Raw genomic sequence first — 136,600 nt, 5'->3', positions numbered from 1 at the left:
CATGGAAATCTAGTTAAGGTGTTTTGAATATAAATTACATTCTATATACATGTGATACCTTAGTGAACTTTGGGGTGCAAAATTGTCTTACCGTAGGCAGATTTTTATGAATGAAATTGTTGTAACCTTTTGGTTTCAGTGGTCATGAAGCTATTAAATTGCTTCCACGTCCCTATTCTAAATTGGAATTATATACTTAATGTTGTAAACTCTAATGCCTGAGTTTAAGTGGCTAATTCTTTCTAGTTTGGTGAAATTGGTGAAGCAGTGGGATGATTCATGTTTAGCTGATTGGTCCGGATGCAGAATATATGCAAAAATAGACTTACAACCCTGAATCTTCCTAGGTGACTTTGCCAATGAGTTACCAGGGAGCTGAGTGATGGTTTGTGCTAATATTTAAGTTCTGTTTTCAGGATTATCGAATTTGGAGTTGATGGTGGGCCAGCAGCAAAAGTTGTTGCACCAAAATATGACACTTTTGTGAATCATGTTACCTTGCATCTGGGGGTAAAAGTCCCTGAAGTTGAAGTAAGGACACTCTTTTTCCTTGCTCTATTTCAGTTTATAACAGCTGGTCCAAATTTAATCAATATTCAAGAAAATTTTACTTTTTTGCTATTACTTTCAGATGAAACATGTGATTGCAGCTACCATAGTTCTTAAAGGGCTCGGAGGCCTTCTATTTATCTTCAGCAGTTCCTTTGGAGCATATCTTCTGGTCTGTAATTCCTAAGTACCATGATTTTACTGGACAAAGTTATACATAAACTTACTCAGTAGTAATTTGTTTACCGACTTAGCAACAATACTGCATAATTTAAACCAGTGACTTCTGTTAAGATGATGATGCTGAAAGCTACATCTTTCTTTTGTGAAGCTTCTTCATTTGGCAGTGGTGACACCCATCGTGTTCGACTTCTACAACTACGATATCCAAAAGCCCGAATTTGTGGAACTATTTTTCAAGTTCACACAGGTTGGTTTGGTTGTCACACATTTTCCATCAACTTTATCAGAGGGAGCAAACCACTCATGCATTGAAATTACATTTACGCCGCAGAATTTGGCTCTTTTCGGTGCACTGCTCTTCTTCCTAGGCATGAAGAACTCAATTCCAAAGAGGCAGTCCAAGAGGAAGGCGGCTCCCAAGACAAAGACAGTCTAGATGAAGCTGGTTGCAGCCACAACAGCAGTGGGTCTTATGATGAAGATCATACGTCCTTGCAACAGAATTACCTCATTGAAGCTGCTGCAAGAACGTAATTTTGTACCTTTATAATCAGATTTTTTCCTGAAATTTAGTTGTTAAACATGTTATTTTAGATGAGATTGGTAATTTAAGCTCGTGTTATTGGTTTATGCACTTCCTGTTCGATCACAAACAATATATTGCGACTCAGTGCTTTTTGTCATCTCATGTTCTCATGTTAAATTCAGTAAGTTTGTGGTTTTTGAGTAGACGCAGATGTTATAAACCTCCCATGTTAAAAGTAGTTTAAAGTATTGATCAGACAGCAGTTCTGTATCTCACTGTGTTTAGGGTTTGTGATACAGACCAGGAAGGAGCATCAAGCAAACATAACTCTGCAGCAGTTAACCTTCACCATGGGGCCATTGCACTTGTGACTTGTGCAAGAAAAGATGATACTGCATGGAAGAGGACATTTGAGTTAAAAGACTTTTTCTGCCTAAAGTTAATCATAGTTTTAAATCCTTATGACGTGTTTTCTGACGTCATATCTTTTGCGGACATTTTGTAGTTTTAAAGCCTCCTTAAAATTTCCACGACGTATCTCATCAGAGACTCCATTAAAATTCTACTGAGATAAAGCCACAAAATACTACCATGAAATATTATTAAGATGTGGAACCATCTTTTGGGTTTGTAGCGTAGTAAAGCAAATCCAAGTGCCGAAGAAGCCACCATCCAGCATTAACCCACAGATAACGCACCCAAGGTTTGTAACTGTGGCCAATCAAAACCTTGCTTGGACTTTGTTCCTACAAGCTAATGGTAAACTTCAACGAGTTCCAACATTTGAAATTGGTTGTGCCTAATCGAATAAAGGACTAACTATTCCGAAGAAGACAACTTTCAAGTAGCAAAGGCATTGGAGCACGAGATCCAATCAACGGATCTCAAAAGATAAAGCAGAACTATCCCAAATTCTGTGGCGATCAAGAAACTAAGCTGATGCCCAATCATGGTATTCTTTCAACTGTAGAAAAGATATTTTCATGAGTATATTATGGTTATTGTATAGTTCGGGGCTAGTTGATTGGACAGATGAGTTGTTACACATTCCTTAGCGGATTTCGACTTTCATGATCATCGTCCTACTATCTTAATTGATCAACACCTTTTGTGGTGTCTGGGTTAGCGCACAGTTGGGCACCGTAATCCGGCTTCCGGTTCATCCTGCATCATCAGTTCTGCTTATAAAAAATGACCCACTTGGATATATAAAATTAAGGAGAAATGAGCTTATGCTTTTTTTTTTTTTTTTAATTTTATCCGTTGTTACTTAATACTCACCACAAATACATCAAAAATTATAAATTCATTACTTAAGAATATTCGTGACTTATCTATTATCTTTATGATTAAAATAACTGAAAAGAAGGTCGTAAAAATTTAATAATTAAAAATCAAAATTGACAATTATCATTGAGGATCAACTTACCAAGGCTAAGGATTTCTCATACTTATTGAATTACAAGTGAAGACATCCTCTAAGATAGTTATAGTGGATTCGGAGAAAAGTAATTGTTCATGTTGGCATTTTGATATTTTGAAAATTCTATGTTCTCATACTGTATCTACTATTGGATACAAGAATGTTAATCCATATTCATTTCGTGAAGATTATTATAGACCTAAAATCTACAAGAAAATATGCAATGATAAAATATATCCTACAAGAAGCAAATAGCATTAAATACAACGAGAATTTGATTATATCTTATTACCTTCGAGAAGCATATTATATGCTGGCAGTAGAAAAAAAAAGTAAAAATTGAATTGACACATAATGATAAGAAAAAGAATAAATATTTAAGATGCCAATAATTTAGATATAATCATCGATTATATAAATTTTTACCTATATCATGAGCCTGAGGGCATTGATATTCTAGTGGCTTATACAATTGTAATGTAATATGTCTTAATATCTTCTAATTATTTGGTTGTCCAAAATTGAAGAAAATTCTATTGCAAGTATAAGTTTTAGTAGATTCTCTATTTTACAATACATGCTCTGTTTTACATGTTGAAAAAAAAAAATTGAGATTAAGTTTTGGGGACCAAATTTTTACCAAATGTTTTGGACTAATTTAAAATCTCATATTAAAAAAAAAATTGCATGCGTCCATGATATTTTGATGGAAATAAAAAAAATACTTGGAGAAATGTGTATATGCTGAATAATTTTAAAAAATATCAAAAAAAATTTTAAAATAAAAAAAAGATGCATATGTCCATCTAAGACAAATCCAAAGCTTTTATAAAAATTTTAGATGATTTGAACTAGTCTTGGGATATGATAAATTATTTTTGAATTGACCTAAAACAATGTATCATATATTAGAAAATATTTTTTTAATCCCAAATTTTTATCATAGCTTGTGAATGTATTTCGAAGTTTAAATGTCAAAATATTTTACATGTGTCCCTGATGTGTCAGTGGAAATGGAAAAATCTTTGAGAAAATTAGTAACTGACATAATGTGCAAATGGTGAGTAATTAAAAAAAAATCAATATATTATTTTTGAATTGACCTTAAAAATAGTGTATTGCATCAATTTTTGTCATGGTTATCTGATATATTTAATAGCTCAAATATAAAAAAAAATATTGCATGTACCATAGCTTTTCAGTAGAAATAAAAAAATTAAAGAATATTAGAATATGACACATTGTTCTGATGGTGAATAATTCAAAAAATTATTGAAAAATTTATCTAAAATAGAAAACATGTTATACAAGTCTATCTTAGTGCCATTCCAATTATTCATAAGATTTAAATTAGTCCTCATATGCAATACATTGTTTTTGAATTGATCCTAAACATAATGTATCGTATATTAAAGAAATGCTTTGTGTTTCAACAACATTTTGCCATACACAAATGCTACGTAATGTCTTAAAAAAATATTCTGTACAAAGTACGATACAAAATTTCAGAGAACCATATTCTTCAAAAAAATTGATTTATATGTATAATTTTGGATCAGTCATAACCATTAAAAGGTGATTTGTATAATTTTAGAGACCACAAAAGTCTTTCATACAAAGTAAGAAGCATATTATCTACAAAATTACTCATCATCTATAATTGCACTTGCAATTTGTAGACGATATGCCTTCATCTTTAACTTGAAGAATGTGTAAACATAATATCCAAAAAAATAAATGCTCAATATAGCACAATCTTTCTAGAATATACAAAGGTTATTAATTATATAATTAATCAATAATAAAATGTTTATGATATTTTAGAATCTTCAAAATTGACAACTTATGATACAATTTGCTTCGAACATGATATATTTTGGTAAATCCATCCCTATGATTTGATGATTGGGGCAATTCGAGGATGCAATAATTCTATAGTGGTATCACTCATATTCTTCAATAAACTATAACATTGGAAATATGATTTATTAAATTTATTTATCAAAATAAAATAATTAAAAAGAATCTGTTAAGCCATTACTATCTTCTAATTCTTTGTATTTTACTTTCTAAATTGGATATTGAATTGTAATACTCCTAAATTTTGTTACTTACATTAACAACCAAAAACTACCAATGTTCTAATTTCTTATTATGTAATGAAGTAAAAATATATTTAATTGGCCCTCCTTCATTAGTCTTGTTGTTTTGTCTGAATAATTTGTGATCATATACTTTAAAATATTTCTAAAATAATATCACTAATTTCAAATAGTATAGGATTTCTAAAAATCCTATACTAAATAAGAAAATTGTCAAAAATCTTGAATGCATATGTACCTTGATTTCTGAATATATTACTATCTACGACACGTAAGATTATAATGACACCCAAGACTTCCGAATTAAGAACATTAGCATATGTATATATTGTATCTCCATGTACCATATTGTTAAAATCTATTACAATATAATTAACATACAAATGAACACTTATTACATACAATCAAGATATAAGTAAAAATTATATGTAACTCAGGACAATGACTAACTTACATAAGATTAAGATTAATGTCGCTTCATCGACTTTATTTTTCTTAATAATCTACAAGATAAAAATAATTCAATTTAGGCATTCACTTTCGTATCTTATAAAAATTATTATACACTTACTTTGGACATTGTAGCTATTTGCTTGCTGTAGACAATCGTACAATTATAAATCTGATTTTGGGATAACATACTTTATCAGATGATATTTTTTTATATCATTTTATTATTTATTATTGAATTAGTGAGAATAGATTATTTTTATAATCTTGAAGATTCTACTTCAGTTAATGACTTAAAGCATGGGATGCGCTCACAAAATCACCTATATCAAAAATCAAATACAAACCATATTATACCAAATTACTAATATAGTAATTTATAAACTATATATGCCTATGTAACTTACTTGTAATACAAGTAGGCAACCTTTCAAACAGTTGACTAGATATTGGTTTCGTTTGAATATCTACATTCTTTTCTATTATTAGATTTCTTTTATAAATAAATGAATGAACTATAACCACTTAGTCAAAATTTTAAGATCGACAATGGTTGATATTAATAACCACTATAATCTATAGTTATTTTGATAAAATAATATACATGCAAATACATCCGATAAAAATCTATCACTAATTTCTCACATTCACATAGATGCAATGCTATCATCCATCTTTCTGACCTTTCATATAAAAAATACTTTGTTATGAGATATTTAAAAGATTCAAATGTCTTTAGATCAATGATTTCTATAGTATTTAATAGATTAAGAATAAGAGATATATCTGTCATCAAAAATGATAGTTCCACTCAATTCAACGGAAACTTATCATTTTCAAACTATTGTCCTATAATTACTTATATTAATCCATGAGATACGACTACATCAAGGATAACTAGGAAATGACTAAATAAAATATTTTTATAATATTCAAATGATATTATCTTCGTGATAATAAGACTAATTTTTCTTGATTATATTTGAAAGATGTGCTAAGAAAATGACAAAAATGATTCACAAAATTTTGCCCTGTAACCAACTATAGATTTTTGACATCTCTTCATCATCCAAATGACTTAATTGCTAAAAATTAATTAATAATTATAATTTAAATGAAACTAATTATAAATGACTGTAAACAAAAACATGCCTTGTGTTAATATTCTTGCAATTGGCTTTGGAATTTATATGTATATAATAAATGCTAGATGACATGATTAATTCATGGTTAAAGCCAAAAGGTATTAGAGTTGATAATTTAATGAAAATTTTTCTAAATTAATAAGCAGTTGGTGACATGATTATTGTTCAGATGATGAAAATTTTAAATAAAATATGGAAATAGAAAACATTGTATGGATACATATTAATTCAGTGGAAATAGAAAAGATAAGGAGAAAATAGAAACAATTGCACACTGTTCATATATTAAAAAAATCAAAAAAATTTGTTTAGATAAACAATGCCATATTTCCATATCTTAGAGCAATTTAAAGCTTTCATAAAATTTTCAAATGATGTGGACCAACTATGCGATACATTGTTTTTGGTCTAACCCCAAAAATAGTATAATATCATGTACCATATAGTTTCTTCATAATTTTTTTAATTATAGATTGTCCACCTATTTAAAAGGTCAAATATCAAAAAACATTATATGGATCCATCTTAATTAAGTGCAAATAAAAAACACAAGGAGAAAAAATATGAAAATGACAACACACTTTTCAAATGATGAAAAAATAAAAAAAAATTCGATTAATTAATGAAATAATGACATATGTCCATCTGGGTCTAATTCAAAAATTTCATGAAATGTGTATGCAATACATTATTTTTGATCTCACATAAAAATAATGTATCATACACTAGGACATATTTTCTGTACAAATTTTTTACCATAGGTTGTCCACCTATCTAGAAGGTCAAATATTAAAAAACTTTACATGGATCTATCTTAATTCACTAATAGAAAAAACATGAAAAATAAATTAAAACATGACATAATGTTTCATATGTTGAAAAAAAAAATCTCTTAATTAGAAAAACAATGACATATGTCGTATAGTTCAAAAAATCTTTTATGAAATTTTTAAATGATTTGGATCAATCCTAATATACGATAAATTAATTTTAGTCTGTACCCAAAAAATAATATATTGTATATCAAAACTTATATTTTAGAAGGTCAAATGCTAGAAAATATTACATGAATCTATCTTAATTCTATGAAACTAAAAAATAAGAAGAAAATAAAAAATGACATGCCCTTCAAATACTTAAAAATTTAGAAAGAAAAATATAAAAATTCTCTAAATTTTAAAAAAATAGATAGAAGTTAATAGTTATAATTGATCGAATTATTTTTATCAAGTAATTCATAGTCACTATTTTATAGCTGTTAACAACATACAGTATCCTTGAAAAATTATTTTACAAGAATCAATATATGTTCAAATGGTTCTTAACTATAGCCCTTAATATAATCAATTCATAGCCCATACTATGAATATTTCTTTTGTACAAAATAATGCTCAAAATATTTCACAAAGTTCAGTATACTAAACATCAATACAAAATAACTCCAGAAGCTTGTTTACAAAAAATGGAGACATACCAAAACAATGACTGGAAATTTATTTGCAGAAGAGGAGATACACCTAATAGAACCCTAGAAAATGTAAGAAATCTGATGGAAATGGAAGAAACCTTACACTGTCAATAGTGATAGAAATAGAAGAAATGTTGGTTCAATCAGATTCTTAAACTAATAATCATATCTTTTAGTTGGGTTAAGTTTATGATATAAGCTTTCGATCGATACTTAATCTAATCGTGCCAGTTTTCTTAATTATATCATAAAGATTATTATTCATCAATACAATTCAAAATTTTCTAATCACTTTTTCGTTTGGAATATCATCATTTTGTATTTTCAAAATACATATATACAATATAAATTCTATTGGTTTGATCATTCATCGGGAAATTATCGGCAACAACACCAAAAGATCAACAACATTTATTTTAAGTATAATTCAGTATATTATTTATATTTAAACAAAATAAGCCCAAGTAGTATCCTCCTCATTTAGATCCGTATCCAGAGGTGCCCGAATTCGGGCTTGGATCCACATTCGAATAAGATCCGAATATGACACAGTTGTCGGTCGATCGAGACAGACAAACGATCTCGCTTCACGATTCGTGCAGAGGCATGATTCATCATTGCGATCCGCGCAGGACCCTGTGGACGGTAGGATATCTATCCCTATGGGGCCGAATGAGCGCAATCATGCTTAGCTGGGAACCGTCGAAAAGACTCCTCTCCTTCGACCCGAAGCCACTCGTGAAGGAATCCTGCCGACGAATTTGGCTGCGACATCGGAGTGAGGTTGTTCTCTCGGTTACGGTTCTTGTTATCATGATGAATCGATTGATCTATCTGATTGAGGAATCGATCTACGGTTTCCTTGGGTTGCTGGAGATCCGAAAAATTTCTCGCTATGGTCGGATTGTTGGGTTGAAATTGATTGGATCTCCGTGATTCTGTTAATATTTTTCCGTTTTGTTCTGAGATTAGACTCCTTTTCCGATCTATTTTGTTTGGTTTGTTTGGATCTCTGTCTGGATTTGATATTACGTGCTCCACTAACAAAAACGTTGCATTGGGCAAGGAAAAGAATTGCGAGGAAAAGGCAGCGGAAGTAGAAATTTCCAGTTTTTTTTTTCTGAAGCAGCCATGAATTCGAGGAGGTCAGTTCCGATCTTCTTCTTTCTGTGGAAATTATTGACTGAAACATTTTCTTTTTGTTGTCGTTTTTATTATGCAAAAATGAACGATGTTTATTTTACTACTTATCTTTCCACTGTGCATACTTTTGTTCTACTAATGTCACAGCTATTGGGTTAGGATTCCTGAATGATAGTTAGCTCTATCCTCATATCGAACCTTTCTTTTTGCCCTTTTACTGTTTCCCGTGCAAGTGTTCTTCCGTTATTATAGGTAGATTTTTTGATGATTTTTCACTGCTAGAGATCTAGATCAAACAAAATATGAATTATATGAATATAAGATTTCCAATGATCATCTTATTAACTTTACTCTTTGTCCATTACATTATCAAATTAAGATTTGGAATTGAGAGGTCTGTTGGTGGGCTCTGTAATTTAGGCTGTCAATGGAGAGGTCTGTTGGATTCCTAGGGTTGGCAACTAAATAATGTGCTTTCCCTTTGTTGCTGTAGCTTTGCCTTGTGAATGTTACCCTTCACAAGTAGACAAAGTCTCTTAGTAGTTGTTTGCCATTGCAAAGCCATCTCTGTCGCCTTTATAATTAATTGAATATTTAAGTTTTATCTGACGGTGCTATGAGGTTGACTAGACATAGAAATATGGTAGTTGAAGGTGCCTTTGGCCCCGCATATCTAGTGCGTGCAAGAAAAAATGAGGTGATCATATTTGGTCTATTTTTATGGATGATCCCTTGTAAGGTTTCCGTAATGCATCATGGAGGATATGAGATCAGAAAATGTAGGTAGTCCTTTTGCATGGAGAGGTAAGACTATGAGCATTTGACCCATCCTTTGCCCCATTTCTCTCCTATATGATTTGTTTACTTGTGTTAAACTTTTAGTGGCAAATTTGTTGAATTGGTAATTAACATGTTAGAAATTGTGAACATGTAGCATGCTGGTGGATGTGATTATCTTTTCTATTTATTTCAAGAATGTGGCTGATCCGAGTTACCTTAGGTCCATTGTAAATGCCATTATGGGTATGCTTTAACATCTTATAACTAGTATTTGGGAGCCTTGTTTTAACAAAAATATAGTAAGATGAGTCCTTGTTGTTGGCTCTTTGGACTAGAAGGAAATATTGTAAACTAGGAAAGATATGAAATCTTGTAGAGGTACCTGCGAGATTTCTTCATTCCCATCTCATTATTTCAACATCTAGAGTTACTGTTTTACCTTAAATTACCTTTTCCTAGCTCCACATATCTCATAGACCATGTATTATCTGCATTTAATATGCAAGGAGCTGCTTCTGCTGGATGCCTTTTGTCTATATAATATTAAGTGAAAGAGGCAGGAGAGTATGGTTTCAAATAAAAAGCATAATCCTGAAAATGAGGATTTTTTGTTCTAAAAGTAGAAGCTATTTGATTTTAGCATTCCTTTCCCATGTTGTTATGCTTGTAATTCACTGAGTTGATAACATGTTAAAGAAATATGAAATGTTGAGGTTTCATGGTTGACACTGTTTGAGGGAGTATTCTTTCAGGGTCACTTTCATTTTTGCATTAATATCCTGATATATCTTGATCTCCATTCATGTCACATATTCTCTTATGAGTAATAGTCATTTATTATTCTGCTAATCATTGAAAAAGATCATCTGTAAGATGTTACTTCTTGTGTTGGGTGTTGTAAGGTAGTTGGAAACCAGTACATGCATGTTGATGGGTAATGCTGACAATCTGTATAGAGTAATTGATGAGTGAAGAACAAATGAATAAACTTCAGACATTCAACTTGAAAGGCACTAAGCTTTACTTAGATACTGAAGTAGCAATGTTTTCTGCACAATGATGTTATATCTACCTATTATGATATTTTACTTACTACAGGGACCATCGCAGTAATAGAGCTGCACTTTTTGATGGCATTGAAGAAGGTGGGATTCGAGCTTCAGCATACTCTTCTCATGAAATTCATGAGCATGACAATGATCTAGCCATTGAAGGGCTGCAAGACAGAGTCAACATTCTGAAGAGGGTAACTATAAAATGACAAATGACTGCAACATTTCAGTTCTCTCTGATTCTTTGACAAACCTGTGATGAGTAAATTGGGAATTCATTTTAATTTGCTAGTTCTCACACATGCTAGGAGCTTGAAAATGAGAGGGATATATGGGAGTGTAGAGTCCCAAGGATATTGGGAAACAACATGGACCATCCTAGCCTCTCTCCCATTATAAGGATGTATATGGATATACATATAAATCTATTAGCATGCTTTATCCCAGTAGAATTTAGCATATGCTAGGTATGATGCTACTCAATCTGTTATGCATCAATAGATGTCAGATGGGTTGTTGTTACATTGAGGTGAAGTGATGGCGGGGAACTCCTAAAGGTTTGGTTTCCTTCCCACCGATTAATGGAGGACAAGACTGATTGATAAATTTTGATGTGGTTCAGCTTGACTGTGGTTGTCGCATAACAGGAACTGGAAGAATAGCAAACAAGCACACAACCAAAAATAGGAATATTAGCTGTCACTAGTGGGTGATGGTTTTGAATTTATATATATATATATATATATATATTTGCTTTGATCTCTTAGGCTGGATGAACAATCTTTCGATAACAAAACAGTGCCAAATAGAACAGTGAATATCAATCATCCATTTAGTTGCATCATGCAAATTGGGCTTTTGATCATGAAATGAAGAACTTTATATGCTTTGTTTGTTGGATTATGGATTATTTGAAGCATTCTTTCAGAAATCTTTGATGAAGAAACTATTCTAGAATAGTAGAAATAGCTCATCTTTGGTGGCCAAATTTGTTAGGTAGTTTGTCAGTTTTCTGGATAATTTGTACAACCTGATGCTTTCTTCTTGTCAGGAAAATTCTTTTTCTCGGTTTCCAGTCTTCCCTGTATTTCATGTGAATTTGCTTTTTGACACGACTGAAAATTCATCTGTACCTGATCAGTCATATCAAAATTCTTCTCCTTGGTGTTTGAAATTCAATTTTCTTAGCTCGTGTGTCCTCAAAGTATGCTGGATAGTTTCTCTTGATGCCTGCTTAATTGTTGGTACAACTTAGAGTATCATTCGATGCTCTTTTACAGTTGACAGGTGACATACATGAAGAGGTTGAAAGCCACAATCGTATGTTGGACCGCATGGTATGTAGTTCTTTACATTAATGTTTTCCTTGCTCCTCTCCTCCCTGTCAACCTCCTCTTCTCTTATTATTAGATCTCTATATCATGGTCAATTTCCATCAATATTTATTATTTTTGGTTTCAGGGCAATGATATGGACTCGTCAAGGGGAATCCTTTCTGGAACAATGGATCGTTTCAAGATGGTAAATATATTTGAATTCATTATTTACAGTAACCCTTCTAACTACATGGCTGAGCTTATTGCGGCTTTTCACATTAGGTTTTCGAGACGAAATCAAATCGCAGAATGGCCACCCTTGTGGCATCCTTTGTGGCACTCTTCCTACTCATATATTACTTGACCAAGTAGCAGCCTGAGTTCTCCATTAGATCTTTAGCTTCTTAAGGTCATGCTTGTTGTTCCATGTTGGGGTGCTTGCAGCATTATAGTGCTTTGTGTAATGTCTAACCTGCAGAGATGTCACTGTATAGGATCTAAGGTGCTGTTGGCCAGTTTGCTCAGACATGCTTACTTTTTATGAATGGTGCTTATTGTTTGCTGTAATTACAATCAACTGTTTATGCTTCTTAATTGTCACATAATAAAGGAACTCGATGAAATTATGGGTACGAAGTTGCAACCGATTATTCACAGAATTTTTGTATTCTCAGTTAAAGTTTTGACTTGCAAAGTTGGTAAGTAGTTTTGCAGTTATTTGGCAGTGAAGAATTTGCAAAAAATCATTTAGATGCTTGTTACAACTATTTTTTGAGTCATTTACTCTGGACTGGATCTGTGGTATTATTACACTTGCAAAACACCAAGGAGGGGTGAGCTTGTTATCAAGCAGTTTGATAGCAGTTTTGACAAGTTAAGCTAGTCGATTTCTTTCCTCCATTCCAGATTTGTTGGATGTGATTTTAATCTCCTAATCTTTTATAAACTCAAATAGGATGAAATTGGGAGAACAATTGCAAAAGAATATAAATTAATTTTTTTCTTTCTTTCTGCAAAGGGTAATTGATGAAGACAGGTTTTGATCTTTTGATCATAAAATATCTTTGGATGCGACTCGAACCTTTTAACCTTTAGTAAGTGGGTTTGATATGCTACCATCAGATATTATTTTAGATATAAAAATATATAGATATTATTTTAGATATAAAAATATATAGATATTATTTTCGGTGGGATTATTTGAATATGAATGTTGGAGTTGTGACCATGGCATCCAACCCTATAGTGGATTGGCAAACTGTTGCTTGAACAAGACAGACCCTTTCACTTCTCCTTCACCTCCCTCCCTCCTCTCATTTGACTTATCTGCCATAGATCTGAATCTTTGATCCGGTCTTCGGGTCGAGGATTGGTGTTTCTCCATGTGGAAAAGATGCATCTAAAACAAGGATTTGAATCCCCCTCCCAATCACTTTTTCTTTAGATCATCTTTTGGCTCACATTCACCCCCTGCGTGTGCTGCTTACCTGACTTTTCTTTTGGTTTTGTTTGGTTTTGGAAGCTCACGCGCGACCAACCATCAATCAAGTTTGACAAAGCTTAGGTTATCCATTTCATGAAAGCCGTGCCACTCGTATACATACTAGAAAACTAGGGTTCTGACTATTTTATTTCTGGAACAGTGCGACTGTGAATCGAACAACATAGCACGAGAGAATCTCATTGGTTAGGGGAGGTGTCGAACTTGAATTCTGCACTAAGGACCACCATTTTAAGAATCTCAAATTTGATTTTTCATGAAAGCCTTTGCTTGGTTTCATGCCATAGATTATGTGGTTTGTTGAGGAAGCTTAATCTTCTCCAGAGTTGGTAAGTCATAAGATCCATTCATAAGTGAAATTTTGGTTTGCAGTTCAAAGCCACTCATCTTCTATGTTATTGGACACTAATGACTGGAATTGCTTGTAGGCTGCTGTAGCTGTAGGGCAGACTTTTGGTTTAATTAATACAGGTATAGTTGGCAAGTTGGTGGTAATGGTCATATTCTAATGGTTCATGTGTAGGGCTCAGTTGTCAGGTCAATAGTCTGAAGTATGAAACCATGATAACAGGGACTTCATCATGTAGGGTTGGTTATATGACATACTCCTTTTTCTCTCTTCTTTCTATGACATTACTGGGATTTCTTTGCATGATTCATAAAGGTCAGCACATGCTAGTTTTGGAGGAGTTTGATAGACATCATTCTAACTCAAACATTAGTAGATGTGAATAAATGGAATTCAATGATGACTGAAGCATAAAGTGGATATTTGAAGATCTTTGTGTAGTGATCTCAGTGCTTTTAAAAGGATGTCAAGGTTTGGAAGAAGATGAGTGTTGAGTGAGAAGGTTACTATATATAACAGAGAAAGGTGATGGATGATACAAGGAAGGATTTGTGTGGTCAAGGGATCTCTCCATCTATATTTTCAGAGAATGAGCTACTTTGACCATCATTAAATCAATGGGGTCAATTACAGATGTAGCATCAATGTCTGTCATAGTTTGTATTTATTTCCAGCTTCAGGAAGGCTATCTGATTTGTTGGAAGTGAAAGTTTCATTCGTTTCTGGTTAGATGTCAAAACCAAAGTGAAAAGGAGACTGATCTCAAGTTCACATTTGAATTGTCTAAACTACAAGTCCAGCAGTGCTGTGGATGTGTGTAATAGAAAAAAACCATGCAAAGGGAGTTAACCTAAGAAGAGAAATTATGAGACTGATATAGAATTATTTTGATGCAGTTTGATTAAGGTTGTTCCTGCTTAGGGGAGCCAAAAAGGTGTTCTGTGCTTGGTTAGAAGCAGCATAGGAATATATTAGGAAAGAACTCTCTCTCTCTCTCTCTCTCTCTCTCTCTGGTGTGTGCTCCCCACCTGCCCTCTGTGTGTCATACTGTCCTACAGCAAAGGCAACCCTAATTTCCAACTCTTTCTTTCTCTCTTTCTCACTCACTAAATAACAATTCCAAAGCATTACCAACCATTGAAGCACCAACCCCTCAACACCAACGGCAAACTAATCACTGCTTCCACCTTATAGTATTAAACACAGAAACAAAACCTCTCTCTCTCTCTCTCTCTCATCCCATGCAGTTCTCCCTCAATAGCTACTCCCAAGCATCACCTAACCATTCATCACCAACCCCACAACAGCAACATCAGACCAATCAGTGCCCTCACCATAAAATATTGAGCACAGAAACAAAACTTATCTTGTGCTCTCCCCACACCAAGTCTTTCTTCTGGTCTTAGGGCATGCCCACTTGCATTCCTTGGTTTGAACAAAGACTATGAACAATATTATATTAATAGCTTTCCTCCCAAGAAAAAAAAGAGCTAAGGACAAGATTATATTAATAGCTTCCCTCCCAAGAGAAAAAAGAGCTAAGTAAAAGCGCATTTCTCAGCTCTTATCTCTCCATGATGTGGTTGTATTCTATCCCCCTCTTTCCTTCCTGCTTCCCCACTTAAAGCATGTACTGTCTACCTTCTCTATTCTGTACCCGGAAGAGAACATGGATATTTGAGCGTGTTCAGATCTTAATCCTTCATGTCGCTCGTGTATCTTTTTCTGTCTCGGTCAACCACGCATGTTTAGATTGATGTAAGATCTATTGGGAGCCCGTAGCAGTTATTACAAGCGAAGGAAAAGGCTCGACAAAGCTCTGCAGGAGAAGAAGCGAGCAGACAAGGGAAGAGACTGACAAGCTGGCGGCTAACCGGTGGTGGGAAGGGCAGCTGGGCCTTCCAGGAGGGGAGGTCGGACCCTCCGATCACGAGAATCACAACCAGGAGATGGAATTGAAAGAACCCGATGCCGCCGGCACTGGCGGAGGAGGCAACGACGAGGACAACGATAACGACCGCGAGCCGAGGGAGGGAGCAATCGTCGTCAGCACCCGCCGCCCCCGCGGCCGCCCTCCGGGATCCAAGAACAAGCCCAAGCCGCCTGTGTTCGTCACCCGCGACAGCCCTAACGCCCTCCGCAGCCACGTCATGGAGGTCGCGGGCGGCTCCGACATCGCGGAATCCATCGCGCAGTTCGCGCGCCGCAGGCAGCGCGGCGTCTGCGTGCTCAGCTGCGCCGGCACGGTAGCCAACGTCGCCCTCCGCCAGCCTTCTGCGCCGGGCGCCGTCGTCGCCCTCCACGGCCGGTTCGAGATCCTGTCGCTCACCGGCACCTTCCTCCCGGGCCCTTCCCCGCCGGGGACCACCGGGCTGACGGTTTACCTGGCCGGAGGGCAGGGTCAGGTGGTGGGCGGCAGCGTCGTGGGGTCCCTGATCGCCTCGGGGCCGGTGATGGTCATAGCATCCACGTTTGCCAACGCTACCTACGAGAGGCTGCCACTCGAGGAAGGAGACGAAATCCCGGGCGGTGGTGGCGGCATCCCGGAGCACCTCCCTGGTGGACTGGCGCCGCTAATGCCCGGAGCCTCAGGACCAGGCGGACTGCCCGATCCCTCGGCGCTTCCCATCTACAACTTGCCGCCACATATGGCACACGACGAGGTCGTCGGGCAACTGGGACACGAGGCCTTCGGATGGGCTCATGCGCGGGCGCCATTCTAACAGCACAGAAGCTTCGCAGAAGGAGCACAACAGGTTGAGCCCTCTCAATTGTTTCGGCTTCATTTGATGCAGTAGCATTCAGTGTGTAGTTGTAGTCGTCCTATCATCTCATTGTCTTTGCACCGTGACGAACTAGTCAAACTCAGAAACACGTTGATGTTGTCGTGATTTCAAAGTGTTGCTTCCTCTGAGGGTTAATTTATGGAAGCCATTAATGTGAGCTTTGTCTTGACATGAATTGTGGACCCTATAAAACAGTGAAGAGCTTCATTAAAGTTCATGGAACTTGGAACCCATCCAAGGAGGCTTGATTCAGATGTGATAATCGATAGACCTTCTCCACTGTGTATCGTAACATGATGTTTGACCATATGCCTTTCCTTATCACATCTACTTGCTGTAGACATCACAAGGTTTAGTTTGACATTGTTTACGTTTTCTGTACTTCTAAAAGCAACAAACACAAACACTATTCAGGATTTGTTCATGTTAATTTACTCCTTTTAGAAAGTTCATTTAGTAGACACCTCCAATATTAGGGGTCAATACTTTCTTTCTTCTTCTATAAAATTCTGCTTTCACTCCTAATATTTTAAAGGTTTTTGTTGGTAAATTCCATAAAAAAAATAACAACATAAAATGGTTCATCAAATTTATTTTCTTCATGTCAAAGTCAAAGTCATAGGGTTTCTAAAACATTTCTTGAGCAAATGTTCAGAACTTCAATGCATTCTTGAGGCCTAATCACAAAATTTATCGCCTTATATCGTTGATGATTACTATAAGTTAGGCTTAATTTCTTGAATCACTTTTATTTAAATTAACAAGGCTAATTATTATAGCTTCGACTGCATTACATGTTGCAGTAATGATGATGATGCTCAGTTCCACATATCACATTGCCTCTCAATCTGATAGGACTATGTTGTTTGGATCCCTTCTTCCTATCCAGACACCAAGATGTGAGTACAATGTGGATCAACACAAGGCATACATAATGGAGACATCTGAACTGTGGGGAAAGGAAATAGAAATTAAGCTGATCAGTAAGGAAAGTCTCAAAGGACATTGTTGTTCTAGGATCTGATTATTGTGGCAGAATTAGGAAGAAATCATATATAATTAATTTCTCTAGATTCAAGTTGCATATTCCAACATTTATTTTCTCAAGCACACATTTCCTTCACATTATTATGCTTTAATTTTGTATCATTTCCAACAATTAAGATAATTATATCATCATTATCAAATTTATCACTACATCTGTATAGCATGACTGTAATCTGATATGATGGTTTTAGTTGTATTGTCTCCAACAACTAAGATAATGTAGTTCTATCTTTGCAATATTAATCACCACCAACTGCATAATATGTTTGATGAAGAAATCCTGCTTCGATTAGTATGAGCTACTTTCAAATACACTCGAGTGTTTGGTTGTAACCATTGAAGGAGTTGACACTTCCATTAAGAATTAAGTGCGCCTTAAAACCATTCATTGCCTTATCCTTTCATTTTTCTATTGGTTATCTGTTGTCATAATACTTTGTCCACCTTATTCTTTTGATGCATTGTTTTGCATAATACTTCGAAGAATCCATGCTCAAATCACAGCTATCGATCTGTTTTATGTTGATGTCAACCCAATCATGTCTCTCTGAGCCAGAGGTGAAACTGCGCAGTATATTACGATTATATGGTCCTAATCATACGAGTTAAAAGCAAAATCATTGATGGAAGATAATATAATTAGCAACGAAGTCTCAAATACTACAATCAACTATACATGTTTGGATAGATTCTTATTGACAAAACAAGGGTAGGTTTCGATATAGGCTGTTGAAATAATTGAACTCGATGAGTTTATTAGTACATTCTTCTTCTCACTTACTATTTGCATGCAAACATAGTAATAGTAAAAGCAAAGAAAAGAAGCGCAAAGGAGAACTTAGCAAGCAAAAGAAACGCTTGCCGGTGGATATCATGTCACACACTCTCTCTCTCTCTTTCAAGGACTGATCCTGGATAGACTAGAGAACAGTTCTCGGATGGGGAAGGTTCGATGCGCACTGCTTGACTTCTCGACACAAATGTCACATGGCGTTGCCTCGAGATCCTGTAGGACCAAGTCAGGCGGATGACCCACGTCGCCTGGTGCAAGGAGTTGATCCAGAAATGACCAGATTGAAGCGGACAAACCAGTCGTTGAGTCATCAATTGCTTTCGGTAAAGGAGTACTGTAAGATTACAAAGAAAGCAAGGCGGAAACAGTCTCATGCTCCCATCTGTCGCGGTCTTATGACGATGCCGCTGTGGAATCTCCATGCAGTAGTAATTAAGTAGCAGATGTAGTGACCATTGACTCCTCATTTGTTGTTTGTGTTCCCAAACCTACAAACAATTATACTGATGCAAGTTTCTAAGAGCTGCTACTCGACGATTTTAGTAGTTCTTTTTTTTGTTTTGGAAAAGCTTCCATTAGTTTAGTTTGCTCAAACATGTCAAATATAAAAATAAGGGCTCATTTTATATGAAAGAAAAATAAGATGTAATGAATACTTTCGGTATTTCTGAGCTTTTAGAAAGTTCTTAAAGAATATAAGAGAATAGATATATATATATATATTATTCATAGCTTATGTGATTGGAAATTCAAGAATATTTGTGTTTAAGTGAAAATAACTCAATGATCTTATAATTAATCTCGAATCGTGTTATCGATGGCTTGTTTACGGAAGAACTAACCCTATGTTAAACCCAAGGTAATAGGAAGAGCTCCAAAGTGCGGGTCATGCAGGAGTTGTTTGGATTCCTCTTTGGAGGAACTCCAAAGTGCATGTCATGCATCAACCTAACACATACAGCTAAAGACAAGGATGAAGTGATCTGTAGATGCATTTGAGTGTTGATTTAGAACCTGTCTGTGATATTAGATTAAGAGTAAGTATCGAAATAAAAGATCATATCTTTAGCTTCAAATTAAAATCAATTTATGTTTCAAGAAGATGCATCCAACGAAAGTAGATTCCTATATGGGACCGTTAATTAACTATATAAGACAAACGAGAACTTTGTGTTGGACTATGATTTTTAAATCTCCTGAATAAAAATAAAATCCTCAGTCATTTGTTTACTCTTTATGTAATTTTTTTAGTGCTCCCTCATCTCATTTTAATGCTTTTTATGCATAAGCATTATTCATTTTTTAAATGATATAGTGACTGATTATGTAAATGCTAAAATTAATACGAAGCCTCGATATGGTGAAATAAGTGTTGTCATATGCCCTTCTTCACTTTTATTTTTATCAAGAAAAGGAACATAATATTGATCATCATAATCAACTATGGGTTTGAACAACATACATGACTAATTATAGATTATCCTTTCTAATTAGTTACATTTAGCATCTCAGACTCTATACATTTAAAAGTTATATTAGGATCTCCATACTTATGAACGTAATTATTGAGATCCTTATACATGGTTAAAAAGATAATTTCAAAAGGTTAAAAATTAGGATTTTACTGAAACAATGAGATTAAATATTTTACTAGAGATCTCAATATAACTTTAAAAATATAAAGACTAAAATACTAAAAATAACTAATTATATGGATAATATGTAATTAGCCATAACGTAGTTGATAGAAAATTATAGCAATACAAAATGTTATATCGAAATGGTAAGTATGTTAAAATTTGACGCAAGAGATTTATGCTCGTTTCTTTGAACGGAGAGAGAGAGAAAAGAGATTATGGTATTAATGATTTTTATCTTACGATGCTTTCAATTATGTCGGCAAATAGAAATCATCGAAAAATCGATATTTTTTGTGATTTTGAATGCAGAAACAAACAAGAGATGAGTGTACGAGACTTCTTTCTTAATATGTGATTTTTTTTGCTATTTCCTGAAAAAATACAGAAAAAATGGATCATAGAGTATGTGTTTAATGGGATCTCCTCCGATATAAAAAGGATTTCGAGAACGAGACTATTGAATTGGCACCAATGTGACATATATATATATATATATATATATATATATATATATATATAGTTTATTCATTTTATTTTCACAGACAATTAATGTTAAAGCATTAATGTTGGGCTGTGGATTGATAAGGCTCAAAGGCCCATTGGGTGCTTGAACTATCGGAACAGTCTCAAGCCCATATGTATCCCTTCAAGTTTTTGAACTTTGCGAAAACTATAATTTTGCATGTATATATCCCTCTAAGTACTTAAATCTTTGTCATATATCATTTCCACTGACATCGGTCCAATTATCTCAAGTTAAATACTATTAATCACGATTATTAATCAATTTTAAATCTAAAAAACCTCTGATTACTTTGACCAATTATTTGACTCTCATATATATATATGTATATATATATATATATATATATATATATATATATATATATATATATATATTTATATATATTTACAACACTTTTGAAAGGGCTTTTATTGCCAATTTAAGTTGCTACATACATCACTGTGCTAAAAGTCCCCGAGAAAGAAACCACCAGAGAAACTAATAGAAATAAAGAGGGGTTTTCTTCTGAAACTACATTGTGATCAAAGCTTCATGTTCTTGATTCTATTCATCATAAATAAGTCTGAACTCGATATAACTTTACTGGTTGATGTTATTATGTCCATTTCTTTAGACCGTAAGTGTGAAATATTTTCGCCGCAAGTTCTACAGATAGATTCGGAGAATCTAATAGTTGACTGTGTAGCTATCTTCATCTTCTTCAACCCAATAGTTTGTGGGCATAGAAAGGATCGATGTTGCGGACTTAGAACATTCTCACAAAGATCTGACCAATGACGGAGGTTTCGACATGAAAATGTAAGATAATATGCTAAATGCCTCCGAAGGTGGTGTCCAAATATCTGATTCATAGTGAAGGCAAGTTGAATACAATCAAGCCATTGGCTGATACCAATACACATAATTCACCTAACTTCCTAACCATGTAGAACTAATCATCACTCTTAATATGCTACCCAATCTCCTCCATCCATAATCATTCCTTTCCTACAATGTAAGTAAGCTATGCGAGTGGGAGATGAGAAACGTAATTAAATGATCATCAACATAAGAGACTCTACATAACGTGATGAATCATGAACATGAACAAGAAAAAGATGATGAAATTCGAGTCTGCCTAAGAAAATAGTGGAATCATTTAAGTTGTTTTATGACAAGTAGAACATGAAAAATATAGTTCGTTCTTCTTCCACTCATAAAATGTATGGAATACACACACAGCCTTGGGAGACAAAATTGCATTCAAGTTGTTCTAGGAAATATATGATCCACCAAACCCTAAATACATGCTCGGAACTCAAGCATATGTTAGCCCTTCGGTTCTTATCATCACACATATTCTTCTCCAAGAAATAAACGTAGAATTAATCGAATAGCAACTATTACGCCGTGGAGAGTAGAATAGACTAACCGAGTGGTGAAGCAGCGAGTGTGAGTCATGGGTCATGGCCGAGTCGAAGTTCCAAATCCACTTCTTCCATCTCATCATCTTCCTCCTCGTTCTCCTCTCCTCTATTCTTTACCGTCCTTTCATGCATCTGTGGGAGCAATCCCCCCTCGCCACTAGAACGAGTTGGTTCGCTCGGCCTGGTCTGCAAACTCCTGTCGGCACCAAGTGGTGATGCTACTTCTCGACCCGAAGAACTCGATGACACGAAGCACACAGGACGAGGCACCGGAGGATAAGAGCGTTGGTGGTCCACGACGGGGTCATAAGAAGCGCCGCCACTACCTGATCCTTCACCGTCTTTCTTGCCGGAGACTCTCGTCCTGGCTCTATCCTTTCGGTGGATGTTCATATGGCCGCCCAACGCTTGCGCTGTGGTGAAACCTCTCCTGCAGAACGTGCAATCGTAGAACCGGCCGGCGCCAGGGTTCTCCTTCACTGGTTCCGACGAATCCATCGCGTCGTTCGATGGCTCCGTTTGCTTCTTCTCGCCACCTTCCATGACCGAACGACTTCTTCTGCCTTGACCTAGCAACGGTGAGTACAAAGGCAAACGAGAGCGAGGAGGGTTGATCTATGCGAGAAGAGGATGATGTTGTGTGTGTGTAAGAGAAGGGACAAGACAATATACAGCTACTCCGGAGCTTGGTCTTCAGTGAAGAGATATAGCAGTGAGGAGGAGGACACGGTCTTGACGCAATAATAGCGTTGTAGTATATAATTCTTCGGCCGGCCTTGCAGCCATTGTTTTACTTGGTAAGGAAGTCTAAAGTGGCTGTGTAGCTATTGTTTCTATCTGCCAGGTTTTTTATTTTTTGCTTTGAAGGTGTCCCATGACTGAGGCCAATGATCATTGGGTGGATATGACTAGTCTATGTTGACACATCTGGATTGTTAGTATAATATTATACAAATGATAGATCTTAGGTTATATATATAAATATATAAATATATATATATATATAACATACTCAGAGTGGACAAGTAGATAATAGTTTCTTAACAATCATATTGAGATAAATCTAAAACATGTAATCTCTTTGCTTGTTATAATATAGGATATTTTTGTAGTAATATATAAGGCTAAGAGCTCTGCTATCATACATGTGTATAATTACCTCGCTAGAACAACCAGCCTCATCTTAGTACTTGATAAGATATATTTTGGGTCTAGACCTTGTCGTGATCGATAATATGTCACACTACAGCCATGTTAGCAAGAGGAGCAATCCCATGTGCTGAGCCATAATCCGTACTAAGGCGTTGCTTGATACGTCGCATCCCGGAAAGTCCAAGACAGCGTCGCATGACGCCATTCCGTGCGCCCCGGGACGGTGGCCGCACGAAGGTACCATCTCACCTATGAGGATCGGTCACCATGCCAAACCCATGTATGATCGACCCTTGTACAATAGTATAAAAACCCCGAGTCGGCATCTGGCCCGGAAGGAGGTAAAAAAAGAACAAATCAACCCATGACTGACTTGCTCATTGGAGGGGCCATAGTCGGTAATCACCCGACGAAGGCCATTTTTTGTAGGAAAGTGACCACCCTCGAGCCACGAGCGTTCCGACCTTGGAGTCATCGATCAACGTCCATACGGCGAGCCACTAACCGGTGTCCGGACTAAGAGATGCTGATCAACACCCCGCGTCGACACCCCATCGCAAGGGCTCGACCGACCTCGGCGACCAGCTCATTTGATCGAAGACTCCAGACATCGACCCGTGGACCAGGCCGTGCTGACTCACTAACCACGGCACATCAGTTCACCAACATTTTTGGCACTAGAAGGAGGGCCATGTCGTAGGAGCATCCCGCAGGAGCTCTCCCCGAAGGAGAACCACCGGTCGTTCACCCCTCTGTTGGGCCAAGAGATCAGCCCCTCCCCGTCCTCAGAGACGGGGGGATCCCGGCCTTGACGCCAGATCGCTACTGGCACCTGTTTAATGACCTGGGGTTGTCACCCCCCAGACTTACAATGGGACCCTCGGTCGTGTCGCCCGAGGCGTTCCTCAGGCTGACCAAGCAAATACAGGCAATGGCGGGGATGATGCAGATGATCGTCCCCACTCATTCCCCAGATTGTGCAGCTAACGGCTCCCCCGACTGACCCGACACGGTAAAGGCCGAGCAGGGAGCCGGTCGGGACGGGAGAAGCCCGAGAGCAGACAATGGACCCAAGAGGTTTGCCCGAGCAGAGCATACCCGCACCTTGTCGAATCACTCCGCCCCACTCCGAGCCTGACACCATATCGTCCGACTCGGTGGATGACTCGTTCAGGATCCAGCTGTCCTAGGTCAACCAACACCTAGATGAGTTCCATCGTGAGTTCTAGGAGTCGTGGAGCGAGTCGGGCGAAGGCAGCTCGGGCGGATCCCCCTTTACTCGGGAAATATAGGACAAGCCTGTACCCCTCAACTTCAGGCTGCCGGCATTGGAGACATACGATGGAGGCTCTGATCCCACAGAGCACGTCGTCGCGTTCCGGGCTCAAATGACCCTCTATGGCACCTCCGATGCCCTGATGTGTTAGGCATTCCCGACCACTTTTAGGGGACCAACGCAAGCGTGGTTCAGCCGGCTACGCCCATCCTCGGTCTCATCTTTCGACCAGCTCGCAAGGGAGTTCGAGTAGAATTTCCTCGCCAGCGTGTGACCCAGGACCTCCATGGCCACCTTGCTCGCATTGTCCCAGTGCGAAGTCGAGTCGCTCTCTCAGTTTATGGCACGTTTTGCCACTGAAATCGGGGGATTCTTGGACGCTCATCCCTCTTTAATCATGCAGGCGTTTCTGATGGGTTTAAAGCCTTCAAGGTTCTTCTGGTCGTTGATCAAGAAGTCGCCATCAACCATCCCCGAGATGCTCCAGCACGCCAACCAGTACATCACCGCCGAAGCTCTAGTGGCGGGAAAGTGCATGGACGGAAAGAGGCCAATGGCGGAATAATCCCAAGGAACGACCTCAGCAGCCCCGGTGCAACCTCACTAGAGGCCCGACCGATAAGAGCTGCTGCTCCCAAGGCCCCTGCCTCTCCCTCTAAACACATCTCGTATCGAGATCTTCCTCCAAATCATGGAGAAGGGCCTCTTACGATAGCCCAACCCCATGAAAGCTACTCACAAAGACTGGTCCAAATATTATAGGTTCCACCGAGACTACAGCCATGACACAGAAGACTGATGTGACCTCCAGAATCAAATCGAGGACCTGATCTGAAGAGGTCACCTCAAGCGCTATCTTAAGGAACCCCGGGAAGCAACTCCGTGCCCTAGGAGACCCGTCGAAAGACAGATCGATGTCATCTCCAGAAGACCGGTAGCCGACAGCAATAGCTCCACGACGAGGAAAGCCTACGCCTGGAGCGCTGTCGAGAAATGTCCTCGATCCAAGCTCGAGCCTAAAATCACTTTCGGAGCCGAAAGGGTCGAGCGCTCCTATCACGATGATGCTTTGGTGATCTGCATTCGGATCACCAACGCTCGGGTCAAAAGAGTAATGGTCTACACCGGGAGCTCTATCGACGTGTTATACCTCGATGCCTTCAAGAAGCTCGGCTTGACCAAGGAGGACCTCACCCCCATGACGTCAGCTCTCACTGGGTTCACGGGGGATTCTATCTCCCCGCTCGGGACCACCATCCTCGCTATCACCATCGGAGAAGAGCCGCGGGCCAAGACGATAATGACTACCTTCATGGTAGTCAACCTACCTTCGGCCTACAATTCATCCTCGGCCGATCGATGCTCAATAAGTTGAAAGCGGTGGTATCCATCTACCACCAAGCCATCAAGTTTCCAACTTCGGCAGGGATCAGGGAATCCCGAAGCGATCCGGGAGAGTCAGGGCGATGCTATCTTATAGCGGTTACTCTCCTAGAGAAGTCACATAACCGTCAAGTCCTGGATCCTCGCGAAGGACCCGTGGCACCGATGCAGTTGGAACCCCTCGAGCAACTCACCGAGATACCCCTGAAAAGGATCCGGCCTGATTTAACCATGAAAATTGGGACGATGCTCCCCAAAGCAAATCAACTCCAGCTCATCGATTTCCTGAGGGAAAATGTCGATGTGTTTGCATGGTCCCCCAAGGAGATGCCCGGGGTCAACTTAGGGGTGACCCAGCACCAGCTCAACATCGACCCTGAGGCTAGGCCGGTGAAGTAGAGGCCAAGGAAGTTCACTCTTGACCGGTATGAGGCGATCGGCGATGAGGTCGATCGCCTTAAAGAGGCAGAATTTATTACTGAGGTGAGATACCCTCTATGGCTGTCGAATGTAGTCCTCGTTAAGAAACCCAATGGAAGCTAGAGGATGTGTGTTGACTACCAATCTTAAACGAGCATGCCCCAAAGACTGCTATCCACTTCCTAGGATAGACCAACTGGTCGATGCCACCGCAGGCTATGAACTCCTCATGTTTATGGATGCATTCTCGGGATACAACTAAATCCGGATGGCTCCTCAAGATCAAGAGAACACTACCTTCATCACTAGCAAAGGAGTGTATTGCTACGAAGTAATACCTTTCGGCTTAAAGAACGCTGGGGCGACTTACCAAAGAATGGTCGACAAGCTGTTCAAGCACTAGCTCGGGAGGAACATGGAAGTATATGTGGACGACATGATCGTGAAGAGCAAGACTGCAAGCACACACCTGGCTGACCTGGCGAAGACATTCCAAATGCTCAAGCAGTTTAACATGCGCCTGAATCCCACGAAGTGCGTCTTCGGGGTCAGTTCGGGGAAATTCCTCGATTTCGTCATCCACCAGAGAGGGATAGATGCCAACTCGGAAAAGGTTCAGGCCATAACCGAGATGCACCCACCACCACCCCCCCCGGCTCGATCAAGGAGGTGTAGTGCCTCGTTGGGAAGTTGGCGACACTCAGCAGGTTCGTGTCACAATCAAGCGACAAGTGCCTCTCCTTCTTCCGGGCTCTGCGGCAAGCCAACAACTTCCCATGGATCCCAGAATGCGAGAAAGCATTGAAAAAGTTAAAGGCGTGCCTTGCTCGCTTGCCCTGACTCGCCTCACCTGAACTAGGTGAAACCCTTGGTCTCTACCTTGCGGCCTCGGCACAAGCGGTCAGCTCGATTTTAGTTCAAGAAACGCCACCAATACAACAACCTGTCTATTATGTAAGCCACATCCTCGTCGGGCCCGAGGTGCGGTATTCCCCGATCGAGAAGCTGACCCTCACACTGATGAAGCAGGCCCAAAAGCTGTGACCATATTTCCAAGCTCACATAATCAAAGTGTGGTAATCCTTTCCAAATTCGATGCGTCGGGTCGAATGCTAGGGTGGTTGGTCGAGCTTGGCAAATTCGACATCCAATACTCCCCCAAAACCGCTATCAAAGCTCGGGTACTGCCTGACTTCATCTTCGAGTTAACTCCTGAAGATCATGCTATTGGGCAGGAGAACAACGAGAGCATGTGGACCCTGCATGTGGATGGCTCAGCCACTGCCGAAGCAGCTGGGGTCGGATTTATCCTCAAGGGCCCGTCCGGAGAAACCTACGAGAGACCGCTCTGATTACAATTCCGGGCCACCAACAATGAGGCCGAATATGAGGCACTACTTCATGGCCTGCGCCTCGTTCTGGAGATGTATGTGAGCAACCTCAAAGTCTTCAACGACTCCCAACTAGTGATGGGACACGTCAACGGAATCTACGAAGCTCGGGACCCAACAATGACGTTATACCTGACAGAAGCGAAATGGCTCGCCCATCGCTTCAACCGCCTCTCGGTCACTAGAGTACCTCGGGTGCAGAACACGCAGGCCGATGCGTTGGCCAGATTGGCCACTGCTCATAGCTTGGCGACAACCCCGGCAACTGAATCCGTAATGACGCCGACAATACCAACTCACAAAGTCGTCGAAATAGAGGACTCGCCAAACTGGATGGAAGAGATCCTCCGCTTCAAGAAGGACGGGACGAAGCCCAATGACCCGACGGTCACAAGATAACTGAGGCGAACCCAAGCCTAGTACTGCGTGGTCGGTGGAAAGCTGTATCGCTAGGCTTTCTCTCAACCTCTCTTGCACTGCCTCGCGCCATCAGAAGCTGAAGCAGTCCTCATCGAACTCCACGAGGGGATTTGTAGGGAGCATATCGGGGGACGAACCTTGACCTTCAAGACTCTTAGATAGGGGTACTATTGGTCGACCATGTGCCAAGATGCCATATCATATGTGCAACGGTGCCAACAGTGTCAAAGGCACGCCCGACTACAACATCAATCTGTAGTTCCTCTTACCCCAATGGAGGCAGCTTGGCCCTTCGCCCAATGGGGACTTGATCTTCTCGGACCTTTTCCTCTAGCTTCGGGACAACGACGCTTCCTTATAATGGGAGTCGACTACTTCACAAAGTGGATTAAAGCTGAACCCTTAGCCTCCATCACCGAGAAACAAGTTCAAAGCTTCACATGGAAGAACATTATTACCCGATTTAGGATCCCGAGGGCTATCGTCATCGACAACGGAGCTCAATTCAACAATGCTAAGTTCAAGGCCTATTGCCAATCGTATGGGATACAATTGAAGTTCAGCTCGGTTGCACACCCCCAAACTAACGGCCATACCGAAGTAATGAATCTGGCAATTCTGGAGGGCCTCAAGAAGAGGGTCTCAGGCATGCACAGAGCCTGGGTGGATGAGCTTCCTAGTGTTCTATGGGCAATGTGAATGACTCCCAAAACCACCTCGGGAGAGTCTCCGTTTAGCTTGGCGTTCGGGACCGAAGCAGTCCTCCCACCTGAGATGGTGTTCCCGACCTTGCGCACCACCAACTACAAACGAGAAGACTTCGACGAGGGCCTACGAGCAAACCTAGATCTCCTTAAAGAAAGAAGAGCGAAGGCACACCTACGTTCCTTGGCATACAAAAGGGCTACGGATCGGATATACAATCACAAAGTTCATCCATGACCAATCAGGGTCAGGGACCTCGTCCTTCGGAAGGCAGAGGTGAGTGACCTGACCTAAGTGAGGGGAAAACTCATGCCGAACTGGGAAGGCCCCTATCGGGTCTACAACGTGGTCCAAGAAGGGACCTACCGACTCGAGACTATGGAAGGAAACCCTCTGCTAAGGACGTGGAATGCGACGAATTTAAAGAAGTTCTATCCGTGAAGACCAAAGACCAAGGTGCCGTAAAGACATGTTTTATTGGTCAAAAGAAGCATGCACATCAACAATCGGGAAAGACAAAAAGTCAGGATTCCAAAGCAATAGCTTTTTATTGATGAAAAGAAATACACATTGTGGTCGGGCGATACAGTTTCAAAATACAACCCGACCAAAGCAAAAGAAAAAAAAATACAGCTTTTAGTTCGGAGGAGTCTCGGACCCGTCATCAAAGGGGATGCTCGCCGGTATGTCGACGTTCTGATCCTCTAGCTAGTCGGCAAACAGGTCTGACTCCAGTTCCAGGTCCAAGTACCTGGCTCGAAAACGAGCATAAGAAACCCGGTACCTGAACTCATATGTCACCCGCCTCGACCTCACCAGGCTACGCTTGAACCTAGCAAATGACTTGTACTCAGCAATCGCCCCCTTGATCTTCTCGGGCAGCACCAGCCACTCCCCCTTCAAGACCTCTTCGACGGCCCAAGCCCAAGACCTGGCGAACTCAACGTCGTGGGAGAGGGTCAGCAACTCATCATCCAGCGTCTGGATGCAGGACCGACTTTCCGCTAGCTCGGCGTTCAAGTGATTCACCTCTTCGTCCAGAGCCGAGGCGCGTTGTTCGGCTACAGCCACAGCCTCTGGGCCATATCCGCTCCTCAACTCCAGGTTCTCTAGACGAAGAGTGACATAGACATCCGACTAACGTTCGATCACCGGCCTGGGGTTAAGGACCCGGTCGATCAACGCCATGGTGTAGTGCTGACCCTGCATAAAGATCGACATTAAGACCCACGCAAAGAAGGAAGAATCGAACGAGAAAAGAGCACCACCACCTACCTAGACAAATGACTTGGCCGCCCGATCCGCCAGCGCCTCCGAGGAGGAGCATTAAAGCTCCTTGGCCATGGCCAGGTGAAGCGCCCCCTGGATGAACTCCTGGGCAACCAGATAATCAACCCAGATTCGACTGTCGACTGTAAGAGTCGCCCACCGAGTAGCGTAGGGAGTCCCTGGCTCCCCTGCAGGAAGATCGGCCATATTCAAGGCTTGGTACCGCTTGCCTTTGGCCTGAGAATGGACATTGTTAGGATCGAGAGCACTAAGAGGGGGGGGGGGGGGGGGGGTGAATTAGTGCAGCAGAAATCTTTCAGCGATTAAAAACGAAAGCTGCGTTCGTTCGATAAAAACTATTTTGATGCAAAAGCCAATTCTAAGATTACTTATGATTAAGTGCAGTTTATGTCTAAACACAGTTTGCGTCTAAGCGCAATTTATGCAGTTTGCAGTTTGCGTCTAAATGCAGATTGCGTCTAAGCGCAGTTTGCATCTAAGCGCAGTTTGCGTCTAAGCTCAGATTGCGTTTAAGCGCAGTTTGCGTCTAAGCGCAGTTTACATCTAAACTCATATTGCGTCTAAGCGCAGTTTGCGTCTAAGCGCAGATTGTGTTTAAGCGCAGTGCAGTTTGCGTCTAAACGCAGTTTTACGTCTAAACACAGTTTTATGTCTAAACGCAGTTTGCGTCTAAATGCAGTTTTACGTCTAAACGTAGTTTTACGTCTAAACGTAGTTTACGTCTAAACGTAGTTTTACGTTTAAAAGTAGTTTACGTCTAAAACACAGTTTTACATCTAAACAGAATCAAGACGTAAACGTAAACTGCAAAGAAACTTGTTCGCAGAAATCAGTTTGCAGTTATAAACAGAATCAAGACGTAAACGTAAACTGCAAAGAAACTCGTTCGCAGAAATCAGTTTGCAGTTATAAACAGAATCAAGACGTAAACGTAAACTGCAAAGAAACTCGTTCGTAAAAGCGCAGAAGACAGTTTACAGTTATAAATAGAATCAAAATGTAAGTGTAAACCGCAATGTAGAGATCGTACGAAAACACCGATTTACGTCTGAATGCAGATTTGTAAAGAACATAACTTAGAAACTTGTTCGTAAAAGCGCAGAGAGCAGTAGCTATGTAGGAGGTTTGCAGTAATGATAAAGTGCTCAAAATGAAAGCAAACCAGAGATTTAGAGTGGTTCGGTCAGTCTTGACCTACTCCACTTTTGGCTTCCTCCACCGACGAGGTCACCTACGTCAACTAGAAGCCTTCCTTCAATAGGCGAAGGCCAACTACCCTCTTACAGATTCACTCCTTTTGACGGGCTTAGGAGACAACCCTTACAGAAGTTTTCTCTCCTCTCTTTACAACTCAAACTTGAAGAATAGAAAGAGGAGAACTAGCAGTTTTGAGCTCTAAGAAACACAGAAAGATAGCAAGATTTCGAGTGTGTGTTCTGTGCTTTCAGTGCTGAATGGGTGGGGTATTTATAGGCCCCAACCCAGTTCAAATTTGGAGCTCAAAACGATCAAATCCCGGAATTTCGGGATCAGGCGGTTGTACCTCCTGACTGGAGAGGTTGCACCACCTAGCAGAGCTCGAAGACTGAGCCCAGGTGGTGCCACCTCTTGATTGAGGCGGTTGCACCTCTCTGCCAGAGCTCGAAGACCGAGCTCAGGCGGTGCCACCTCTCTGTCAGGGAGGTTGCACCGCCCAGTCTTGCTCGAAGACTGAGCTCAGGCGGTGCCACCTCCTGGCTGGGGAGGTTGCACCGCCCAGTCTCGTTGGGAGGCTTAGCCCAGGCGGTGCCACCTCCTGGCTGGGGCGGTGCCACCTCTTTCATTATTTCAGCTCACTTGGTTTGGCTCCAAACTTGGCCCAAACCAGTCCGAACTTGGGCCTAATTGGCCCCTACTTGGGTTATAGGATTAACACCTAATCCTAACCCTAATTAATGTGCTAACTATGATTTTAAAGACATTTTCTAAGCTATTACAAAGTCTGCAAGTCAAGACTTCTTCTGGCGAGCTTCCGGCAAACTTCCGACGGTCTTCCAATGAACTCTCGGAAACCATTCTGCGGACTCCCGGCAAGCTCCTAGATTTCACGATTTGTTCTTAGCAAGTTCCAACGAGCTTCTTCGGCAAGCTCCGATCTTTCTCGGCGAACTCCGCGAACTCCCAACGAACCTTCCGGCGAGCTTCCGAAAAACCCTTCGGCAAGCTCCCAACTCATTCTCGGCTAGTTCCGGTAGCATTCCCGATGAACCTTCGGACTTCCGTCGAACTCTCGAACTCGCAACAAATCCTTCGCGCTTGACTCCGACACTTTGTTTTGCTTTATGTCTTCATCGTTATCATAGTTAATCCTGCACAATTAAAACAAAACTTCGATCGAGATAATTAATCCTAAGCAATTAACCAAGTTGTCCGGCATGTCATTGGTCCCTCGACGCTTCGTCTGATTTTTCGGCGCATCGTCCTCTCCTACGGCCTATTGCCCAATCGGCTAGTTGACTCCGCAACTCCGATATCCTTGGCACAATAACCGCTCTTCTTGGCCCGATGCCCGAGTCCACTGCCCGAAGCCTTCTATCGATACGTCGACCGATCTACCGGCCCGACGTCAAATCTTCTGACATGTTCCTCCGGCACAACATGATTTTCCTGCTTTAATTGTCTCATTCTGATCAAAGCATCCTGCGTCACTCAAAACGTAGATTAAATCATAAACATATATCAAGTAGTTTCATCATCAAAATACGAGATTCAACAGACATGACACAGGTCCCGCATCGACTTCGGGCGCATCGGTGCCCTCTTTGAGGGGTCATTGTCGGACGATCCGGTCACCCCCTTTCCTCTCATGCTTCCCGAGCCCTTGCCTTGGGGAGCAGCCCCGGATGACTCTGGGGCTGCACTCTTGTGAGCAGCCGAGCCCACATACGTCTTCCGCACCGTAGTTTTTGCCTTCTTTTGAGGGCAACCTGCCTCCGGAGACCTCAGCATCCTTTTTGGTGTGCCCTTCTGCGAGGCATCCCCAGCTCTAGAACCCTCGTCACCCCGAGACGATGGCGCTGTAGCCTTGGCGTGAGGCGTCTTCTTCACCGATTGGAGGTCCACCATCTCTGTAAGCAAAAGCCTGGTCGGTTACCTAGCTCAAGATGAGCGGATGATCCATAACAAGCTAATAACCATACCCCCAGCAGTTGGGCTCAGTCCCGCCTCAATCAGCCACTCCTCGGCCATCTCCCTAACTGCTCGAGAAGAGGACAAGATGCCCCTCAGTCGATTCACGTCCGTTGTTTCTCCGACAGAAGTAGCCGGGGCGCAAGATGAAGGACTAAGCAAAAGTGATGGCAACTGTTCTGGAAGAAGCTTATAAAGAGCAGGCTAATCCATTGCGAGACGATGATTGGGCTTCCCGAGGAGAGAGATGGTCGTAGCATTTAAAACCTATCATAACTCCTCGGATTCTCCATATTCGCCGGTCTCGGAGCTCCCGCCAAAGGTGCCTCATCACCCGAAATCTCCCGCTAGGAGCCATTCGTAACAAGAAGTTTCCTAGCAGGCCCTACACCGCTCCACCAAGTATGCCACGTGGTGCGGTGGCACCTGGGTAAACCCCAGCGCGTCGCCCAATGACACCCCTAGTCTTCATCGTAGTCGCTCCAGATCAATTCCCGACTTGCAACTTGCTAGTCCTTATCCAAGTCGCACCAGATTAGTCCTCCGACCTGCGACTCGCCAATCCAGCCAAAGCCCAAGTGCAAGCCCTCGCCCCACAGGCCCAGTCTTCATCCTAGTCACGCTAGATCGGTTCTTGACTTAGACTAGCTAGTCTTTATCCGAGTCACGCCAGATCGGTCCTCCGACTTGCGACTCACCAATCCAGCCCGAGCCCGAGTGCAGACCCTCGGCCCACAAGCCTAGTTTTCATCGTAGTCGCGCTATATTGGTTTCTGACTTGCGACTAGCCAATCTTTATCCAAGTCACGCCAGATCGGTCCTCCAACTTGTAACTCGCTAGTCTAGCCTAAGCCCGAGTGCAGACCTTCGGCCCACAGGCCCAGTCTTCATCCTAATCGTGCCAGATCGGTTCCCGACTTGTGACCAGCCAGTCTTTATCTGAGTTGCGCCAGATCGGTCCTCTGACTTGCGACCCGCCAGTCTAGCCTGAGCCCGAGTGCAGACCCTCATCCAATAGGCCCAGTCTTTATCCTGGTCGCGCCAGATCAGTTCCCGACTTGTGACTAGCCAGTCTTTATCCGAGTCACGCTAGATCGGTCCTTTGACTTGCGACTCACCAGTCCAGCCTGAGCTCGAGTACAGACCCTCGGCCCACAGGCCCAGTCTTCATCCTAGTCGCGCCAGATCGATTCCCCACTTGCGACCAGCTAGTTTTTATCCGAGTCGTGCCAAATCTGTCCTCCGACTTACGACTCGCCAGTCCAGCTTGAGCCCAAGTGTAAACCCTCGGTCCACAAGCCCAGTCTTCATCCTGGTCACGCCAGATAGGTTCCCAACTTGCGACTAGCCAGCCTTTATTCGAGTCACGCCAGATCGATCCTCCTACTTGCGGCTTGCTAGTCTAGCCTGAGCCCGAGTGCAGACCCTCGACCCACAGGCCCAGTCTTCATCCTAGTCACGCTAGATCGGTTCCCGACTTGCGACCAGCCAGTCTTTATCTTAGTCGCGCCAGATCTATCCTCCGACTTGCGACTCGCTAGTCCAGCCTGAGCCCGAGTGCAGAATCTCGGCTCACAGGCCCAGTCTTCATCTTGGTCGCGCCAGATCGGTTCCCGACTAGCAACTAACCAGTCTTTAACCGAGTCACGCCAGATCGATTCTCCGACTTGCGACTCGCCAATCCAACTTGAGCCCAAGTGCAGACCCTTAGCCCACAGGCCCGGTCTTTATCCTAATCGCGCCATATCGGTTCCCGGCTTGCGACTAGCCAGTATTTATCTGAGTCGCGCCAGATTGGTCCTCCGACTTGCGACTCGCCAGTCCAGCCTGAGCCCGAGTGCAGACCCTTGGCCCATAGGCCCAGTCTTCATCCTAGTCGCTCCATATCGGTTCCCGACTTGCGACTAGACAATCTTTATCCGAGTCACGCCAGATCGGTCCTCTGACTTGCGACTCGCTAGTCCAACCTGAGCCCGAGTGCGGACCCTCGGCCCACGGGCCCGATCTTCATCCTATTTGTGCCAGATCAGTTCCTGACTTGCGACTAGCTAGTCTTTATCCGAGTCACACTAGATCGATCCTCCGACTTGCGACTCGCCAGTTCAACCTAAGCCCGAGTGCAGACCCTCGACCCACAAGCCCAGTCTTCATCCTAATCGTGCCAGATCGGTTCCCGACTTGCGACTAGCTAGTCTTTATCCGAATCGCGCTAGATCGATCCTCCGACTTACGACTCGCCAGTCCAGCCTGAGCCCGAGTGCAGACCCTTGGCTCACAGGCCCGGTCTTCATCTTAGTCGCGCTAGATCGGTTCTCGACTTGCGATTAGCCAATCTTTATCCGAGTCACGCCCGATCGGTCTTTCGACTTGTGACTCACCAGCCACAAGCCTAAGCTCGAGATCAGTTACTCGGCCAACAGGTCATCTCCTCCCGGCTCACATAGTTCGGTCTCCTGACCAACGACTCACCAACATCATCCTGCATAGGCCCAGCCACCCGATCGATGGTGCGACGATGCAAATCCTTCCCAAAGCATAGGGCACCGCACCCGAACTGCCTCACGACGAGCCAATCCGGCTTTCCCTCGCAAGCAATCAACGCAACCACGACATTCCAACCTAGACGTGCCCCTCGCCCTCTCAAAAACCCCAGGTCGACATCCAGTCTAGGGGGAGACAAAAAAAGAATAAATCAACCCACGACCGACTTACTCGTCGGAATGGCCACAGTCGGCAATTACTCGACGAAGGCCATTTTTGCAAGAAAGCGACCACCTTCGATCCACGAGCGTTCCGACCTTGGAATCGTCGACCAACGTCTAGACGACGAGCTGCTAACTGACATCCGGACCGAGAGACGCTGATCAACACCCCGATGTCGACACCCCATCGCAAGGGCTCGATCGACCTCGGCAACCAGCTCATCCGACCGAAGACTCCCGACATCGACCCATGGACCAGGCCTTGCTGACTTACTAGCCACAACACATCACCAACATTACTCATTCCTTCTCAAAATATTAATGAAATCATCTTTTCGACATGTTCTCTATAAGTCTTGTATGTACAACCAGTGATGCTAGAGAGCGCTGAGTTTGCAAGTTCAGCTACTTTTTACCGCATACGAATCTTAATATCACTTTTAAGTTTCATCTCCGCTAATGGAAAGGTTTCTTTGATGCGAAGTCTGAGAGAGGAGATCTGAAGACAACAACTCTCTGTAGTCCTTCCGAATGTTCCATAATATTTCAGCACAGCTCCGCATGCTGGGTCTATTTTGCCTTGAAGGAGCTAAACACTGGAAAGCCAGCTCAAGAATCTTCTCCAAAGCCAGATTATTTGCCGGAGTATGTGGAATATTATGGTCCAAAACTTGAATTGTTTTCCCTTGTTGGAAGTTCTTCAACGCCTGTCCAGATAGATTTATGAGATCATAAGAGATGATGTAAAATAAGGTTTAGATCACAAGGTGGTCTTATGATTCCAAAATAAACATCATGAAATGTATTAAAAAAAGCTTATGAAAGAGGATATACCCATTTTATTGTTATCCTTTCCTTGAGTTCTCGTTTACGCTCTATAGGGCGCCGTGAAGATATTAATTCTACTAGCAACACACCAAATGAGTACACATCACTTTTGTCTGTGAGTTGATAAGTTCTAAGATACTCTGGGTCCAAATAACCAGCAGTCCCTTTTACTTGGGTGGAAATATGGGTAACTCCAGCCTCGTTTATACCGAACCGGGCAAAGCCAAAATCAGCAACCTTAGCCCGCAAGTTTTCAGTAAGAAGAATATTAGATGATTTGATGTCTCTGTGGATAATTGGATGGTCTGCATCATAAACAAATCAACGAATCAGTGCAGATATTAAATGATAAATAATACAATTGTTGTCTTAGTCAAACAATCTTAAATAACTCGGGAGAAGCATGCATTGTTATAATAGGAGTTTGATGTATAGAAATGTAGAAACTTGCACAATGAAAATAGATTTAGTGAAACAACTGTTTCAGTTTTTCGACCAAACAGACACAGAATATGGCAGTATCAGGCCAAAATCGATGAAGCTGACCAGTTTATTAATCCGATGTGACCAAGAACCCACAGATCTAAGGTGTATAAAGTATAAAAACATCAATTCAGGGTAGACAGTGACAAAGAAAAGTCAACTTGTGGGTACAGCTTAAGACATTTGTTTTCTGGTTATTAAGGATGTAGCTGTGATAACACTACTTAACTGCCAAATACGAAGACATACATATTACTACTACTATCATGAACCCAGTTTCAGGGTTACTTGACCCCACATATTTTTGGCTGATCAGAGGTGGTGTATTAACTTGTCAATGTAAAGGTCAAACCATGATATTATTGGCTATAACAGTGTTCATTTTTCCAAAGTAAAATCTGGTTCAATTTTCTTCAGATGAGAAAGAGATCTTAAACTCTTTAAAGTCCATGCAGCAGAATCCTGAAGCATACACCATTGTTGATTATGTTCAATTTGCACAATATATTAAATAGTACCAGAAGACATCACAAAAGCCCATGTTCATCATTGAGCCCAACCTGCAAGACCAAAAATATGGAACAAACAGAACTACAAGACAGAAGATTAAGAATGAAGCAGAAAGGATTTCCATGCTGGTTGTGTATCAAAAGACCAAATCACAAAACCAGAAACATATAAGATATAAAGAGACATGCATCATTAAGTAGTGAATAGCACGAGTATCTAGTACATTGTCCACCAAAACATTTGCAACTGAAATACCACTGCATAAATCATATATGATTCCTTTTCCAACCATGATAAAACAACTTCTCCAGTTTCCAACAAGAGAAAAAGACTGACAAAAAGTCACCCATTATCATATTAGCAGGCAAAGGGCTTTCCGTATTTGAAACATGAACAGAGGAGGTACAATAATCATTCTGCCACTAAGTTCTTGGTTTATGTAATAGTAGTGGCATTAAATAGGAAATGGGAAAATAAGTTCCAGTCCAATTCATGACAAAAAAACGTTCAAAGTAATATAAATAAAAAAAACTAACCAACGTACTCAACACCCTAATTTTGAAATCTTTTAAGAACAAAGCCAACAGCTGATGCCAGGAGGGCCCTAGCACATACATAGTAATTACCTCCACTGTCAAGCCCCAATTCCCCATCGTAGAAAGGATGAATTATGAAATGATATTCCATTCCTAAGTACCCTCACTTTATGATCAAATGCAAGGGAAAGAAAATGAAGAGGTCTATTAAAATTAATTTATCAAGCATTAATGCACAAGAACAGATCCATACATTGTATTTCACACAAGACTAGCATTTAAAGGTTGCAAGTAAGTTTATTGAGAAACTACATCAGCACCGATTCCTTTTATTTCTTTAAATCCTTTAAATTATAATGTATTACTAGAAAAATGAAAAAGAAGGCATTGAGCTAAATATTTAGTATCAACAAATGATTTCCTTTCCTTTATTTTTCCATGAGATCAATTCAATTGAAGAAGCTGATTATACTTAGGTTAAACTTTGTAAATTCAGTGATGGCACACATAGAAGGAAGTTGCAGGTGCACAGGTAAAATTTATTCCCTACATAAATAGCATAAAAGATATTCTGAAATCCTTTTGCAATTTTCAGCTTGCACTGATAGGAAAAAAACAAGTAACAGAATCAATCGTTTCTCTCAATCTAACCTGCGTACATATGAAGGTATGTGACAGCATGAGCTACATCAACTGCAATATCAAGTCGTGCTGAAAGCTCAAGAAAGTTTCCACGAAATCCTGTATTTCCCAGAGTGCAAGTTAGCCACTATTCGTTCTCCTCAACAACAAACTACGAATTCAATGCCAACAGACAAAAATGGGACTCAATCACATGAAAGGTTGTCCATGATGGACTTGTGATGATGAAAGCAGAAGAATCCTTACCATCAAGATGCTCTCTTAGAGTTCCATTAGGCACATATTCAGTAACAACGACCCTCTCATCATTATCCTCCAAATAACCAAAGAATCTAACCAAATTCAAGTGCTCAATTTGTCCCAATATGTTGATCTCACTCTGGAACTCGACACTCAGATGATTCTCATACGTGCTCTGCATAGAACATCAAAAAATTTAAAAGTTCACATCAGCAAGAAGCTGCCACATTCAATGGCAAAACCAGCAAGGGACTCCTCTAACCTTCTTGGCGCGTTTAACTGCAATGGGTGTGCCATCGTCAAGTGTCGCTTTATAGACTGTACCAAACCCACCTTGCCCAATCTTTAACGATGGGGAGAAGTTCTTCGTTGCTTTCAAGATCTCCTCCATGGTGAACTGTGTAGTCCCAGTTTCTCTCTGCCACGGTGAATCTCTGCCATGGATTGTCCCTTTTCTTGATTCCCTCAAGCTAGAATGCGAAAGACGACTAGGAGTTGCTACAAAATGATCAGTAAATAGTTTAATTCCATTCCGGCGTTGCAGGAAATCTAAAAAATCAGAACTCAATCCCTTCGTGTGGAATCATTCTGTACAAATCCTAATTCAGAAACACACACTTAACAAAAGTAAGAAGGCATTCAAAAGATGAAGGATGGCAAGGGAATTTCCAGTTAATCACAACATAATGATAGAAACAGGGAATTCAAAAAAGGGATTGGACTTTCCGGTTAACGATCTCTCAAGATCAAAGTTCAAGAAAAACATAACCAAGTTATGGATACTATAAAACTTGTACCTTTGGAGATATCACTGAAAGCTAATTTCCTCGGTTTCCAGCAATCGAAATGCCAGTATGAGCGAGTCAAGTTGAGGACAAGAAGAGATTCAAAATCTCAAAATAGGATGTCTATATCGAGAACAACAATTATCCAACAGGATTACCAACTTGTACCATGTAGCCGGAAGGGAAAAAGGAACCGAAGGTCCAGACCAAGAGGCAGAGCATACCGTAAGGAGACTCGAGGGTTCGAGTCGTCCTCGGTCTCGGCGACGTGATCTCAGGCTTGAAGGAGGATGAGGAGAAGAACGAGACGAACGCCCTGAGGAAGGCCTTGAACGCGTTCCGCTTGCGAACCGGCGACTTTCTGCCGCCCATGGCGGCCGAGGACGCGAAGGAGGCGGCAGAGCTCCGCGAGTTCTCCCATCGGTCCGGGGTCGCGACGAAGGAGGACCTAGATTTCCGCCCTCCGGGCTGCGATTCGGATCTTAGATTCATCGGAGGCGGCGAACGCCGGCGTGGCAACCGCGAAACAAAATTCTCCAGGACGTCGCCTTACCGTGCGCCCGTCCGGCGTGCTTTAAGCGGGACTTCATCAACCGTGGGACCCAGTGGAGTAAGGAGTAAAAGTCTATGCCGAGTATCCCATCCAACGACTATTTTAAATAACACTCCTCATGCCCAGATCCCGCGTCACACCCCGTCAACCCGGTCATCCGATCACTCCAATCGTGTTATTTCGGGGCAATAATTGGATGGGATCCTACGACAAAGGTCTCTGGTCCCAGCTTGCGAGAGTGGGTACGGACTCGCAATTCCCTTCATCGGAAGTTTCTATTGAAAATAGAACAACGCCCTATGTCGAAAAGACTCGATGAGTCTTGTATTAATATTTGACTTCTCGAATTACCTTGGGACATTTTGACCTACTGCTTCTCAAAAAACCTCGTTATAATGATCGAATATATGACAAGTTTTGCAAGGATAGACATGGCAATACCACCGGCTTAATTTTGTATCGGTATGTGTTGTATGTTTGGGATCAGGGCAAAGCCTAATGGATCCACACCCAAATGATTGGGATGGGAGTTAATGCGGCACCGATGATTGGTTAGAGAACCATCGTTCTCGAACAAGGAAACTTCTTTACGCCCAAAACACCACAGGCCACAAGTAGAAAAATATAGTTTCCTATCTATTATTTGCATATATGCAAGTTCGATTTGATCCATTGCATCGTATTAAAGCATTAATTTCATTGAAAAGTGCATGACGAAGACTTTTGATCTCCCAGTTCGGGCCACCTCATGATATATTTAAATAGTTGATTATGACTAATGCATGCACCCAAGATGAGAAGACCATACCAGCGTTACAAAGTGTGACGGTCTTCTCCTTAGCTTCTCGCACGGTCCTTTATTCGCTACTTCAAGCGCATGCGATCGCAGCCACCCCTGTGAAACGTAAATCAAAAGCATTGCAGAAGGACGAGGAAGCCGCTGCTATGGTGACTTGTAAGGGATGGATGCTCCTATGAAAGTGTCAGCCCAAAAGAACGGAAAGGCCAGAGGAGAGTGTCGAAAACAGGGCGCGCGCAAGACAAATAACTTTTTGTTACTTACAAGACCCGTTCGATTGGGACGAGAGACTAAAGTCCAAGCGGAAAGTCGAAAAGCTAGAAATTAGGAGGTGTAGCTATAATGAATACACAGGAAACCGGAAAACGACTGTAGGTTTCGTGCAAGGCAAGTTGATTCAATACCTGGACCAAATTTTGCCTGACATCACTAGCAATCTGGATTGTAGGATTCACGACTGTTGTGGAATTTGAACTTTGACGACACTCAATTCACAGGACTTTCACGCTTCATACTCCAAACGGACGATCTCTAACTTGCCTGGAGAACAAAAACTGGGTGGTAAGAGTGTTACATTCACATCCCAATATCAAGGAAATAGAAAACCTATGCATTTTAGGCTCTTCCGAACACAAAGGAAAGCATTCGCCCAGATCAGTTATAATAAGAGTATCGGCTTGGCAAGCGTACAAACGCTCGACTCCAGTCGTGTGTGTGCGTCCGTGCTGAACCACTAGTTCCTGCAGACTCGGAGTGGCATCAGATACCACTGAAACCAGTCAAAACTATTCTGCCAGAGAAAGAACCAGTAACAGCAAAATCTCACCTTATGCTCATTGTCGTGACTGCAAGATCTTCAGATGTATTGAGTCAAGCATGCGAGAGGATCCTAACCCAGATACTCCCCTGTACAACACAAAAGGCACAAGAACAAGTTAGTTGATGACTCGATCCGATGCAGGAGACCGCTCACGTTTGGAGAAACAAGTTCATATGACCCAAAACCTATGAAGAATTAATATAAGAAATGAACTTTAAGTATGCATTTTTAGTTGAGTCAATATAGACTTGATCATGATAGCCAACATGATGAACATCTACAAAGAAAAGGTGATGATTAATAGCATCAAATATCACCTATTCATATCGAAAGACTATACAAACGGAGAAAGAAACTGAAGAGAAACTTGGAGAAGGAGACTAACAAAATGCAGAAACGATTGCCAGGCACACACCTGTACCTGCTTTGGTGACACTAGAACAAACAAAAAAGGATTTGCATGATAATAATTTCAACCAGGAATTACAATCATTTACCTTTTTGTTTCCTACTGTTCCACAACAGGAATTCAGAAGAAATTGACCCAGACATCTAAACTCTCAACCAAAACATCAAATTGCTTCTAGCCACATTTGTTTTTCTGGCACAGTCCTGCACAAAAGAGTAAGAAGTTTTCATTTGGATGAGTCTCCATTCGAAAGGGTTGCCCACTAAAAACTCTTTTCAGGAGACACCATGTTATACCTGGTGTTGATCATCATTATCTGCAAAATGAAAACTGCATGATTATACCATGAACATATAGAAGACCTGCAAGACAAGGAATAGATATTTTTAAAAAAAAATGGAATCTACAATCCTTGAAATTCTGTTGTTTCATTTTTTAGATGAAAACTGTGCACTAACATAAAAAAATTAGGCACCGAACTACAAAATGCTACAACAAATATCAAGGAATTTGACATGCATTTCTTCAGAATTTCTCAATGAGAAACTTCATCTTTAGATTCTTGTTATTCTGGAAAAGGCTAGAGAAACCAACTGCCAAGATGCTTAAAAGATGGGAAGAAAACTAAGAATCTTAAGGTGATTATTGGTATATTTACTCTATCTACATGAAGACATAAATGCTAAATGCCAATACTGCATAGAAATAAATGAAACTGTACCAGGTGATGAATGTAACAAAATAAAGTTGCCAAACAGACAATGATGAACTTCTCTGCGTGCATACCTGGTCACAGATGGCACAGGTGTCTCATCTCTCCATCCATTCAAGAATGCAACACAATGGAAATGGTGTTCACACTTTGTCATAACGTGTGGATTCTCTGCATCATAATCTGTCAAAAAGAAAGGAGATAAGGAATTTCATGAGATTTGTAATACTTGGAAATGTCCTTTTTAATCTTGGTCTATGTCAAAATATTTTCAGGATCGGACTAAACACTGAATACTTGGAAACATTAATGTTCCTCAAGGAAGATGTGTTCACATGCAGGTCTCAACCTGATTCCTTCATGCTAACAGAGAGTTGCACTTAGAATGCAAATCAACTTAATTTATAATGTCAAAGTGGATTTACTCTCAAAAGAAAGCATGACACAGAAAAAACTTCAATAGTACCACATTAGTATTACCTCGTTGAAGGTCAAAGCCCAATGCAGAAAGCACAATGGACACAAACATTGTAAACAAAAATAGTCTAGTAATATTGTCACAACAAACTGCTAATGACAAAGCAGCCCTAGCAAAAAAACGGACTACTTCATTTGGTTGAATAAATAGATAAATAGAAACGTCACCAACCAAAGAGGAAACATCCAAATTGTCCATATCCAAGAGAGGCCCATATATTCACCAGAAAATGGACATGTCGTCTACGGCACATGCCAAATAGAGTTTTTCCATATCATATAATAGATCATTAACTAAAAGGAGAAAAAAATGAATTTGCAAAAAATGAAGGTGTCTGCTAGCTTAGCTAGTAAAGACTTTAACAGTTTATCACAATATCGTGGGCTCAAATCCCGCCTTCGTCACTTACCCTTTGCATAAAAGAAAAAAATCTTAGAAATTAGTTTTGATTTATGTAATTTCAGGAGTAAAAAGGATTGCCAGAAAATAAGTATAATCAAGATACAGTTAAAGCACATGTATAATTGCTATAAACAGTTTCAAAATATATATAAATAATTGAGTTAAGTTCATGAGAAACTTGAAGTATTGTGCAGGAAGAAATGGTTCTCTGAACATAGAAAAAAAAATTGTGACATTTACCTTCAAGGCAAATGGGGCAAGCATCCTCCTCATCTTTCGTTGATAACTGCGGGAGGTGCTTAGTAAGTGTCAAGAGTTGAGGTGTCCAGATTAGTATAAAAAAGTAGTCCTGAAAAGACTGCAGATGATGTTCCATGGCTGGTTATGACAGCAGTTCATGCTCTTCCAAGTTTTGAGGACACCGCAAAACACACAAACAGGTTTTGATTGGAACTCTTCGAATACTGGAAATTTCATGTGTAAGAACTAAGAAACCTATTAATTTATCACTATAGATATTAATGAGCAACATGTAATCATGAGGGTGATATTATGCACAATGACAAATTGATAATAACTTGGTTTAAAGTACAGGTTTCGAATGAGTCCAGTTTGAATTGAGTATGGAATCTGTCATATCTGTAAGCTTACACCTTGACAACATGGTAAGTTTGCTTCTTTGGAACATGGGTGACCAAGACTCAAGTCACCGTACATTGACCTTTCCCAACCTGTATAGGCAGATGCCTAAATTCACCTAGGCCATATCCGGTCAACTTTCATTATGGATTCTCTTCTCCATTCTCAAAGAATTTTAAATGATATACATTTATACATATTATATAGTTTTGGATGGCAAATCCAGAATTGGATAAGTCCATTCATTATTAATTATTTTTCTTTCATTAATTTTAAGTGATAAGACAAAAACATCTGAGTAGTGCTAATCGAAATGATGTTATAGCTTGACTGAATAAAGATGCCATTAAAAAAAGTCAATCTACCTATGATATAAACTGAAAATGATGTTGTACAAGTTCAAAGCAGGAGTATTTATGCGTAGACAAAGTGAACTAGATAAATAACATTTACTATAAGGATCTTAACATGTTTATGCATCTTTTATGTACTTAATCTGAAGCATTCTTAAAGTCAATTTATTTGACATGTGAATATCATCAGTGAAGTCCTGAAAACTTTATCAGCAGATGGCAACCATCTACGGAAGGCTTGATATTTAATCAATGCCAACGGGGTTCGTATTGCCTACTGCAATCCATAGCCTTTATGCATCTTTTGGCTGGAACACCGAAAGCCTTCTACTTCATTCAATCCAACATTTGCATCTAGAGTGAATGGTCCATCCATCTACATATACAAACATCTAAATTCAATAACTAATACTATCCAATCATGAAACAACGAGAGCAAATCAAAAGCCACAGAACACATGCTCGGATCGCCTCGGCAATATCAATAGACAAGAAAGACAAGCACATAGATAAAAAAAAAAAAAAATCAGCAGAATTCCAAAACAAACCCAACTCCAACCGGTCAAATCCGACTAAAAAACCGCTCGAGATCATCATCCGAATCAATAACATCGACCAACCCGCAAAATCACTGATCGAGGGCGGGAAAAAAGGATGGGATCAGACAGAGTATCGATTTCGAGAGTTCGGGTATTCTACCAGGAGGGTGCGGCGGAACCCCAAGACCAGGACGTGTGGGATTCCAGCGAGGGTTCCCTGAGCCATGGCCGACGCGAAGCGAGAGGGTCGCCGTCAGCCTTTCTTATTCCTCCAAATTCTGAGAAGGCGACACAACAATACTACATGTTAGACTCGTGCGCATACCCGTTGGTGGATCCCACATATGAAGGCATGCAATTAGATAAAAGGCATCTACGTGTACGTACGGTAAGGTGAACAAGGAAAAGATTCCGCTTCTTTTCTGGTTAACGAAAATACATTCAACTGTGGGTCCATCGTCCTAGTCGCATCCACCTGTGGGGCCATCGGCCTTGCCAATCACCAGGCAGGTAGGTGACGTGCTGGTAAAAAATAAGTGTCGATACTCGAAAGAAAGACCGAAGGTAACGATTTCGCGGTGCTGGCGCCGCCGTCGCGACCACACCTTACTCTCCTTAGCCCCACGTCAGCCTATCGTGGCTTAAGTCGGGCTGCGAAGCTGCGTCGTGTCCTGTTTCCTATAAACGACCTATAAATACTCATTTGAGAGAGTCTATTAATGACCTTTAAATATTTGTCTTCTTGAACTTTGAAAGAAATGAGAAGGCAAATATAGTTTCTGTGCGTAGCAAACTACTTTAATATGTATCGAAAGAATATATTAGATACAGTGGATGTCCAAATTAGGAAGATAATAACATGAGAGCTAAGCAATGAATGGTTCACTATCAAAAGCTCAATATGAAAGAACAGTGTGATCCAACATGGTCAGTAAAGTGGAAGCATTGATTGTTTAGCAGAAACGCTCGTTCTCCAAACATAGCCGAAAGCCGAAGCTTATGATTCAAGGGAACGAGTAGTTAATTGAACTCTGTGTGGGATTGAGATTTAAGAAGCTATCTTGATGTCCACGGAACATCTGAAAACAAGCATCTTTTTCCTTGAAGCTTCCGCATTGTGCATGGGGGACTTCAGGGCTGAATTCTTCTGTTTTAAGCTCAGCAAGTGTATGGAGGACTAAAAGAACTTGAAGAAAAAGAAAACTTGTTCCAAATAGATCAATCAACTATCTTAAACATTGGAAACCACAGAATGAGCCATCAATTTCATAGTACAGAGACACTCACATCAAGTATCTTAACTTACTATATTGAATAATGATGTCATTTCTCTATTATGAGAAATCGATAATTGCCCTTTTAGTAGTATCTTGTCAGGAAACAGGTGATGTAAATCGACATGAAGCGCTTGGATTACATGTCTTCTGCCTTCTGATCATCCATTTCAGCTTGGTTTGTTCTGATATGAGCTCGGTGCCTTCGTTTCTCACATGGATTGTACCAGTTGTTGTGATTAGGAGGAAGCACCCAATCCTTCCCTTCGACGTAGGAGATGTCCATGAAGGAGGCTGCTTGGCATTGATCCAGTTGCTTAGCATATGATGTTCTTAGTGTGTAGTTGGCTCCTGGACCCATGCATTCATACTCGCCAAAGTATACTGACCTGCAAGAGCATAGATCCAAGTAAAATGTCTTTTGCAGATATCAACGATTTGAGTTGGCATTATAGATATGATCAGAGAAGGAGTATGAGGAAATCAGAAACTTGTATTAAAGATCAACCACAGACTGGTCTCTGCTCGGATCATTCCAGTCATTCCATCCTTCAGGAGCTATGATGCTCGCCATGTACGTTCTGGAGAAGACCACGGTTGCGTAAGGCCACCATGCTCTGCCAAGCCACACTTTCCCTGTTCCACCGATGCTGCAATTGACGAAGGAAAACCCCGTCTTCTCGGTCGCCGACGACCTTCCATGAGCCGTGATGCATCCGGTGACACCGCCCACGTCGCTGGTTGCTTGCTTTGCTATGGAATTGATCGTGCAGGCCTGCATGGCAATGTGTCGAACACCAAACTGCTTTAGTAAATGCACTTCGACACCTATCGAGCAGTGGACGCAAAACAATTCTTTTTACCTCGTACAGTGATCTGGCGTTGCCAAAGATGAAATCGATCGAGCCTTCGATGAAGCACTCACGAAAGTAATGCCTCCCGCGCTCGTCGAGCAGCGTGTCTTGCGCCCCGTAGAATCCGCAGCCATAGAGGGCTGCTTGGTCTCCGGCTATCCTAAGCGCCACCGCTTGCGCTCCAACGTCGCCAGGGGATGCAGGAGGTGCTGTGTTCTGCATTATACCATGTATAATCGGAAACAGAGTAGCTAACAAAAGAACCAAGTCATTTGACGGTGGACTGCTTGCCTGAAAACTTATGTTGTATGCTATGAAATTGAAGGAAAAGATGGAGACAGAAGCACTGTAGATAGTTCCTCCAGTGGAGTTGGCGGTGTCGTTCCATGCAATGGAGGTGTTCAAGAAACCTTGGCCTTGCATTGTGATGTTGGTCTTGTTAGCCCACACGAATAACTTCTCCCTGCCTCACAACAAAAACACCTCCGTCGGTTGTCTGAGTCACAGTCAACAAGCAAGAAAGTAGGACTTGTCGCATGGAGTAGAAACCTGTATACGCCGGAGTCGAGGATGATGAGAGTCCGACTCGGACTGTAGTCTGGCACGGCGTCGATTGCTCTCTGCACGCTGCTGAAGTTTGCGCACCCTTTCTGATCCACTGTCAGGATTAGTGTTGCATTCTGCTCCAACGCGAGCGGCGACACCCACTTCGAGTTGTCGCATGCTCTACGTCGTCTCCTCCGGTGATTTTGCCGGCGGTGGCGGTGGTGGTGGTGGTGGTGCCCTCGCCACAGCACTTGCTCGATCAAAGACACGACATTGTCGATGAAGGCTGAGCTCGGGCTTAGCACACTGCTCACGATGTTACCGAGTAGGTCGCCACTGCTAGTGGGAGTCTCAGAAAAGATTGTAGCAGGAGGAAAGGTGTTGAAGGATAGTAGAACGGAGACGAGTGCAAAGGAAATGGCTGAGAACCAGAGGAAGGGCTTCCCAAGCCTCCTCATGGTCATTTTGCTACGTTGGTCCATGATGGTTTTGATCATGTAGGGGGTGTGTCTACATTTATTTGGGGAGGTAGGGGAGTCGTAGAGGGCAAGGAATGGGTGCGTACATGATTGTAAAATACGCCTTTTGTGGTAGTGGAGGGGTGACGGTGACTGTGGAGGTTGGAGAAGGCCGAAGCTAATGCCTTTAGCAGCATGCAGAGTGGCACTGTGATGCAAGCCGACCAACATCTACTGGCCTTTGTTTGATGGAAAAGGCTGGCAAAGATTAAACTAAGGAGACCAAAGATCTCTCGTCTTGGATGCAATCGATGGAGGAGATACAAAACCGAGCTACTCTACCTTACAAGCCAACATTCTCCAGTTTCTTAAGTCAAAAGGGCGATACGACGAACACAAGATCAATGCTGAAGAAGTTGAATGTGAGTGCACTCGATGTATTCTTTTCGATGCAGTGTCAAGATGATGATGTTGCTTCTAAATGTGGAAACTGGGAATAGTGTGATGGCGGTTCATCGATTGCACAAGGAGCACCTAGCAATTTATGTAAGACTGCAAAAACAATTGTTCTTGATAGAAGCAGGAAAAGAAGAGATTCTGTCTTCAAGAACAATGATGAACAGGTATTTCCTCAATAGAGAAGAAAAGAACAAAGAAATGATGAATTCTACATAGCCTCGAATTTTAGATATATATGGTTATAATATATCATAAATATGTATATCATTTCAATTTTCACGTCATGTATCTCCGTTTCTTTTGTTTTTTATTTCTCAGAAAATGATTTTTTTTCCTTTCTATTTTTTATTATTCCGACCTAATACCGATACCCGTGGCAGTTTTAGCAATAAAAGCTTCCATACGGCACGAATGCCGCCACGTCACGTCGCATGTGATGACCAATCCTGGCCAACATAATAAATTATGCCACGTAGTCCTTTGTGGTGCTAATGGGCGAATTCCTAAAGTTCCTGTACCGAGGTGCAAAAAGGACAGAAAAATATCGTCTCTCGCGGAATCTGACCACTCATCAAACAATCACACGACTCTTGATGAGCCGTGCGCCGCGGTCGGCTACCGTCACTGCACAGGATTAGAAATCTCACATCCTAGATATTTGACACACGTTTTTCTCGATGACGTGGAGAAGTTTGGAACGTTGGATGAGGATCAACGGAAAACGATGAGGTCCCCGTAAGCACCTCGCGTAAGAAAAGGTCGTGGTCATAGGCGTCTACTCTATCTTCCCTATACCTAACAACCGTGGCAGCTTAATTAAAAGAACAATCCGGCCTCTCTTTCGATCGAAACCCTCCGCCTCCGTCTCATCGATTCCTCCTCTCATCCATGACCGTCGGCGCCGCCTCCTCCGATCGACCGCCGCCTCCCGCGGCCGCCGCCACCCGCCTCTCCCCGGGCTTCCGTTTCCACCCAACCGACGAGGAGCTCGTCAGCTATTACCTCAAGCGGAAGGTTTGCGGTCGGTCGCTCCGCGTCGACGCCGTCGCCGAGGTTGACCTCTACAAGCACGAGCCCTGGGATCTCCCCGTCCTCTCTCGGATCCAGAGCCGCGACCTGGAGTGGTACTTCTTCAGCCCCCTCGATCGCAAGTACTCCAACCGATCGCGGACCAACCGTGCCACCGCGGAGGGTTATTGGAAGACTACCGGCAAGGACCGGCCAGTACGCCGTGGCCCCCGCATCGTCGGCATGAAGAAAACGCTCGTGTTCCATGCCGGCCGGGCGCCGCGCGGCACCAGGACGAACTGGGTGATGCACGAGTACCGCCTCGAAGATGAGGAGTTGACCCAGGCCGGGATTTCGCAGGTACACCATGAGCTTTTCTTCATTTTCTTTGGATGAAATTAGGTAGTTTGGTCAAGGATTGAATTTGGGATCATGGGTGGGGAAGGATGCGTATGTAGTATGCAGGATCTTTCAGAAGAACGGTGCTGGGCCCCAAAACGGGGCACAGTACGGAGCACCATTTCTTGAAGAAGAATGGGAAGAAGAGGCAGATATGGGACCGGTTTTGATGCCAGATGGTAGGGAAGATGAATTTAACGAAGCCACAGAAAAGGAGTATTTGCAATTCAGTGACTTCCTGCAGGTGACTGAATCAATGTGCCATTCTTAATTCTGTTTTCATTTTCTCTCCATGATCAATCAACCATTTTTCTTGAGCTTAATTTAGTAGTTTAAATAAATCATTGGTGAACTACATGTGTTATGTTACATGCCTTTTATTTGGTTTTGATATTTACATATCTTTCACATGCAGATATGGCATATAGCTTTGCATGATATTTTAGCTATTACAATGTTCAATATGTGTCAACTTTTTTGTAGAGATGATATTGTATCTGGTAAAGTGCACCTATGGTCTCCTACTGGGTACACCCCTTTTCGGTCGGATGAATTTCCAATTCTTATCCACATAAATGATTTTGTTGCCTTTTACTTCGGCGATTATTGTTATGTTGTCTGATATAAATTTCACTGTAACCACTAATCTTGTTACTTTTGAGTTTACTGCTAGTTCAACGATTTTTTAGGAACACCTTATACCTCAGTATCCTGTTTATTTTTTGTCTGATGTTTGTTTAATTTGAGAAACTTTACCTAATACCTACCAAACATCAGTTCTCATATGTACTTTCTGTTACCATGCTTCATTTTGTCTGGGTATTGCTAGTAGGAGCATAGTGCTATATTATTTTTGTTAGTTCGTATATCTGAATATCTTTATAAATCAGTACACTTTTCCACTGAAAAATGTACTGTTTAGGCTCAATTTTAGCTTTTAGCTTGTTTTTAAATTGAAACTCATGCCTTGGAAACCTAGGCATATTCATTATACCATTTTGCACAGAATTATTCCAACTTACTCTGACCACCTTGTTGTTGTTTAATTTTATTTGTTTCTGAGAGGAAACTTCTTTTTCTTCTCATAGGTGCTATTAAGTTCATCATAAAGGTCGAGTGGAATTGCATAGTTTAGTATGATAAGTAGCATGGCCAGATCTAATAATCAACATTGGTGGTCTTTGAAATTTTTTGGAACATGAAGCACAATATTCCCGGAGCAGCACTTTCAACGAATTGCATCATGAGTTTAAAGATTATAAATTGCAGATTATTTTGGCTATGAATTGCCACCAGTTATCTTGTCTTTGCTTGTATATTGTTGCTATAAACGAAAAGCATTTCAGAAGCGTTAAAGTTCTATCTACGAAATGCTAGACAGTAGGATATAAGGTTTCAGCCAGGCTTTCAACTATGTTCAGCCAATGATAGTGATTCTGACATTGTAAATTCATGTTTTTGTTTTTGAACCATATTGAAGGATCAGAATCCTGAAGGCTTTTTCTTTGACATTCCAATTTCAATGACTTCTATAGGAGACTGTTGAAGGATGGAAATATTCTTTATGTTTGTTGTCCTCTTTGCAATGCTACCACATAACATTTGAGTTTGAAGTGGTTAGAAGGACAATGACTATAGCTATGCAAATGCTTGTTTGTTGTGTTTATTGTTGGTTATCACTGACTAAAATGTATTTATTGGAAAATTTCTCGTGAGTCGCTGACCTGAAGTCGCACATGTATCCTTGTAAAGTTTGGAATATGCAATGAAATATAATCTTGTGTACATTTTTCATCCATCCTATATGCCCTTGAGCTTAGTCTTCATCTGTTGGTCAACAGTTAGAAATTCTCATATGATGCTATACAGAGATGACATGGAAAGAAGTGCCAAATTGTTGGCTCACCATCAGTTAGATGGATGTCACATCATCATGACATGGATGCCAGGATGCCACATTATCCTCGGCACCAATGTGACATCCATATGGTGACATACAGAGCTGACATGGCAATGGGTGCCAATTTTTCATTCACCATGTGTTAGACGGATGCCAAATCATCATGACATCGATGCCACCCTACCACATTATCATCTTGTGTCTACATAATATGATGTAGCAACAGTCTTTATGTGAGGGCCTGAACATCAGCACCCAATTTCTTTTTGTGGTTAAGGTCAAGTCTTCTTTTTTGGCATAAGTTGGTCATTTGACAATACATTAGATGGGTATAACTTGGGTTAAAACTGACATGGGATAACATGCGGAAACAACAAGAATTACTTGTAGGGTATCTAAATTTTGTACGAATAATTTACCAATACTTTTAGGGTGTGGTGGACTCTTTATACATGTGGACATCTTGCAAACATCTTAGTCAAATCAAATTAGCAGATCTGATGAAAGATTAATATTCATGTTATATATACTTTTATTTGATATTGATCTGATATTTTATTTCATGTAATAATTTAGCGTGATATGTGGTCAAGTAACACTGTTGATGTATACATGAACAGTTCTGGAATATGTCTCCAAGTTAATTGGGGACTAATGTGTCTGTAAATTATTTGTGAAAATTTACAAAATTTCTGGAGATTTTGATACTTTATTTCAATTTTCAATGGAAATTGTTTATTGTTATCCTTTACTCGACTGGGATAGACAATATATTTCTGATTAGCAATTTTTACTAAAATTTTGAATTATTTTCAGAATGAAGACTTGGAGAATAAACATGTGAATGATTCCAATTTTGTGGCAGATCTGGATCGGAAGGACTGTGTTAGCCTTCCAGAAGATGCCACCATTTTGCTGGATGAGGTACCTTTCACCAACATGGTCGAGTTTGTTAATGAACCTGGACAACAGATTAATCCAACTCCCATTGATGACATGGAAAAGAAGCCTCTCATTGAAGATTTTGCACATTATCATACTCGTCCAAATGACAAGGATGAATACGTGGAGTTGGATGACCTTGCAGATTCTGCAAATGTGGTGTACCCCTTCAGTGAAGAATATGGTTTTCCTATAAAAGCTTGCCATGCTAAGAATACGCATGGGGCAGGTGGAAATAGCAACTTACAGAAGATACTTGATGTTGAGGAGTTCTTTGACACAATGAGCGAAAATTCCGATCATTTAGAATCACTCCAGATGTCCCCAGTGCAGGAGAATTTCTTTGTCCAACCAAATGATTCGAATCCTTTAGCCGAGGGCTGTCCATCCAGTCAACAGCTTCAAGAGAAAACGGTATTCTATGATGCACCTAGTGACAATCCATCATTCAGGCATGAAAATGCTCCAGTGAATGGACTTCTGTACTTACCCGCCTATAACCCATCTGGTTTTGAGATGGTTGATGACTTGCTAGCTTACTTTGATGCTACTGATGGTAGTTTACATCATGACACTATGGGTTTTACAGGAAGACCAGAGTGTATCAATTCATCTGATCAGTCCACCTTTACTGGAGAGGTAAGAGCCGGCAGACTGTCATATATATGGAAGCTTTTTTTAATGTCTATGAAATACCTTTTGTTTTCTTTCCATGTATAATAGGTTGATGGCGGCAATTGCCCAACAAGTAAGGCAACAGCACAGGTGCTAGATATAGATACTGTGGGTGGAGCATCGTCATCAGCTTCATCTGTAGCTTATAAGCAGTCTAAGGGCAATTATGAGGAGGTTGCTGTAAGACCAGGTATGGCTGTGTTCTTTCGTCAGTGGCGGTGGTAAAACTATAAAAAAAAAACATAATCATATTAACTACTCCTATTATGTTTCTATTACTCTGCAAATTCATGGATTTATTAAGTTCCAATTTCCTCCTAATCTCTCCGAAGTTCCCCTTATGTTTTATTATGTATCATATTTTTCCCATTAAACTGTCATATTCTCGGTAGATTCTGGATGTCTTTAATGCACTATTAGCTTATTTAGTGATGGTTGGTTGCATAATTGTCTGATAGTTGAACTGTCACAATTACACGATAAATTGGCTTCAGCTCTCTGTAGCTTAGTTAGACTTGTTCATACCCTAAAAGTTCTTCCAACTTCTTCGTGCAGATGTCCAAATGAGTGATGCCAACGACAAAACTGTTACGAAACATCTGTTGAACATGTTGGGCTCAATCCCTGCGCCTCCTGCATGTGCTGCTGAGTTTCCTTCTGGGTCAGGAAAGTCTGTGGCACAAATCCCTGGAAACCACTCAGCCAGTTCAATCCATGTCACAGCTGGGTTTTTTCACATTTGCGGTTCAACTATGTCAGAAAATGCTGGCTACTGGTCCTTGCAGAAGAATGGACATGTGGATCTCATCCTTTCCTACAACAGTATGGCAGATAATCTAGTCAGAAAAACTGTGGGCCCTGGATGTATCGCAAAGAATCAGGTTGATGTGGTGTCGGTGATGCTTCGAGTTGGCTTATATGTTTTCTTCCTTTCAGCATTGATTCTTACAATCAGCCATAAAGTGGGAATGAGTATTTGTGGAAGGTAAGTTGGCTTTTATCCCAGTGACAGTTTACCTGAAAACTATGTATGCTCGTGTTCGGGGATTATGCAATGTATGTGTCTTAACTTGGAAGTGTAGCTGGTTCAACAATGCCATTTTGATAGAAGCTGGTTCAAAAATATGTAGAGGATTACATTGTATTTGGTTGTAGGTAGCTCCACAATGTTTAACAGGACATCATTTTCTGGTTGAAGTATTGCCTAATTGGCAATTCCTTAAAGCCTTAATGTATGAGACTGGGTTTACTCCTCTTCACCGGCCGGTTTCATCTCTGTGCCTGGGTAATTAGGATGTTGGAGGGGGTGTTGTTTACCTTTACAGTTGAAATGGCAAAAGCAGAGTACCTCACAAGCTTATTAATGGGAACTTGGGAATGATCTTTCCTTACACCTTTGCTTCACAAGCTTATTACTGATCACGGAGTTCGGCTTTGCTAACTGTTTGTGTACCTGTATTCCTTGAATGGAGAATTCGAACGCAACAAATCATTGTGGCATGTGTGGCTTACATTGAAAGAAACTCTATTTCTCTGCGTTGTGTTCGTATGTGACGTGAATCGTCCCAAATTGACCTTAATTCATAATATTTGAGCCATGAGGATTATCCCTATGAAATGGGCTTTTAATTATGGAGATAAAAACTACCTAAGTTGACCTTACGATCTTACTTTAAATCATTTCCAATGAGTGTAAGCGCAACTAACCAAATCGAAGTCAATTTATTCACAACTATCTTAGTGCAGCAGCTCAGCTGTGTTTTAGTTCTCTACTCTGGAAACAGGAAGTTAGAGAGAGAGAGAGAGAGAGAGAGAGAGAGTGGCTTACACCAGGAGGTGAGAGAGAAATGCGGAAACTGGCTGACACCAGCAGCACTTGTAGTCTTGAGAGGACCGCCGCCTCCGTCGTCAAAGGCAAGGCGGCAGAGGCCAGTCACAGTGGCCGCCACCGTCCCGGCTTCTTCGGCCGAGCTTTCGAGCAGCCCCATCGAGGACGACGACGAGAACATGGCCAACTGCCTTATCCTCCTCTCTCGGGGTCACTTGTCAGACACTGAAACGACGGTGGAGGAAGCCATCACCGAAGCCGCCACGGCGACCCAGGCGAAGGCCGGGCTCTGCTTCTACCGGTGCAAGACGTGCGACAGATGTTTCCCTTACTTCCAGGCTCTCGGAACAAGAAGCCGAAGGTTGCACCCCTCCACGAAGACGGTCCTCGAGTAAGCATGGATTCCATATGCGGGTCGGAGTTCTTGACCGGGCAGGCTCTCGGCGGCCACATGCGGCGGCACCGGCCAAGAAGGACAAGAACGTCCTCTTACTGGACCTTAATCTCCCTGCGCCATCGGACGATAACTGCGACGGGTTGCCCAAGTCGCCGTCATCCGTGGCCTTCTCCTTCGAGAGTCAGCAGCCGCTTTTTCTCTCATCGTCGGCCTTAGTGGATCGCCATTACTACTAAACAACGAATCCGTTTTCCTTTTCCTTGCAAACATGATTCTTTGGGTTCTTTGACTTCATTTCTTTTCCCGTAGATATGTTGTGGATGTCATGAGAGAAGACAATTAATCGTTCTCATGACAAGAGAAAGAGTGCAAAGTACACTCCATCAAGCGACAAAGAGGAGAAGAGTGTGAGCGTTTTGCTTCTCCACCACCAAGGAAAAGTTATGGGTCTGATTTGCCTTCAAGCCAACCTCTCTTCACATTGAATGCCAAAGGAACAAAAGAAGAGTCGAAGAACACGCACACACTTGCACTCGATAGAACCGCAGAAGGTATCTGTACGCTTGTACGTATCTCCTCTGTTGGGAGGTCCAAACGTACTCTTAGCCCAACACATCCCCACAACATTACATGTTAACGATGAGAGTGGATCACAGAAGATTGAGCACGACTTGGCAAAGAGACACCTGAAGAGCAAGTCAGCGCGCAGATACCTTCATTAAATAGTCCAACGAATTTAATGCTCAGTGACTCAATCTAATCGTTGGTGTCAGTGAAGTGCACGTTTTGGCATGGAGGGGGAGAAGTCTGACATTGTGACATGGGGAGAGGATCACCTTCCCTTCACTATCCATCCACTACCTTCTCTAGCTTTGCGTTCAATGGAGTTGCAGACTCTCAAGGAGATCAACATGGCACCCTCTTCTGGAGAGGGTACTTTTGACCTCAGGATTTCAAAGACGACCAACTTAGACGAATGATATGTACCATCAAACAAATCACTGAAACATATTTCAATTTCGTACTAATTAAATTGTACACCCTGAAGCCAACCACGACACATTTCTTTCCTTTCCTATGAAAACAATATGGAGTGAAGAATACATCACAGAACAGATTGGACATGCTGCTATTGCGTATGCGTTACTTGCTTTATTCCTTTTTGTATTGAAGTCAGGGGACAATTTCATCTTCTAGGAGGAAGAAACAGCAGGAGACTGGGTAATGCCAGCGATCATCTTGAGTGAAAGGCAAGGCTGGTCCACTGGTACCTGTACAGAGGAGATCACAGTTTGTACTCAGAAAAAGCTTTCATGTGTTCTTGCATGTTGTTGCTTCCATTTTGAATCTTTCATATGCAAGAAGTTATTCGATCTCACACATGAACATGTACTGCTAAGAGAAAGCAGCATCCAACATGTAGCTGCAGACCACTGTTTACTTCACTAGATGTGACAAAGAACAGCAGGCCAAACCCATGCAGAAGAAAGGGGATACATGCAGAGTGCAGAGAGAAACACAAAAGACTTTCGAAAATTGAGATTGCTATGTCAATGTAAATGTTCCAGATGTTATGTAAACAAATAAATAAAGATTGTTATGTCAATTCCACTACCAAAATTTTGAGAGAGAAAATTTCAGATATGTTGGCTGTACTAAAGTTTTTATTTTTTATTTTTTATTTTTTTTACAGCCTAAATATCAGATAGAAGTAGTAAAAATAAAGAAGACTCACAAAATGTCCTGCTTTAAGGATCCAGTAGAAATGCAAGTTCTTGTAAGACTTGAGGAAGCCCTTGGTGACTCCAGGTTCCTCAGTAGTGCAGTATAAAGGTGTTCTATCAATGCTGTTAAAATCCTTTAGCCCTTCCCATCTGAAAAATAATAGGGGGAAAAAACCTTCATGAACTAAAGTAAAGACAATGTTTCCAGCCAAGGATTTGAAAGGAGAACATAGAAGTGGATAGATTAGAAGTGGTTTATGATGCTCACTTCAGCTTTTGAACCCATGCCTCAGTGCCCTTAGTTGCACAAATCAGATCAACCTACATGGAACAAAAATCAAGTGCATGCAGATGGGTTATACTGCTGTTTACAAGGGAATTACTTTCCATAATCATAGCAAAAAAATATAACACAAATCAAGAGGAAAACTGGATGTATCATATTTATTTGGCCTAATAGTTGGTACATCTTTTCCTCCAGAAGTAGATCTGTGCATGCAGATGGAGATTGAAACATTAGTAAACTATGCTCTGTATTCTAAAATCCTCCACCTGTTGAATAAATAAGCCCAATTGTGAGCCACTTGAATTATTGTCCAATTCTTCTTGGTCAAAATCGACAGTACTGCCAGTAAGGATCAGTACTGCAGGTGATGGGCTTTTCTCCCTTCAGACTTCTCAGTAACTCATCAATGAACTCAAATTTTAGTTCATGCATTTCTTCCCCCACCATTCTTGATGATAAGACCTAAGCCATCAACCAAAACACCTTTTCACTAAAGATGTTCTTATGGCTCCCAGAAACTTCTCATTCAAAGGCCTCCCTCTTTTAAGAAAGCAATTGGGACCAACAGAGGATGTTCATTTATCCTTTTATCTTTTGTTCTCATCACATGTTGGTTTCATTGGAATCATCAGATATGAAATGGTTAAACAGAAAAAATCCAATGAAAGGGTGACAAACAAGAGATTGATTTTATCTACTGCCATTTGATCCTCATTTAATAATTGGAAGATTGATTGGATATGGATATCTCAAAGGTCTTCCTCACTAAGTGGACAAATTTGACCAAGCTGTGAGGATCATAATAAGAAAATCATTTTGGGCTTGTCAAAGTTTTCTTTGTAGGTCTCTGAGAGCCAACATGTAGAGAAAATGGTGGGCAATCCTTACCTGTCCATTGTAGATGGTGACATTAATCCCAAGGGAAAGGAGCTCATCAACCTGCAAGGAAAGGTAAGACCAGATACATTTTGACATGTTGTTAACTACATTGGAATTAGTCTAGTTAGAATAAGCTAAGGTATTGAATTCAGTAGGTGAGAGGCACCTCTCTGATCCTTGGCCTCATGAAATCACTTGAAAGGGAATTAAAGACATCATCAGACTGATTTCCCCAGCTGCAAAAAGAAGGCAACAGCTCACAGTCAGCTATGAACCCATACTCATAGAATCTGTACTCAGAACTGATTGTAGAATAAACCATACCTTACAGTTTTTGGAATTATCTTAAGCTTTTCCCTGATCACACCATTCATGAGGCTTGAAATATCAACAGAGCTGGAAGCCTTGGAGCTCAGGTATGTTGGGTATGCCTTCATTGTTAGCTTCTCCGACTGCTGAACTGCTGTGAGAGAAATCGGATCGTCCGCCGAATCCAATAAGAAGTTATAAAAATCCTGTAAATGTTCAATATCATATTGAATTATCACAAAAATCCTTTTAACACTTCATTAGAAACTTATAGATTGGTAGAAGGCTACTGACAACTTTATTACTGCCGGAAATAATCAAGCCCTCCAGATCACTCCATGAGTTTGTGGCATCAAGAAATTGACCTTTCTCTATCTCTTGTCTAATCCTTTCAGCAATACTGAATTTTGCAACATTGCAAATTAGATCAAATTATGTTTGCTTGATAGGAAAAGAAGGAAAAAAAAGAGAGGAGTAGATTACATGTTTGACTTGTCTGCATCTTTGATGTCAAGCCTTGAGACATCTCGAAGTAGAGGCCCCCATGAGAACTGCATCACACAACAAAAGAGAGGAGGAAGGAAGATCACAGTTTGAACCAGGAACTGACTTGTTAGGAGAGCAAAAAGGCCATGAAGACTTGCCACAAAATCTTCAGGTGATATCCAGCTATCTCCCAAAGCAACACCTGCTCACATACAGCAAATCGTGTTCTTGATGTCAAGATGTAGTAAGATACAGATCAGGGAAAACACTACCTCCAAGCTTAAGCTTCAATTCCCCGGCCTTAATGGCTTCGACGATGGTCAAGGCGACGGTGACCGCGTACTTCCCTCCGTAAGACTCTGCTACGATGAAGAGTGGGCTGTTCCGCCATGACTCGTTCTCACCGTAGAGCTTCTTCAGAAGCGTAGTCAGGTCGACCGCTGCCTCCACATCTGTCCTCACGTAGAGGCTCTCGTCCTCGACGTAGCTGAATCCTGTTCCCACCGGGTTGTCCTACATTTCTCATTCGGTGGAAGGATCAAATGATTTGAAGGCACCGCAACGCAGCTTTCTTCATCGGACAGAGGACTCACCACAAAGAGGAGATCAGCTTTCTGCAGCCATGTCGATTTCCGAGGCTTCAAGTCGGCATCCAGAGGCCCGATCTCCTGGAAATTTCCGATCCCCACGCCCGAAGCACCCTTCCACCACGAAAACATGAATCAGAACTCAGATGCGGTTTCTGGTTTGTGGATTGTGTGTGTTAAAGGCGACTCACAGGCCCGCCCTGCAGCCACAGCACCGTCGGCCATGGAGTGGAGCCATTCTCGATCCTCTGCGGGCTCCGGTAGCGCCACCAGAACAGGTGAGCTTCTGCGTTTGCAAGACAATAACAAATCCATCACGTAAACGGATAGAGTTCGGTGCTCGGCGTTAACCATACACGAAATGGAAGATTACTCGGCCGGACTTCGACGTAGCCCCATTGCTCGGATCCGTCGGCAGTGCCGGTGGCAACGCAGATCTTAACAGAGAGAAGAAAACAGCAGAGGAGGAGAGGGAGGAGTAGACGAGCAGAAGAAGTCTTCACCATCGTAAAGGGGAAGTACGGAATGGAAGTCGACGAGAGTGCAACGCAGGGAAGGAGGAGCGTATGTGTGGAGGATATAAACAGATATGTTGGGATTGGAAGGCAATTAAATAGATAACGACAGGAAATATACATACAGATCCCATGCATTTAGAAGCCGATCGGGTAACAAACTATATCTATTATATATAGGAGGTTGGATTTCACGTACCGAACTGCCATAAAATTGGGATTCGGCCGGCATTTTTGGGAAGCCGACAAATTCCATCATTTAAATATAGAAAGAAAACAATAGCCATTGAGATCTCGATCTCGGAAAACACGAATGTTGAAGAGATTGGGCATCGGAGAAATGGTTCTTGTGTTTCCGGTTGAGGGATTGGCGGAAGAAATTGGAGGGCGAAGTCCGATTCGATCCGATAATACGAATGTGACCGGACCAGACTAAATCGTATTTGATCTAAAGGTGGAATTCGATACGGTTGACCAAATCATGCTGATCTTTGACAAAAATAAAATTGAATTTATATTTATTGTCGGACATGAGGGGCGAATCCTTAGCCACGTAGAGAAGATTCATCCCTCTCGCTATTTCTTCTCTTGCTTCCCCACTTTGACAACCTCATGATGGAAATCATGGACGAGAAGAATGGTGACATCTCAAGGTTTGATTTCTGGACTCGTGAAACATAAATGAAAAGAAAAGGAAAAGGCGTCTGTTTCCTTGTTCTTATCTCTTCACTGTTTTTGGCATCATCATCGCTCGACGGCGACGGAAGGAAGTATATGCAGAGAAGACGTGGGCAGAGATGGCGGCGAAGAGAGGACGAGGTATGGAGGGTTGAGGCACTATGGAGATCACAAATGGTTGGTGTTGGTGGAGAGAAAGATGATGGCAACGCAAACCACAAGGCTTTAAGCCGGAGGAGGAGGTGGTGGTGGTGGAGACTAAAAAGATATTAGCAGTAAAATTTAAAGTTAAGCAAACCGAGGTGGAAAGGCATTTTTGTCATTGCAAATTTTTTTTTTGTCCAAATCCTCATATTCCACTTTGTTATTGAAATTATAAATACAAATGTATTTTTCCATGGTAAATTATTTGGAAAACAAAAGTAGCAAAAATTTTAACAAATGATCATATTTTATATTTTATTTTTGAGATTATTAGATAGACACCTCAGGAATAAGATATTTACATAAACACTCCGATTAAAAGAATAGGAACGTCTCAATATACTCATTTATTGAGGAATTTGAGGATGCAAAAGTTGTGTGAGAAATTCAGAAAATATTTTAATAAAAAAATAATTTGAAGTGGATAATAGTAGACAAATCCTATCGCTGGAAACATAATTAGAGGTTTTGAAAAGATTGCACATATATAATTTTTACTTCTAACATTATCCATTCATATTTATCAATACGAAGTCATAATATTTAAAATACAAACCAAAAATACTATTGATCTATTTCAAAGTAATTATAATTATCTGTATGTTCGAGAATTAAGATTTATTGGTTTTTTTTATAAAATCATAAAATAAAATCATCATCTTATGATAATCTATAGAGGTATAGGACAAAAAATAAACTTTGAATGGGAGAAACGTGAGGAATAGTCGCTAGTCAGACATGATGAAGAGCAGCTCATTAATTCACCATCGGCCAAAAATTCAATGATAATTGCTGACCGACAGATTCCTCAACAGTTCTTTTCGGTGTTCATTGGATTCTCCGGTTTTTAGGTGTCAGTAAAGATTTATATACGTCACTTCAAAATTTGTAATGATAAATATGATATTTCCAAGTATTACAAGCACATATGCGTTGACCGAAAACAAGAGAGAGACAGAGAGAGAGAGAGAGAGAGAGAGAGAAGAAGAAGAAGAAGATGATGATGATGATGATGGTGGTGGTGGTGAAACATCTCCGAGCGTTTGTCATACACCAACCGGAACATGAAATGTCATGTGAAGGCGATGGGTACGATCCAAGCATGTGGATGTTCGTCCATCAGCGTCGTCAATGTGACCATCCAATGTGCGTTGTCATGCGATCATGTCATCAGTCAACACTTTTATTTACTTACTGATATTTCATATCATATTATTCAAACAATTCGTCCTCTCGTTGGATCACCTGATTTGGGTGGTGTTTTGGTCAACATGTTTGACCGTAGTTGTTGTGGGATTTTACGTATCTATCTTTTAAAATTAAAACTAAGGTTCCCTATCGAGTAATAGTTAAATCACGATTAACTCGTGGATATTACTTACCAATACATTCATGTGTCCTAATTCAAAGATTATATCTATATAATTGTATGGTAAACTTAAATCTAAGAGACAAATGCAAAATTCAAGAGGAATATTGACTTTCATTTTAAAATATCAATTTTGGCCCTTCGAAATTCAAAAGTCAACTTCTTGATTGACTTCTTAGTCAAGAAGTTGAGGAAATTCACAACCTCTATGTTCTTTCCTGGGTTCGATTCAAGAAATTAGAATTGTTTTCGATCAATCAAGCAAACATCTTAAAAAATATAAAAAAATACACATAAATATATTTTTAATATATATAATATTTGCAAAGATAGGAAAAACTAAATCCCTAAGATTTTTATATAATGTTTCAGTATTTACAAATGCTCAAACTAAATCCCTCATGACCTATGTCCCTACCTCAATCCAGGGGCATCAGGGAAAAAGAGTAATGCAAGATAGCATTTACAATATGGCTGAACAAAGAATTGTATTCCACATAATTTACTTTTATCATCAAAAGCAATCATGGAACATTTTGCTGCTCACTAAAAAAAGGCAGCAAGCGAAGACATATATATCGACAACAAAAAATTATAACGCTCATGAACATATGCCAATCGCTCAACTCATTTTTTTTCTTTGTCGTGTCCAAGTTCATGTACTACAGAATAGAGTAGGCTCGGACGACTTCGACGATAGGTGCACGACACAGTGGGCACCTTTCTCCCCTTCCAAGTAGCTCATGAGCACACTTTGAACAAGCGCACATGTGCCCACATCTGATAAAGTAGAGAAAAGAAAAATATATCATTGTGTATTTATGATGTGATTCTTTCTATCTTAAGAGGAAGATACACATACCTGTAGAGAAGGGAATCAATATGATTGTCGCAACAGACACAACATGTCCCTTTCCTTACTTGACTCCACTTGAATCCATCCTTAGATGATTTTTCAATAAACCCTGAAGCACACAAAAGCCCAACCATTACAAGAGGCACATAATGACTCCAAACCCAACTATGATGAGTGTTGTTAACTACAACCAAACATCCGCCTATCTATGGATCTATCTATACAGTAGCCATCTTTCTTAATCTACTGAGTCCCAAATACCTCGAATATCTTAATGATATAAGGGATGTTCAGAAAGTCTATCCAGTTTTCATCCAAGGACATCATAGATACAAGGAAAAAAAGTTTGCTGATGCCTTCATAGCATGTATAACGAAGTTGCTGCTTAAGGACTTTCCCTTATTGTCAAACTTCTACTGTTTTCTTGTTTCCTTGAAACCTTTAATCCCTTGTGCTTCCCTGCCACAATCTTAACTAATTAATGTGCACCTTTGTGTTAGTATCTACTTCATGACGCTGCTCGTCGCTTGTATTAATTGATACAAACCAAGCTTGACCGAACAACTTGACTCAGGCTCCACCATGGTTCAATTTGGTGTTCACAATTAGTTTTAAAGGAAAGGAACATTGATCATAAAAGAAATATCGAAGTGATCAACAGATGGAACTCGGAAGCACGCTAAGATGCATAAACCAACTTTTTAATCCAACAAGCCTTAAGAGAATAAACCTTTTGTCCATAGAAAAATTAATGATGATCTCAAAGAAGAAATGACACTAACCTTCTCCAGCAGATCGATTCAAAGCTGCAGAAACTTCCTGTCTAACCGCGCGCTGTAACTCTATTTGCATATCCATGCAAGATTCCAACATCCTCTGCATCTCACTCATCCCTTGTTGTAGGCTAGTCATTTCTGCCCTCAAGTCATTAATAGCATCCCGTTCCTGAAATATACAGTAGCAGTCAAACAAACACATGATGCATGAACTTGTATATTTAATATAGTTTAAGCTTCATGGCAACAAATGAATTTCCTGAAGCCACAAATAAGAAATGCTTCAGGTAAGAGTCAAACTGCAAAAGAAAAGAGAATGAAATACCACCACTAACAAATAAAATCAATTATAGTGATCACCGGCATCATGGTTAAATTCAGAATCTGAATCAAAAAAAGAAAGAGGAGAGTTGATGCCCATCATTTGATTTGGAAAATTGAGCACCAATGCAAAAAATCATCATTCAGTTTCAAGCATCATCATTGACCGATTGTAAAAACAGTGAATGAATGATGACAGAATTTGTGTTGCCAAAGAAAAATATATATGAGAAAGACAGCACACAATTTCTGAATGGCAATGCATGTTTTGTCTAACCCAAGTGTTGTGATGCAGGTTCGAGTGCCATAGTGGTGGTGGTGGTGGCGGCAAAGGTGGAGGTTGAAACACATTAGACCGCCCGGCAGTGCTATCCTGAATGGCCTGATCTGAATCGTCCTGTCGTTGGTCCTGAGTTTCCTCCCGAATGGGGGCAACCGGTGGTCTATACAGATCCCAATCAAATGAAAGTCTACCTTGTTGTTCAATATAGGATTCTATCAACTGCTGTTCTAAAGTTTCACGGAACGTACTGCGAAGAAGGTTGGATACGCTCCTCCTGCAAATGACAAAAGACTTGGACAAATCAATAACAAATAAGAACGGTAACCATTAATCATGAAGAATTAGCAATACCTGCTAAGGAGTTCCCTGAGTTCCACATTGTATACTTCTTCATCAGGTGGAATAAATCTGTTGCCACTTGTAGGTGGACTAGAAGACCTTTGATCTATTAGGGGATCTGTGTGTTCGTCCTGCCAGGTTTCTTCAGTATCAGCAGGTTCATCCCCATGCCATTCTTCATTAACTCGTGGCAGATGACTCTCTTCTCCAACATCATACCCAGCTGTTTCATGGGGCCAATCTTGGTCCATGTTTTCCTGCCAGTTTCCATTGAAGTCTTCCCTGACCTCTTCTTGCCGATCACCAAAACCACCGTTTGTATTCGGTTCCTGGTCTCTGCTCTCATGCCTTGCATCTTCATTTTGCTGTCCAGCTACCTCAGCAGCAGCATATTCTTGCATGTCAAGAGTATCATCATGACTACCACTCTCCGACTCAGGTGTCTCTTCTCTCCCTGTTGTTTGGTGAACATCACTATCCTGGATCCTATTTAGAACCTCTTCATGGTTGTAATTGGGTAACTCTGTAACAATGCCTGCTTGAGATTGATCGGCAGCAGAAATGCTTTGGTCAGCTGAAGATTCAGGCTGGCTTGTACTTTGACCCCAAACAATATTCTCCAATTGGAAGTGCAACCCCTCTCTAGTTACATAAAATATAATTTTGTTAATATGTATATTAGAAAAAGAATAAAACCTCATATTTTGATAAGATAATACTACGATGCGTGCGAAAGAAATTGTCATACAAGATTTTTCAGATTAATGCTGAACAAAGAGAAACTGAAAATTTCTTACCAAATAATAAAAAGAATAAAACAAATGAAGGGGCATAAGAATAAGCAATGCATGCAAGAAGCATTATTGGACATCACAAATATAAACATGATTTGGGTTCACACCCGACGATCTTAAAGACAACTGAGACAGGACCTGACGGGCATTAGCGACAGAAACAGTATCGATAATGCTATGTGCCACCATATGAATAACACCTTAATTTTATGCATATGAATAGCCACCTAAACTTCAAGGAGAGATGCAGTGTAATGCTTCTGATTGCAGTACATACATGTACGGTTGAACACAATACTTCTTCAAAAAGAGAAGGAAATTATGAGGACAGCTAACAAAGGCAAACATAGAACTAGATAAACAAGAGATTCAATCTTTGTAAGATATTGGTCAGTCTAGTGGATGCAAAGTTACAAACAGAATATTCCTATGATTAGAAAGAAAAAAGATAAACTTGTGAGGATGATCAAATCCAAAAAGCAACCATATGAACTAGATCTGCAGAAGATCATGATCTTCACAAAATGCTGATTAATATCTAGTGGATAGTGTGTTATGTTACAACAAATAGATTAAGTTACCTTAGAGCAGAGACATGACGATGTTGCCTCAACTGACCTAATTCTCTTTCAGCTGCTGAAGGTGGCCTCTCTTGATCATCTTGTACCACTTCACCATTTCTTAAGAATCTTCCTCTGAGTAATGACTGACAAATTGGACTAGTTAGGTTTTCCCATAGCAGCAACAAATACACCCCATGATTAATCAGATAGCAGCAAAATTGTAATATACTTTCTTAAAAGGTAAGTAAATCAGAGAAACAAAGAACATAAATGAGAAAGAAATGCTATATCATTCTTTAACAACTTTAAATTAAAAAACAAAACCAAAAAGCACAAAAACAATTAATAACTACATGAACTAGGTCAATAGATTGTTCAAAATAATTCAGCTGATTACAAAACAATGAACTCGAGAAAGCGATAGGGATGGTTTTCGTTTAGAAAAGGGGATTTCACACCTCTGGAAAGATATCGATATCCAGATAGAACATGGAAAACACAAAGAAATACATTTAAATTCTCATAACTGGAATACGTATCAGAAGAAAAAGCATTCAAATGTATGCATCACATAACCAAATTATTCTTACACAGCTTGAGAGTTCAGTTCACCTTTGACTTGATTTGAAACATAAACAGAACTCCAGAAATTGAAAATTATATTATATTCAAAACTATTGCATTTAACTTTAAAAGAATTAAATCAAACCATAACATCAAGATATAAACTAGTGACAAATTTAGCCTCTGTAATGAAACAGACTAAGACTAGCTAATGTCTTAACAGGCCAAATCAATATTCACAGCCTACGGGGGAATACGACATTAGACCTAGATTACAGTTGTAATTAATACCATATTAACTCAATAAAGAAATAAATCAACTCAAACTCAAATGAAAGATCTTTAAGATTTGAATAAAGTAGTACCATAAACCAGCCAACACAGTGCCTTCTGATTGGTAGTTTCCTTGACATTAATTGTAATTACTGTGGTGCAGAAGTCATCTTTGCCTTATTACACACAAGGAAACATAAACCAATTTGATCAAACGCAGTAAATATTTTCCAGGCAGCAAGAAATATCATCATGAATATAAATCTATTAATTTGCATAGATAGATCAAGGTAGTTTTGCATTATGGGCACACAAAATCATTTTAAGATTCTTATATTCCTAAGCAACGCTATGTGAAGTTGTAAAGAAGTGATTCCACATCATCAAACTACTTACTTGAATGCGGCTGCGGTGAGCAAACTCGGAAACCGGCCGATGCTCAGACAAAATCTGGAGCTCCCTCTGCCTCTCTGCTGCCATCCTCCTCATGATTCGCTCAAGTCCGGCCTGCCTGCCTCTCGGCCTCAGCAACGCCCTTCTGACATGCTCTGCTTGGCCATACTCGTGATCCGTATCAGACCCATCCCTTACCCCCTCCCTCTCCCTCTCCTCCCTCCTGCTAGCTCGGGCATCTCTCTGCTGCTGGCTAGTCATCTGCACCGACTCTCTCACCAATCTCACCCTCTCCCTTTCAATCTCCCCAAGCCACTGCGCCCTTTGGGTATGATTCCTTGGTGAGACTCTAGATTCTGTTTCTGCCATCCCAGGTTCTCCACGTACAATCTGCCGCACCCTCTCTCTAGCATCTTCGCCAGGGTCAGGAGATTGCTCCCGACTTGACCTCAGATCATCTGCATCTATCTCACCGGGTCTTTGCAACGAATCTATATTTCTGCGAGTCCACTGGTCATACCCATTATAGTCACTCTCGCTCACAGAAACCGAGCCATCTGCAGACGCTGCGACGGTGGTCCTCCGCTCTGTCCTTGCGGCACTCGTCATGTCCTCTAGCTCCCGCCACATCTGTAGGATCGAGGAAGCGCGAGCGGCCACCGGCCGCTCCACGTTGGACGTGGCCATTGGCGACCTGCCGGACTCCCTAAGGAAGGAAGGATCGAGCATCGACACCAAGTGGAGGCCGGCGATGGCCATGAGCTCCGACTCGCGGTTCCGCCGTTCGATGTTGATGATCATCTCCTCCGCCTGGCGCGCGACCCAGCGGCTGAAATCCCGCGAATAACGACGATCAGAGGCCGAGGACTCAGCGCTGCGGGCAGCGAGATGGTCGGCCGCGGCTATGGGGGAGGCATTGCCGTCGTCGTCGTCGTCGCAAAAGCCAGCGCAGGAGGAGGAGGAGGAAGTGAGCGCGGCGGTCATGCTGCCGTCGAGGTGGCCACGGACGTGCTCCTCCAGGCCGAACCGGAACCCCCGATCGGAGTCCCTCTGCAGGAGACACGATTGATCTCGATCAAGAAGAACAAGGAGAAGCCCAGGCGGAGTGCAGGAACCTTGAATCGATGGCGAAGGTTTCAATCGCTACTCAGGCGACGGCGTGATAGAAGCGCGAAGCGGCGCGATCAATATTTCATGGTCTAGCGATCAAAATCGGCATCCAGAGAGAGGATGGAAAGCCGATATATATATATATATATATAAAAGAGAGAGACATGATACGAGTCTCCCAGATATTCTTATATTACACTGCGTTGAAGTGAGAAGGGATTATTTATCTATGCAACCCGAGAGAGAGATACATTTTCTTTATCTTGGGGTAACAATATCGTACTGAGGCGATGCAGCTTACGTCATACATCCCCCATCAGAAGAATGCCGACACGTGGATTTGTCTCATCTTACTTCTTCTAAAATAACAAGAGTACCCTTAGTTGGTTAATAATCCCATAAAGTAATTGTATTTTCATACTATATATACACCTAAAAGTTTGCAATTTTATTCATATCTTCAAACATATTACCTTCCATCTTCATAAACACTAATTTTGAGCTATTATCATGAAAAAAAAGTCTAATATTTACCCCATTTTTAGTACTAACCCTTTTTATCCATTTAATTTTATTAATTAATATTTTAATTATTTGATAGGGTAGGAACTCGTATCCAATATTATTCTAATTTCCAAACTCGTCACATTTCTAACATCAATGAGATGAGATATTTGAGATACCCGATAAAAACCCCTTCAATGTTTTAAGTTAATAATGATTTAAAAGATTTAGGATTAGAAATCATATAATTTTCTTATATATCTTTAGGGATGTCCTTGGAGGCATCTTTTACGGTGAGTCTGATAATAATTGAATTTATATAGTTTGTAAGATGATTATATAAAAATTATCAATCATTATTGAGTCATATAAAGATGTTTGTTGAATCATCAAATATTATAATTATAGTACGATGGCTCATGCTAACATTAAAAGTGTTGGCATTAAGTGTTGGATCGATAGAGTGATATGTCATTAGGATACCTATGTATTACTCTCTCTCGTCATCTACCTCATTGTTATATTTCGACACATAAAAAGAGTCGGGACACAATATTACATATAATCAGTAAATTGGCTTAGTCCTTCGTTCTAAACATTATCATACCTGAAACTTAGTTGTATAGTTGTCGAAGTAATACTTCATGATCAAACTTAGTTGTATTATTGTCCGGTGATATTGTATGGTTGGACTCTATTATTATGGGATGTTTTATGATTGAATTCGATCGTATCATTATTAGAGGACAATTCATGACCGGATTTGGTTGCATTGTAGTTAAGGGATGCTTCATGGTTGAATTCAACTATATCATTATTAGGGGATGCTTCATGGTGAGATCGATCGTATCACTATTGAGCGATGCTTAATGATCAAATTTAGTCGTGTTGTTGTTAAGAATGGATTTGGCCACATCATTGTTAAGGGATGCTTCTTAACTGAATTTGATTTTATCATTATTGAGAGATGTTACATTATTGTTAGGAACATTACATGGTCAGATTTGTCAAGATCAAATTTAATTATATTTGTTAGTGGATACATCACAACCAAATTTAGTTGCATCATTCGTTGATATTTCATGGTTGAATTCAATAATATTTTTGTTAAAATAGCATATCATTAAGTTATCCACAGATTATTCTTCCTTATCAAATTTGGATTAAATTAATATAAGTTTTAACTTTAATTTAATTGATATTATTTTAAGAAATTTGATTAGAAGGACATTATGTTTAGATAAGATATTGACATAATTATGCCCTATGGGATTTATATAATTATACTCAACTTCAAGCGTGCTTCCTTGATTCCTCAAGACTAACATTTTGATTGTGATATACTGATATTATATTATCTCATATAGAGAGGTCAATTGACTTTCAATTAAGATGAGAAGAATCTAGAGTCTTAGCTTAAACATGAATCATGAGGATCAAGGGGTGTAAGTGATTTCTTAAGTCGTATTCATGAATTTAGTGATGAAGTTTGCTAGTATCTTTTCTTCGGGATGTTTGATTGTAAGTAAAACACTAATTATATGTTTGAGATGCATGTCCTTGACAAATTGATGTTTGAACTCCTTGGTAATTTAAGTAAAGGAGTTCACTAAGAGTGGTTTAAGATAAAAATACCACTAGTGGGTGGTGCTTTGCGTGTTTTGTGAAAAGATACGACACATTAAGGTATCTAATATATCATAAAGTGTTATTTGGATACAAAAAGTAGGCAATCGAAAGCTTGGGGGATTGATTCTTCCTTAATCTTATAGATAAAAGGGGATTTGGCCAAGGCAAAACCTCATAGATTCTTATTTTTTGCAAATGAAACTTTTGATGTATGTCTATAAAGCACTGTTCTAGATATGCACTCATATAGTGTAGTTGTTAGAGTCCAACGATTAAACCTCTAATTCAAGTGTTGACGACTAAGGATAGTCTAGTCTATTAACCTTAATAGTGGGATATTGCGAAGCCCTGCTCACTTGATTATCGATCGATCATTGATATTTTTGGAGTTATAGGCTTCATGGCCAGCCTAGGCATATTAGCTAGCATTTTTGGAGTTATAGGCTTCATGGCCAGCCTAGGCATATTAGCTAGCATTGGAGGACGTGTCATCTACTAAGGGGTTGTAGTTGTCATGAATTAAGCTGGAACGAGGGGGATGATTGAATGTATTATCCTAGCTAACATATGGACCTATTGAGTGGCACCACCACCCTTAGTTTATTCATTGAAAGTCAATCTATGATCACGTTATACACCAAGGGAATATCCACCACCATCAATATTATTTTAGAGCAGGACTCACCTCCAAATGTGATGTGCAAGTTCAGTCCCGAGAGATGAGATATAGTTGCTAGTGAACTCCAAAGAAGTCATTCAGGTAATGTATTGTGTGACTCCTCATGCTTGCCTAAGATTATTGCTACAGCAGTAATGTATTGATTAACCATTTGAAGTATCTCACGTATGATCACTAGTGATCTTTTTATCAACAAATAAAAGAGACGAGAAGCCTATCACTCTTGAAAAAGTGATAGGATGGTTGCTACCCCCTTGGTGAAAGAGGATAGTTTCTACTCTCTTGAGTGAAAGTATTGTGGGTTGAATGCAAGGCTTCTTCACTCGAGTGTTCATTAAGATGATTAGCATGTGGGCATTTCTATGACATCGGGCTCTCCTTCTAATTATAAAAATATTACGATAAGATATCATTGACATCCTGGTTAGTTCGATATAGTTCAAATCTATATGTATAGGATTGTTTGAGATGCCTCTGAGGTGAAGACACTAAGCTCCGAAGTACCACTTATATAAAAATCGAGGTCATGAGAGGTTTCTTGACGTTGTCCCTTTGATATCCAAATTAGTAACCTAAGATAGACAGGTGCAATTGTCAATAGTAAAATAGTGACTTATTAACTATATTAAAAATATTTTTTATACATGATAGTAAATAAATAAATTATTTTATGAAATATTCTTCGAGAGGATAATTTAAAACTACCCATCTCAATTTAGTTTCTTCTCTTCGTATGTGACAAAGGATAAAGACAATATATAATTATCTATTTTAAACTCATCCACATGGGTAATTGATGAGGGATAATTTTTGTTTCCTTCTTTCAACTTAGACATCATAGAACATTGATCAATATTATTTTTTCTATTAATTATTAATTTTATATTTATCAATAGTCATAATATAACATAGTGAAAAGATATATTTTATATCCCTAATTTGTTAAATATCCCAACAAGCCCTCGATTGTCAGATTGTCATATGACATGCATCTATTGTTACTTAAAAATCTATAGTATCATATTTGTAAAAAATACATGATTGTTTAATTAGCTATGTGAGATAATGGGTGTTGAAAGCCACCTTGGAGGAAGTCTCTTTCCCACTCATACTCTACGAGAAATTAGGGAAAGCTTACTCCAACCAAAGGCAAAAAGAACAGTGATCGCTGATTTGATCTTGTGTACTCATGTCGGGCAACTTCTAAGCAACAAAGTTTTCAATTATCTTCTCATTATGTTTCTTTAATCATCATCATTATTAATATATAATGTAAATTTTAAATTATAAAGTTAACCTAGTTTGTGATAATTTATTTGCCTCCGTCGACATAAGATTAACGTCAGTAATAAATATGAAGTTATGTCATCCGACCGATAAGACTTAAATATTATAATAAATCTAAAAAAATATAGATCATTACAAACTTTAGAAATTGTGTAATTGACCTTCCAAATTATCCTAAAGATCAGGATTCCTTACATATATCCATCTCATTAACATCCATCCAAAGATTTTATGTTAGTTGGTATGGGGAATATATATGTATAGAACTCATGAACTGGCTTTTACTGGGAGAGCTTGGCCAAACAAAGAGGAGACTTACCTGATATGGCCTAAAGCCAAAGTAGACTCTTGTCTTGATAGAAGATGGACATGCAAGGGAACCAGCAAAGTTAGCACAGAAGTGCACTACCATCCTGCCCAAGAAACCTTTGTTGCAGGTAACATCAGTGCTGTTCCATGATGGCACCAAGTTAACTACCTGTCACCTTGTGTAATGATCATAATATTTTGGATTTATTTCTTAGATGGTCCTGTTTCATCACCTAATCTTTCTTCATGACCAAACTGAAAAGACCCTGGTGGAGGAAATCCACAAACATGATAGATGAAAGAGACATAGCAGTGGCCACAGCATGAGAGGCCATGAGAACTTGACAGGGTAGCTCAGGTCCTGTTCTTGAATGGGATTGCCCTGATCACCACCTGGTGGTAGAGGGCAGCAAGAGCAGCTCCGATGAATGGTCCAACCCAGAAGATCCACTGAGAAAAAAGATGAAATGAGAAAGGGAATCCCATCCAAACTGAGTCAGAGAAGCTCTGGAACAGAACAGACTTACATGGTCATCCCAAGCATGGTCCTTGTTGTAGATAACTGCAGCTCCAAAGCTTCTTGCAGGGTTGATGCCAGTGCCGGTGATGGGGATGGTGGCCAGATGAACAAGAAATACGGCAAAACCAATAGGTAATGGGGCGAGGATCTGCACAAATTCACAGGTATGTCTTTGTCGGAAGCCAGAGAAAGAAGTTTTGGTGAGGATGGGCGATGAAAGTTCTTACAGGCACATGAGAGTCCCTAGCGTTCCTCTTGGCATCAGTAGCAGAGAAGACAGTGTAGACAAGGATGAAGGTGCCAACAATCTCAGCACCCAGGCCATCACCCTTGGTGTAGCCAGCGGCCACAACGTTTGCTCCGCCACCATTGCTCTGGTAGAGCCCCTTCTGAAACCCCTTCACCACACCAGCACCGCAGATGGCACCCAGGCACTGCATCACCATGTAGAAGAGAGCTCGGTTCAGGGAGAGCTTCCTCGCCAGGAGCAGCCCGAAGGTCACGGCCGGGTTGATGTGGCCACCTGACAACTTGGAAGAGCTCGGTGTGGGCGTTGCTGCAATCTGAAGTCACAAAGGGAAGAGACAAAGGAAGCGGTTGCTTCACCTGAGATCCCAGCGGTGCAGTAGACGAGGGCAAAGATCATGCCACCAAAGGCCCAGGCGATGCCTTGGATGCCCACGGTGGAGCACTTGGTGGTGGACTTGACCACGCCCATGACAGTGAGGATGGTGATGTAGAGGAAGAGGAAGGTGGCCATGAACTCTGCGATGCCAGCTCTGTAGAAGGACCAGGAGAAGAACTCTGCTGGCTCAAACAGTGGAGCCGGAGGTGGCTCCTTGTAGTCCTTTTCCTGGTTCTGGGCAGCCGTCCCTATCGGCTGCCTCTCTGAGAACCTGTTTGCTCCGAGCCTCACATCCTCCTCTTTCCCTTCCATCTCCAACTCTCCTCCAAGCTCCTAAATTCGAGCAAAGGAAAGCAAGCGTACGTACATGATGACTTAAGAGGAGGAGCTTTTATAGTGGTCTGAGAAGAAAAAGATGAGGTGTGTGTGGCCGACTGTTCTCTAACTTGAATGTGCAGATCTAACACAAAGTCTATTATCGTGTGGCTTTCCAAACAATCCATCAAAAGAACCGAAGACAACCATCACCAGCACAAGCATGTTTATCACATCGAACCAAAGTCAACACAGACGAACATTATTCTTTGGCACGCTGCATCATTAGAAGAAGATGGAGGGGGTGAGGCCAAAGTCTCCATCTGCCATCGTGGAACAGATGCAGAGAAGGATGGATCAGACAAGTGACTGCTGCCAATTTCCAAGAGCCGCCTGGCCGCCGCTCTTCTCCTGGCCACATGACTTACCTCAACCTCACTGACACAAGGGGAAGGAAAGGAAGACTTGGAGAAGATGAAGCACCGTAATATAATTTCCTATTGATTGATAGGGTTGTTTGACACCTAATTCAAGCCGCCCCACTTCTCTTGTTTTCCATAGCATTTACTGCAAATATTCACCAACAAAACACATTGCTACACACAGTTCTAAGGTTTGGTCCAACCGACACTGTTAGTCGATGTTCTTTTTGTCTTGTGCGGTCTTTTCAAGCTTAGAGATCACGAAAAATGGTACGTTGACAATACTGCTTTTGAATCTTCAACATTGGAAACAAATCATTTGTTTTATATATTGACATCTAAGCAAATCCATGTCTCGTTATATTACAATATCATTCCATTTATCAATATTTCCTAATTTGGCATTATCAAAAGATCATTTTGCTAATCAAAATAGCAATATTTCTTCCCTCTCTCTCTCTCTCTCTCTCTCTCTCTCTCTGTGTTCACTGTTTTTAATCTTTGGTGCAGATTTTATGTGCCATTATGGATTTCGTGTAGATGTTGGTTTAAGACAATCACTGGGAATTTTACATAAAATGCAGCACTTGTTGTCTTAAATATATATATCTCACGAATTGATTCTTGTTCATTTCTTTTTAAGGATGATTAGTATCATATAAGAAATTTTCCGATTCGTTAAGTTCTATAAATTATTAGATATAAGACACAGATTACACATGAAGATAACATAATTATTTCAAGTGTTATTCTCCTCAAATGCAACTAATTGAATCTGAAATATTATTTTTCCATGAAGAAAAAAAATATGGGAGGACCTCAGGAAGAAGAATAGTACAATAGAGATTAAGATCATTGTTGCCCACAAAAGACAGCTGTCGACACTCGAGTTTCAAGAAGAAGAAACCTACATCAAAAACTAGACAGATTTTTAAGCATCACCATGACATTGCTTCTTGTTGAAGGATCAGTCAGTGGCTGTGTTGCATGTCATGAACATATCATCTATGTAATATGCTAAGTTCAAAAGAAGAGGAAATCTGTGGAAGAGAGAACATGGGGGCAGATACAAGATTGAGACAATATTTTCTACATCCCCTTCTTTGGACGTTTAGAGGGCTTCGTTGTATGCTTTCCGGACTCCTGAGGAGTTTTTCTTTTAATATACTGCTGTTCCTGAAGAAACAGATCAACCACAGGAATTTAGAAACCACAAAGAATGCAAAACCAGCATTATTACCAAAGCACTCTGAAAATAAACACACAATTTTCTTCAATAACTCACTGTGGGGCTCAAAACAACATAGAGATGAATTAGTAGATGATACAGGAATTAAATGGCCTGGAAAGATTATAATAGAACCACCGTAATCAAATTTTCTCACAGAAAACTGCTATCGCGGGTTCATTTGTATGCTTCCAAGTCTGCCCTTAACACCCTCAAAATGAACACCTTTTGAAACAAAAAGAAACAAAAGGAAGAAAAAATAAAAATGAAGAAAATAACTACAACCTCATATACCTTCAAGACTTTAACGAAACCAGACCCACTACCAATTGATACTGCAAATGAAGTGAGACAAGCAACTGCTACTGCAATTTAGCATATTAAGTTATAAGACACTAAAGGGCTCACAAGAGAATATAAGAAAATAACCAGATGAGCCAAGAAGAAAACGTAAAAACCAAATTAACGCTCGCGAAATTTACTCTGATTTTTAATCAATAAACTCAATTTTTCACAAAAAAAGGAAAAGAAATGCAAAGTATATTTTAGAAGTTCAAAGACAACATACAGTGTGTGCATCATAAACTAAAATATGCTAGAAGAATGAATCATAGTTTCTGGAACCCCATCTATAGAGTTTAATCCCAGCAACTTTGTGGAATAACTCCTCCAAGGCATAGGAACTAAGTAAATCAGTGTGGGTAACCAACACAGATGAGAAGATCAGATAATGGAGTGGTAGGGAGCTTTCATTAGAGATCAGAGTTTCCATGAAGTTGGATTGAATGTTTTCCATGTGCTTAAAAATTCTCCGAAATGAAACAAGAGCCCACTCATAAATTGATTTCTTTTAATAGAGAAGCTAGTTCGGTAGATACCATATTTGCAACTAATATATATCTTGTCATTTTAGCTGGTTTAAAAGAAATGACAAATGGAAACATGTACCGATCTATAATCCTTACAAGAAAATTTTTAAATGGTGTTGACAATTTAGTATATACAAATGATGGCTGTTAACAAAAGCAAGTACGCTGATCAAAGTAAAAATTAAGTCGGATTCAACCTCTTCCCATTTTCTTTGAAGTTGTAGAAGTTTCTGGCAGCAGGCAAGACACTCAGCATGGTAAGCAGCAGCAAGTTCTTTTATCAAAGCTTTCCTCTTGATGATGCCAATCACTGTTATATATATAAAAAAAACACATAATGGAGAACTTTACACTTATAAGAATATATATGTAATGCAAAAGGTTCCCAGAAAACAATTTAAAAGACTGTCTTTGCCATGAGGCAGTTTAGTATGTATAACTGAAAAGATTTTTGTTCCAATCAAAGACCAATAGTTTGGTCTACCATGTAACAGGTTGGCAACCATTCACACCTACAAAGCTAAATATACCCTAGAAACAACAGATGCTCTTCCATAACATAAACTGTTTGCAACAAATGCTCTTTCATTTTCTTCAGAAGAATTTACAATGATAAATTAACATACTCCATTTGACACACGAACCCTAATGAAGAAAATCTCATATTGCGTCAAGATCCAAAACCAGCTAGGACTTTAGGGCTTGGAGATGAAATCATATTGCATGTTTGACTTCCCATGGCTTTATGATCCTATGCAAGAAAAAACAAGGTAGACTAACATGATTCCAATTCTACAGGAGCAAGCAGATCTTGCAATTTTCCTTCAGAGACTATGAGAGCATTCCATCCTTGTCTAAAGAAGGTACCTGATGAGAGATTTATCGCTTTATATGAAGGTGTGAAGCCGAGGTAAACAATTAGCCATTCGGGTCAGCGATTTAAAAAGGCGCTCGGGCGCTCGCCTAGGCGCTCAGGCGAGGCGAGGCGAAGCCCGAGCGCCTCGCTAAACTTCCAGGCGGCACGCTTCAAAGAGGGGCCGCCTGGGCGCTCACCCGAGCCCAAGCGCTGGGCGCTTCGGGCGAGCGCCTGGGTTAAACCAGGCGATCAAACTAGGATTTTAGGTATGGTTCAGTCTTCGGTGGTTAGTTGGTTCAATCGAACCAACTAAAACCGATATCAACGATAACCCAACCCTAACCCTCGTTGCCGCTGCCGCTCCCGATCCTGATCCCGCTGCTCGCCACTGTCGCTGCTCGCAAACGTTGCCGCCGTCGCCGCTCGCGCCTCCGGCTGCTCGCCGCTGCCGCTGCCTCCTTACACTCTCGCGCCTCCGACTGCTCGCCGCTGCCGCTGCCTCCTTACACTCTCGCTCCTGCTGCCTCCTTACACTCCCGCTGCCACTGCCTCCTTACACTCCCGCTGCCGCTGCCTCTGCCTCCTTACATTCCCGCTCCCGCTGCCGTTGCCTCCTTACACTGCCGCTGCCGCTGCCTCTGCCTCTGCCTCCTTACATTCCCGCTCCCGCTGCCGTTGCCTCCTTACACTCCCGCTGTCGTTGCCTCTGCCTCCTTACATTCCCGCTCCCGCTGCCGTTGCCTCCTTACACTCCCGCTGCCGCCGCCTCCTTACTCTCCCGCTGCCGCTGCCTCCTTACACTCCCGCTCCGGCTCCCACTGCCGTTGCCGCTTCCTCTTTTCTCAATTAGCAGTCAGCACCCTCTTACACTCTTCCTTCTTCTCCTTCTGTATACTGTTAACAGTATACTATATACTGTTAATATTGTTATGTTTATTTGAAATTATTAATTTTTAATACTGTTAATAGATTAATAATATATTATTTTGATTTTAATACTATTAAATTTTATTTATTTGAAATTATTGTTATTTTGAATTTTGAAACTTTTTGTTAATGTGACATTATGATTTTGTATCTTAGATTTTCTTAATTTAATGATATATTTTTATTTAAAATTTTAAATAATTATATTTATTAATTATATTATATATTTTTATATTTTAGCACCTCGCTTCGGTCGGGCGAGCGCCTAGCGCCTCGGGAGTTTTTGGACCTTAACGCCTTTTGGCACCTAGCGCTTTTAAATCATTGATTCGGGTAATGTATATATCGAGAATTTCGATATTAAGATATTATTCTCTGACACCTAATGTCATTACAGGTTATCACTACTTCGATGCAACTTGAAAGATAAACTGATAAATCTTAAGTTGCAAAGCAAAAGTAAAGACCAAAATCAAACAGATATAAACTTGATCCAACAATAATTAATTGATTAACAGGTAACTTACTTCTGCTTGGATCAAAATCAGGTTCATCTTTGGATGATTTCGCAGGCTGCTCAGAAGTATCAGTCACATCCATCGGCAAGGCAATGGCTTCAACACTGCATGCGCGAGAAAGATATATATTACCGAAGAATGAAGCGAGAATGTTGTCATTCTACACAGATGAGCTATGGAAGGTCACTAATACTTTCATTAACACTCGTGATTCGTATTATCTGAGAACAAATTAGCAAGAGTTGTACAGAGAAAGCACTTTTGGTCTCTTCTTGTTCGGTAAAGTATACCACAATTCTCTTTGCCTAAGCAGAGGACAAAGAATTGCACAAAATTCACAGAACCCCTATCAATTTGAACAAAAATCGTAGGCGAAGCATCCAAAAATAGCAAGAGATCAAGACGAAAAAATTTACTCTAATTCATGAAGAAGAGAGGACAAGAATATGCGAAAATAGGAAAAGCAAGAACCTTTTTCCTCACCGGACAAAGTAAATCCGGAACGAGCCTCTCCTATCGATTAGGGTTCCCGGGAGAACTTCCTTCGGCGGCGCCACAGACGAGAGATGGGTGAAATCTCTAGGGGGAAGAAGAGAAAAGACCGAAGTAGGGACAGCGTCGACGGCGAAGGGGACGGTATGCGAAGTAGTCCGCCTAGTTATTTATATGCGATAACTAATCCTGGCCGTCTAAAAATCCCGATGATGGATTATTCAACGGATGCGATAACTAATCTTCTGGCGCATTACAGCGAAGAGCGCCATGAAGAACCGGCACCACTCAAAAACCCCAATACCCGCGTGTTGATTGAGCATTCGCGGGACCCGCCATGTCTTTTTTCCGAAAGGAAGTCCAGACGGATGCTGATCGGACGGCGGAGAGTTGCCTGATGGAAACGAAATAAATTAAAACAAAATAAAAATTCATAAAGAAGGGCCCGACCGGGTTCGAACCGGTGACCATTTGATCTGCAGTCAAATGCTCTACCACTGAGCTACGGACCCTTTTATGATTTTGGAATTTAAATAAAGGTTGTAACAATTATTTTAAATCGACAACCAGATTTATATAATTATATAAATTATTATTATTTTACTTCCCTTAAAGAAATATGAATCTACCATCAATTTGTTTCTTATGAAAGGATCCGAAATAAAAGTCACGGCAAGCAGTATGCAATGAATGGCGTGAGGATGGAAGCAAAGGCAGGGAGATGGTCCACAGCCTGCACAGGATGGCGTGATCACGACGAGCCCATTAAGCAGGGCTCGACAATTCCCACTGTTGTGCAGGTCCATGCTGCGTTGTCTGCCGATGAGATGAGAAGGTGGAGTGGTTCACATTCTTTAGCCCACGCCTCTCCCCCACATCCGTGGCTGCAGAGCTCTGAGGAGTCGGGAGAGGGAGGTGCAGGGTGACATCGGATTGGCGTGGGCTGGTGGAGGCCCCTCCCCTCCCGTCTCTCTCTCTCTCTGAATCTGGCCTCTGGAATGTTGCAGGCTACTTTGCTCTCAACACGTCACATGGCCATGTCCGCTTGGAAGATTCATGTGGCTCCCAAGTACTTGTGATTTCCAGGGAAATCAGTGGAGCCAAGTGAGCTCTCTTTGGTGAATGCTGTGTTATCAGTGCAGAGTCTTTTGTATGGTCATCTTATTGCACTTGTCGGGATCGCTTCATGTTTGCTCCTGCGCTTGTTTGAGGATTTTTAACAAACACTCGATGTGCAGCACATCTTCGATGTCGTACGAGCTGAGACCCGCCCAGGCTTGACATCTCCGATGACGTTGAGAACGGCCGATGGAGGAGGCAGCTGAGTGTGTAGTGGGCGTAGCACTTGAGGTTGGCCACGTTCCTCCCATTAATGGCTCTACTACTAAGATGGCGACGACAGCTGCCGGCTTTTGGCAGTGCCATACAACATTACCATCTCTGTCTCCGCCACTGTACATCCCCACATGTTTCCGTCGCTGTGACTGTGACGACAGTGCCACTCCTACCTCCTGTCTCGAACTTTTGGGCTGAGGAGTGTAGGATTCACCCCCATGCTATGCTATGTATCATCCTTACTTCTTCTTAACGTCGCAGCATGGAATTAAGCAGCTGATGAATCATTTTTGTAGCTCGATATGCTATTAATCCTTTGGATTTATGAGAACAATTACTATGATGTTGAGGCAGGTAAGGAAGAATCATCCAACCTTGTGGTAGTCTTAGGGTGTGAGAGAAGAAAGTGACACCATCTGTTGCATGAGCTTTAAAAGTTTGGTCCGCTTGTGATGGAGACAGCCAGAGCTGTTGCCATTTCATATTGTCCAAATTCTCCTTTGGGTGAATGAAAGGATATCCATTCATGCATGCTTCTAATATTTATATATATTGAGGAACAGAATTATATTATTTAGTCGAATGAACCTGAATTGAATCGGTCAGATCACTATAATATTATATATATCTAATTTCCTTCACATAATATTTAATTTTTGGATCATTTATCTCTAAATATTATGCTAATATTCAAATCTTTAAGTGTGTGTGTATATATAGAGAGAGAGAGAGAGAGGAATGCTGGGAGGTTATTATCGTAAATTGGGAGAGGTGTCTTATTGGGCACCGTAGTTGACAGCTTCCCTCTCCTCACGTCAAGCAAAGCAACAACACCAACAGTAGCAGCACCAACAACTTCTGGTCCACCAGAGACTGCAGCTTTCATCTCTCTCTCGCTCTCTCTCTCTCTCTCTCTCTACGCAGCCTCTTGATGTCCTCCTAAATCCCATATATGAACCTTCAACACAAACAGGGGAAGAGAGAGTGCATGGAGACGGAAGGGGTTGGTGTGGGCAGCTGAAGGAGAATTCCAAAGGGATCGCATTGATCTCTCTCGTGCTCCCTTCTTTTCTTCCGGATTCGAGAGATCATGCCATTCCTTTGGAATTTTCCATCTGTTGCCGAATGTTCTTCTCTCTCTGCTTTGGCAACCAAAGACATCTTCCAGGTCCTCGACGCACTTGTTGTTCCTTTCTTCGCTCATCAGCTTATCATCATGCAGTGAGTATTATTGAGTCAGTTAATCATTCAGCAGTGCAATGGTCTGCAATAGCAAATCATCGACTCTGTTTACCGAGTGCATTGTTTCTTTCATATCAAAACTATCATCTTTCTTGTTCATGACATCGACTAGTTCATTGCAGACTGTCTGTCACCTTTTGTCATCATCATGGTCCTTTCGGATTCATGTTTCCATTTTTCACAGACAATTATTGAGGAATTAAATGTTTTTGTTTATTTTAGTATCCATTCATTCTTCCACTCTAACCTAAGAACTCCACTAGCACAGAGTTGGGCAGTGATCAGGCATCCATGGTTACTTCTGGAAGAATCAGATCTATTGGCAACTTCTTAATGAGTTTTTTTTCCTGAGAAATATGTCTCATAAGATTTCATATGTCACAGAGATTTGGAGAAGCAGCCTAATTAATGGTTTCAGGAGTCGAAGGAGACGTATAGATATTAAGGAAAAAGGTACAAGGCAAATAGTAGTACAGCAGAAACAGAAAGGTAAGAAGAACAAGGTGACATTCCCAATCTCACTGTTGATCCTTCGTGTCCATATTGTTACCATTCATCCCTTATATATCAGGGATGGGGGTTGAAGCTTGTTCTGATGTCTGCAACATGAAGAAACTTTGGCATCATCGGCCGTACCAAATGATCTTTAGATCTTGCACAAGGCTTCTTAAAAGAAGCATATTTACTGCATTTCGTATAGAAAAGGAGTCCAGAAGAAATATGAATTATGGAGGAGTACAAAGGCTTCTTAGAACAAGCAGCAAACTGATTCCAACATCATGTTGCATATGAAAGGAGAGCAAGTAGAATTATGGGTGAAATGAAGGACTAGAGAGGTGTCATTTGCTTTCTAACATTCATATTTGCTTTCTTAGAACAAGCAGCAAACTGATTCCAACATCATATTTGCTTTCTAACAAAGGAAGAAAAAGTCACTGAATTCAAACATTCACCCTACAAGTCAGCACACACCACAGCAGATGTCTACTGAGCCTTTAAAGTGCTTCTTGGAGTCTCATAGTCAAAATGGGGGCCTTGCTGATTGAATTGTGCAAGTGTCTTTTGAATTCCTGTCTCACATTCATTTTGTTTCAAGTGTTCTATCAAATGACACATGCATGTTTTTAGCACATCTGGATCCACTTTGTCTTCCTTCTTCTTTGACTGACAAGCTTTACTTGACCTTTTGCTGCTCCACACCCAATAGTTGGATCTTTTCTTGACAGATGCATTATTTATGTTTCTGCATTTTTGTTTGAAGATCAATATTTTGCAGTTCTTTCTCCCTAAACCCTGAAACTCCAAATAACAATGGTGTTAGTGAGATGTGTGAGTCCCATTCTAGTAAAAGCAAAACACAAGTGAGATCATATGTATGGTAGTCATTCATAATATGTTCTGTCTATTTTTATTTAGAGCTGCAGGTACTAATTACAAGCAGACAGAAATAAGATGCATCATCAGATGCCAAAATGTTAGAGGTGTAATTGGTGGAACTTCATCTTACCAGAGAAAAGAAAGTTGGAGAGCCAATCTATCCTTATGATGTGATCAAAGTATCTTTTAATACTCTTTTAATTTTCCATCAAATATTGTCTTTTCCATGGTGAGCACCTTTTAGCATCAAAAGCCAAACCAAAATAGACTTTAGGAAATTAGTTTGACTGAATCAAAGCAGCACACTTACTGCGATCATAAAAGGAAACGAGGAGGAGGATTTGGAATGCTTCCCACCTGCGATTGTACCAAGAACACTTCTTTAGATGTACGTTGTTGCATTTTGGCAATAGACTGCCACATGCAGACAACATCACTTGCTCCCAAGAACAGTTCTTGATCGCATTACGTGGTCAAATCGAACACCTTTCTCCATGGTCTATTTATATGGCACTTCCATGGAGCGCCTCTCGAGCTACATTGCCAGGGCGTCGAGGATAATTCCATGGCCTCCAAGTTCTTCGCCTCGTTCGGTCTCCTGATCGTCTTCTGCGCGTCTGAAGCACGAGGTGCAAGCTAACCTTAATCTGCAGGTAATCTTCCTCTGTCCTCACACCAGCCTCGCAGGGCGCGGCACGACGTGCGAGAGCTTCGACGCGGTGTCGGCCGCCGGCACGCGCTGTGTGCTCGAGAGGAACGCGCGCGGGGGGCGGCCGGGGGCGTACACCTGCGCCGCGTCGGAGATCGCCGCCGAGGGGTTCAGCGACTGGGTCGAGACGGACGAGTGCGTGGCGGCGTGCGCGCTCGACCTGGGCATCGTCGGGATCTCCTCGGACGCGCTGCTGGACGCCGACTTCATGCGGAGGCTCTGCTCCCCGGACTGCTACCATGGCTGCCCAACGTGCTCGACCTCTACTTCAATCTCGCTGCAGTCGAAGGTACGATGCAACGCGTGCACCTGATCACGAGAGAATGACAGAGGATGGTGCTGACCTCGGTGTGTCTGCTGCAACAAGGGCGTTCCTTCCCAGTCCGTGTGAAGCGCGACGTGCGAATGCTGGCCGAGAAATGGCGGAGATCAGAAGCAGTGGGGCAGCAGAGGTTTTTTGCTTACCCTCCATGCAACGTTTGCTGATGCTACAGTCTGTGGAAGATGCATCGTGTTGATTTTGGTATGAGAGAAAAAGAAAATTTTGGAGAATTTTTTGTTCTTTTCCTTTAATTTAGATCCAGAATTGATGATTTGATATGTAAGATTGGGACAAGTTTGGAATGTTACCAGTTGCAATAAATCAGATGACACTTTGCTGCATCTTTGCACACTTGTAGATCAATTTTCTAGAAGTGAGAACTTCCCACATAACTTTTGCTGTCAATTATATGTAAGAGATCATTGTAATTATACACACACACACACACTTCAATCAACAACTAACATGAATTCACCATAAAACATTCTCAATGTTAGTACAAAGTTGAGAAATGTGGTTCCAACAACACCACCTGCAGTCACCCTTTCCAAGCATGCAGTAACTGAACTGATCTGATAACTATTCTTCCTACAACTATCTTTTACTGGTTCAGATTACATGTGATTTTGAGGATGAAAATGAAGTAGAAGCTTTAGAATTAGACTGGACTGCTACATAAGGGCCATTGAGTTTTGGTTAATGGAGCAATTGCCATGTCTGTGGACTTGTGTAAGTTCACACATCTTGTAAGGAACAAAATGAACTCCATGGCTGGTTTCATGCTGCAAGCAAGCTCTCAGGCCTTACCAGTCATTGAAACTTCCATCAAGGCATAAAAATTCAAGAGAATTTTCTGAAAATGTTAACGCAAATAAGATTTTTCACAAGAAAAAGGCATAATAAATAAAAAGAAAAGCCAGACTGAAAATGTTATCACAAGAAATTTTGTAGTTCATATCAAGATGGTATATGTCAAGCCTTTGGTTCAAAGCTGTACATTAAGGTCAGGGATATCAATAACTCACACATCATTAACTGTGTGGTGAAAGTAGAGGAACCAGTAGATTCACAAACTGTCAGTGGTAGAGAGGTTTCAGTATATTATTTGCAGTTCATCAACTGTTCAATTTTCTACATAGAACAAAAAAGCAGAAGAAACAAAAGGAAGCAAGAAAAACTATGAACACATTAAACAAAAAAGAAAATTACTACACCAAAAACCTATTAACTTGAATCCATTTAAAGCATACTGTCTGTCTTTGCTGGCAAGCGCCTGAAGAAGTTTAGAGGTGCCGAAGGTATCCTGTGCCGGAATCTTGGATGCCTCATGATATAGAAGCCTGCCAGAGCAGCCAACACCTGCAATGGGGTCACGTACAGCACGAGTGCTGCAATCAGGCAGAATAACACAAATACCGAAGTGGCCCGTGGATCCCTCCAGCTAAGCAACGCCTGGACCCTCTCCCCTTGAGTCGCTATATCACCAACCACAGTTTGTATCCGTCCAGCGACACTCCTTAACCGATCGTACCTCATACGAACAAGTTCTGCGCCTCGGCTGGTAGGAAAAGAATCAAATTCCTCATCAAGCTCATCAGGATGCACAGCCTCTGCATGAGAAATTTTTGTGTTCATGTGCGGAGGATAACGTGGTCGATAGCGGTAGTTCCAAAGGCCTGCCAGGAACATATATAGAAATATCGTAGAAAGTATTAGTTCCGGGAAGCACACTAGCATGATGAACAGAATGTGCACCAGTACAGTGGTGATGGGGTTCTTCCATTTGCAAATATCTCCAAACCATCTGCTCACCGAAAACAAGCCTGAGAAAACTGACATGAGTCTGAAGAAATTTGCTTTGCTTCGGCGCATACTCCATAAGTGAGAGTCAACATCAGACATGTATTCAACAACTTCCTTTCTGAGGGGTGGCTCCATTCGATTAAGACGTGCAGCTACTATTTGGACTGCTTGGTGCCGCAGCATATCCTGTTGCATCATCATTAACGGCCGTATGTAATGCATCTTCGGTAGCAGCGGTTGCGAGTATATGTACATCATGTTAACAAACGATGTAGATGAGAACCGTATGGCAAGATGGATTTCACCCATCTTCTTAACACCCGACGGGTGTAAAACTAGAAGTGGGTATGAGTGTGTGTACACACGACCTGTTTCAAGTGTTGATAGCCGTATGCGAACCTTGCCAATCTTTGCATCCTTGTCACCATTAGAACCCTTCTCAAGTTGGCAATTGTCAAAGACACCAACTGTAAGAACTGTAGCCGGATCATAAACCTCCCATGTGTACTGCTCATTGTATCTTGGGCTTAGGCTGTCGATGACGGTACGAGTACGCACCCATTTCTGACCATACTTGGCTACACAATAGGTATCTGATGTCCCTTTTCCTTCTCGTGACTTCATAGGATGAAGACCCTCTGCATTAAGGACGCCAAGCTCAAGCAGTCCAATTGAAGGTTTCCATAGCTGCTTTGCTGTTGGTCTTAGGTCACTACTATAGTGGGTAGACTCATCAAGCACATGATATCCACCATCCAGGCAGACTCGGAGGAAAATCCGGGTTGAAAACTTATCCTTCTTCAGCTGGTCTACATCGATCAAAACAGGCTTCTCGAGATCGAACCAGTGACCTAGTATAATGTGGTCATCAACTCGCTTCTCTAGGGATCCCAAAGGAATAACAACACGGCCTAACACCTCATCTTTGTTTGGTGCTACACGGTCTTCTACAGAGAGGATGAGGTGATCTTCGAAGGGTTCTGCAGCCACAAACATGAGGTCTTCATTCCATAGAGGGTTAAATGTCCGTGCCTGAACTGTTCTTGTCTTCAAGACCTGATTGCCTAGTTGAGCCTTGACATAAACATCTGGAAAGCGAGCCTTTTCTTTTATCACAATATCTTGTGCCTCAACAATGTTAACTCGAACATACCACAGCCTGGGTGCATGGTAGACTTTTGACTTTATGTGAGAGATAACAGAAGAGGCATCAAAACGTGCCACTGCATCTGAGTGCCATGCATCAGGAAATGACTCATCAGCTTGGGTTCCTATCCAAACTGCAAGCATCAATTCACCTTTGGTTTTATCCCCCATCTTGTCCTCAAGACGATACCACTCTGGAGCCAATGGGCTATCTGGTGGGACACGTGTTGGAACATCATGTAAATCAAATCGTATGATCCCAACAAAATCATCCTTGAGAAGATCTTTGTCTTTGATGACAACTTCAAGAATTGATGCCTGCATATGTTCTCTGGAGAATGCAAATACTTCATTCCATTCTGGGTTCTGCTTCTTCTCAAAATGTTTTGTGGTCCCCTTGTAGTTACCCACTTTCACTTCAACATATGGATCTAGGCTTCCTGTGACATCCATGGCTGGTAAATCTCGTGCCTTCACAACACGTACAAAAAGATATTGCATTTGTTCCACAAGATCATATGTACTAGCTGGCTTCTCAGCTCGGATAACTCTCCCTCCAACAATCTGACCACCACCTAGGAAAGGGCTAGTTTCTTTCAGTGCATAGTCCACTGGTTGTTGAGTCGATACCAACGAGTACACCTTGAACATTCTATGGGGTTGAGGCTCAGGTTTCATAGAATCAACTACATGCCTCAGTGGCTCACTGACTGGAGCAGAATAATGGTGCTGGTCAATCTTTTTTGGAATACTGTGAAATGTATGTCTTGAATCTGATTTGTTTTCTCTTGGTGTGCTTCTACTTAATATTGGGACCTGGGCAAGTACTTTATGAGCTTGGCTTGGAGGAGGGTTACTGGGATTGGAATCAATAGCTGGAAGTGGGTTGGAAGGTTTTATTGAGGGATCATTGGTGAGGAATACTTTAAGGCTGAGTTCTCCCTTTACACGAGAAAACATTCCACGCTTTTCCAATGGATACTGCATGACTACAGCATCTGCAAAGGGGACAAAAGAGGCCCCAGCGATTCGGACCTTGCCAAGGATTGTCTTAGAATGTGTGGCCTTGTTAAAGCTGATCACAGAAGCTTCAAGTGCAAGTTCAGGGAGAGAAGCAGGATCTGCAATGTTGAAGTAGAAGCGCTCATCCCAGACAGGATTGAGGTCTTTTTCCTTGATGGTGGTACGAAACTTCTGGCCATCAAAATGAAGCTCCACACAAGGACTCGAAGAACCATGCCCACCCTTGGGCATGAGGTCATGGGCACTCACAACTTCCACGCCCAATTTGTAATTGCTCATCTCTGTCAAATCTTGATGGACTTTCATAAGAGATCTACATAATTGACGGGTTCAAGATAAAAAGCAGTGTCAGTAAACAGAAGGATAGCAAGATATTCTCATAATGAACTAAGACGAGAGAAAGAGATTCCGAAGTCAGTCAAATACCAATACTAGTGATAACCAACCATAACACTGTGACATTCTAACTGGCACAGCAAGATCACAAAATAAATTAACTTAAGGAAACGTATTCAGGATCATATCACTTTAAAGACTCTCAATAATCTAGCAATCATGGGAATGATATTGACCAACACTTGTGATAAAACTGTAACTTACATGGCTATAAACAGTAATTAAACACATTTTGATGCTAAAGGGCTTTATAATTTTTTTTCCTATTACGTTGTCTTTATATTTTCCTAGAACAAGTAGGGTAGAAGACCATTAACCCTATTTGTGTCACAGCCCACAGAGGGGTCATCCACCATAGCTGTAGAGAAAATGGCAGATTACTCAATATGGGGACCGAATATCAAGTCTCTCATGGCAGGAGCAAAGATAGTTTACCATCTAAGACAAGGGGTGGTGTCAGCATGTGTGTAGGTATTTGTTCAATGAACAGTATAACCAAGAAAGAAATAGATGTCACAAATTTTATTATGGTGAGTACAAAGGAGACCAAATGGCTTCGATAACAACCCAACTAGCAAGGAGAAGTAAAGTGAAAAGGATCCCATAATTATTGTATTGATGTCTCTGATTACAATTGGGAAGCCAGAAAAAAACAAGATACTATTATGCAATCTTGCCAGAATACCGTGGTAGAATAATGCAATTCAGCATGTCTTGTCCAAGGTAATTATTCAGAAGTTATTAAAGCATCTCTGAGATATGATCTCAAAGGTCACAATTGCTTGCTATAAGCTTAACCACCATAAAGATTCAAGTGAAGAATAGTTAAATCAAAAGAAAAAAAAAAAGGCTGAATGGCAGATTGAAGCTCCAACTAACTTAGAAGTTGAGAAATGAGAAGGCAAATAAATAGAATTAACAACCAAGGTTGGGAGTTCCGGAGATAAAAAAAACTACCAAGGTTAAATCTACAATCGCACAGCAATAGCCCAGGCATATTTGTAGAAAAAGGAAGATTTTCCCTAAACAAGAATACGACAATGCAGTAAAATTTCCCTCAAATTCATCTTTTCCGTTGTAGTTTCATTTGTTGAATTGATGGGAGAGGAACCAAGTTCATGTCTTTTTCAGTTTAATTCTTTTTAGCCAATTTTTCTCTATCATCCCCATAGATACAACTTTTCTTGCAGGCTGAATTAGAAAAAGAGAATAACATGAAAATAACAAATTCAATCATCTAGTAAAAGGATGAAAATTCATCCTCCCATAATGTGATTGTCATTATCTGCTAGGGTATCAAATGTTAGCACATTAAACTGGGGGAAAACCTCATTTACTAAGTAGGTAACCGAAGGAAATTCCAATATTCAATTAACCAAGTTATAAAAAGGACCAAGCTTTCATAATTCCAGCAACTATTATAGAACCTCGAACATCGAGGCTCTTTCAAAAGAAAATGTTCGACACCGAAATCAAGCAGCAGCCGGGATTTCTCCAGCTTCAGGTGAGCAATCGATCGACGGAATCCCCATCTTCCTGTCTCCCAAAAATCGAAAAGTCTAACACGCTCTAATCAACGAAACTATCTCTCCATCTAAATCTGTTACCCACGAACACCATAACAAACCATTGTCCCCACTTCTCCCCTCTCGGAACCATAATCAACAAAGCCAAAATAACGCATCTTCTCGAGATCAAGAAGGAAGCATAACATGCAAGACAAAAGAATCGGGTCGAATGCGAAGTCGCCCACCTTGCGAGCTAGAGAACCCTTCGATTGTCGTCTGCAATGGCACCGTGGGAGGTCGAGAATTCGAGCTGTTAATGGGATCCTACAGTAATATGAAACCCTATTCGGAAGAGAGACAGAGGAGGGGGGGGGAGGGGGCGCGGGGGAGGAATCATATAAGGATTAGGAAGGACGAGGGGACGCAGTCGCAGTGGAGACCGGTAGAAAGAGAACGTTCGCTCTCTCTTTCCTTCCTCTTTTAATACGACCGTTCCTCATTAATCTCTCTTTTTCTTAAGACCTCGTTAACTCCGTCGTCGGGCCGACATTCTTTTAGTTTTGGACGACACATACTCGAACCAATACCTACCGGTGACCCAATCAACAAGCGGGTAAGAAGTGGGTGGATAAAAAAATACTGCTCTCGATGACGTGGTGCACGCGACACACCTGTTCTGCGGCCGCGGAACTAACGGTGGCGTTACTTTTAGTCACCAGTAGTGGGCAAGCGTACATTATTATTATCCTCAAATGCATGTTTTTTGAAAGTTATGAGGATATTATAATATAATTCTTAAATGATTCGAGTTTTCAAATTTCGAATTAAAACTAAGTACCAAACCCAAGTTGGGTCCCACACGATCATCCCATTAATCCGTGGACTCGTGGCACGCGTATACGTAATTGTTTTGCGTGACAAAGAAGGCAAGAGTAAAATAAGTAAAGAATAGCTACATCAGTTTCTTGGGTTCCTAAGAAACACGCGTCAGTTTGGGTCTTCAGGTGGTTCACCTTCCCGTCCCCCCTCCCCCTTCCCCTTCGCCTTCGCCTTCGCCTTGTCGAGGAACACGTCGTCGCGACTTTGGACGGATGTGTGCATCGAATCAACACGACGAGTGCGTGGAGCAGTTGAAACCTTGTCATGAGTCCTTTTCTGGATGCATTTGAAGCACTTCTCGCGTGCCACCCACAGCTTCTTTTCGTATGATTCCTTTTCTTGATGCATTTAGGCCACAAGCGGCTGAGTTCAATGGCGGGAAGGCCTCGGCTTCTGATACATCGGTTGTTGGTTCGGTTGAAGCGTGTGTTAGAATACCTAAGTTGGTCTTTTCCATGTGGTGACTTTGACACTTTCCAAACCGGGCAATGGTACAGGGAGAGTCCAACTAGGAGAATGAAATTGCTCTTGAAGAACAATTGAAGGACGACAGTAGTGTATATATATTGATACGGTAATTAAATCTCATATTCGTTGAGGAGCATTGGGAAACAAGGGTTTATAAGTTGGACTCACGTACTTCGAAAAGGATAAAATCATTCTTTGTGAGCCTATAAATCGCACCAATAACTGATCGATCAAATGGTCTTTTATAAGATTGACCGAGCAAACTCGCTCCCAAACCGTATATATATATATATATATATATATATATATATATATATAAAGATTAATCTGATACTTAAATCAGTGATACAGAGAATGATATATTGAAGTTTAGATAAGAGATATGAATGTGTATGAAGCCTCTTTATAGATAGCTTTTACAATCATAGATAATTAATCAAGAATTATCGCATAGGAGTATCGTAAAATAATCGAACATTACTCCAACGTTACTTGAATCATTAGGTGTTATAGGTTATATTATCATGTCGATCATGTACCTTCACTTAGTCACGCTAGCAAGACATGAGTGTCACTCGATCAAGAATCCACGTGTCAATGTCTCAATATTAGTATATATATTATTTTTATTTATTTATCATTAATATTTTAAAAAATAAATGATATTATGTAAAAATGAAAAAGAGGATTGATATCGACATTTCAACGAGATCATTTTAGGTGGTTCAATTTTTTTATTTTTCCTTACTGTATTCCAATAGTACTATTGTTCTTGCTATATTGTATATAGAGGAATTTGAAAGATAATAATAAAAAATATTATATTAACTATCATGATCAAATTCTTCTAAATCCTTATAAAGATTTATAAAGATTAATCAATATAATAGTATACTTATCAAATCCTTATAAATCAATCTTAGTCTTCTAACTTTAGTCGACTGATATCAAATATCATGTCATAAATATGATGGACTAATTGATTTATTAACTTCGTTTAGCTTAAATCATTAATCAAAATATCTAAGTTAAAATTAATAATAATGTACTTATCAAACATTGGGATTAATCAGGAGTATTACGTTAACTGAAATATAACGTTCATAGTATTCACAATGATGATTATGACATATGGTTCTCTAATATCCATTTATGATTGATTTTTATTACATTATTTTTATCTTTTTCAAAGCTAAGTATAAAAATATTAAAAATATAAAAGTAAACATTTTATAATTAAATATATAATTTTATTTTTTCGAATAAGATAATATTCTTGATTGATATGCTTATATTCTTGTAGATCAATCTTCATCGAACCTTTCATCAGGATTTGAAATCTTCAATCATAATTATAATTTATTTTTTTTAATTCTTTCCATAATTTATATATTTGAAATCTTTCAATAATTTAATATTTTATTTAGTAAGTTACCATATTATAATATATAAAATACCATTCAAACTAATCAAATTTACCTAAATAAAAGACAGATAAGATTAATTTCCTATCATCTAATCTTTGATCACAAAGAAATTATCTTACAATCGTACCGCGGCCCCATCTCAATTTTATTGATAGAGTAATAGGTCATATGACTGTGTTAAGAGCACAATCGAAATGTTGTTCTATTTTATCTATATTAATCATAGGCGTGGTTGCTATAAAGTTTACAATTACCTCACTAACCTCTATGCACATAATTATATTATACAGCATATAACTATCTTCACATTGCTTACATGAAACTGAAGGGTATGATGGTAACAAATTTTGTTGGGTGGAATCTATAATATTTTTTCCTTCTACTCCATTTCATCCCGTTTCTATATTCATTTCATTTCCTGCTACATAAAACTATTTATTTAATAAACGTCAGAGCAGTTTTATTAGGAGCAGAAATTATTGGGGACAAAATAGTCATTTCGATTCATCATTAAGCCGTAATTAGACGCTGCCTTCCCCAGCGAGCAGAGACGCAAGCACTTATGTCATCGGAACACGGACGGTTCCTTTCCAGAAACCTTCCATTACGGGTGACCAAAGACTGCCCCGTCTCTCTCTCTCTCTATAGGTACACTCGGTGGAGGTGGAATGAAGAAACAACTGCATAAGATTCCTTGTATCAGGAATGTTTTAGGAACACTTGGTGGAGATGATTGATTCACCTGGCAAAGTGAGGCCTAATGCTACTTTGCTTCTTTATCATATAAATTTGGTTTATTAAAAATAGAGTTTTTTTCCCAATATATGACATGTAAAAAAAATTAATTGACTATGCAAGTTGTCAACGCATTAATCTTATATAGTAAACAATTATAACGTTTTTAATCTTCCCCACCAAAAGTCGCTGAAAGGTGCATCAGAAGAGAAGCAATTAAGACTGTAATAATTATCTGCAATTAGAACTGTAATTTTCTCTACTTTCACCCCCTTTTGAACACCGTTGCGGGTGAGTCCATCTTGGACTGTTTGACCAGGATCGGAAGTCTTGGGTTTCGACGACCGGGTCAAACCCCAAGGGCGGAGTTCATCGCACCCGTTCGTTGTCATTCCCCTCGGTGATTATCGACGATCGAACGGTTGCCGTCAGATACATTTAAGCGTGTTTGAAAGGAGGTGAATCACGTGGAGGCTGTAACTGATATGGACACCCACTGGCATGTCCTCCGCTTTCCTCTTCGCTTCCCCCGCCTTCCCGCTTGAACCGCGCGTGACCTGTTCGTTCCGTCAACGTCTCCTGTACGCAGCTTCCCACGAACGAGTTCAACAGATCGGCGGACCGATCGCAACCGTGGAGTGTGCCTTCCGGTTTCACGCGTCCACGTGTGATTGCGTAACCGTCAGTGCGGAGGCCACGGGCGCTGGAATCCTTGTGCCTTACGCGTCCTCCTGCGCTTGACACGTGTACTTACCTCCCCGACGACCTACCCCAGACGACGTGGTCCCATCACCCTGCTCTATTTAAAGGCGCCCCCCGTCGCTCCATTTCTCTCCGTCCCCGCTGTGGCTCGCGCTTGTTTCTGTTTCGATTGGTGTTCGTGTGTGGTTGTTTTGGTTTGAGCCGTATCTGTTCGTTCGTTGCTTTTGTTAATTCGGGTAGCAATTTGAGTGGTGGAAATGGAAGGGCTCACTCTCACCGGAGTGCTGAGGAAGGCCGCCGGAGAGTTCCCCTCCCGGCGCGCCATCTCCGTCCCCGGCAGACTCGATCTCTCCCACGAACGCCTCCACCAACTCGTGGATGACGCCGCCGCCCGCCTTGCCGCCGCCGGCGTCAGCCCCGGCGACGTGATCGCCCTCGCTTTCCCCAACACCGTCGAGGTTCGTCTTGCTTTCTCTTGCCTTGGTTTGATTGATCGCCGCCGTGGGGGTCGCCGAGGCGTCCGGCTGACGTGTTGCTTTGACGTTCGTGCAGCTTGTGATCGTGTTTCTGGCGGTGATTCGCGCCCGGGCCGTGGTGGCGCCGCTCAACTCCGCTTACACCGAGGATGAGTTCGTGTTCTACCTCTCCGACTTGGAGACAAAGCTGCTGGTGACCAACGCCGAGGGCAACGCGGCCGCGGAGGCCGCCGCTGCCCAGCTTGGAATCCCCCGCGCCGCTGCATCACTCCGCGACGCGTCCGGTACGCTCGAACTCTCACTCCCAGATGGCGCGACGACGGCCGACGTCGCCGTCACCCCGCTCGCTGGGCGCGTTAACGACCCCTCTGACGTCGCGCTGTTCCTGCACACCTCCGGCACCACTAGCCGACCCAAGGGCGTCCCTCTGACCCAGCTCAACCTCGCGGCGTCTGTCACGAATATCCGGTCAGCGTACCGGCTCACCGAGTCCGACTCGACCGTGATCGTTCTCCCCCTGTTCCACGTTCACGGCCTGGTGGCGGCACTTCTGTCCTCCCTCTCCGCCGGCGCCTCCGTGGCCCTCCCAGCCGCCGGCCGCTTCTCGGCCTCCACCTTCTGGGCCGACATGCGTGCCTCCGGCGCCACGTGGTACACTGCGGTGCCCACCATCCACCAAATCCTCCTTGACCGCCACGCCAGCCGGCCCGAGCCGGTCTACCCGAAGCTCCGCTTCATCCGGAGCTGCAGTGCCTCGCTGGCGCCGGTGATCCTGGAGCACCTCGAGGCGGCCTTCGGTGCGCCGGTGTTGGAGGCGTACGCGATGACAGAGGCGGCCCACCAGATGGCGTCAAACCCGCTCCCGGATGACGGGCCCCGGAAGCCGGGCGCCGTGGGGCGTCCGACTGGGCTGGAGATGGCGATCCTCGACGAGGAGGGCGCTCGCCGCCCGCCGAACGTGCCCGGGGAGGTGTGCATACGGGGCCCCAACGTGACCAAGGGTTACAAGAACAACCCAGAGGCTAACAAGGCGGCTTTCGCCTTCGGTTGGTTCCACACCGGCGACGTCGGCTTCCTCGACGCCGACGGCTACCTCCACCTCGTCGGCCGCATCAAGGAACTCATCAACCGCGGAGGTACGCATCCATCTCCACCAATTCCCATCGTACCCTGCATCCCGTTATGCAATCTCTCAGTCCTCGAATCCCTTCATCTTCTTCTCAGGCGAGAAGATATCGCCCATCGAAGTGGACGCGGTGCTGTTGGACCACCCGGACATCGCGCAAGGGGTGGCGTTCGGCGTGCCGGACGACAAGTACGGAGAGGAGGTAAGCCGCTGGATCCGTTGGTTTCTTATCGGACGGCGACGACGATTCTAACATGGGTCTTATCGATCGATGGCAGATCAATTGCGCGGTGATACCGAGGGAAGGGGCGGAGGTGGACGAGGCAGAGGTGGTGAGACATTGCCGGAAGAACCTGGCAGCGTTCAAGGTGCCGAAGCGGGTGTTCATCACGGACTCGCTGCCGAAGACCGCCACCGGGAAGATCCAACGGCGGATCGTGGCCGAGTTCTTCGTGCCTCCGGCCAAGGCACCAAGGGCCGGCGCTTAAAACCCTCGCCAATAACATACGGCTATCAACAACCATGAAGCATAAAAATTAATTAATTAATTAATTAACTATTATAATAAAAAAAAGAGGAGAAGAAAACGAAGGAGATTAAGGAGTCTTCTTTGTATTTTATTTTTAATCATACTTTTCAAATATAGCTTATTTATTTATGAAGCTTTTTTTTGTGTCATGTCATGCAAAGCACAAAACCTACTCTAATTAGACTTCTTTTGGCTAAAAGTAGTGCCTCACGCGCTTACCCCCCAAAATGCCATGAACCGGCTGTGTCGAAAGTCCTCGGGTGAAGTTGACCTAGGCGGAACGGACGAAAGAGGCACACGACCTGAATTGGAAGTCGGTCTTCTGCTGTCCACCGTGACGAGGACGGAGTTGCCACCCGACCCCACCGAAACTCTCAAATACGCTTGCTGACGATGGTTGTGCGCGAATCTCGATGACGCCGAGATCGCTTCAGCACGTGCATAAAGAGCTAAAATCACAAATTAAGCCTATTTTCCCATCTCGCTCGCATTCAACCTATCACAGCTTGGACTTTGTTCCTCCCTAAATTGAGGCTATTATAAAGCAGAGCTGCACCTTCTGGAAAGGTAGACTCGTGTCCTATGTTACGAGGAAAATGATATTTTCCAGCTTTATGACTTTGTAGATTGAAGATGGTTGATTTTGGGCATATTTTTCCTGCAAGGCCACCTTTGCTGACTTTTCTCCATTGTTTCGTCTTCTTAGACTGTGTTGACATGAGCGGCGAAATGTGTTACCGTTCTCTGTGATGGAAAAAATAAAGAAAAGATTTTTAATGTAATCGCTAATGTTTTGCTTTCGTAGATGAAATTATTTAATTCAAATTGATGTTCGATCTCCTTAGCATTTGTGATAACAATATGATTTGGAATCAAAATGTCCCTTAATCTTTATTCTTTTTTAGTCCTCCTTTTTTCTTAAATAATATTCGAGTTCACGTAGTCTCGGAGGATAGGCTTAACAACAGAGTACGTCATGAAGTAGCAGTCACTCTAAAGATAGATTTGTTGATCTCCTTGTAGGTTCTTCTCCCCCATCAGTTAAATGGTCTATTGTTACCTGAGAGTATACCAAGTGCAGACGATGACAGCAGAAGAAGTCATGGCGGCCTAAACACGGCACGAAGTTGAGGAGGATGCATTCCCATGTAAAGGGAGTCAACCTGGATTTGCTCGCAAGCACCAAACTTTTAAGGGCTTAGTCTTTGCTTGCTTAGCTAATCTTAGACGGTATTGCTTGATCCACAAAGAAAGGCATGGAACAGCTCTATAATATTGAGATAAATTAGAGATCATTCAATAAAGTTACATTGCTGAAACAGCAAAACTGGGTTGTCGACACCTCTGTTTTATGCAGGGGAGGGGGAGATCCTTGTGGAAGGTGTTTGACCTGGTCAGAGACAAGGTCAACAAATGCCAACTCTCTTTACATAAATAGCATCCACACTGGACTTTAAAAGATGAAGCTGTAGCTTCATAGTGCCAAAAAATGTCAAGGAGAAAGTTGTTTCATGTGCAATTACAACTTCTGCAATCTTCTTTGCCTTCGCATGGAATCTTTCTTACAGTTGGTAGCATTTGACATCAGCAAGTATATGCTGCAACCCTTGGGATGGTTCAAACCTGATCATGACACCACAGTCACAAAAGAGCAATCTTATCATGATGCCACAAGCAAGAGAATAAAGCTGCTAAAATGCAAGATGCTATATAAGAATTGTAGAACCTATGCAAAAATAAAGCCAACTGCATTTGTTTTACTGTATGAATTACAAAGAATAATTAATGTATATGTTTATGATCTTATAGATCTTACAGACCTCCCAAAGTGCGTTGGCATTTGTTCTTCTGAATTCAAATAGTACACATTTCTTCATGAGCCTGGAGAGATTTTGACATCTTTTAGAGATATCAGAAATGAACAAATTGGTAGCTGCAGTTCCATGAAACGTATGATGGTGGGACTGCACTACAATCTAGCGTGCATGGAATGCTTACAACTCGTTCCCTTGTTCTACCCAAGCTTTTTGCTCCCACATCTCCACTTGCTTCACAGCATCAGCCGTCTTCTGACTCAGCTGTTGGAGCTCCAGCGAAGTGAAGGGTGGAGGCAATGTGCATGGTTCTGAAACATGAGTTGATTTCTCCATTGATTCCAACAAGAATCTCTTCACGTTATCCTGAGCGGTGCAGGCCATGGACTCCAAGCAGAACTCGGTGGCTTTCTCCGGTACAGTAGGCTTGTACCTCAAAAGCTTCGCGTATTCAGTCAATACATGCAGCATGTAATCATATACATAGTCCATCTTCACTTTTTCTGTGAGAAAGTTGCTGCTCGCCTTTCCCATAGCTTGTGCCTGTTAGAATTGGAAATGATTAGATTAGGATTATCCAAGTTTTAACCTGATAAACGTGTTACACAGTAACTACCTCCTCCTGGTGCTGATTACCCCAGTCGACGGCAAACTTGATAGCCCTGCACTTGTTGTTCTCTGGTATCGGCCAGTAGTGATGTCCCGGCACGAGACCTCTTTGGAAGAACTCGTACCAGCGAGTGTTCACAAACAATGTTGGCGAGTTGCATGCCATGATGTACTTCTGGCTCACTGACCATGCGAGACCGTCCACATATATCCTGTATCTGCTCATCAAAATCTTTCCATATGGTGAGATATGCAATTATAATGTTTTCTTGTTTAACAGAAAACAGAAGAAACTTACCGATGGCTGCATTGCTTGGCCAGGTTCGATTGCTGGAACCCTTGCTTTTCTTCCCGATTCCAATCCTGCAGAGAAGTCCTGATATTGATCAGAGATTAAAGAACTAAGACTCTAGTAATCTCATAGAACATGTAAATCTGCTAAAAGCAATGCGTTCAATGCGTGCCTCGTGCACCATAGATTTGTTTTGCTCTCTGTTGAGCTAATGGCACTTGCTAGAGATGAATCAGTCCATCTTTACAAAGAATTTCTCATGCTGAACAATTCAAAATTACCTCCTCAGGAATATAGTGAAGAAGCTTTTTCATGAGGGATTACCAATTGTGCCTAAAGGAATGCAGCATGAGAGCTGATATGATGCATCCATATTGTGTTGCTGACATGACAGCTAAGTCTATCAAAAACTTCTCAAGCTATTTCAATTGGACAGAAGTATCATTGTCATGCATTTCTTCAGATCACAAGACACAATATTTAAAGAGAGACTGAAATCAATCAAGTTCAAGATGTTACCTGCGAATATATCCTAGCATTCCAGTCCTGTTCATTCGTGACATTGCACTTCAGAAGCTCCTGCCTGTTGCTGCCCATCGTCGGATTGCCCTTCCAAAATGCAAAGGGTTCTCTATCAATCCACTTCACCTCTTCATTCGCTGCTTTCATCTCATTCATCAGTGGCACCCATGGCTTTATATTGGTCTCAGGCCTTCCAATAGCCATTAAAACCAGTTAGCACAAAGAAAAGGAACCACCATCACTGTTGAGTTTGAACATATTACCAACCCCAGAAGGACCAGTCAGGGAAGAGTATATCCGATGTCTGATCATCCTTGCAGTAGTGGAACACCGGTGGCAGAGTCGAAGAGCTATATTCAGCAGATCTAACAGACGGCTGGTCCACGCAGTTGAACATGAGATCAAGGTCAGGGACACGCCCAGGATACCGATTAACAAGCTGGAGGATGCCCCAGAGGGTGAACACATTCCTCGTCATGGATTGTCCAAAGTATTCCTCGACATAAACTCGACCGTCAAGCACCACCAAACGGAAGGTCGCTAACTTTTGAGCACCCTCAACCATCTCTTTTGTGATTCCGGTGGACTTCCAAGGACGCAAGTCCTCGTGAATCCACCGGAAGTATGCAGGACAGGTAGGGGATTGCTGGGGAGTGGTGAGGGAAAGAGCTGAGACCAGATTGGAAGATCTTTTGCAGATGGGTGATGTTTGGTTTGAACAGGTTAAGGTAATAGGCATTGCTTGTGCTTTGGAGGGCTGTGTAACTGGCACTGTTTGTGCTTTGGAGGGCTGTGTAACGGGCACTGCTTGTGCTTTGGAGGGCTGCGTTTTGAGAGACTCTGCATGGACTCCGTGTTCACTCCAACTGAAGGTCTGCCAACCCAAACAAGAAGAAGAAAATATCTCTTTCTCTTTATTTCTTTCTTTTAAGCTAGATATCATAACTCACAGAAATGACACAAAGCTGGAAATATGATACAACATTGTAATTATAGAATCAATAAACATGTAGCTCTTTTACAACCACATTGATCATATAACTATGGATAGTTTGAACTACCATTAATAAGAAATTTTATCAACAGGATTTGTATGAAAGTTGGATTACAATGAGATAAATAGTTGCTTGCTGCTGTTGCAACATTCATATTTGCATGAAAGAGCTTGCTTATGCGATCTTAACATTTGCATGCATCTTCTGTTCTTAGCATTAAAGGTTTGCATTAGTAGCATTTGAATCTTAAAGCTTATTGAGTTAATTATGTCATCGTGCACCCAAAATCGACTATTTGCTACCACGAGTTTAGATTGAAGTGTGCAAAATATATGACAATTCCTAAAATTAAAATCATTAGTTCTATCTTAACCCATAGGTTTTACCTGCTGAGAACTTATACCATTGGATTTCTCTCGAAGAATCACACTCTCAATTTGTAATGGTTGGAGTAAAAATAAGAGAAATAGAAGCCTCCAGAATTTGTCATAATTTGTCACAATTGTTGTCCTGCTTAATCAATGTTCCAAATGATCCAAAAGTGCATAAGAAAATTATGAGAAATTGTGTTCCTAGTTTGCTGTTCGGCCAATTCTGCTGAAGATGTCATGTCTTAGGTACATGCTTTGTTCCGTTTCTAGTGTGGCCAATAACTTTTTGAAACTATTACTATTTTCCTTTCCTTCATTATCTTAGCATCACACAGGTTTGTCCCTAATGTCATGCAATTAGATCCAGTATGAAGCAGGGGGCATTAGGAACCTAGAGAACATGCAGCATGTGCATATTTGGTGAGGCCTTCCTCTGTAGTTAAAATTAGTGCCATAAGTCTGATGGTGTTGACAAGTTGAAGTACTGTTCACTCATTGAGAATTGCAACATGTTTGTTTTGGTCTCACATCAATGCACAGTTCAATTTGGTAGATGGAGAATGACAGATAAGACAAATAAAAAACGTTTATCATATAAATTTTTGGTATGAGGTCTCAAGAACTTGGCATCATTAACCAAGGAAAAGATCATCTACCGAATCAAACATGTGAAATGGATGATATCTATTTGATTCACGTAACAACACAACTCATTTAGAAGAAAATGTGAAGCATTCCTTTACCAAAATTGAATCTCATGCTTTGAAGGAGTAATCTGAGATGAAAGATCAGATAGGAAGATGGACAAATGAAAACCCAATTTGTTAAGATCACTTTTTTGTGAAATCCTCCGAAAGTATCAGAAAATTAGAGATTGTTTTCTGAAAGAGGATTTTTAACCCCAAAATCTGCCTTTATAGTTGAAGAGAAAGGAAACACTGAGACTCTCAAAAGAAAACAAGAAATCTACCTAAGAAAACCTCGGACATAGAAATCACAGTATCAGAAAGAAGAAGAGGAAGATCCAAGGGATGCTTACTGCGCTGTTAGAGATGAAGAAAACGATAACAAGGATGGCAACCAAAGCGGCAACTACAAGCTTAATAGGGGAATGCTTCGAGGCCGGTGCGCTCTTCCCTTTGCTCTCCAACGATGAGTGCGTCGGTTGCGACCCATGCCACAATCTGCGCAGGTTTGCCCTCATCGCCATATTTGCTGCAGCTGAATCTGGCAGCAGCAGCTGAAGGAGGAGGAGGAGGAGAAAGGAGAGGAACAATTATTGGATCATCACAGAGGTGAAGTGGTTGGGTCTCAGTCTCAGGAGGAATAACTTATGGAGTTAGCCTCTTGAGAAGGGGCAGATGCCTGATGCCACCATGTTCATCTCCTCCTGCACTGCTCCAGCACAGTAGACTTGTAGGCTAGAAAGTCAACGTCGCTGCCTCCGGCTGGACCATGATTTCTCGTGTTTGGTAACAAACAACCAATAATTGCTTTAAGGGCAATTTAATAAAACTATTTTAGATCCACGAGCTACTTTTGTCAGATTTAAGTGATTCAAATCGGATTGATTCGTATCGAATTAAACTTTTGTTAAATCTGAGAACGAGTATAACTAAAATATTTTCATTGAGGTAATTACGTATTATACTCTTATAGTTAACTATTATTAGTATTTTCATCCTTATACTTTAAAAAATAGTATGGGTTAAAGTTCATTTTAACTCATATGATTTTAGTCATTGACTATTTAAGCCCTTATGATTTACTCATATCTAAAATAATATTTATATTTTTAAAAAATATAATATATAAGTCATTCTCATCAAGTTTGAATTAACAGGTGTTAGAGTGACTCACAATAAATCATTAATATAATGACACATGTAATTTAAATTTAATAAAAGGTTAAGGTCCATTTTAGCCCATATGATTTTGACCCTATGGTTTTGACCATAAACCATTTAAGCTCTTATAGTTTATTCGTGTATAAGATAACCCAGTATTTAAAAAAAACATAGTATATAAACCCCTCCCACTAACGACGTACTCACGTAGTCTCTCTCGCACTAACGTCGTACTCACGTAGTTTCTCTCGCACTAACGACGAGCTCAAGAGCTTCCGATCCTACCTTGGGTGGATGCATGTCGACCAATCCGATGTTAAGCATGCAGTGGTCTCCTAGTCCCTCTTCCTCCTCTTGGGCGTTTTCGTCCCCTCCGCTTCCCACTTCGTCCTCTCATACGCCCCCACCAATCGCACTTACGACGTGGTAGTCTAGCCCTCTCTCACCCTTGCCTCCGGCCTCTCATATCTTTTCGTCTTCACTTTCGTCCATCGTTACGACCTTCATCTCTTCCTCTTCCTCGACAAGATGGACATTTACCCTTTTTTAAACTTAAATTACATATATCATTATATTAATAATTTATTGTGAGTCAATATATCACATAAGCAGACTCTAATGTTTGTTAACTCAAATTTGACGTGAGGAGCTTATATACTATCCTTTTGAAAATGTAAGAATTAATTTAGACATAAGTAAACCATAAGAACTTATCCATGGCCAAAACTATATAGACTAAAATAAACATTAAGAGGGGCTAAAACCATAAGAGAGGTCACTATCGAAGCGAAAATCCACTGGTTGCAAAATGCCTCAGAGCATATCTCCGATCTTGGATCAATAATGTTTCGCCTCTGATGTCTGTTAGGGTAGTTGACCTTCTCAACCTTCCTCCTATGATACTCCAAGAAAGCCTTCCTCTTAGTTGTCAACAGGCATAAGTTCTGCAGGTCTTCCGGCAGTGTGTCGTGCACTCTCCACCATGTTGTTTGCGTCGCATCACTAACGAAGCCCCAAAACTTTTGCAAGTTTCAATTGCAATCGTAGTCTTAGAAGTATAACCATGACTTCAACCCCAGGTAGTGAATCACATACAACACCATAGGATTAGCATGCTCTTATGTACATAACCAAGTGCAATGGGTGAGCAGGTGCGATAGACAAGCAGGTTAGAAGAGGAGGAAGGAAAAGTTTATATGAAATTAATAATTTAAAATTAATAAAAATTATTTTTTATCCTTTTCATTTATGTCTTTTTTTTAATGCGATAACATATGTGATTTTTTCCATCGATGAAATTAACGATGTAAAAAAAATTTAGGGTTAAATATTTCACCTTCGTATGTATAGGGATCCCAATGCTACTTTTTAAAGTATATAGACCAGGATACTAATCATAGTTAACTACAAGGGATAATATGTAATTATCCCAGCCAATTCAAACTTCTCTAAAACTATTAGTATATCATTTTAAGATATTTAGTTTTTTTTTTTGAGTTTACGATGAATAAAATTTTAAGGAGGATATTTTTGGGTTGAATCAGTGATTGAATGTAACCCATTGAATTTTTAGCAAATTCATCCTAGCTTCTCATGAACTATTAGGGTGAGATAATAAATTTATGAAATAGAGTATTTTTTATGTTGAATCTATAATTGAATATAACTTTTTAAATTTTTACCAAACCTATCTAAACTTTTTCAAAACTACTACGATGAGATGCTAATATATTTATTATCATTTATTTATTTTTTAATGAATTTTCGATGATTAATTTTTAAAATAAAATATTTTTATGTTAAGTTTATTATCGAGTGTAACTATTTGAATTTTCATCAAACCTATCCAAATTTCTTTGGAACTATTAGAGTGAGATGCTAATATGTTTATTGTCACTTTTTTTATTTTTATATAAATTTAGGATAATAATTTTTGTAATAAGCTTAGCTTGAGTGTAATTTAAGTTAATTTTCATCAAGTTAATCTCATTTTTTTCAAAACTACTAGTACTTAATTCTAAGATATATATTATATATTTTTAATTTCTTATGAGTTTAGGATGATTAAGTTTTCAAATAAGATATTTTTGGATTAAATATATAATCGAGTATAACTCGAGTTATTTTTTAACAAATCAATTCAAACTTAATACTAGCACATTTATGATATTTAGCATATTTATGATGAATTAAGGACAATTTTATATAAAAATTAATATATATATATATATATATATATATTAATATGTTCTATGAATAAGTGTAACTTAAGTGTAATATTTGTAGGGTAATTTAGGATAATTATTTATAAAAATTAATATTTTTTTAGGATAACTTAAGTGTTTTAGTTTTATTATAATTTTTTAAAATATATTTATATAAAAATTAATATTTATTTTAATATATCATGTAAATGAGTGTAACTCTGGGTGTAATGACTAATATAAGTAAATTATGGTAAGGAAGGAGGAGGCGGGGGTGAGGCAGGTGAACGAGAGAGGAGGGGAGGTGGTGGAGGTGGCTGAGAAGGGAATTCAAAGGCGAGAGCGAGGAGGTTGTAGAGTGGGACGAGGAGGATGAGGAAACTAAGGGAGGGGTAAGGAGGAAGAAGCGACCGAGGCTGAAGAAAAGGTAGCAAAGTGGGACGAGGAGGTAGTGGAGGACGTCGAGAAGATGGAGGTAATTTGAAAATAAAATTAATGGAATAATTTGAAAAAAAAAGAGATAATCTACGATTTAATAGGAATAAATTAACTACTTAAACTTCTATTGAACTGGTCTAGTCCGGTTCATGACAAATAATTCGATTCAACCCAAAGTCAACATGGTCAACAAATATCGACTATCTTTTTTTTTTATTTTATAAAAAAATTTTGGTCATAATATGAAAAATGGGTTTCCTTTAGTAAAAACTAAATATGAGGGTGTCATTTGATAAAACCTGAGTTTTTTTTGGATAAATTATTTATGCTTTAACACATTTCAAATATTTAGATATTATATCCCTTGTTGCCTCGGCCTCATTGCCTTTCACCAGTCATCGGACCCTCTTTATACACCATTCTTCTCTCGTTGTCTTCGCTTAACTCTCTCTATCTCTATTTCATATGCATACCCTCCCAAAACAATTATGAAGCCATAGTTATATCACAGGTTAACACCATAAGGGCTATGGTAGATAGGGACGTCAACGGTACAAGATAGAGAGTACTTTCTTCATCCCTATCTCATCTCCCATTCTCCACTCCTATCCCCATCACATTCCTCATTTAGATGGGGCGAGGACAGGGATGAAAAATCCTCATTTGGAGTGATGAACCAGTGAATTCTTTATATTATTTTAATTAATCTATTTTACTTTTTTTAAAAATAAAATTATTATCAAAACTAATTAATAATATTAAAATTCATAAATAATAATAATATTTATAAAGTTTATACATCATAATAATATTCAAATATAAATATATCCAAATATAAACAATAATATTTGTTGATATGGTATCATTTGATTCAATTAAATAAAATAACTCGTAATTGATTCGCAATCGACTCAACCAAGACTCAACTATTTGAATCAAGTGTATAAGTACGGGACAAAGAGGGGAGTGCTCTACCCATCCCAACCCTATAACTACGTAGGTAATAAAAAATATTCTCATCCTCGTCTGTTAGGAGCTAGTCCCTACAAATACTTATATCTACGAGTATTATTGATGCTCGTACTCATGGGTACTATTGGCATCGAACCACAAATATAAGGGTGGAGGAGGCCGCAAGGGTTGTGGTGGAGAGGTGCTTGGAATGTTTGTCGTAATCTTCTTTCCCATAGTCCTTATAGTATTCTCTCATGAAAATGACAAAGATGACGATAGAAGGGCAGTGCATGGGGAGGAACTTGCCGAACTTGCCACTAGTGTGACAAAAAACAATAAGATCTCGTGATGGATCGGAGGCAATCAGGTGATAACGAGGGATATTAAGAGCATTACAAGAAATATAGACATCAAATGGGAAGAGTAAAAATAGAGGGCATTTTTTAAAGAAAAAAAAAAAGAAAAAGCAAGAGCTTTTACTTATAGTATCATATCAACCCAGCCTAAAAAAAAAAAGTTTATACTAATTGTTTTTTTTTTCTAATGAAAATATTGTCATGCGGTATTTTAAGAGTCAAACATGAATCGCTGTCGTATCTATGGCTAAATTTGCTTTCTCATATGTTAGCCTTTTTGTCCTCCCACGACTCGATTTGCTTCAAAACATTAGCTTTTCTCTCCATTATCTCTTGTAGCTCCTCCGGATTGAATGGTGGGGGAATTCTGCACGGCTCTGCTTCCTCTGTCCGCTTCTCCATCGACTCCATCAGGAGCTTCTTGACGATGCCCGTGGCAGGACAAGCCACAGACTCCAAGCAGAACTCGATAGCTTTCTCCGGCACAGTAGGCTTGTACCTCAACAGCTTGGCGTATTGGATTAGTAGATGTAGCATGTAGTCATAGACGTACTCCATCTTTACTTCTTCTTTCATGTGGCTGCTACCTACTGTTCCCATGGCTTCTGCCTGTTAGTTCTACGTTGATCAGAAACACACAGGTTCTCAGGTGCAAGAAGACTGGAGAAAGGATGCATACCTCCTCTTGGTGCTTGTTGCCCCAGTCGACAGCAAACTTGATCGAGCTGCACTTGTCGTCTTCTCTTATGGGCCAGTAGTGCCGCCCTGGCATCAGACCTCTGGAGAAGAAATCATGGAAGCGAGTCCTCACAAACAGCGCAGGCGAATCACACGCTAAGATGTACTTATTACTCACTGACCATGCCCGGCCTTCCACAAAGATCTTATACCTGCACGCCATCACAAGCCTGAACCTAAGAGAGGAGAAGAGAGAAGGAATGTAGGAAGGATGAGAAGAACAACTCGCCTATACTTGCATTGGCTTGCCAGGTTTGAGTTATTGTAACCTTGCCTCTTCTCACTGTCCCAGTTCTACAGCAGAGTACCAGCCAGATTGAGTTGGAGCATATATCGTAGAAGTAGCAGATGCAGTGTTGTGTGGCGTACCAGTGCGTAGAGACGAGCATTCCAGTCGTGATGCTTGGAGACGTTGCACCTCATGAGATCGCTCCTGCTATCAGATACCCATGGATTGCCCTTCCAGTAGGCATATGGCTCCCTGTCTCTCCATTTCACTCTTCTGTTCCCTTCTTCCAGCTCCTTGACCAGGGTCCTCCATGGCTTTATATTGACCTCAGCCCTTCCAGTCACCATTACAGCTACTTAGAACAGAGGAATCTAAGGACAAAACATGGCAACAACATCTGGAGTGGAGTATCTCGCGCATGAACTTATTACCAACCCCAAAACGACCAATCAGGGAAGACGATGTCCAGTGTCTTATCATCCTTGCAGTACCGGAAGAGTGGAGGCGGAGGTGACGACCGGTGGCCGGCTGACTTGACGGAAGGCGTGTCGTTGCAGTTGAACATGAGATCGATATCGGGGATGCGACCTGGATATCGATTAGCGAGCTGGAGGAGGCCCCAAAGCGTGAACACGTCTCTCGTCTGGAATCCTCCTCCATAGTGCTCCACGTAGACCCGGCCATCGAGCACCACCAACCGGAAGGTGGCGAACTTTTGAGCACTCTCCACCATCTCCCTCGTGATTCCTGTGGTTTTCCACGGCCGTAAGTCCTCGTAAATCCATCGGAAGTAGTCGGGGCAGGAAGCAGAGGATTGGGGCATGGTGGGGGGGCGAGAAGGAACAACTGATGCAGAGACTTGTCTTTGGCAGATTGGAACTGCCGTTTGATTTCCACAGGTCAAGGCGATAGGTTTTGGTTGATGTTTCGGCGCGGGGTGTGCACTGTGGGAGATGTTTGATTTGAGAGCTTGTGGAGTCATGGTGGTTACCATTCTGTAATCCTGCATTAGCAGAAGAAGTAACAATGATGTTATTGCAAGTGTAAATCCAAAAGGTAGAGAAGAAGAAGAAGATCCAACTGCACTCACAGAGATGTTGGCGATCCAAAAGGTAGAGAACACAAGAACTAGCAAGGCGAGGAAGATGACAACGACTCCCATTGTCGACGATCGTATCGTGGCCGCGACGCGGTTCGATTTGTTCTTAAACGCTGCAAACATCGCCTCTAATTCACGCAACCCATCTGAGTACCCTTCTAATTCTCTCTGTGCATCAACCATCGGTTGATAATTGCAGGGAGGGAGAAAATGGAAGAACAAGTAACTCGAGTATTTGGATCGAGATTTCTTATGAAATCATGGTTTCTATATGTCTATTAAATTGTTTGATATCATTCCGATATGGATAAGCTGTTTTATCCATTCATGATATTCGAGTATATGTCGAACTTATCCATCCCAACTTCTCCGTTGGCCTCAAATTCTGATCATATAACAAATGAATACAATCAAGTTTTCTTAGGTCTTCGAATCAAATCAAACACCTTTATTCCAAGCTTGGTGCTGCCACAATTCCACTTGCGTCACGGCGTCAGCTTTCTTCTCCCGCACCACTTGGAGCGCCTCCGGATCGAAGGGTGGAGGCATCGCGCACGGCTCTGTGTCGTGCGTCGACTTCGCCATCGACGCCATCAGGAACTCCTTGACGAGGCCGGTGGCAGGGCAGGCCATGGACTCGGAGCAGAGCTCGGTGGCTTTCTCTGGTACGGCGGGCTCGTACCTCAGCAGCTTGGCGTACTCGGTTAACAGGTGCAGCATGTAGTCGTAGACGTAGTCCATCTTTAGCTCTTCCTGCACGAAGTTGCTGCCTGCCCTTCCCATGGCTTGTGCCTGCAAAGCTTCCGTGATTGAGCGTCTCGTAAGATTTGGAGCGAGAAATGCATGTGATGCCTACCTCCTCTTGGTGTTCGTTGCCCCAGTCAACTGCGAACTCGATCGATCTACACTTATCGTCCTCCTTTATTGGCCAGAAGTGTAGTCCTGGCATCAGAGCTCTGGAGAAGAAGTCATGGAAGTGAGTCTTCACAAAGAACGCCGGCGAGTCGCATGCTAGGATGTACTTCTGGCTCACTGACCATGCTCGGCCCTCGATGTAGATCTTGTACCTGCCATTAACGAGAACCTCCCCCGTAAATATAGCATGCGAGATTTCATTTACAGGTAAGAACAAGCGGAGAACAGGAAGCAACTCACCTGTGATCACATTGGTTGGCCAGGTTTGAGTTCTTAAACCCTTGATTGATCTCCCTATCCCAATTCTACGGAGAAGTAAAATAATAGAAAGCTCAGAAGCATCTCAAGCAGTGTTCTTGATCCAGTCTTTGGTGTCGTACCTGATCATAGAGACGAGCCTTCCAGTCGTGATGTTTGGAGAGGTTACACTTGATAAGATCCCTTCTACTGTCGGATACCCATGGATTGCCCTTCCAGTAGGCATACGGCTTCCTGTCCCTCCATTTCACCCTTTGATTTCCTTGCTTCAGATCATTCGCCAGTGTCTCCCATGGCTTTATATTGAGCTCAGCCCTGGCAGCGACAACAGCAACAAGTTACACATCGCAAGACATTGTTTCAGAACACGCGGCAAGATTGTGGATGAGCCCATTACCAGCCCCAGAATGACCAGTCCGGGAAGACGATGTCCAAGGTCCTGTCGTCCTTGCAGTAGCGGAAGAGAGGTGGAGGCGGCGATGACCGGTGGTCGGCCAGCTTCACGACGGGTGTGTCGTCGCAGTTGAACATGAGGTCGATGTCGGGGACGCGGCCGGGATACCGGCTGACGAGCTGCAATATGCCCCACAGGGTGAACACGTCTCTTGTCTGAAACGCTCGGCGGTAACGCTCAACGTAGACTCGGCCGGCGAGCACCACCAACCGGAAGGTGGCGAACTTTCGAGCTCTCCCCACCATCTCCTCTGTGATGCCGGTGGACTTCCACGGTCGGAGATCTTCGTGCACCCAGCGGAAGTAGTCAGGGCAGGAAGGGGACGACTGGGGCACAGAAGAGATAGCAGACGGAGACGGAGATGGAGACAGTGATCTTTGGCACACAGGAGTTGTTTGGTTTCCACAGGCCAAAATTATGGTCTTTGACTGTGGTTTGCGGGGTTGTGAGCTAAGAACTTGTTCATTCTTGGAGCTTATTGTTGTGAGAGTCTACACAAAAGAGACGCTACAAGATCAATTTACAGAGCAATCAATAGATAACACTGTCATCGTAACGAAAGGTTGGAGTATACACTTCCATGATTGATTTCTAAATGATTTAAGGTTCATATGTATCAGAATATTTCAATCTTATATAAAATACATGAGATTTCATCTTAGATCACAAGACAAATTGTTAGCAATTTGAACACACAGAGCCTATTTTGAAGTGTCATTGATGTTTATCGTTCACCAAGAACACAATGGCACTATGTTTGTGCAGCAGTGGGGCTGATGGCTGGGGCACACCCTTTACAAAATGGAGTGGCATAGTGGCTGTCCTGCGAGTGCAATCTCAATTATTGTCACTAAAGTTGCATTCCACTGGAACGAAGCCCATCACATTAATCGCACTAGGAATAATCTCGTAGGCAACTCCGGTTTGGACATTCTCTGTTTGAGTCCTCAATACACCAAGAATCCTAACACTGCTCGATGGTACTGTGGCCAGGAGATTGAACGGGAAGCCAGCAGAAAGAATGATTTAGCCGGAAAGAAACGCGAATTCACTTACTGTGCCATCGATCCAATGCGTGGAGATGACGACGACAAGGACGACGAGTGTGAGGAAGACGACGGCGACTCCCTTCGTCGACGATCGTATTGCAGCTACGGCGCTGTTTGCCTTGTTCTCCAACGACACGTTCATGGCTTTCAAGCATGTCCTCATCTCGGCCTCTCAATCTCTCCTGCTAGTGTATATGCTTGAGCTCCGGCGTCTGCTATTTCCTTGTTCCCTGGATCATCATCTAACTGCACACAAACAGAGAGAGAGAGAGAGAGAGAGAGAGAGAGAGAGAGAGAGAGAAGAAGAAGAAGAAGAAGAAGACTGAAGAGTTGCGGAGGCTGGAAATTCGTTGCGAGGGTTTCCTCTGTTACAACATCCTTTCCACGTTCAACAACACGCCTCTTGGCTTCTCCTCTTCCTCATCTGTCGTTTTGACGTCTAGAATTGGAACTCTGCACACGGGCCACTTTTGGAGTCTTCGACAAAGTAAGTCCATCTTCCACCCTTACCTGCGCGAATTCCATCTCGACGACAATCGAACATCCGGACTTGGATTCAGAACATGGACCGACCAATGGAGACGTTCCATGTCAGCAATCTGGACTTGGTCAAATCTCATGCCAACACGGCCACGACCGAGTCATGACTTGTGCAGTAACATCGGGTTGAACTTATTTTGGACATCTCGGTCCGACCAACCCACTTAAACCGGGTTCGTCTTCCCTTTAATCGAGCCTGGATTGGGTTCGCTAAGTCAATTTTACATTCTCTTCACCCACCCCCGTTGTCATTCCATTGCTTACACAACAATAGTCCACGCATCATTAGTTTCGTCGACGTGAAAGATTCCCCAACTTCACATGCCTTTAAAAGTATTCCTTGTATGATTGACGTGTTCTCTCAAGTCACATAGCAACACAAATGTATTTGTAGCGGCAAGACATCTAAAATTATGTGGGTTCTTATAATAAAGTCATCAGTATGTTCAAAGCATGAACAAATGCAGCTTCATTGAAGTAGTGTCATCTGGAATATGACTACTAAAGCTGTTCAGCTATTCAGATGAACAGAGGTCCGAGTTTGGCCCATACTACCACACAGAAGATTGCCTGCCCGATAGCAACAGTTCTGCTCGTTCTCATCTCCTCTGTTCCTACAAGTTCTAACCCACACTATCACACAGAAGATTACCCAACCTAGACATCTTTATCGAATACTCCACATGCATTCCTGCCCCAAAGTAGTGCACATTCCGACTCTGGGTGTTGCCAAAACCACTAGTCACAGTTGCAAAGATCAAACCACTCGTTAATAGTATGAAAGGCATCCTGTAATCTCATTAATTTGTTCTAGCAATTTGGATTCATAAGCATCATCTGTGGTTAGCAGCATTCCCAAGTCCAGGAAGCAACAAGACCACGAGCAGAGGAACTCCCTGCAGAGACAACCTATGCAGAGAAGCAATTGAAAACAATCTCCTGCCCCCATCCATCTCCACCAAAAACACTACTGCTCTCGATGATTCCCACGACGGAAGCTCGAGACTTCCTCTCCTTCTGTTGCTGCTGCTCCTTCCGTAACCCAGAGCCGGTCGTCTTCCCCGACTCGGCTGCCACCGCCGCCTTCTCCTTTCTGCGCCTCACAACGTACTCTTCCGAGATGTACACGTCCATGGTGGCGGTGGTGGAGATCAGGTGAGGCTGCACGTTAGCTCGAAACCTCGGTCGGCGCTGGAGACTCTGCGGGCAGTGCGGTGGCGCATATAAAGAGGCAAGAAAAGGTGGCGAGAAGAGCGGAATCCAGTGGGCTTTAGTCCCACGTTTTGCTTGTTGGGAAACCACGAAATCCACGGTTTGAGGAAACCCATCAAACCTGACTCGTACACGCGTCGAACGCACGGCCACACGTAGTCGATGATGCCTCTCGATGAAAACACCTTTGAATTCCCTAAACATGGAGACGAGCTTTAGTTCTCGTGAAAACATCTGTTTCTGTTTCTTTTAACAAGAAAAAGAAAACGTTTTCCTTCTTTGTGTCGGTCTCAAGTTCTCTAAGGGCGAACCCCGAAATAAAACCCCAACCGAATCAGTTCGGGTTCGCCTGGTACTTTCGGCCGCCGGTCAAGCGTAGAGCCAGATAACGACGCAGGCGAGGAGGAAGAGGAGGGATGGTGACCTCGTCGGTGGTGAACACGTACCCCCTCTCGAACTACACGTTCGGGACGAAGGAGCCCAAGATGGAGAAGGACACCTCCGTCGCCGATCGCCTCGCCCGCATGAAGGTCAAGTAAGTCCACCACCCTGATCGCTCCCGAAACCCTAGTCTCGTTTCTTTTCTCTTTCGTATCAAACACTAGTACTATTTGATTTGTGGTAGGCTCCTCCCTTTTGTCCAATCCACGACGTAAGTAGCGGCGGATCGCAAGATCAAAGACAGGGTTGATTTAAGAGTTTTGGCACCTTCCCTAGATCGTAGGTACACTTACATTGATGCTGGAACTGTTGGGGGTAAAAACTCAGTGATAAAATATTAAATCTGATTTAATTAATAAAACAAAAATAAGAAGATTAGAATTCATTCGGAATCGCGTTTGTGATGCTGTCCTAAGGAATCCTTCACAGGTTTGTGGTTCAAGGATACGACCGGGATTCCTCTTTGGGGGCACGACCGTGGGGAGGTTGACGCTGCGAGTAGAAGAATATTTTTCATATAAAATTGATTGATAAATTCATTTATGGCTATGTGTAATCATAACCAATAAATTCAATTAAAGTATGTAAATCAATCAGAAATAACGTATACAAAATAAGGAAACAAGTAAAATAAAAATAAAATTTGAGATTTCTATTTTTAAAATATAAAATATCTAACAGAAATGATGCATAAAGTCCATTGTTAGGTCCAGTTTTATACAGTTGAATTCATACTCTGCGGTTTGGAGGCTAATAATACTCTTCTTTTCTGATAAAGTTTATCATCCAAAAGTCACATCTTGTAACGGTTGTGGACTAAGTAGTGGCACCTGGAATGATGGTGGCTTGAAACAAGGATCATCCACTGTATTCTTTACCATGCTCATAACAGTTATTTACTCATTGATTGGATAGATTAAGATTCTTACTAAAAATATACTCTGATCCATGATTCGCATTATCGGTCAATACCGGTGTATCAACCAGCTATCAATATGGTACGTACCAAATTGTACCGAGCGTACTGACACATGGTACACTGGGGTGTACCGATGTACTGCCCATATCGGTCCTCTATCGGACTGGTACGTACTGCTTGTACCGAGCGGTACACCAAACCTTGTTCTGATCTCTCTCTTGAAACCCATGATAATTGGTTTTTTTTTTTTTTTTGGGTCAATATCCAGGCGTATATGTTAGAAAGGACAAAGTCGTAGTATGCTTTTAATTGTAGAAGCACTAAAAGTTTGCATGACTTAGCTTTTTTATTCTTGTTTCTTATTGGAATGGTGCTCTCTTAACCGAAAAGGATAGCATTGTATGCACCTGCATGTTGAATTTCCAACTCCTTGTATGACCTGTGGTTGATAAGTTTGCTTCTTACATGCAATCTTAATTGAGCACTTAATGTTATTGTGGGTAGTTTCATCTTCCCTGGGAAATGATATGCACTTAATGTTATTGTTTGGTGGGATAATATGCTCTGTATGAAGCACTGCAAGACAACAAATATGAAAATTTTGATTGAATGAATATTAGTTCGTGTAAGTTGTGTTTACTGGCTGGGTCTGTAAAACTCAAGGCTCATTAAGAAATTGATGATTACCATCTTTAACATGTATCCCTATTCAAAGTGAATATTTTGGAACTTGTATCATGTATGTTTCTCCACTATTTGCCTTCAGGTTTAAGCTATTTGCTTGTATTTTCCATTGAAAATGGAAAAATATCTTAACATTCTGTGAAAGGCTATATCAACTTACTGTGTTAATGAAATGGAATTGCTTCTTCTACCTCTTAGCATTGAGGCACCCATTTGATCATCAACTGTGGATTGGAGGCTTCTTTAGAGGAATTTAGGCTACTTTTCTTATTGATTTGCTAATGATGTCATACTAAATTTTCAATTAATAACCAGAAGCCTGAGTTGTAGCTAATGTGTACTTCTTTTTCCTCAAGACTGTCATGATTACTTTAACTATATTAGGTGTTATTTTGTCAAAATCCATTTTTACGTGTGATCACTATTCTTTACAACGTCACAGCTAAAACATTCTTGCTTGATACTAACCTTTTAAGCCATTGTAAGGCACAAGGCAAAATGCCTTGGTTGCATATTCTTAGAATGGTGACTACCATTGCCAATTGATGCTCACCTGTCAAATTATTCCTGTTGATTTTTTTTTTTTCCATTTTGTTGTTTTTGTTGGTTGCAAACAGCACATTGCTTGAAGGACCTATCATATGATTCTATGTCATGTAATTTTCTTTCTTTTAAAAAGGATGTTACTGGTGAAGTGACTCTATTCTTAAAGATGTAACAAAAGAAAGACGATGAAGGCACCAAGAGTGGGCAAATATTGGTTGAATTGTCAACTGCAATTAAGGAAATTTTCATAATTTAGCAGTCTTTGAAGTTGTACATTTCTAAAACTTTTATGGTTATTGTTAAACAGCAACTTCTGTTTTCATACAAAACCAAGTGCCGCAATTGCCCATAATTTGGCACTGGGACTATCCATAAATAGAAATTTGTGAATTGAATTGTCATTTCTAAAACTTCTGTTTTCATACAAAACCAAATGTTGGTTGAATTGTCAACTGCAATTAAGGAAATTTTCATAATTTAGCAGTCTTTGAAGTTGTACATTTCTAAAACTTTTATGGTTATTGTCAAACAGCAACTTCTGTTTTCATACAAAACCAAGTGCCGCAATTGCCCATAATTTGGCACTGGGACTATCCATAAATAGAAATTTGTGAATTGATAGTAACTGATAGTAGAATGAAAACCACTGTTGTTTTCTTGTCAGAAATTTTGGAACTTATATTGGAGAAAGCCCTTTGGTATTTCTCATCTCTTATGGCACATCCCTAATGTGACGTACTGGAACTTTTGAATTCTTCTATTGTTTGACTTCTTCTTTTCTTTTGATTCAGCTATATGAAAGAAGGTATGCGGACAAGTGTTGAAGGAATTTTACTGGTAAAGATCTACACAATATACCAGTATCTTATCAGCTTTTAGTTGCGTTTTGGTTTTCTCAACATTGTGGAAGATAAATAATGGAATATGGTGTTCACATTTTTCTTTGACAGCAAGCTAATCTATTCAAAATTTTATGGTTATGTACGTTGTGGTGAATTTGTTGGTTATTCTCAATTCCTACAAAAGTGCACTCTTGATTTGGTTATAATGTGGAAGTGCTCACAACAGTAATCGTGAGTTTGTAACATCAATATTTTGTCCTTGATTTGAAAATACATTTAATCTTTGTTCTAGACACTGAGTTGTACTCGAGAGGTATGCCAGAATGCATATTGCAAATATGGACAATGATTAATTTAATACCATGAATTTAGAATGAAAGAATCACAATTGTAAGGATCTCGGACAGGATAGGTTTTGGAAATATAATAAAGATCCACGTTTTAGCCTCTTCACACTTGGCTGTGTTGCAATATTCTTATTTGATTTTTTTCATCCCTAGTTTCTTTCGGGAAATGTTTTGGAAATTGTTTTTCTTCATAGTGAAACCATGGACTGCTTGATTTTTTTTGTTAGATTGGTTTAGAATTAAATCAATTATATGAGCATTATTTTGGCTGGTTCTGGGATGAATTATTTGTCGCATATTATACATGAGCTTTGGGAAAATCAACTTGACTGAGCAAATTTGTTGAAGTGGAATGCATATTAGCTGCAAAAAAAGGAAATTTGGTTCACTCATCACTACTCTTTTCTCTTCCTCTTTGCACTTCTTTTTCCTATTTCTGTGTTGCTTCATGTTCTTGATTTCTACCCTTAATCATGACTAATAATTGTATGCACCAAGAAAACCTTTTCATCCTTTTTGCTTTCACAATTCAATGAATGATTTTTAAGCTTGGGTGTACCTCAAGAATATGTTTTGTATATACTGTCTTTGTATTTCGTTCTTTCTTTTAAATGCAATTGAAATAACCTATTAATTTAACTTCGATCCTTGTCATTCATTTGTCTATCTGTTGTTTGGGAAACTTCATTCAAGTCTAATGCTCTACATAATACTCTCTTGGGGAGTTGTCTGTTGTTTGGTAGCTTATCCATATGGAATCATCAATCAGGTTTCTTTTGTTATTTGAGTTTGGCTAACCTCTGTTGCAAATTTGAACTTTGTTCATTGAAGGTCCCTAAACATCTAGGATAATTATTAATGTTTATCTCAGTGAGCTAATTTTCGACATGTTTTGCCTCAAGCTTTCTTAGCTGCCTTAGACATTTTTTTTCTTTAAATATCTTTGATCAGGTAACCAAATTTAGTGGGAGCTAGCTGCTAACAAAATACAACAAAGCAGTAATGTCCCAACTGCTAGCCAAATGTTTTCAAATATTGTGATGATTCCTTCTACGTAACATGATTATTGTTCTGTGCTGTTGTGCATTGCGCAAGTTATCGATAGCATATCATGTCTTGTTATTCACCCGAACATGTGATGGTCATAATTTTCCTGGGATATCTTGTTTTCATCATAAAATATCAATGTGGAAATTAAAAGTTTGTATCGAATTTGAGTTTTCCCATCACTAAAGTTAAAACTTTATTTATTTATTTGTTCTTGTAGGTCCAGGAGCACAATCATCCGCACATACTGTTACTGCAAATAGGCAATACTTTCTGTAAGCTTCCTGGTGGACGTCTAAAGCCTGGGGAGAATGGTAGGTTGTCAGTAATGCAAAATCCTATTTCCTGACATGTTCTAGCTTTGATATATCTTTCATGGGAAGTTTTCACTTGTCTGACCCTGTGTTCATGTGATTTGATTTGTCAGAAATAGAGGGTCTGAAACGAAAGCTTTGTAGCAAACTTGCTGCAAATTCACCTTCCTTTCTGCCGAATTGGCAGGTACTTCGCCAAATCAAAATTTTCTTGGCCTACACTAAATTCACTTTCTAGTTATCGACGAAAGAACTCTATAAGAAGGAACACACACACCATGTGCATTGATTATAATTTGTAAAACAGTCTTGTTTCTGGTTAATTCATGTGCACAGAAGCATTCATCTCATGCTGAGAAAAATGTTGCACTAACAGTAACATTGTGTTGGCCACAATGTAGCCTTCTATACCATTCTTGTCTCAGCAACTTTGCCTGATCTGGTCCACATTCTGAACTATCAGATGTGTCAAACAACTAATACTTCTCCAGCTTGTTTCTTATTTCCTCAAGCATGAATCACGGCATTCATTTCCACTTTTGTGGTGTTGGAGATTTTGACTCATATGCACTTTTTTCCTCTTCTAATGGCATCGCTGAATGAGGGTTTTATATCATTACTTGTTTGCCATAGTACTGTTTGTTATTTCTTTTACCAATTGTGGTGCATATATTGACTATGTGCCGAGCTCAAGTGGCACCTATTATGGTGACATTGGTTACATGTTTGCTTTAACTTGCAGATCGGTGAATGTGTTGCTACCTGGTGGAGGCCGAACTTTGAAACAGTAATGTACCCATACTGCCCTCCTCATATAACTAAGCCCAAGGTATGTTGCACTTATAGCTTCATAAATTGACTAATGAATTCAAAATTAGTGGGGTCTATTTTCTGATTCTAAACCCAAAATTGTCTATTTCCAGGAATGTAAGAAACTTTTCCTTGTGCACCTGTCAGAAAGAGAATATTTTGCTGTTCCCAAAAACTTGAAGTTGCTTGCGGTTCCATTATTTGAACTATATGACAATGTTCAGGTACCAGCATACACCTCAACTGTTAGAAGATCTGCTTCACTACAACAATTGCAAGAATTGTGCATTATGACTCTTTTTTAAGCTGCTATCTATTGCCTTTTATACATAAAATAAAGTTACCAATATAAGCAGATGATGAGAGGTCCTTCAGGTTTTAGCTTATGGATCTGGAGGATAATATTCTTTACATTTTTCCAAACCTACCTGATATTGTGATATCGATCATATGCTGCCTTTTACCGTATCTGTAACCGTAATCTTCTAGTTTCTTACCCTAGTTCACTTTTGTAATGTTAAAAAGTCTTGTTTGTTTGTTTTCTATTAGGCATATATTGTTCTTCTCTAACATAGAAAACATACTTGTCCTTTGAAATGGATGCAGAGATATGGCCCCGTTATATCAACAATTCCACAACAGTTGTCGAGGTTCCAGTTCAACATGGTTACATCATGAAACTGATGAAGCTAATCTTGATGACCTCCAAGGAAATTCAATGGTAGGAACTTGCTTAGCTACTAATTTGAAGCATTCGATCTTGTTGGATACTCGGTTATCTTAGTTAGTACTTCAAAATTGTATGGTCCTAATAAGTTACCAGCAACTCCTATTTTTTTCATATTAAGTGGGTTGCAGAATCAAGAAAAGGTTTTTTCCTTGCTGCTGCTCAAAGTATTTGGTATTTGGGGAAGATATACAAAATAAAATAAAAACTTAGGTAGCTTTAATATATTGAAATATATGAAATTTGTGATACAACATGTAGTTTGCTGGTGGTGGTGGTAGTGTTGATTTGTTGGAGGTACAAAATACTGGAGTTGATACAGGACCCACCTGTGTCCATTCAATCCCTTGGCATGAGGTCCCAGAATCAGAAATGGGCGTCGACAAGATCAGCAAGGGACCTGCGTCCACACACGTTCCAGCAGTTGCCACCACGAGGCACAAGGCATATTAGCCAACGTCTCCTTGTTCCTCCTCCACTCGCCTTCTCCTCCTTTCCTTCTCGTTCATCGCCACCGGTGGAACATTGACTCTCTCTCTCTCTCTCTACAATCCCATTCGCTTTCTGTAATGCTATCCAGTATCTATAGATGATAGCATTCGAGCTATCATGGTGATGCTCCAACGCCATAAAATGGTGATGCTCTCTTTGGTGGCGAGGGGTCTGTGCATTTTAAGTCCACCAGTCACATTTGGTTGAACGCCCCCCCTACATTTGCCATCTTTTGGACCTGTTAACCTCATAGCCACAATTGACATTGGTTTGACTATTCTAGACCATCGGCATGGGTAGTTCAGATGAAGGAAAGGTGATCAATGTACTATTTATGTACCATGGCATGAGAAATCAATCCCTCCTCCGTTAACGTTCTCTGTTTCAGCTCGCATTTGTGTTCCCGTGCTAATTTAATATTTCCTTGGCTCTTAAAGCTTCTTGATATCACAGACTCTCTACCCTGTCATTCTCAGCATCTTCGGATAAGAATAATAACAAATGGGTGCAAATACGAAGGAACCAGTGGAATCCAACTTCCAACTCCTTGAAGTGATCACGCAATCTTTACTCAACACTGTTGCAGAGCCAATCGCTATACGTGTGGACAATGAACAACACTACCTCGACATCCTCCGACATTTACACGGAAGAAGAAGAAGAAGGAAGAGTGGAAGAAGAGAAAGCATGCTCCGAATGGGACTTCCGCCAGTTGGTGTAAACAACTTTAAGCCATGGTCTCGGGGCCGACGAGGCTCGGTTCGGGTCTGGATGACAGGGATCTCCCTGGGACGTTCCTCAAGACTGTTGTGGCGGCTGGCTGCGGTGGTCCGATCGGGACGGGGTCGCCGTTTCCTCCGGGCAAGAACTCCTAGCCTGCACGTCCAGTGGGGACCTTCGACTTTGCACCTGCACAAAGGTCGAGTCGGGGTGCTCGGCCCGACCCCTCCGACGATCAAGTCAATGATGTGGAGTGGTGCGGTGTTTTCCTGTGTCTTTTTTCTCTCATTTTTTTCTCCCCCTCGGCGTTTAGAACGCGAGGGTATTTATAGAGAAGTTTAGTGGTACCTGATGTGCCTGCCCGCAGGGGGCAGGATCATACCTCTGATGGCGTTTGACATCGCTGTTGGCGTGGCGTGAGGGATCGAGCCTGAGCAGGATATTTAATGTGCCTCGGTCGGCGTTCCAATTCGTTTGACCAGGCTCTATCTGGTTGATCGAGGCGTGAGCTTCGTCTGGGTCAGCTGACGTTAGCCCGAGTCTTGTCGCCATTTATTACCCTCATCATATTCCCCCCCAAAGGAAGCTATGCGTCGGTTGCCGTAAGGCGGGTCCGAGGCATGGCTTTGGTTTTAAGGAACCGTGTTTGTCGGGCAGAGGCCGGTTCGTTGCCAAGGGTGCGGGAATCGTGGAGCTTGACAATTGATGAGGGTTGGATGTACAGCGGTGGCTATGGATAGTGTGCGACCGAGGAGCACGACTTAGTTGGTCGGGTCGAACAAAAGATGTGGTCGCCGGAAGCATGGGTCCGAGGAGCACGACACAGGCGGGCTACGCCCGAGGAGCTGGACTCAAGCGAGCAGGCCGCGCAGGTATGGTCTCGGGCAGCATGGATCCGAGGAGCATGACGCAGGCGGGCAGACCGCACAGGTGTGGTCTCGGGCAGCATGGATCCGAGGAGCACGACGTAGGCGGGCAGGCCGCTCAAGTGTGGTCTCGGGCGACATGCGACCGAGGAATACAACGCAAGCGGGCTGGCCGCGCAGGTGTGGTCTCGAGCGACATGGAGCCGAGGAGCATGACTCAGGCGGGCAGGCCGCGCAGAGGTTGCGGTCTCGGGAGGCATGGAGCTGAGGAGCACAACTCAGGCGGGCAAGCCACGAAAGTGTGGTCTCGAGCAACATACGGCCGAAGAGCACGACGTAGGCGGGCAAGCCACGCAGAGGTCGCGGTCTCGGGAGGCATGGAGCCGAGGAGCACGACTCAGGCAAGCAGGCCGCGCAGGTGTGGTCTCGGGCAGCATGGATCCGAGGAGCACGACGCAGGCGGGTTGGTTGCGCAAGTGTGGTCTCGGGCAACATGCGACCGAGGAGCACGACGCAGGCGGGCTGGCCGCGCAGGTGTGGTCTCGGGCAGCATGGATCCGAGGAGCACAACGCAGGCGGGCAGGCCGCACAGGTGTGGTCTCGGGCGACATGCGGCCGAGGAGCATGACACAGGCGGGCTGACCGCGCAGGTGTGGTCTCGGGCGACATGGAGCCAAGAAGCACGACTCAGGCGGGCAGGCCGCGCAGAGGTTGCGGTCTCGGGAGGCATGGAGCCGAGGAGCACGACTCAAACGGGCAGGCCATGCAGGTGTGGTCTCGGGCAGCATGGATCCGAGGAGCACGACGCAAGCAGGTTGGCCGCGCAAAGGTCGCGGTCTCGGGAGGCATGGAGCCGAGGAGCACGACTCAGGCGGGCAGGCCGCGCAGGTGTGGTCTCGGGTGACATGCGACCGAGGAGCACGACGCAGGTGGGCTGGCCGCGCAGGGGTCGTGGTCTCGGGAAGCATGGAGCCAAGGAGCACGACGCAGGCGAGCTGGCCGCGCATAGGTCGCGGTCTCGGGAGGCATGGAGCCGAGGAGCACAACGCAGGCGGGCTGGCCGCGTAGAGGTCGCGATCTCGGGCAACATGCAACCGAGGAGCACGACGCAGGCGGGCAGGCCACACAGGCGTGATCTCGGGGAGCATAGAGCCGAGGAGCACGACGCAAGCGGGCTGGCCGCGCAGGTGTGGTCTCGGGCAACATACGGCCGAGGAGCACGACGCAGGGGGGCAGGCCGCGCAGGTGTGGTCTCGGGGAGCATGAAGCCGAGGAGCACGACGTATGCGGGCTAGCCGCGCGGGCGTGGTCTCGGGGAGCATAAAGCCGAGGAGCTCGACGCAGGCGGGTTGGCCGCGCAAGCGTGGTCTCGGGGAGCATGGAGCCGAGGAGCACGACACAGGCGGGCTGACCGCGCAGGTGTGGTCTCGGGAAACATGCGATCGAGGAGCACGACGCAGGCGGGCTGGCCGCGCAGGTGTGGTCTCGGGCAGCATGGATCCGAGGAGCACGATGCAGGCGGGCAGGCCGCGCAGGTGTGGTCTCGGGCGACATTTGGCCGAGGAGCACGACGCAAGCGGGTTGGCCGCTCAGGTGTGGTCTCGGGCAACATGGAGCCGAGGAGCACGACTCAGGCGGGCAGGCCGCGCAGGTGTGGTCTCGGGCAACATACGACCGAGGAGCACGATGCAGGCGGGTAGGCCACACAAAGGTCGTGGTCTCGGGAGGCATGGAGCTGAGGAGCACAACTCAGGCGGGCAGGCCGCGTAGAGGTCGCGGTCTCGGGAGGCATGGAGCCAAAGAGCACGACTCAGGCGGGCAGGCCGCGTAGGTGTGGTCTCGGGCAGCATGGATCCGAGGAGCACGACGCAGGCGGGCAAGCCGCGTAGGTGTGGTCTCGGGCGACATGCAATCGAGGAGCACGACGCAGGCGGGCTGGCCGCGCAGGTGTGGACTCGGGTAGTCTACGGTCGAGCCATGTAAATACAGAAGGGGTTAGGCCGGGGCTAACCGCGAGCCGGGAGGCAGTCAAGTATATACTGAGCCTTCGCTCGGAAGAGACTGAGGTAGGGCCTAGATTCCTTTTTATGAGGACTATATCGGATAGCCACCGCGGGTGCTTGACTTCTTCTATGGAGCCCGCTGCCAAAAGTCGCTCCTCTTTGCTGTCACAAACGGTCGTCGCGCACCTGCAACAACTTCGTTGAACGAACCATTCGTCGCTCACACCTACATGTACAACTGCTTGACAACATGTTTTCTCTTAGTTTTGGGTCATTTTGCTTGTAAAAATGTAAGTTCGAACAAGCTGGAGCGTTACAAAGCGACCGCTCACCGAACCGAGCAAAACAACCCCAAAACAGCTCCGTTTTCGCGTGCCGCGGGCTGATTTCTGCAATCTGCCTCCACTCACCAAAACGTCAGCCATCTCAGGCCCTTTGAACCCCCCGGGTGGCACAGGGCTGGATGGGGCTTCGGTTATATATCGGGCGTTGAACTCTCTTTCGCAAGTTCGCACGTGGCCTTTACGGGAACTTGTTTTCGCGCCCGGGACCAGGTGAGCGGTTGTTTGTGGGCTTGCAGCTGTTCGTTCATCCTTCTAAAGCCTTGTTTTCTCCCTCTCCCTCTTTTCTCTTGTGCACGCAAGGTGCTCGCTGAATTGCTTGTAAAGCTTCCCCTTTTTGCAAGACTTCGGGACTTGTCCGTTGCTCGTTCTTTCGAACTAACCAACTTTCTCTTTTATAGGTCCTTCGGGGCCTGCGAGAGATTACAAGTGGGCTGATCCTTATGGAGCAATATTGCAAGGGCGAAGCGCGACTTAGGCAACGCAAGCTAAGTTCGCATCTTTACCACAAGGGTGACTTGCGACTTAGGCAACGCAAGCTAAGTTCGCGTCTTTGGCCGCAAGGGTGCCACACGCCTTAGGCAATTCTAGCTAAGGCCGTGACATCGCGGTCACCCAGGCCTCCGCCGCGATGTACTGGTTAGCCCGCTGGAGCATATCTGGTAGTGTGGTGGGGGGTCGCTCCGTGAGGGACCAGAGGAAACTGGAAGGTCGTAGGTCTATCATAAACGCATGCACTAACAAAGAGGGATGAGCGTCCGGCAACCCCCGGATTTGTGTTATAAAGCGATTCACAAAATGGGAGAGGGGCTCGTCCTCCCTCTGGTTGAGTCCGAGGAGAAGTGCCGCGGAAGGCTTCGGCCGCGCATAGGCCACGAAGTGGAGCTCGAAGTTCTTGACGAGCTGGTTGAAGGAAGCGATCGTTCCAGTCTTCAAGCCACCATACCACGCGTGGGTCGGCCCTCTCAGAGTGGTGGGAAACGCTCTGCACATCAGAGCATCAGAGGTTCTGTATAGCGCTATCTGGGTGCGAAAAGCAACTACATGGTCCGCTGGGTCGGTGGAGCCATCGTAAGCGTCCAGGGAGGGGAGCCGGAAGTTCGGGGGGACTGTTTGATCCTGTATCTCGGGTGTGAACGGAGATCCATGGTGTGCGTCCTCCCCGAGCTCTCCCCTCAACCTGCGAACCTTGTTTTGCACCTCGTCCAGTCGTTGGCTGAAGAAGCGCAACTGGACTCGAAGAGAGTCGGTAGGATCCGAAGATAGTGCATCGGGTTTCGGGTGGCCCCTCGGGTTCGTCGTCACTCGATCCTCGAGTGGGGCCAATGGGACCCGAGGCGAAGCGGGAAGCTCCCGAGGTGGTGTGCGGGCTTGAACGGGTGCCTCCAGTTGCCACAGTGATTGGATCACAAGTGGGTGCGTTAGACGAGAAACGAGTGGGATAATAGTTTGCACCATACCCGTCAGAGCTCAGACTTGATGAGCGAGGTCCTGAAAGGCCTCGGATGACACGGGCGACGGGTCAACTGGGGCTCCCTCGGGTGGCGACCAGCCCGGGTCGTTGAATATCCGCCAATAGCACTCTGAGGTCGTGGCGGGGTGTTCGTCACGAAGATTTCCGTGCGGGGGATGTTCCCCTGAAGCTCCAATCGGATGTGACCCCTCAGCCGCAGGTTCGTCCGGGCCAATCGGGTGATCCCTCGACATTCCGACCCTCCTTCTAACGCCAATCTATTGGTGTAAACAACTTTAAGCCGTGGCCTCGGGGCTGACGCGGCTCGGTTCGGGTCCGGATGACGGGGATCACCCTGGGACGTTCCTCAAGACTACTGTGGCGGTCGGCTGCGGTGGTCCGATCGGGACGGGGTTGTCGATTCCTCCGGGCAGGAATTCCTCGCCTGCGCGTCCAGTGGGGACCTTCGACTTTGCACCTGCACAAAGGTCGGGTCGGGGTGCTCGGCCCAACCCCTCCGACGATCAAGTCAATGATGTGGAGTGATGCGGTGTTTTCCTGTGTGTCTTTTTTCTCTCCTTTTTTCTCCCCCTCGGCGTTTAGAACGCGAGGGTATTTATAGGGAAGTTTAGTGGTACCTGATGTGCCCGCCCGCAGGGGGCAGGATCGTATGTCCGATGGCGTCTGACATCGTTGTTGGCGTGGCATAAGGGATTGAGCCTATGCAGGATGTTTAATGTGCCTCGGTCGACGTTCCAATTCGTTTGACCAAGCTCTGCCGGGTTGATCAAGGCGTGAGCTTCGTCTGGGTCAGCTGACGTCAGCCCGAATCTTGTCGTCATTTATTACCCTCATCACCGCCTATGCTTCGTGGTCTCGTCAGGACAAGTCCCCGACATCGTCGGCGTCGGCGCTATCAACTTGGCGGCATCGCGAGGAAGATAAGAATTTACAGCCTCCGCACTTTGCTGCCGCCGGAAGGACATGCGGGCGGCGCAGCGGCCTTTTACGGCCACTCCACTGCTTGTGACTTCTACATCTGCACTCCGGCCAAGCTCGGCAGCCTGCAGTGGCTCCCGGCCTCCGGCTGTCGCGTCCTCGGCTCAGGCGACTACGATGGTGTGGTGACCGAGTCCGACGAGGAGCGGCGCGTCGAGGTGTTCGAGCGCGACGAGCATGCCGGCCGCCACGTCCGGAGCGTGGATTACTCGCCCGACGGGAGCTCGGCTCGTCGGGGTGACGCCACCGCTCAGCAGTGGGACACCCGCCGCGGCGGCAAGGGGTGTGTGGGGGTGGCGCGGCCGGGAGCGGCGGTGTGCGGCGTGGAGTTCGATCCGGGCGGCGGTCCGTGGGTCGGGGTGGGAAGCGACGACCGGCACGCATACGTGTACGACGTGCGGGCGGTTTCGGCGGGACCGGTGGCGGTGCTCGCTGTGCACGGCCGCGCGGTGACCTACGTAAGGTTTGCCGGGGGGCCGGGGCGGGCGGTGGTGTCGTCGGGGACGGACGGCAGCCACCGGCTGTGGGACTGGGTGGGGGGAGGAGGCGGTGGAGGGGTCGAGGAAGTGCGCGCGTACAGCGGGCACGCGAACGCGCTGCGCTTCGTGGGAATGTCGGTGTGGCGCACGGGGGGGGGGGCTCGTGTACGACCTCCGGTTGGAGGAGAGCCAATTTGGGTGCGGGGCTTCGAGGAGCACGGGAGGGAAGCGGAGGGCGGGTTCGTCAGCGCCATCAGCTGGAGGCAAGCAGGTGAGACGGAGGCGCAGGAGGCATCAAAAGTTCTCGCCGGCGGATCGAACGGGGCCTTACAGGCCTTCGTTTGCTTCGAGCGCCGCATGTTGGGCCAACCTTCCCTTCCTGTGGCCGAAGGAAGGTGGCATCAAAGTTGGCAACTCGAGCACAGGAGAACGAAATGGGTTTCATTTAGATAGATTCGACAGCAAATGAAAACTCGACCAAAAATTAACAGTGAATCGATTCGTCTCGATGGGTTCCAATTCGATGATTGTATATACAACAAGCTATTAGGCTGTGCACTTCTTTATTCTTTTTCGATATTTATGCAGTTAACTTTAATGATCAATAGACGATGTTTAACTACAAGAATATATATATATATATATATATATATAATTGCGATTTTAATAAGCAAATTACTTAGCTAGAAGCGATATAAATGCAAATTAATCTTTATAAAAGGGGGAGTCTTCCTTCCAAAGCACGCTGTGTACCATAAAGTAGCTTGCCACACAAGGAGGGAGTTCACAGTAAATGCTACGGCCGTTAAATAGGAGGGCTTTGTCGTGCTGCTCTCTGCAGTCCTTTTGCTCTCCATCAATCTCTGTGTGTCTCTCTCCCCCGCAACCCTCTCTGTCCCTCTCTCTTCTTTCCCGCCTTCGAAGTTGAAAGGTCGAAAACCCTAGCACTCTGCTACCCTTCGTTCTCGCGGGAAACTTGGGCGGCGCTCCTCCGCGTTCCGGAGGTGAGAAGGCATACATTTGCTTGCTTGTCTCTTCACGTTTGGCGTTGGGGTCCGGAGGAGAAGAGAGGCATGGTGGAAGAGTTGGATGTGGGAGAAGCCAAGGCGGAGAGGGCTCCGGAAGTCCCTCCGTCGTTTTCTTCTCCGGTTCCTCCTAGGTACGAGGGATCCCACCTCTCTAGTTTGGCTTTTGGTGCGTCTTCTTTGGCGGTCCTGCGTTTTAGTTCATCTTTGCGTTGGCTGGAGAATCGATGTCAAGAATTGGTTTTGGTTTAGAAAAGCATAGATCGTTGGAATTTTCACAAGTCTTATTCTGCTCGGTGTGCTTTTGATATCATTGTTGTTTTCCTTGGTTTTCTGTTGAACTCGTTGGTTGAGTGGATTTGGCTGGCCTGAACTGATCTCTACGGCTTATACATATTATAGATGCTGAATCATAAAAATAGCAGTTTTCATCTCTAACCTTAATTCTTGATTAATTTGATCGGCCCACGGTGATGTGTGAATTAAGCATTGCTTTTGATATCTTTTGATTGAAAATGGGACCGTACTCGTGTGGGATTCTTTACATGATAGGCATAATGATTGTAGTTTTTTCCCCTTATATTTTCAGAAAAATAAGTGGTCCGACTCGGAGATCAACAAAGGGGGGCTGGACAAATGAGGAGGTGAGCACTATGTGATTGTGTTTGAGATTAATCTTGCGAATGAGTGTACATATCAATTTGTTCATCTAAGATTGCCAATCTGATTCAATTAAGAATTCAAAATTTAGATCATCGTATACCTATTCCTTTTTTCTGACTTTAACGGGCCTCCAATTGCTCAGCACTCAGGAGAAGAACAATTTGGTCTTTGTTTGCATGGCTCGTCTCATCATTCTAATTTCCTGACCCTTTTTGCATAGCATTAGCACACTTCATTGCATGCTATTTTGACTTGTGGAAGGCATATGCTTATCGAGTGTAGAATGAATTGGGATAATCAAAGGGGCTTGGTATTAAGAAAATCTGAAGAAGCTAATAGTCAATTGCTGGTTAGGTGGCTATGAAGCTATTTGGTGGATATCTTCCTCCTTGGGCACTGTTTGTAGATGATTTTTTGGATGGCAGTTATGTCTTGGCACTTAATGAGATTATTTTAGAAGAGTCTTTGCCATAGGAAAGGTCAGTTTCTCTTTGCAGCGTGAGTTCTTCTATGGTGCCATTTTCAGGCAGGGTAAATTTGAGCTACTGGTGCCACATGTGGTTAGGAGGTTCTAATTTTACTCTCAAGGGTGTGATGCTCTAACCAGTGAAAGTTATTTTTCAGGTATTTCACTACATAACTTGAAGACTTTGTGAGAATAAGGATTGCCTTTGGTATGTTTTTTCAGATGAAACATAGATGAACCATACATCAGCTTTAAGAGTTGAATTTGGAACAAGAAACCTGACCAATTTCGGTGCAGATTGAGACCATATTGTTCTTTCTTCCTAGCATCCCTTTAAAATTTTCTCCGATATGAAGTTTGTAAAGTCTCTTTTGAAGTCAGTTTGGAAGATTTAGTCTCCTTGTGGTAAAGATTTTCATTTAATTGGCTATCTATGCATAAAATATAGGCCATGGTAGAGTTTAACAATCACATTATTGGAGAGGAGGTTTGGAGTCAGGATTACATCTATTTTGACTGTTGTCGGGTTAAAGAACTTTGGCCAAAAAATTTTAGAGGCCATCTCTTTGGACTTCTCTGACGATTTCGATTTCTTTCCTTTGCTCCTAGTTGTAGCTGGTCTTACCGGGAAAAAGGAAAAGTTGTTTGAAGATGTTACTTCGTGTCGTCATGTTGAATAGCATGTCTGGAATGCAACAGAAGGGTGATTGATGGTGTAGAGGAAGATAAATCTGGAAGTTCGGGAGATAGTATGATATTTAGGTAATGTTGGATGATGTTTGATAGTAGATATGGGAGGGAAGCATATTGAAAGTGTGGTAAGTTCATGGTAACTGTCTTCCTTTAGCCTGGGGAATGTTTGTTTTAAGTTTGTTTTATTATTTTCTATTCTTTTTTATCCTTCTGCTTTCTGTTTTTTCCTCAAGTTCATTGCCTTGCTCTTTTATTTCCTTTTGCTGTTTTTCTTCTGTTTACCTCTTCGGCTTATTCTTTCCTTAATAAATGAACTGGGAGTGTAAATTTATCCTGCCTTTCTTAAAATGTTCCACTTTTAGAAGAAAGGTGAGCTTAGCTAAATGTATATATTTTTATCTGCTTGCTTTTTAATCATGCATTTTGATGACAGGATGCCATTTTATCTAGAGCTGTGAAGCAGTTTGATGGAAGAAACTGGAAGAGGATAGGTAAAAAAAAAAAAATCGCAACTTCTGTTTGCATGGTTTCTTGATTAGTTATGTTCAATATGTAGCACTTCTTCCTTTTTCATATGTTTAAAGACCTACAAACAAGTACTTGTGTTTTTATGGTTAGAATAAAAAGGTGTGCAAATAACATGAAGACTAGAATTCTCTGTTGAGTTTTGCCCCTTTTTTTTTAAAACAACCCAATATAGAGTAAATTCATTCATGAATAATTAGCAGTTTCAGCATTGGCTACTTTTGGTGCTTGAATTAATGAGTGTAATGATCCTCACCAGCTGAGGCTTTCCCAGGCCGGACAGATATTCAGTGCCTGCATAGGTGGCAGAAGGTTCTCAACCCGGAGCTAGTTAAAGGAAGTTGGACAAAAGAGGTGCAAGCCACTCCTTAACTAGGAAATTAACGGCATGTTTGTTGATTGCTCAAATCTGGTTCTTCTATGATGTTTAGGAAGATGAGTGCATTATCAAGCTAGTTGCAAAGCATGGTTGTAAGAGATGGTCTATCATTGCAAAGTCATTGTCGGGCCGCATAGGCAAGCAATGTCGTGAGAGGTATGTACCTTAGGGCCATAATATAATATTCTTGATAGTTACCAAATTCACTGATGCTTAGCTTATACATCAATAAAAATTTCTTAGTCGGATGCTCTGGCATTTTACTGATATAAGATCAGCTATATGTTGATATCAAGAGCAAGGATTTCAATCTTGATCATACTAGACCATCTGGAATTACCCAAAAAAATAATAAAAGTATAAATCCCCACTGGTACCAACCTATGTGGCCCTATACTGGTCCTTGGTTGCACTAGTAAATACCGGTCTCTACTGTCCAATATAATTGAAATTTAATTCCTTGATCAATAATGTTGAAGATGCTACCTTTGTTGGAAAACTTCAATATATCAGTGGGAAATAAACATTTCATATTTTGGTGCCGTGTGAGTGGATCCTAGTCGCAAAATTATTTTGGATTTAAAATTAATTGCTATATTGGTTAGAATATCAAAGATTTTAGAATTTTTCGGTGCATTTCTCTTACTTAATTTCCATTTTGTGTACGCAATAGTTAACTGGTTCTTGCAGACGCCTGAGTTTGAATGGGTAGAATTAATGCTTCCACAATATGTTTTTCAGGTGGTATAACCACTTGAACCCTGCAATAAAAAAAGATGCATGGACGCCAGAAGAAGAAGTGACATTAATTTATGCCCATAAAAAATATGGAAATAAATGGGCTGAGATAGCCAAGCATTTACATGGAAGGTATTGCTCTTGTTTTCCATTTGAAAAAAACACTTAATTTGACATGTAGGCTTGCACAACTTCATTATAGGCAATGTACTATAATTAGAGTGTAACTCGAAAATAGCATATGGTATGAATAAAGATGATACTTCATTTTTCTGACTGTACAATCTTTGCTTCAAAGATGTAATTAATGCCTTACCTGCACTCCTGGTTTGCTAAATATTCAATGTCAAAGTTGCTCTTTCTAGTCCTTTGCTTGCATCTCCCGTCTCTAACTATTTTCATGTGAAAGTATCAATTCAGATGATATTTAATGGAAACCTCAATCTGGATGGAGGTTTACTTTGCTTCCATCTTGATGCTAGTGCAAAAGATAGTTGGTGATAAATCAAGGTTTGCAAGAAACAATGTGGTCTTCTAGAATATTTAGCTGACATGCTCGTCTTCTGATTAAATTACATGCATTTTCATGAAACCTTTATTTTGTTTCAATACTAATAGGATCCTCACGTGCAGTTGATGTTTAGAGTTTTGCTGGGTTTTACGTACTCGTGGATTTGATGTTTTCATCGAATAATTAGTTCATACATTCATGATTTGATCAATTATCTGCCAGGGCAGAGAACTCAATCAAAAACCATTGGAACTGCTCATTGAAGAAGAAGCTGGCTTCTTATTTATCATCCAAGAGTTTTGACCAACCATCTGGTGTTATTGCTCTTAATTTGGAGGACTGTATACAGAAGGTGGGATGCTTAGAAGCAGATTCTTCAGAGCAAGGCATACTTGGGTTTGGTAGTCATTTTACGGCTAATGCTGCCGTTTTGGATCATCAGAATCCTAGTAAACGGGCACTTGATGCCAGCTTGCGACCTCTTCTCGGTGGTGTATCTAGATGTTTCAGAGTAAACAACCAGAGTATGACATTAGAGGATTCAAGATTCTTAGACATAGAGATGAAAGTTATTTCAACAAGGTGTAGACACATGACAGAGGTAAATAATTCTACGAGGCATCTTAACTTTTCGATTGATGAAAGCCCTGGTGCAATTGCCCAGACTGCTATGTCTTGCAGCAGCTGTGAGCGATCATGCCACGAGTCTGATACATGGCACAGAGATGGTTCTGCTCGTGGAAATGCTTCAGATTTACAAAATTGTTCCACTATTCAGTCGGAAATGAATCCTTCTTCGAGCAATCATCTCTGCTCAGACGATCATTCTTACACTGATAAATCAAATATTCCAGGATTCGGTTTATCCAACAATGATGGAGGTCGCCAGAGCGACCTTGTTCCTGGGACTTACCTCCATGTGCAGGTGCAAGATATAATGGTTTCCACTTCAAGTGAAGAAAGGGCTGTCTCAAACGGCCATATACAACAGAATCACAGCTCCGGCGAATGTTCTACGCCTCCAAACCATTCTCAAAGTCTTGCTAGTATTCCAGTAAGTCCTGCATCCTTTTTGAGAAGTGCAGCCAAGAGCTTCAAGAACACCCCCTCCATTTTGAGGAGACGCAAGCATGAGAGTTCCAAGCAATTGTTTGTGGATTGTTGAATAAGAAGCTCCCGTGGTTATTTTTCAAGCTGTAATTTGTAGAGAATACTTCTGAGCTTGAAATTGGGCCTTAAACCTCAAATTTGAAAAAAATATTCTGGTTGTATTTAGCAAATTTGTGGTGCCAATTCTCTCAATTATCAGTTATCTTAGATTGCCACTGCTGTCTGATCTATAGATGTGGCTATTACAGGGTGATAATGCTCTACTCCAAGAACTCATTTGCAGAGCTCGTAGTGCGCCTGATCAATATGCACGCAGTTCAAGTAGACAGCTCGGCGTTGGTCAATGATAATGGGTGATTAGAATATGGTATGAAACCCTTTTTACGTTGGTCAAAGCCCCCATTCGTTGTACATGAATTAGACATGTATTAATCAAATTAGGCTAATCGAATTAGCTCGATCGATTCGTCACACTACAAGTTCGATAATTTTAATAAAAATATAAAATACATTACATGATATTTTTATTACAAATATCCTTGATAATAAATAAGAAAATAAGATTATTTACATTTCAAATGATCCAATTCGAGCCGATCTGTCTCCATTTTCATGGCGATCTGATTGATCCGCTTGTGAAGGGAGTCGATCCTTCTTTTTTACGGTCGATGTTAGGATAACATAACAGTGGGTGAAAGTGATGTAGCTGCCGAAATCACTGCAGGAAATAAAAAGAAAAGGTCAACGCCAATCTGCTGCGTCAGCCGTCGCTGTCCATCCCATCGCTCGTCGCCGACGACTTCGGACTTTTCTCGCACACCAACCCACCACTGATCACTCTGCACAGCCACAGATGGCGCTCACCACATTATTTGGGGGGTTAAGATACGTAGATTATGTTAAGTATACAGTCCGATCGGAGGCCGATCATGACCACAAGTATGATTACCGTCGGGACTTGGAATGGTAAGTAGATCTCCTCTTTGCGCCTGCAAGCCTCGGGCAGCTCTTGGGATGACCTAAGTTGATATGGTCCGAACAGCCGTCCACCGCCACACGGTTGCTTAGCGTCGACAACTCTACTTTTGTCATCGTCATAGCTCGCCAATAATTACGTTTTTATATCATTGTCAAATCACATCCGAAAGCTTATGTTGACAGACGAGATGGTGTCATATTAGAAATTGATAGTTATAAGTCGATAATATCTGAATCTTAGAAAAAAAATATATATTATATAAATGATAAGTCCATAATATTTGGATGACTCGAATGCTTTTTGAGAATTAAGATGGACTTGGTTGCACTTTTC

The 136,600-nt window shown here is 41.9% G+C and overlaps 20 protein-coding genes and 1 non-coding gene across 30 annotated transcripts in view; 8 read left to right on the top strand and 13 right to left on the bottom strand.

Annotated features, from left to right (window-relative positions):
- The window catches only part of LOC135597714 (uncharacterized), a 3,469-nt gene extending 2,054 nt beyond the window's left edge, over window positions 1-1,415 (top strand). The window contains exons 2-5 of the mRNA XM_065091072.1: window positions 417-531; window positions 632-721; window positions 881-979; window positions 1,064-1,415. Coding sequence (XP_064947144.1) covers window positions 417-531; window positions 632-721; window positions 881-979; window positions 1,064-1,168 — 409 coding nt within the window. The 3' untranslated portion in view covers window positions 1,169-1,415. The remainder of the gene's footprint in view (window positions 1-416; window positions 532-631; window positions 722-880; window positions 980-1,063) is intronic.
- Window positions 1,416-8,494: 7,079 nt separating this feature from the next.
- LOC103971632 (bet1-like SNARE 1-1) lies at window positions 8,495-12,769 on the top strand. Of its 2 annotated transcripts, none has more exons than XM_009385705.3 (6): window positions 8,495-8,629; window positions 8,919-8,991; window positions 10,868-11,015; window positions 12,102-12,158; window positions 12,283-12,342; window positions 12,420-12,769. In XM_009385705.3, the coding sequence occupies exons 2-6, from the start codon at window positions 8,978-8,980 to the stop codon at window positions 12,507-12,509; spliced, it is 369 nt and encodes a 122-aa protein (XP_009383980.2). In that variant the 5' UTR covers window positions 8,495-8,629; window positions 8,919-8,977; the 3' UTR covers window positions 12,510-12,769. The 2 variants fall into 2 exon arrangements, with proteins under 2 accessions (XP_009383980.2, XP_009383972.2); XM_009385697.3 differs by having other exon boundaries at window positions 8,500-8,629; window positions 8,913-8,991.
- Window positions 12,770-15,547: 2,778 nt separating this feature from the next.
- Window positions 15,548-16,944, top strand: LOC135597702 (AT-hook motif nuclear-localized protein 19-like). Its single transcript, XM_065091040.1, has one exon. The coding sequence runs from the start codon at window positions 15,937-15,939 to the stop codon at window positions 16,708-16,710; it is 774 nt and encodes a 257-aa protein (XP_064947112.1). The 5' UTR covers window positions 15,548-15,936; the 3' UTR covers window positions 16,711-16,944.
- A 5,271-nt stretch (window positions 16,945-22,215) lies between these two features.
- LOC135611386 (transcriptional regulator SUPERMAN-like) lies at window positions 22,216-22,728 on the bottom strand. Its single transcript, XM_065107136.1, has one exon. It carries the CDS (start codon window positions 22,726-22,728, stop codon window positions 22,216-22,218), a length of 513 nt encoding a protein of 170 aa, XP_064963208.1.
- A 13,651-nt stretch (window positions 22,729-36,379) lies between these two features.
- On the bottom strand, window positions 36,380-41,327 carry LOC135597692 (calmodulin-binding receptor-like cytoplasmic kinase 2). Its single transcript, XM_065091026.1, has 6 exons — window positions 40,341-41,327; window positions 39,594-39,829; window positions 39,338-39,506; window positions 39,101-39,190; window positions 36,927-37,225; window positions 36,380-36,799 (listed from the first exon to the last, which is right to left on the bottom strand). The coding sequence occupies exons 1-6, from the start codon at window positions 40,606-40,608 to the stop codon at window positions 36,533-36,535; spliced, it is 1,329 nt and encodes a 442-aa protein (XP_064947098.1). The 5' UTR covers window positions 40,609-41,327; the 3' UTR covers window positions 36,380-36,532.
- Window positions 41,328-42,599: 1,272 nt separating this feature from the next.
- Window positions 42,600-46,111, bottom strand: LOC135597697 (uncharacterized). The gene is made up of 5 exons (XM_065091032.1): window positions 45,981-46,111; window positions 44,530-45,657; window positions 43,484-43,592; window positions 42,994-43,059; window positions 42,600-42,900 (listed from the first exon to the last, which is right to left on the bottom strand). The coding sequence occupies exons 2-5, from the start codon at window positions 44,663-44,665 to the stop codon at window positions 42,861-42,863; spliced, it is 351 nt and encodes a 116-aa protein (XP_064947104.1). The 5' UTR covers window positions 44,666-45,657; window positions 45,981-46,111; the 3' UTR covers window positions 42,600-42,860.
- A 986-nt stretch (window positions 46,112-47,097) lies between these two features.
- Window positions 47,098-48,957, bottom strand: LOC135585584 (putative pectinesterase 14). Of its 2 annotated transcripts, none has more exons than XM_065108838.1 (5): window positions 48,498-48,957; window positions 48,240-48,411; window positions 47,958-48,164; window positions 47,610-47,869; window positions 47,098-47,483 (listed from the first exon to the last, which is right to left on the bottom strand). In XM_065108838.1, exons 1-5 carry the CDS (start codon window positions 48,950-48,952, stop codon window positions 47,234-47,236), a joined length of 1,344 nt encoding a protein of 447 aa, XP_064964910.1. In that variant the 5' UTR covers window positions 48,953-48,957; the 3' UTR covers window positions 47,098-47,233. The 2 variants fall into 2 exon arrangements, with proteins under 2 accessions (XP_064964910.1, XP_064964916.1); XM_065108844.1 differs by having other exon boundaries at window positions 47,322-47,483; window positions 47,603-47,869.
- Window positions 48,958-50,225: 1,268 nt separating this feature from the next.
- Window positions 50,226-55,594, top strand: LOC135597684 (NAC domain-containing protein 78-like). Of its 3 annotated transcripts, none has more exons than XM_065091019.1 (6): window positions 50,226-50,779; window positions 50,865-51,062; window positions 53,535-53,642; window positions 53,727-54,299; window positions 54,384-54,525; window positions 54,891-55,594. In XM_065091019.1, the coding sequence occupies exons 1-6, from the start codon at window positions 50,300-50,302 to the stop codon at window positions 55,322-55,324; spliced, it is 1,935 nt and encodes a 644-aa protein (XP_064947091.1). In that variant the 5' UTR covers window positions 50,226-50,299; the 3' UTR covers window positions 55,325-55,594. The 3 variants fall into 3 exon arrangements, with proteins under 3 accessions (XP_064947091.1, XP_064947081.1, XP_064947070.1); XM_065091009.1 differs by having other exon boundaries at window positions 53,724-54,299; XM_065090998.1 differs by having other exon boundaries at window positions 53,535-54,299.
- A 1,950-nt stretch (window positions 55,595-57,544) lies between these two features.
- LOC135612476 (serine carboxypeptidase-like 51) lies at window positions 57,545-61,428 on the bottom strand. Its single transcript, XM_065108829.1, has 13 exons — window positions 61,205-61,428; window positions 61,023-61,117; window positions 60,838-60,945; window positions 60,517-60,757; window positions 60,403-60,446; window positions 60,242-60,309; window positions 60,053-60,158; window positions 59,774-59,964; window positions 59,616-59,685; window positions 59,459-59,509; window positions 58,553-58,605; window positions 58,296-58,434; window positions 57,545-57,831 (listed from the first exon to the last, which is right to left on the bottom strand). The coding sequence occupies exons 1-13, from the start codon at window positions 61,335-61,337 to the stop codon at window positions 57,754-57,756; spliced, it is 1,377 nt and encodes a 458-aa protein (XP_064964901.1). The 5' UTR covers window positions 61,338-61,428; the 3' UTR covers window positions 57,545-57,753.
- A 2,716-nt stretch (window positions 61,429-64,144) lies between these two features.
- On the bottom strand, window positions 64,145-69,867 carry LOC103973816 (uncharacterized). 2 transcript variants are annotated; one of them, XM_018822231.2, is made up of 7 exons: window positions 68,763-69,867; window positions 67,548-67,672; window positions 66,185-66,814; window positions 65,795-66,107; window positions 65,236-65,398; window positions 64,460-64,562; window positions 64,145-64,377 (listed from the first exon to the last, which is right to left on the bottom strand). In XM_018822231.2, the coding sequence occupies exons 1-7, from the start codon at window positions 69,741-69,743 to the stop codon at window positions 64,260-64,262; spliced, it is 2,433 nt and encodes an 810-aa protein (XP_018677776.2). In that variant the 5' UTR covers window positions 69,744-69,867; the 3' UTR covers window positions 64,145-64,259. The 2 variants fall into 2 exon arrangements, with proteins under 2 accessions (XP_018677776.2, XP_064947060.1); XM_065090988.1 differs by having other exon boundaries at window positions 65,828-66,107.
- Window positions 69,868-74,454: 4,587 nt separating this feature from the next.
- LOC103971568 (aquaporin PIP1-2) lies at window positions 74,455-75,812 on the bottom strand. The gene is made up of 4 exons (XM_009385629.3): window positions 75,404-75,812; window positions 75,025-75,320; window positions 74,805-74,945; window positions 74,455-74,727 (listed from the first exon to the last, which is right to left on the bottom strand). Exons 1-4 carry the CDS (start codon window positions 75,732-75,734, stop codon window positions 74,632-74,634), a joined length of 864 nt encoding a protein of 287 aa, XP_009383904.1. The 5' UTR covers window positions 75,735-75,812; the 3' UTR covers window positions 74,455-74,631.
- Window positions 75,813-76,981: 1,169 nt separating this feature from the next.
- Window positions 76,982-81,198, bottom strand: LOC135597673 (uncharacterized). Of its 2 annotated transcripts, none has more exons than XM_065090954.1 (4): window positions 81,041-81,198; window positions 80,567-80,661; window positions 78,454-78,566; window positions 76,982-77,335 (listed from the first exon to the last, which is right to left on the bottom strand). In XM_065090954.1, exons 2-4 carry the CDS (start codon window positions 80,637-80,639, stop codon window positions 77,249-77,251), a joined length of 273 nt encoding a protein of 90 aa, XP_064947026.1. In that variant the 5' UTR covers window positions 80,640-80,661; window positions 81,041-81,198; the 3' UTR covers window positions 76,982-77,248. The 2 variants fall into 2 exon arrangements, with proteins under 2 accessions (XP_064947026.1, XP_064947020.1); XM_065090948.1 differs by having other exon boundaries at window positions 77,086-77,335; window positions 81,029-81,168.
- Window positions 81,199-81,489: 291 nt separating this feature from the next.
- TRNAC-GCA (transfer RNA cysteine (anticodon GCA)) lies at window positions 81,490-81,561 on the bottom strand. Its single transcript has one exon. It is a non-coding gene; the product is annotated as a tRNA-Cys (tRNA).
- Window positions 81,562-87,114: 5,553 nt separating this feature from the next.
- On the bottom strand, window positions 87,115-92,336 carry LOC135597671 (FT-interacting protein 3-like). The gene is made up of 2 exons (XM_065090935.1): window positions 92,156-92,336; window positions 87,115-90,319 (listed from the first exon to the last, which is right to left on the bottom strand). The coding sequence occupies exon 2, from the start codon at window positions 90,310-90,312 to the stop codon at window positions 87,274-87,276; it is 3,039 nt and encodes a 1,012-aa protein (XP_064947007.1). The 5' UTR covers window positions 90,313-90,319; window positions 92,156-92,336; the 3' UTR covers window positions 87,115-87,273.
- A 3,916-nt stretch (window positions 92,337-96,252) lies between these two features.
- Window positions 96,253-98,385, top strand: LOC135597665 (probable CoA ligase CCL9). Its single transcript, XM_065090927.1, has 4 exons — window positions 96,253-96,579; window positions 96,674-97,733; window positions 97,822-97,925; window positions 98,002-98,385. Exons 1-4 carry the CDS (start codon window positions 96,379-96,381, stop codon window positions 98,209-98,211), a joined length of 1,575 nt encoding a protein of 524 aa, XP_064946999.1. The 5' UTR covers window positions 96,253-96,378; the 3' UTR covers window positions 98,212-98,385.
- Window positions 98,386-99,981: 1,596 nt separating this feature from the next.
- On the bottom strand, window positions 99,982-104,309 carry LOC103971527 (uncharacterized). Its single transcript, XM_009385563.3, has 6 exons — window positions 103,895-104,309; window positions 101,753-102,363; window positions 101,487-101,679; window positions 100,974-101,038; window positions 100,683-100,893; window positions 99,982-100,609 (listed from the first exon to the last, which is right to left on the bottom strand). Exons 1-6 carry the CDS (start codon window positions 104,063-104,065, stop codon window positions 100,247-100,249), a joined length of 1,614 nt encoding a protein of 537 aa, XP_009383838.1. The 5' UTR covers window positions 104,066-104,309; the 3' UTR covers window positions 99,982-100,246.
- Window positions 104,310-108,584: 4,275 nt separating this feature from the next.
- LOC135597653 (uncharacterized) lies at window positions 108,585-110,424 on the bottom strand. The gene is made up of 5 exons (XM_065090909.1): window positions 110,053-110,424; window positions 109,762-109,954; window positions 109,622-109,686; window positions 109,334-109,544; window positions 108,585-109,263 (listed from the first exon to the last, which is right to left on the bottom strand). Exons 1-5 carry the CDS (start codon window positions 110,352-110,354, stop codon window positions 108,916-108,918), a joined length of 1,119 nt encoding a protein of 372 aa, XP_064946981.1. The 5' UTR covers window positions 110,355-110,424; the 3' UTR covers window positions 108,585-108,915.
- A 568-nt stretch (window positions 110,425-110,992) lies between these two features.
- LOC135597648 (uncharacterized) lies at window positions 110,993-113,929 on the bottom strand. The gene is made up of 6 exons (XM_065090898.1): window positions 113,404-113,929; window positions 112,291-112,838; window positions 112,016-112,208; window positions 111,876-111,940; window positions 111,577-111,787; window positions 110,993-111,512 (listed from the first exon to the last, which is right to left on the bottom strand). Exons 1-6 carry the CDS (start codon window positions 113,557-113,559, stop codon window positions 111,159-111,161), a joined length of 1,527 nt encoding a protein of 508 aa, XP_064946970.1. The 5' UTR covers window positions 113,560-113,929; the 3' UTR covers window positions 110,993-111,158.
- Window positions 113,930-115,485: 1,556 nt separating this feature from the next.
- On the top strand, window positions 115,486-121,976 carry LOC135597644 (pre-mRNA cleavage factor Im 25 kDa subunit 2). The gene is made up of 7 exons (XM_065090889.1): window positions 115,486-115,683; window positions 118,530-118,575; window positions 120,195-120,288; window positions 120,402-120,475; window positions 121,031-121,117; window positions 121,212-121,322; window positions 121,705-121,976. The coding sequence occupies exons 1-7, from the start codon at window positions 115,565-115,567 to the stop codon at window positions 121,774-121,776; spliced, it is 603 nt and encodes a 200-aa protein (XP_064946961.1). The 5' UTR covers window positions 115,486-115,564; the 3' UTR covers window positions 121,777-121,976.
- Window positions 121,977-128,563: 6,587 nt separating this feature from the next.
- LOC135611381 (WD repeat-containing protein RUP2-like) lies at window positions 128,564-129,730 on the top strand. Its single transcript, XM_065107125.1, has one exon. The coding sequence runs from the start codon at window positions 128,564-128,566 to the stop codon at window positions 129,629-129,631; it is 1,068 nt and encodes a 355-aa protein (XP_064963197.1). The 3' UTR covers window positions 129,632-129,730.
- Window positions 129,731-129,924: 194 nt separating this feature from the next.
- On the top strand, window positions 129,925-135,495 carry LOC135597632 (transcription factor MYB3R-5-like). 4 transcript variants are annotated; one of them, XM_065090885.1, is made up of 8 exons: window positions 129,925-130,337; window positions 130,793-130,847; window positions 132,459-132,516; window positions 132,810-132,904; window positions 132,982-133,085; window positions 133,671-133,799; window positions 134,401-134,779; window positions 134,860-134,979. In XM_065090885.1, exons 1-8 carry the CDS (start codon window positions 130,252-130,254, stop codon window positions 134,866-134,868), a joined length of 915 nt encoding a protein of 304 aa, XP_064946957.1. In that variant the 5' UTR covers window positions 129,925-130,251; the 3' UTR covers window positions 134,869-134,979. The 4 variants fall into 4 exon arrangements, with proteins under 4 accessions (XP_064946957.1, XP_064946946.1, XP_064946940.1 ...); XM_065090874.1 differs by having other exon boundaries at window positions 132,825-132,904; window positions 134,401-135,495; XM_065090868.1 differs by having other exon boundaries at window positions 134,401-135,495.
- The last annotated feature ends 1,105 nt before the right edge of the window (window positions 135,496-136,600 follow it).

This window comes from Musa acuminata, chromosome BXJ1-2 (assembly GCF_036884655.1).
Source record: "Musa acuminata AAA Group cultivar baxijiao chromosome BXJ1-2, Cavendish_Baxijiao_AAA, whole genome shotgun sequence".
Lineage (NCBI taxonomy): Eukaryota > Viridiplantae > Streptophyta > Magnoliopsida > Zingiberales > Musaceae > Musa > Musa acuminata.
This window is presented reverse-complemented; position numbering and strand designations above follow the sequence as displayed.

Coding starts and splice junctions, on each gene's coding strand:
- LOC135597702 (XM_065091040.1), top strand. CDS start 15,937: ATGGAATTGAAAGAACCCGATGCCGCCGGCACTGGCGGAGGAGGCAAC.
- LOC135597648 (XM_065090898.1), bottom strand. CDS start 113,559: ATGAGGACATGCTTGAAAGCCATGAACGTGTCGTTGGAGAACAAGGCA. Junction 112,839..113,403: donor CGCATTGGATCGATGGCACA/GTAAGTGAATTC, acceptor TCTTTTGTGTAG/ACTCTCACAACAATAAGCTC. Junction 111,513..111,576: donor GCAACGAACACCAAGAGGAG/GTAGGCATCACA, acceptor GAAGCTTTGCAG/GCACAAGCCATGGGAAGGGC.
- LOC135597632 (XM_065090868.1), top strand. CDS start 130,252: ATGGTGGAAGAGTTGGATGTGGGAGAAGCCAAGGCGGAGAGGGCTCCG. Junction 130,848..132,458: donor GGGGCTGGACAAATGAGGAG/GTGAGCACTATG, acceptor TTTTGATGACAG/GATGCCATTTTATCTAGAGC. Junction 132,905..132,981: donor AAGGAAGTTGGACAAAAGAG/GTGCAAGCCACT, acceptor TATGATGTTTAG/GAAGATGAGTGCATTATCAA.
- LOC135597697 (XM_065091032.1), bottom strand. CDS start 44,665: ATGGAACATCATCTGCAGTCTTTTCAGGACTACTTTTTTATACTAATC. Junction 43,060..43,483: donor CCTGTGCCATCTGTGACCAG/GTATGCACGCAG, acceptor CTTGTCTTGCAG/GTCTTCTATATGTTCATGGT. Junction 42,901..42,993: donor ATAATGATGATCAACACCAG/GTATAACATGGT, acceptor TCTTTTGTGCAG/GACTGTGCCAGAAAAACAAA.
- LOC103971632 (XM_009385705.3), top strand. Junction 12,159..12,282: donor ATCGTATGTTGGACCGCATG/GTATGTAGTTCT, acceptor TTTTGGTTTCAG/GGCAATGATATGGACTCGTC. Junction 12,343..12,419: donor CAATGGATCGTTTCAAGATG/GTAAATATATTT, acceptor TTTTCACATTAG/GTTTTCGAGACGAAATCAAA.
- LOC135597653 (XM_065090909.1), bottom strand. CDS start 110,354: ATGGTGGAGAGTGCTCAAAAGTTCGCCACCTTCCGGTTGGTGGTGCTC. Junction 109,687..109,761: donor ATGCTCGTCTCTACGCACTG/GTACGCCACACA, acceptor ACTCTGCTGTAG/AACTGGGACAGTGAGAAGAG. Junction 109,545..109,621: donor GCAAGCCAATGCAAGTATAG/GCGAGTTGTTCT, acceptor GATGGCGTGCAG/GTATAAGATCTTTGTGGAAG.
- LOC135611386 (XM_065107136.1), bottom strand. CDS start 22,728: ATGGAAGGTGGCGAGAAGAAGCAAACGGAGCCATCGAACGACGCGATG.
- LOC135611381 (XM_065107125.1), top strand. CDS start 128,564: ATGCTTCGTGGTCTCGTCAGGACAAGTCCCCGACATCGTCGGCGTCGG.
- LOC135597673 (XM_065090954.1), bottom strand. CDS start 80,639: ATGGATGTGACTGATACTTCTGAGCAGCCTGCGAAATCATCCAAAGAT. Junction 78,567..80,566: donor TGATTTTGATCCAAGCAGAA/GTAAGTTACCTG, acceptor TATATATAACAG/TGATTGGCATCATCAAGAGG. Junction 77,336..78,453: donor TTCAAAGAAAATGGGAAGAG/GTTGAATCCGAC, acceptor CTGTTTCTTCAG/GAACAGCAGTATATTAAAAG.
- LOC135597684 (XM_065090998.1), top strand. CDS start 50,300: ATGACCGTCGGCGCCGCCTCCTCCGATCGACCGCCGCCTCCCGCGGCC. Junction 50,780..50,864: donor CCCAGGCCGGGATTTCGCAG/GTACACCATGAG, acceptor TGGGTGGGGAAG/GATGCGTATGTAGTATGCAG. Junction 51,063..53,534: donor AATTCAGTGACTTCCTGCAG/GTGACTGAATCA, acceptor AATTATTTTCAG/AATGAAGACTTGGAGAATAA.
- LOC135597671 (XM_065090935.1), bottom strand. CDS start 90,312: ATGAAAGTCCATCAAGATTTGACAGAGATGAGCAATTACAAATTGGGC.
- LOC135612476 (XM_065108829.1), bottom strand. CDS start 61,337: ATGGTGAAGACTTCTTCTGCTCGTCTACTCCTCCCTCTCCTCCTCTGC. Junction 60,758..60,837: donor AAGCTGATCTCCTCTTTGTG/GTGAGTCCTCTG, acceptor TGAGAAATGTAG/GACAACCCGGTGGGAACAGG. Junction 58,435..58,552: donor GCATGGGTTCAAAAGCTGAA/GTGAGCATCATA, acceptor ATTATTTTTCAG/ATGGGAAGGGCTAAAGGATT.
- LOC135597665 (XM_065090927.1), top strand. CDS start 96,379: ATGGAAGGGCTCACTCTCACCGGAGTGCTGAGGAAGGCCGCCGGAGAG. Junction 96,580..96,673: donor CTTTCCCCAACACCGTCGAG/GTTCGTCTTGCT, acceptor ACGTTCGTGCAG/CTTGTGATCGTGTTTCTGGC. Junction 97,734..97,821: donor GGAACTCATCAACCGCGGAG/GTACGCATCCAT, acceptor TCTTCTTCTCAG/GCGAGAAGATATCGCCCATC.
- LOC103971527 (XM_009385563.3), bottom strand. CDS start 104,065: ATGGCGATGAGGGCAAACCTGCGCAGATTGTGGCATGGGTCGCAACCG. Junction 102,364..103,894: donor TCTTCATCTCTAACAGCGCA/GTAAGCATCCCT, acceptor TTGGGTTGGCAG/ACCTTCAGTTGGAGTGAACA. Junction 100,610..100,682: donor GTAATCAGCACCAGGAGGAG/GTAGTTACTGTG, acceptor CAATTCTAACAG/GCACAAGCTATGGGAAAGGC.
- LOC103971568 (XM_009385629.3), bottom strand. CDS start 75,734: ATGGAAGGGAAAGAGGAGGATGTGAGGCTCGGAGCAAACAGGTTCTCA. Junction 74,946..75,024: donor CTAGGGACTCTCATGTGCCT/GTAAGAACTTTC, acceptor GAATTTGTGCAG/ATCCTCGCCCCATTACCTAT. Junction 74,728..74,804: donor ACCATGCTTGGGATGACCAT/GTAAGTCTGTTC, acceptor CTTTTTTCTCAG/TGGATCTTCTGGGTTGGACC.
- LOC135597644 (XM_065090889.1), top strand. CDS start 115,565: ATGGTGACCTCGTCGGTGGTGAACACGTACCCCCTCTCGAACTACACG. Junction 118,576..120,194: donor GTGTTGAAGGAATTTTACTG/GTAAAGATCTAC, acceptor TTGTTCTTGTAG/GTCCAGGAGCACAATCATCC. Junction 121,118..121,211: donor CTCATATAACTAAGCCCAAG/GTATGTTGCACT, acceptor GTCTATTTCCAG/GAATGTAAGAAACTTTTCCT.
- LOC135585584 (XM_065108838.1), bottom strand. CDS start 48,952: ATGAGGAGGCTTGGGAAGCCCTTCCTCTGGTTCTCAGCCATTTCCTTT. Junction 47,870..47,957: donor ACGCCAGATCACTGTACGAG/GTAAAAAGAATT, acceptor ATTGCCATGCAG/GCCTGCACGATCAATTCCAT. Junction 47,484..47,609: donor AATGATCCGAGCAGAGACCA/GTCTGTGGTTGA, acceptor ATGCTCTTGCAG/GTCAGTATACTTTGGCGAGT.
- LOC135597692 (XM_065091026.1), bottom strand. CDS start 40,608: ATGAATCTAAGATCCGAATCGCAGCCCGGAGGGCGGAAATCTAGGTCC. Junction 39,191..39,337: donor TCTAAGAGAGCATCTTGATG/GTAAGGATTCTT, acceptor TGGGAAATACAG/GATTTCGTGGAAACTTTCTT. Junction 37,226..39,100: donor ATACCTTCATATGTACGCAG/GTTAGATTGAGA, acceptor TTTATGATGCAG/ACCATCCAATTATCCACAGA.
- LOC103973816 (XM_018822231.2), bottom strand. CDS start 69,743: ATGACCGCCGCGCTCACTTCCTCCTCCTCCTCCTGCGCTGGCTTTTGC. Junction 67,673..68,762: donor CTCACCGCAGCCGCATTCAA/GTAAGTAGTTTG, acceptor CCAATTTGTCAG/TCATTACTCAGAGGAAGATT. Junction 64,563..65,235: donor GAATCGATCTGCTGGAGAAG/GTTAGTGTCATT, acceptor TGTGTGCTTCAG/GGTTTATTGAAAAATCATCT.